Source organism: Choloepus didactylus, chromosome 9 (assembly GCF_015220235.1).
Source record: "Choloepus didactylus isolate mChoDid1 chromosome 9, mChoDid1.pri, whole genome shotgun sequence".
NCBI lineage: Eukaryota > Metazoa > Chordata > Mammalia > Pilosa > Megalonychidae > Choloepus > Choloepus didactylus.
In genome coordinates, this window is record NC_051315.1 from 76928721 (window position 1) to 77072899 (window position 144179).

At 36.6% G+C, this 144179-nt stretch overlaps 1 protein-coding gene across 2 annotated transcripts; it reads left to right on the forward strand.

Annotated features, from left to right (window-relative positions):
- The first annotated feature begins 613 nt into the window (after positions 1 to 613).
- ITGAV (integrin subunit alpha V) lies at positions 614 to 116439 on the forward strand. 2 transcript variants are annotated; one of them, XM_037849112.1, is made up of 30 exons: positions 614 to 1343; positions 11373 to 11503; positions 26184 to 26275; positions 41553 to 41667; positions 52933 to 52994; positions 54868 to 54913; positions 57477 to 57602; positions 58452 to 58496; positions 59357 to 59400; positions 59487 to 59543; positions 61613 to 61665; positions 62084 to 62286; positions 75729 to 75920; positions 77930 to 77975; positions 80923 to 81030; positions 82663 to 82721; positions 84870 to 85024; positions 87543 to 87680; positions 97415 to 97482; positions 98516 to 98663; positions 99170 to 99262; positions 100744 to 100823; positions 101254 to 101334; positions 101776 to 101881; positions 102845 to 103003; positions 103813 to 103926; positions 111462 to 111575; positions 111676 to 111783; positions 112305 to 112427; positions 112680 to 116439. In XM_037849112.1, the coding sequence occupies exons 1-30, from the start codon at positions 1171 to 1173 to the stop codon at positions 112773 to 112775; spliced, it is 3135 nt and encodes a 1044-aa protein (XP_037705040.1). In that variant the 5' UTR covers positions 614 to 1170; the 3' UTR covers positions 112776 to 116439. The 2 variants fall into 2 exon arrangements, with proteins under 2 accessions (XP_037705040.1, XP_037705038.1); XM_037849110.1 differs by having other exon boundaries at positions 1021 to 1343; positions 11376 to 11503.
- Positions 116440 to 144179: the final 27740 nt, after the last annotated feature.

Genomic DNA, 144179 nt, shown 5'->3' on the forward strand with positions numbered 1-144179 from the left:
AACATTTTCTCGATTGTTTACAAACTGCCTGGCAAGGTGCTAGAAATAGCAAAAATAAATTAAAGAGTCAGGTTCTTGCCCTCAAGGGAGTCCCTCCGTTTAGTGTTTTCAGGAGCTTGGGCTTGGTAGAACACATCACCAGCAGAACCAACCCCGGGACCTTATTTTAATGGTGCATAAACCTTCTAACTTTAAAATTATGTCTACCTAAATTTCCTAAATCAACTAATGTTACTTACCCATAATTATACAATTCCTGATGATACAATAGGATTAAGGTGTCGACTATTCTGACTGTGGATTTAAACCGCTACTGCCAATCCATTCGCCGACCATTCAAATTCATCTTTAACAACTCGTCGGTAAGAGGCTGTGCTAGCACTCTGGAAGTTTACAATTAAGTTCTGTTTGTGAGTGAATGGGTGGAAAGGGAAAAGACCGTTTGTAAGAGATTACCAGTATTATAAGTAGCAGGAGCACCAAAGGCTGTAATGCTTTCCTCATTTTTAAACAAAAGTCGCACTGGCGTTCCTGGCAGTACCGGGGAATAGGGGGACGGGGGGCGGTGCCTCCGCGCTCCAGAGGACGCCGACGGGTTGGGACGCTTGACCATCCCCAGTCCCCGCCCTTGGGTCTGAGGCCCGAGTCCTGGAGCGCTGCCGCTGAAGGGGACTTTGCGAGTCCTGGGCTGTTGCACAGGATCCCTGGTCTCGGGACAGTCGGCGACAGCACGCACAGAAGTGCGCTCGGCTCGCCCCGGTCGGAGAACGACTTTCCTCCTCCACTTCCTCCTTCTGCTGGGCGGCTCAGCCTCGCGGGGCCGGCTCCTCCTCCTTCTCTACCTCCTCCCCCAGCCGCGGCAGCTCTCAGGCCGGGATGTGCGGCGCTCACCCCCGCAGTCCCGAGCCGGAGACGCAGCGCTGAGCTTCAGAGCCGAGCGAAGCAAAGGGCCCCCCCGCGCCACCGCCCCTGTCGCGTGCGCCCGGCGCTCCACTTCCCTGGCGGCCGCCGAGACGTTCAGCCCTCCTGCCTTCCCTGGCGGTGTTCCTGCCTCTCAGGGAAGCGGGCGGCCGGCAAGTTTCAGCGCGTTCAGGAGGCGGCCGCGGGTTCCGGGTGTCCCGGGAGGGGTGGCCGCGGCTCCGGGCTCGGCGCCCCGCAAGCATTTCGGTGATGGCTTCTCCCCGGCGGCTGAGCCTCCGCCGCCTCCTCCTCCTTCTCCCCGGACTTCTACTGCCTCTTTGCGGTGCTTTCAACCTGGACGTGGACAGCCCTACCGAGTATTCCGGCCCGGAGGGAAGTTACTTCGGCTTTGCGGTGGATTTCTTCGTTCCCAGCGCGTCTTCGTAAGTGGCTGAACTCGGCAGGGGAGTCGGCCCCGTCCCTCTCCGCGCGCACGGCCGCTGCCCTTCCCCACCCGGAGAGGTCCCCGGGAAGGTCCTGCCGTCTGTGCCACCCCCGCCCCCCGTGTCCCCGATTGTATGAAATTTGGGGAGTTAAACTCCCTCGGCACCCCCAGTTCTCCGCTCTTTCCCCTTTTAAAATTAGTTGAGGGCAGATGGAGAGCTTTGAAACGGACCTGTGTTTAAAATTCGGGAAAAGTGGGAAATCAACAAAGGCTGGTCCCTGCTGGACTCCGCGCCGCTTCTGCCAGAATCGGGACCTGGTCAGTTTCATCTCCTAACTCCTTTTTCTCTTGAACCAGTTAGCGTTTCCTGTGTCTCTTTCTGCTTCACTGGCGCAACACCCGTCCTTTTCGCTCTTCCTAAACAAGCCCTCCCCCACTCTTTCCGCCTTCCAGAATCTCATTCTGTTTCTCCTCACTTACCCCTCTTCCCGACATTCAGATGACTAAAATAACCATATTGTTGGATTAAATACCTTGTGTCATATACGTGGGGCCTTTGCACATTTGAAGTTGAACAGATGAATTGAATGTGTCATCTGTTCTTTTTATAGTTATTCAGTATTTAGGTCATTGTTCAGAAAGAACAAGGGTGTTTGCTGAGTTTTCACTCACTGTAGTTCATTTGAATACTGCAGTATTTAAGAATTCAGTTATGTTTTCAAATTGTCAACGTTCCGCGTTGCAAGGACCGTCAGGATTTGTAACACAGTTATTGTTATTGGATTAAAAGTTGTCTCTGACTACCGAACGCTGACGTCATTCTCTCCGCCCCACCTCCATATTAGTGTCAGAAATAGTGATTTAATGGTGTCATTGGATGCTTTTTAAGTTTAAATCTTGTTACCAAGAGGGAGAACTGTTATTAAGGTTCTTTCTAAGTTCTTAGAAATTGCAACAACGTCTTTTTTTCTTTATATTTTTAAGTATTGCTTTTTTTTTGGGGGGGGGGAGATAATTTTGATGGGTGTTGATTGGATAGGCCCATTTTCCCAATACATTCATGCCTTATTGGAGGCTGGTCTAAATATTTTTCTGTGGCTGATAGAGCAATAAAGCAAGATGTATTTTCAGAGTCTTCCTGAATGTTGCTGAATATCATCCATTTCTGTGACAACTTTTGTAGCAATAGGCAGATTGGATGCAGTTCCTGGACAACTAGACATTGTTTTATGTACCAACCCAATTTTGTTCCTTGTTTTCAATTTCCATGCTTTCTGTGGGACCTGATTTTCCAAAATGATGAAATTTTCATTAGCTTTTGGCAACGTTTATCACTTTCTCATTTGATTTAATCATCTTTGTCATCCTTATTAATGTGTCAAGATTTAGTACTTAAATTAGCCAGAGTTAGCACTTAAATAGTTGTTCAGAGTTGTTGGAATGTTTTGCAAATGTTGCTGTTAATTTTCCACAGGTCCTCTGAGTTAAGTGAAAGATACATAACAAACTGATAAAATATTTGAAGTGTTATTACCTTGGAAAATGCAGTAATATTGAACTGTTGGTGTGAGATATTTGGTTATTGTTGTTTATAAGGCATGGTGGCCAGTGTTTGATCAGTGTTTGTGGTCGTTGAAAATACTATGACCTCACAAGTTTACATGACCTCAGAAGTAGGCCTTCAGTGGTAAGGTAAAATTGAATTGGGGTTTGGCGTCATATAATATTTTGAAATCTTTGTCAGGGAACTTTGTTATTGATGGACTAGCTCTAGATGTAGCCTAACTTAAAAAAAGAAAACCAATTTTGAGTTTTTTTTTTTAAAAACAAAATATATAAAAACAAAGGTTTCTAACTTTTTGTGTGTTTCAGATTTGACAAAAGTTATGCTTAAATTTGTATAAAGATACTTTTAAATTTAGCAAGCATTGGAATCCAAGGTACATGGGGATGTCATTTACAATGTTGCCAGCTGGATTTCTTGCTATTATTTGGCGTGATCATAAACTTGTGAAGGAAAAAAATCCGTATAATAAAGGAGTGTTGGCTAATTAAAGAATTCCTTTCTTCTAAGTGAAGAATACCTAGATTAGTGAGGAAACAAGTATACTTCTGCTGCTGCTTTTGGTTTCTAAAAGTGTCCAGATACTTCAAGCACATATTATAGAATTGTTTGTCATTTTTCTTTTTTTAAAACAATGTTACTAAATTAGCTCCATGTTGTGGACACTAATGTATCAATGTTTATCAAATATTAAGATAGCCCTCCAAAAATGTTCTCTGAGAATAACATAGGTTTGAAGTGAAAATTCACAAAAGTGATTTTTTTTTTTTTAATTATGAAAAAGTCAAAAGTAGCATTACTTAGTTTCTTTCCCCCTTTGGACATTAATTTATGGTGACTGTATTGGTAAATTTTACATAAAATTTAAAGCTTACATGCTGGCCAAGTATTAAAGTCATGTTTTTCTTGTGGAGAATAATCGGAGAAATTAAAAATGTATCTCAGGTTTAATTATAATAATATCTTATATTGATGAACCTATTTTACAAGTTACAGACACTTTTATTTATGATATTTCTTTCTACAGCACAAAACACCTGGGGAAAGGAAGCAGAAAGAATCATTCTTGTTTCCGATGAGGAAGCTGAGGCCAGAAGTAATTGCAGTCTTTAGATATTATTTGGGAAGGTTGATGGGGGATGGGAGACCAGGGAGGACTCAAAAGACAAGGGGGTATGAAATTCAAAGTCATTTTACTCTTTATATACAGATTTTGAATTTCTTAAGAGTAAAATAAATGATTTTCTTGTTTATTCTTAAAATATAGGTACATTATACAGTTCTCATTCTCATATTTTGTGTGTGTGTGTGTGTGTGTGTGTGTGTGTGTGTGTATAATATGCTATAATGAATAACACTGGGAGAGAGGGAGAGAATAGTTTCACTTCAGTGGGTTAGAATTCTAGTCCTTTCCCCATTAAACACTAATAGAGCCTTGTTTACAGTTACTCCAGTCTGTGTATTCCTGTGACTCCAAAGACATACTGTGGGTGAGTCTGCCCTGGTAGCAGAAGGTCCTGTAGAAGATTCAGTGGTTCTCAATCCTGACGGGTTTGCATCACCTGGTGAGCTTTTTAAATAAAGCAGCTGCCCTGGTGTATCTCAAATCTCATGTGGAACTCTAACTTCATATTCCAACAGCCTGTGGATCATTTCTCCTTGACTATCTCATCTTAACTCAATTACATTAAAAATGAACTCATTTTCACAAAGAGATTTCAGTTTCACCTCCCTGTTTCTATTAATGGTGCTGTCATTTTCTTGGTTGCCCTAGAAATAATTTTGTATTCCTCCCTCTGATTTTCTATTTTCTTTGTTTCTCTGCTGCACTCCTCCCATGTTAGTTACTGATTAGTTACTGATTAGTCACTGGGCAGAAGGTCCTGGAAATTCCTTCTTAATGTTTCTTGCATCCATCTCTGCTTTCCACCTTCTCCTACTACCCATTTCTTTCAGCCCACCAGTACCAGTGTGGTACTCAAGTCCTCATCCCTCTGACTGTCACTTGGCTCTTAGACTTGCAAACATCTTGTGTATTTTTACTAGTTTTATCTTTCTGAACTATCTCTTTGATCCTAGGATTTTGCTGCAAAAATTCCCTCAACAGTCCTCCCATGGCCACAAAGAAAGTCCAAACTTTATTCTTAGGGCCCATTGCAGTCTGTCCCAACCTGTATATACCTTTTTAACTTAATGCCCTATTTCTCCCTTCAACATTGTGATCATCTTCACAACGCTTCACAAAGTGAAGTCAGCTTACTTTTATGAATTTAAGTGTGGTTCTGGCTATTCTGATTGAATTTTCTTGTCATAACATTCTATTCGTACACAGACTATAGTCTTATTATTTAGAAAGTAAATGCATTACTGCTGATTAAGGCCAAAGGTTTTTAGGACATTATAAAAGAGGTGGAAAAATGTATAAAATTTGTAGTTATTGCTTCTATTTTATATAATTGTTGACTGTAGTTTGTTTTTTTTTTTTTTAAATGAAAAGTAGACTTGAGACTGGAATTATAGCTCTAAAATAATATGAAGTACTATTTTAAGCACATTATTTTCTATATATGTATATAATAATTCTTCAGAAGTTCCTTTGGTTAAGCTTCCTTGGTCAACCCAGAGTCAACTAAATGTATTAAACATGCTTTTATCTTGGAGAGGTCAGTGCTGAAAGCAACCAGCTAACTTAGTTCATTCAGAGGATTTGAAAAATGCACTTGTCATTGTTTGGCAGGCTGCCTCTCCTTGGTAGTCAAGGTCACATTCTGTGAAGCAACTGCCCTGAAAGTACATTTTGGATCGAAAATGAAGGGCATCCTCCCATTTGGTTTCTCTGACCCCTTTCCCTTCCTCCCTCCCCCTTTTCTTCCTTCACTTCTCCCTCCCTTTCTCCATCTCTCTCTTTTTTTGCCCTCCCTATTCCCCCCTCTTTCTCCCCTCCCCACCCCCATCAATCTGACCCTCCCTTTTCCCTTCATCCCTCCCCTCCTCTTTTTGCCTCTCTGTCCCCTTCCCCACTCTCCCCTTTGTTTTTTCTTCTTGGCATGAAATTAATAGCTCTGTTCATGAAGGTAAACTTAATTTTGGAGTCATTTAATAGAAAGGTCTGGCGTTTCATAAAAAGAACAAGGAGAATGGGAATCTTGGTAAAGTTCTTGGGCTAACCTTTTGGAGGGAGATGGGGTCTGTCAGGAGAAAGGTACAGGCATATGAAAATTTAAGTTGTTAATTTCAGATTTTCAGTGTCAGTCAGTGAAATCTCTTGTCAGCCTTACCCAACCCTGTGCATAGTCCCCAGTTTGCCCCTATTGTCAGGACATGTTGCAAGCCAATTATTCCTACACTTCTTTTTTCTTCAGAGCCATATTTGAGGTTTATCTACTTGACCATGAGTAGTCCTTAGAGAAAACTGAGGAAAAGACAGCCCTCTTTTATTAAACAGATTTTAACTTCTCATTTTTCCTGGTTTATCGAGCGTATTGTATCAATTGTTTTTAGTTCTAATACTATATAGTCGTGCATTTTAATGACTGTTTCAGATTTTCTAAGTTCGTTTTTATCTACTATCCACTTTCAGAAAATTGTTTTTATAAGTAATTACATTGAACATTGTTATCTCCATTCAATAGATGAGGGAGTGGAGGCTCAGAGACTTAAAGTAACTTTCTAAATTAGAGACAATGGTGCTTATATTGCAAAACATTTTTTTCTGGTCTCTAACACTTTTCATACTCTAAACTGTTATAGACATTCATTGGACATTTTAGATGAACTTCAAGTAACAGTTATTTAGTTATTCATAAAATGTTTTTACCAACAGGCTTTTTTTTTTTTTTTTTTGTAGTTTGTTGCTTTTCCTTATCTTTCTCATGTAGCATCTTCTACCATCCTTTGCCCTTTATTTTACACAAATATTTAATTTTTCTCTACACAGCCCTCTCTAGGACTTTAACATTTATTTAAAGTAATTTTAGAATTATAAGAAATCTTTATAATATTCTTAAAAGTAACTTAAATATCACATTGATGTTTGAGACAAAGAACTTTACTCCCCACTCCTTTTTTTCTTAACCTAGCATTTAGAAATTGACAATGTTCAGACATTCCTTTCCTCTTCTAGTCTTCCATTGCTGTGGCATTTCACCAGTGTGCAAGACTGTACATGAAGGTATGCTTAGGAAAGCTTGATGAACATCCACATTACCATCTAATTACCATCATTTCATGCCTGTAATGTGCACATGGCCTGATGGAAAGCAGCAGCCTTGTCCCTGATCTTAGGCAAAAAACTCTAGCTATGTGCTACCAATAAGAGTGCAATTTTCATTAGGAGAATTCTCCTCCTGTGCCCTTTCTTTGTCTTTGCTGTAGACCCTGTTCCCTAATAACTTCCCAGCCCTTTCTGTCTTAACAGTGCCAAGTAAAGAAAGGATCTGAAATCCAATATTAAGTAGCACATTAGAGATGAACTAGATGGGAGATCTGTGTTACATAAAGAAATTATCTTAAGGGTAATTTAAATACTTAATTGGATGTTTAATAAAGGCTTTCTGCATTTTGGGCAAATGGGATTGTGAAAAAGACTTATTTATGACTATTTTAAGGTAATTTGAGACCTATCGCTATCAAATTTCAGCTGTCATTTTAACAAAATTTTCTTGAGACCTTCTTAATGTAGCAGACACAAAGATGAATTAGTGTCCCCTATATTTAGGAGCCAATTTATTTTAAAGTAAGAAGAATAGCTTTGCAAAAATGTATCAGAGATTCTGTAAAGTGCTATGTGTTGACAGTCCAAAAAGAGTTTTGCTTGTAGGTTTCTAGGCAGATTCTGAGAACCAACTCAACTATCCCCATCTCCAGGAACCCTGACCTTTATCCACGACACTCAAAACATGTCCATACCTGTGCTTGTATTACCCATATAGGTAATGTTCTTATTCCCCATCACTCACCCAAAAGTGATTTAATTCAGATGAGGTGGGGCAGTTTTATGACTTTCGTGGCCAGATTTTTGGCCTGTTGAAAAAAATATTTCTTTGTAAATTATTTTACTGTTGTAACCATCTCTGCTTTGGAGAAAGTATTGGGACTAGGTGAATGAAGAGATGTGTGATAAGAAAGAGCTTCTCTTACAGGGGTGGGAGTTCTCTTAACTCATAGCCTTGGTTTTTTTCTTATAAAACTTTCTTGCTGAATGAAAACTAAGTTGATTTCATACTCAAAGTCATTTTGCTCTGATGAGAAAACCAGCATTGGTGTTTTGCTGATGCCAAATATGACTGCATGAAGCTTTATTAAGCAGGGTGCGGTTTGGTTGGAAATTTTGTCTTTATTTTGAATTTGTGGGTTTTAAGATGTGTCAGAGAGCAGAATTCCTATAAACCAGCAATTCATGTAACCAGCTCTTGACTAGTCTAAGTGAGATTTGGTATATACTACCCAGAATAAATGATAAATAAAAGTTAAAATGAATGCATTCCACATTTAAGGTATAGGCTTGTCTATCATTTCACATAAAGGTGAAAAGCAGTTGCAAATGTTTCCTTTGCTAGAAGAATTTTAGGGACTGAGTGTTTAATGGTGATAATGAAATAATGGTGCTGGCATTTATTGAAGGTTTACTTTAACTCTATCCTATGTTTTAGTCAGTTTCTTATCAGTCTCTTTTACCATATCTTCTTCCTTTACCCAATTCCTAAATTTTGTTGTCCCTCAGAGCTTACTTCTTGGCCCTCTTCTCTCTTTTCTCTGTGGCTTCTCCCTGGGAGAACTCATTCATTCGATTGTCTGATGCTCTCAACACATTATCTCAAAGGCAGACTTCAGAGACTACTTACTAGTTAAATATCTTACAGACATCACAAACTAACACTTTCAGAACTGAATTCTTGGCTTTCTCCTCAATACTAATCTGCCTCTTGCTCCCCCATCCTCTAGGCTTTTCTAGATCACTAACTGGCTCTACCATCTCTGCTGTCTCTCAAGAAAGAAACCTAGGTGACATTCTCTAATCTTTCTTTTCTCCCACATTCAAGACAACAGCTACTCCAGATTCTACTTCCAGATGTTTCTCAAATCTGCCCATCCATCTCTTTCTCCACCCACCCTCCTAGTCCATGTCCCTATACCTCCTCCCTTAGCTGCTGCAATAGTCTGCTATTCTAGCTCCATTTTTTGACCCCCTCTAATCTACTTTCCCCAGAGTGCAGTAAATTTAATTTTATTAGATTAAATCGTCGTTTTTTGGTTAAAAAACATTCAAAGTCATCACACCGACTTTGCATAAAAGCCAAAATCTTACTGTGGCCACAAAGGCCCTGCTTGATTTAGCGCTTACCAAGCTACCCAATTTGCTTATGTCACGCGCAGTTTACTTTTTTGCTCCAGCCACACTTCTCTCCTTGTACCTCCTGGAGGAAACTAAGCTCCTTTTTGCCTCCAGTCTTTCTCCCTGTACATAGAGAGAATGCTCCCATCCCACCTCCTTCACTTTTCCCTTGTAATCTTATAAGTCCCGATTTATTGGTGAGTTAGTGATACTTTCACTACTTTGTCTAAAGACTACTTTATCTAAAGACATCTCCCCTCCACATTCTTTGAAGTTATAAAGGAAGTCTATCTTCACTATCTAAAGGAAGTCTCTCCTCCATTCCTTAGGGATAGCTTCTTTATTTAAAGAAGATCTCCACTCCTTTCTTTTCTCCCACATTCAAGACAACAGCTACTCCAGATTCTACTTCCAGATGTTTCTCAAATCTGCCCATCCATCTCTTTCTCCACCCACCCTCCTAGTCCATGTCCCTATACCTCCTTCTCAGCCCATTGCTTGTTTCTTTCATAGCCCTTTTAACTGTAATTTGTTTTTGTTTGCTGGTTTCTTTGCCTTGTTCCCCCACAGGAAGTAAGCCCCACTGAGAGCAGGAGCCTGTTTGCCTCCTTCTTCCTGGTATCCCTAAGAGCCCAGCACTGGGCCTAAATGTAGAGGAGATACTCAATCCATATCCGTTTTTGGATGAATAAAAAACAACCAAAGAAACATCTATCTTTATGTTAAAAATATGACTCCTGATCTTTTTGACATCAGTTTGTTTTACCCTGATCAGAAATTGAATAGTGGTCCTTTTCTTTGACCAGAAATGGATTCGATTAATCTTGTTAAGAGAAATTAGTCACTACTTAAAGATTTTGAAGGACAGTAGTTTTTTCCTTTTTATTTTTATTGTGGCAACATAATTTCCCCTTTAAACCATGTTCATGTATACAACTCAGTGATGTCAGTTACATTTACAGTATTTTGTTATCAACACCACAGTCTATTACCAAAACTTTTCTGCACCCCAGACACCAACTCTGTATCCATGAGATACACTGCCCACTTTCATAGTAACCTATAATCCACTTTCTGACTCTGTGTATTTCCTTGTCTAGGTATTTCATTTTAGAGGAACCATGGAATATTTTTCCTTTTGTTTTTGGCTTTTTCACTCAGCATGATGTTTTCAAGGGTTCATGCGTGGTGTAGCATATATCAGATGAAATACAGTTTTAGTATAAGTTTTCCAAATGGGAAAATGACAATATTTGGGACATCATACTTTGGAGTTCAATTTTTTTTTTAAACTTAGCATTCAGGGTATAGGAAATGAGTAATAATCTAAATGCCTTCATTTTTGATTTACTATTGCTAATACAGAGAATGCAAACTGGGGAAAGAAAAAAGTCTTAATCGTGGTTTAGTTACTTAAATATCTGCTTCACCGTCATTCTGCTTGTTTATTATTTTGTCCCTTTCTGCCTGCATCACTCCCCTCATTTTTTCTTCTTCTACTATACGTCCTTTATTAAAAGTCAAGCAGTTTGTCCTTTGAACTCTTGTTTTACAGTGTTTTCTTTTTCCACAGCTTCTCTGCTGGACAGTTTCAGGAGACATGCTTTATCAATTTATTGTAATGAAGAGATTTCCTGTTTGTCAGAGGCTCTTCAGCTAGATTTTTGTATCTTCTGCTCTCCCATTCCGTGTCCATCCAGAGTCCTGACTATTTGGAGAAAAGGACTTTTGTCTTTACCCATTTTGTCTAGTTTATATAGTAAACCACAAACCCCCCTGCCCCCCAAAAAACAAAACAAAACCCAAAACTTCCCCAGTTCTAGCATACATATTTTAAACAGCTTTATTGAGATATAATTGACACACAATAAAGTCTGTGTATTTAAGGTGTACAGTTTAACCAGCATAAATTTTTAAAGAACATGTAACCCTGAAGTTACCTTATAATATGTTATTAGGATGAGTATCATCAAGCCATACCAAATAACAAAGATTATGCCCTTAGTGAATGGCTTTAAAAAAATAATACTTGTGGATAATATTAAGTGTATGATTGCTCCTCATAAATCATAAAATATTGTTTATGCTTCATGTCTTTTAAAATCTTCCCTCCCACTTTTGTATTTTAGCAGGATGTTTCTTCTGGTGGGGGCTCCCAAAGCAAACACTACCCAGCCTGGGATTGTGGAAGGAGGACAAGTTCTGAAATGTGACTGGTCATCTAACCGCCGGTGCCAGCCAATTGAATTTGATTCGACAGGTAAATGTTGATGCAGAAATTTATATCATTTCTCATAATTTATATCATTTGATTTTTTAAGCACTCAATTTGTTTAAATGTAACAATTTAATAAAATAATATATATAAGAACTCAGATCCCCAGAGACATTTATTTAAGGACAAATTATTATTATTTTTCCTATGATTTTATGGTATATGAAAGCATTAAAATGCATCATGTGTTTTTACATGATATATCCATTGCTTCAGATGTCTTCAGTATTAAACTGATAGTGTTAATCTGCAGAAATTCAGGGAAAAATCTATTAAAATGTTTTTGCTTATCTTCTGGGAAGCAAGGTTTTTATTTCTCTGTATGACAATTGGAAGTCTGACTCATTTATATTGTAGAAGATCAGCTTCCTAACTGTGATATTTTCAAGCCCTGGATTGTGCTGCCAAAACCAGTTTGTGTAATTTTTTGTCTTCAGGTAGATTTTGGTGACCCCCCCCCCCCAAAAAAAAAAACCAAAAAACTAAAAATCTTGTGCACAGTTTATTGAGAACATCTTGTGTTATGGTTCTAAAAACAGAATTTTGTCTATAGGGATAAATTTCAATGTCAGTCTGGATTGTGGTATTAAGGAGAAAAAATAGTATAAGGAAGATGAGAAATACAATATACATAATCCTACACATTTGTATATTTGTCTATCTATATATAAATTTGTGAAAGCTTAGTGAATCCTCACAGAAATAGTGTGACATTCCTATAGAACAATAAATGTTTTCACAAAATTTTTTAATGAATTGATTTGCTTTCTTTTATAAAGTGCTTTAAGCTGTGCCTTGAACAAAATTAATCAATTTTTCCATATTGTTATTTCCTGCTAGTTCTAAAATACATTGATTCTGGAAATTAAAATATCAGTGAAACAGGAATCGTGATGTGGGCTGTTCCATTTAACACTGTTATTAGTGCCAAAACGATTGTGTCATTAAGCCAACTCTTAATGAGAACCAGGTTGTTTATTTTTTTTTCCATTTGAACCCTCTGCATTAAACCTTGTTGTATGTTTTTCCCCCATATATGGCTAACATTTGGAAAATTCCAAGAGTGTGTTGAGTAGGCTAAGTTTTACCACAAATGGAGAAACACCTGTGATTCAGAATATTATGAGTCAAGGCATTTAAATCTTTTTTAAAAATATGAATACTAATAAAACAAAATTTTAGTTCAGTTTTGATAGGTTGAACTGTTCAGATATGTTTGTATATTCAGGACTGTAGGCTTTAGTGTATAACAAGATAGATTAGTACTGCTCCTTTCTGAAATTTTACTTAATGTAATTTTTTATTAAAAAATGTAATGTATGCACATGATTAAAAAATATCAAACAATCCAAAAAGGTATGCAAGAAAAATAAGACTCTCTTATATCAAACTCCTTAGTCAGAAGACTGGTTGCCATCAGTCTTAACAATTTCTTTTATCTAGAACTTTCTTATTTCTATACCTGTCTAAGTCTCTAAAAAAATAAACCTTACAAATAGGAACATACTACAGTTAGATACCTGGTTGTTTCTTTCCACCTAACTATAAATCATTTGGGATCCTTTCAAATCAACATGTAGGTATTATACCTCATTTTTTTGTAAATCTCTGATAGTATGCAACTGTACCTTATTTTTTTAACTCATATTTCCTGTTGATGGGTATTTAGGTTATTTCCAGTCTTTTGCTATAGTGGAAATTTTATATGTAACTGTTTGTGCAAATTGTGTGTATGTCTAAGATCAAGTCCTAGTGGTGGACTTTTGGAACAAGGTATATGTGTATTTAAAGTTTTGATAGATACTGCAAATTGCTCTTCACAGGTTTTACATCCCTCAAACTGTGTTTTCTGACTCCCATGCCAACATCTTTTAGCAGGATGTTTTTTATCTTTTGTCAATTTTATAGGAGAAAATTGTATCTTATTTTGATTTGCATTCCCTTAATTATCAATAAGACATTCTTTTTCTTATGAGCTAGTTATTTTTGATATTTGTACATAATTTCTACTAATTTTTCAGTTAAAATTAATCTCAATTGATGGCACTCAGTTCTTTCAGTTGCTTAGGTCAAAACCTGGTGTCATACTTACCTTGCATCTATTAATGAATAAAAAGTCCAGCTGCTTCTCATCACTTCTGCTGCTAACATCTCTGTCCAAGCCACAATTGTCCCCCACTGGACTATTGCCCTGGTCTTCTGAATTAGTTGGGGCACTGCCAGGAAGGAGATGGCACACTTAAATTGGGATAGTTGGAGGAGCGTTAACAAAGGGACTATTTGCAAAGTTTGGACAGAGTGTCAGGATAGTCAGAACCCTGGAACAAGTTACAACTTAGCCTCTAGCCTGAAGAGGGTGAGGGAAGGGAGCAGTTAATGGAATCTGGAGATAGAGAACTGGGAGGAGAGAGCCACACTGCGGGAGCTGTGGCTTTTGTCGAGGGCAGTAACCAGCCTACAGTGACCGGCAGCAGGGCGCTGGGTGTTATTCACCAGCTTTTCCTCTCTTCCTCTCCTTTGACCCTATGCTTGTGCTCCCCTTTGGCGGAATCTACTTGAGAACCGGAGGGCACAGGCAATCTGGGTAACTTCAGACTGGTCCAGGCAAAGAGAAGGGTGGAGTGAGGTGGAGTAGACCTGGAGGGGCAAATGGAAGGTAGTCTGCACCCTTCCTCACTGTTCTCTCCACTTCTGCCCTGGCCAGTTTATTCATCATAGGCAAGCCAGAGTGATACTTTTAACATATCATTCAGATTATAGCACTCCTGCTCAGAATCCACCAATAGCTTTCCATCTGTCTCACAGTAGCCTAGAAGTTTCTGCATATTCCAGCCTATTTATATCTTTAACCTCATCTTCTATTATTCTCCCTGCCTTTACTCTCTTCCGCCTCCATTGGTTCTCACCTCACCCTTGCATGGGCTGTTTCCTGTGCCTTGAACATTTCTTCCCCCAAATGTCTGTTGGGTATCCTCCATGCCCCTACCTTCCAGAATTACTCAAATGCTGTCTTCTTAGTAGTGCCCTGACCATCGTGTTTAAAATTACAACTCCTCCTTACCCACCTCATACTTCCACCCTCTCCTCTGCTTTATTTTTCCCTGTAGTACTCATATTACTATGTAAGTTATTTACTTATTTTTAATGTCTTTTTCTCTCAATTAGGATGTATATTCCATGAGGACAGGGTTTTTTTTTTTTTTTTTTTAATCTGTTTTATTCACTGAAACCTCAGGGCTTAGAACAATGCCTGGTGCAAGTTGGTGCGCTATAAATTGAATAGATGAGTGGATGAATGAATGAATCATAAGAGCTTTTGTATAGTGAGAAAATAACTAAAGTCTTTTAGTTATACATATACAAATAGGTGTTTTTGGTCTATTCTTGTCTTTTGTCTTTGTTTATGATTTTTCTGTAATCATTTTGTGTAACTTCTGAGTTTTTATGTCCTGTTTTGACATGTTCCCCCCAAAGAATATACAATTTATGACTTCATTTGTTACATTTGGATTTTTTGAATCCAAGTGGTGTTTATTTGGATGTAAGAGGACACTATAGATTTCAGTAATCTAGTCAAGGAAACACGTATCTAGAAACAGCACCAGTAGGCTGTGCCTGACTTTCATGGAAGAAATGCTTGACTTTTTAAAAGAGCATCATACTAAACTCCTTCTTAATACCTCTCTTCAGATGAATTCTCACCCCCTTCCTAGCTCCAAAACCTAAACATCTCTGCACAAATGTTTTTACCCTTTTCTATTATCTTGAAGGAGATAGTTGCCTTTGTCTCCAAGACTCACCCCTTCCCCTGTACTCGGTGCAGGGAGTGGTTAAGTATGTTTTCTGGAGGCTAACTGCTGGGGCCACACCCTCCTCTGCCATTTACTGGTCGCATGACTTTGTACCAGTTACTGTCATCTCCCTGGTACAGTGTCCTTATCTGTGAAAGTTAGAGAATAATCAAATCCTTTCCCTAGATATCAGTTAAACTGGATGATTATTTAATGTGTATGAGTTAAGACATATAAGACGCCTTGTGTGGGGACCAGCACATTGAAATGGCTCCACAAATGTAAGCTGCTTTATATTGTTATTGCTCCCTTCTTCCTTCTCAGGGACCTTCATGTGTCCCTTCATTCATCTCTAGATCCCTGCTAAGTCTTTTACTTAAATATTTTTTTTTTTTTTTTTTACTTTCAAACATGTTTAAATCATCCCAATCTGAAAACTAATCCCAGCAGCTTTTCCTTTGACATGTTTCATTCCTCCACCATTTTCTGTTCTTCTTTTCCTTCACATCCACAATTTCTGAAGGAGTGGTCTATATTGTGTATTTCTCCAGCACTTCCCATGCTTTACCATTTCAGTCTGACAGTTGCCCAACTCCAATTCAGCAGTGGCTCTGAGATCACCTGGCAGCCTAGTTGCCAAATCCAGTGGACACTTTGACTTTTTACCTTCTTGGATCTCTCTTCTGCAGTCTGCCCTCTTGACCTTTCCCTCCTCTTGGTCAACCTGAAACTGTCATCTCCCATTATTCCTCCTAACCTTGATACTCACATATCTCTTTGCTCTTCTTTCTTTACACATCCCATATTTGTTATACACCATGGTGTCATGTAAAGGAAATAGGTCTTGGAGTCAGACAGATTTGGGTCCAAATCCAGGCTCTGATATTTTCCCCAAAATTACCTTGGTAAAGTTACCCACGTTTCTACATTCTGTAAGACAATCATGGGTTGATCATGAAGAGTTTAAATTAGTTATGTTTTTGTAATTTGTATTTTTATTCTAGTAATGAATATATAACTTAAAAATTCCCCTTTTAATCATATTCAAATATATAATTCAGTGGTGTTAATTTTATTCACAATGTTGTGTTACTATCACCCATCATCCATTAGCAAAACTTTTCTGTCACTCCAAATAGAAACACTGTCCAGTTGAAGCATTAATTCCCCATTCCCTACCTCCACCCTACCTGCTGGTAATCTACATTCTAGTTTCTGACTCTATGAATTTGTTTATTCTAGTTATTTCACATCAGTGAGGACATACAATATTTGTCTTCTGTGTCTGGCTTATTTTATCAACAGGATGTCTTCAAGTTTAATCCAAGTAGCAACATTGTATAAGAACTTAATTTCTTTGTATCACTGAATAATATTCAATTGTATATGTATAGCACATTTTGTTCATTGGTTGATGGACACTTGAGTTGCTTCTATCTTTTGGCAATTGTGAATAATGCCCTGATTGGTAATTTGCATTTGGACTCAGAAAGACTAAATAAGTATCTGATGGGAATGCTGTAGCTTTGGGGTTCCCTGAATAAGGTGACTCTTGTAACTGGCACGTCCTTTGTGAGGACTCTGAAAGCTGTGACTATGGAGTTCTTACAAGAGATATCACTTCTGTAGCTCATGGGACTTTGAAGCCAGGTTGGTTCCTTTACAGCTACCAGACCTTGTTTCTTAATATCCGAGCTGTCACCTGGTCTGGGGGTGGGACAAAGAAAATAGCTTCTGGACAGTTATGTGTACTGCAAATTCATGTAAGGATTCCCGTCAAAGAGGCATGTCTGGCCTTGCTTTTGAAAGAGCAGTTGCTTTCTTGGATTTTTAAACCCCTTTATCCAGGGACTCCACACAATTTGTATAGTTTAACCATAATAACCTGAGTTATGTCTGCATAATAGCCAAAAATAGATTTCTTCCCCAAATTGACAAAATAATATGAAATTTGAAGCATTGTGGAATTAGTGAAAATGAAGAGGTCATTTTAGGGTCTGATTTGCTCATTTGTTTTAGATCAAGATGATTGATGTGTAGAAAACTCCAATTTAATCCATCTGAATGTGGACATAGAAAAAATTTAAGCAAAGATCAACATCTGATTGGTTTAAGGATTAATGACCTACATGTTTCATAAAACTGTTAGGTTGAGATGCAAACGAACATCAAGAGCATTCATATAGCAGGCTGGGAGGAATCTGTTTTGTCCACCTTTTTCTTCATTAGTTTCTTTTTGCTGTTGTAACATTTCTATAAATAAAGCCTTAAAACAATACAAATTACTGTCTTCAATTCTGGAGGTAAGAGGTCCAAAATGCATTCTTTTCAAGATTCTTAAGACCACCCACATTCCTTGGCTATTGGCCCCTTCCTCCGTCTTCAATGTTAGCAATGGCCTGTGAGTCTTTCTCATGCTGCATCACTATGACACTGACTCTCCTGCCTCCTTATAAGGACCTTTGTGATTACATTAGTCCCACCTGGATATTCCAGCATGCTCTTCCCAAATCAAGATCCTTAATTGCATCTGCAAAGTTCATTTTGCCATAAAAGGTAACATATTCACTGGTTCCAAGGATTAGGTTGTGAGCATCTTTTGGGGGTAGGGAGGGCATTATTCTGCCTGCCAGTGTCTTTTATATATGTTGTTAGTTTGACATTGGTTATACTGCAAGCTACTTTAGGTAACCTGTGTTCTAGTTCTAGAATGTTTATATAATTTGTCATTGTTTGCTCTCTCTTGGTCTTTTTCCTTTGGCAGCTGTGGGTGTGTGGAATGCTATTTAGACTTAGAAGATACAAGCACAGATTTAGGCTCTGATACTTAATAGATGTGAGCTTGGAAAAGTGGCTTAGTTTGCCAGTCTCAATTTTCCCTTTAGTCAAATAAGCATAATAATACCAACCCCTCAGAATAGTCCTTTAGATCAGATGAGATAGTCTAATATTGAAGCCATATTCCAATGAAGACAGAACTCTTTACATTGTGTCCATACTGGAATTGTAGGGAATAGTTATGGAAAAGGAAAGAAATAGAAATAATTATGGCTCTCTTAAATGAATAATACCCTGGTCCTTGAGGTCACATTGGTTTGCATTTTAACCTCTATAATGGTGCCCCTTGGGAAAATCTTCTCCTTGCAATGTGTTTTCTTTTTCTGGGTAAGCAGATAGTATGAACTGATCACTCTACCCATTTTTATCACTGTCTTTTCCAGGAAGATAGACTGCCAATCTGCACTGAGGGAAGAGAACATGTATCACTTGTTCCTGCAGAAATCTATTTGTTTAGAAATAGGGCTTGCCTGCATTATTGTTAAATATATCCCTTTAGAAAGGAGACGCTTCTGCCTTTTTATTCCAAATGCAGTGAATGGATGTCACCTCCTGCCGACAATGCCTGTCCTAGAGGTCAGAGTTCTGATTGCTGCCCCTCCCATCCACTACTACTAGCTGGAACAATTACCAGTTGTTCCCAGAATGGCTTGGTTTTAAGCTGTGGGCAAACCCTAGACATGCCAGTTCTCTGGTCAAGAAAATCTCTGTAGGAATAATTTCTGTACATTACTAGGCTTTCTATTTAATAGGGAATATACAACTTTTAGCTGCTCCCTGGTTTCTTTGCCATGTAATTTCCATCTCATTGCCATTAAAACCATCAGGCAGACTCTAAAACAGCCTCATAATTTTCTGTTTTCCAGAGTTGTGTATAGGTATTTCTACACTTGTGACAGTCCTGTAAATTAGAAAGTTAAAAACAAGAAAAATAGTTTCCCTTCCTTGTTGATTAGATATGTTTATAAATTTGTACTCCAGAAATATATTTTGAAAATGTTTCCTCGGATATCATCTGTCCTTCCTGTTACAGAATTATAGAAATGGGGAGCTGAGAGGCATCTTGGAAATCAGTGAATCGGATTCTTTTATTGCTAATTCACTAAAACCCATGCAGTTAGGCAGTATTTTAACACTTTAAGTGTTTTACTGAAACTAAACTCACAATATGAGCCTTTAAAATCATCCCATTTCTCTCCTACTTTGACCTGACTCATATCCATTCTTTTAAGATTTAATGCTAGCTTGGCTTTTTTTTTTTAAACCTTCAGTAAAGAGTTTTTGTTTTAAAATGAATGCTTTCAGGATTATTTCCTTCTCATCACAAGGAAATAAAGCAGTGAGTGTTTTCAGAAAGCCTGTATTCTTTTTGCTGGGCTCCAGCAGAACCTTTGGAATTTGCTGGTAGAAGGAGAGGGAGATTTTTGATTCTCTGTTCACTGTAATAGCAATAACTCAATAAAGAAATACCAATCCCAGTGAAATAATAGTCATTTTGTTTTCTTCTGGCTCTACTTTTGTGACTCTTATCATTTGCTCTTGGAAAACATTTGTATCATATTTTATGTAAAAGATGTTTCTGCATAGTTTTGTGCAAATAATACTTGCTCATGTTCATAGATTATGATTTCAGAACTGATTTTTATATTCATAAATGATTGATTTTCCAGTAGTCTGTGAATCCTAACACTTTGGGTAGAGGGTCCTTTTATCTCTTGTCATTTTATCAACATGATTATGTTTCTAGAGACATGTCTTGGTTTGTTAAAGCTGCTGAAATGCAGTATACCAGAAAATGGGTTGGCTTTTAACAAAGGGGATTTATTAAGTTACAAGTTACAATTCTAAGACTGAGAAAATGTCCAAATTAACACGAGGATAACTTCTCTGAAGAAAGGCTGCTGGGATCCTGGCTTCTCTGTCACATGGGAAGGCACGTGGCAACATTTGCCGGTCCTCCTCTCCTGGGTTCTGGTTTCAGTGGCTTTCTCTCTCAGCTCCTGTGGGCCTTTGCTTGTTTCTTCCAGGAGCATTTGTGTCTCAGCTTTTGGGCTTTTACTGTCTTTTATCCTCTCACAAAGGATTCCATTAAAGGATTAAGCCCCACCTTGAATGGGCAGAGTCACATCTCAATGTAAATAGCCTAATCTTTTAAAACATTTTACAAATAATGTAAATTCACTTATGAAAAAAATGAGACAAATCTGAGAGAGAAAAAGAAAATTAAAAACACCCAAATCCCACCACCCAGAGAAAACAAATGGCCATAGTATATATTTATGTATACATATGTGTAGGTCTGTGTGTGTGTGTGTGTGTGTGTGTGTGTATAAACACATGAAATTATAGTTTACTCAGTCATCACCTACTGTGTTGGTCATTTTGTTTTTATTTTTTACTATTATAACAATACTTTTGGACATGTTTATTAAGTCTTGGTTCTTATTTTTAATTTTTTTTTTAGGATCAATTTCTAAAAATGTAATTTACAAGTCAAAGGAATATATATTTTCAAGATTTCAGATATAGATAGGAAAATATTGACGAACCCCAGCTCCAACCAAACTTGATGTTCTTTCTTAGTGTGACATGTAAAAAATGTTTCTTGTTTTAATTTGCATTTCTGTGATTGCTGGTGAGGTTGTGTCTTTTCTCATATGCTTATTAGTTGTTTCTATTTTTTGTTTTGTATTATCTTTTCTTATTCTTGGTCTATGACTCTACTGAAGAACTTATTTCTCATTAATTTTGAAAGAGTTCATTATATACATATATTTCTGTTCAGTGTTGCAGCTACCTTTCTTCATGACATCTTTGCCATTATTTGGAAACAGCTTTGTTGAGATGTAATTTACATACCATAAAATCTGCCCACTTTAATTGTATAGTTCAGTGAATTTTAGCATATTTAGAGTTTGCAACCATGACCACAGTCTAATTTTAGGACATTTTGAACTTCATGCCCATTTAGTCTGTTACCTTACCTACCTCCAGTTTTAAGCAACCATGAATCTACTTTCTTTCTCTCTCTGTTTCTCCTTCTTGACATTTCATATAAATGGAAGTACACATTTTGTAGTCTTTTTGCGTCTGGGTTCTTTGACTGAGCATAAATGCTTTTGAGGTTCATCCATGTTGCAGCACATATCAGTACTAGGCTTCTTTTTAATGCTGAATACTGTTCCACTGAAAGGATAATTAAAAGGTTTATCCATTTACCAGTAGGTGCACATTTGGGTTGTTTCTACTTTCTGGCTATTATTCCGCTATTAACATTTATGTACATGTTTTTATGTGGACATATGTTTTCATTTCTCTTGGTTAGGTGCTTAGGAGTGGAATTTTGGGGTCATATGGTAACTTTACTTTTAGCTTTTAAGAAACAACTACACCATTTTTGCAAAGTGGCTGCAACATTTTACATTCCTACTAGCAAAATATGAGGGTTCCAGTTTCTCTACCTCTTCACCATTTATTTTTCATTAAAAATATTATTATTATATCCTAATGAGTGTTAAGTGGTACCTCATTGTGGTTTTGGTTTACATTTTCCTAATGACAGATGATGTTGAACATCTTTTCATGTGCTTGTTGACTATTTATATATCTTATTTGAGAAATGTCTATTCAAGACCTTTGCCTGTTTTTCAGTTGGGCTCTCTTTTTGTTGATGAGTTGTAAGAATTCTTTATATATTCTGGATACTAGAGATCTCCCACTTTTTAATTTATTGTGGTAACATATATAGAACATAATATTTCCCATTTTAACCACTTTCAAGTAAACAGTTTGGTGGTGTTAATTAACATACACAGTGTTATGCTACCATCACCACCATCCATTACTGGAACATTTCCATCACCCCGTACAGAAACTACGTGCCTAATTAAGCATTAACTCCTCATTACCCCCACCCCCACCCCTGGTAACCTACAGTCTTTTTTCTGTCTCAATTAATTTGCATATTCTAGTTATTTCATGTAAGTGAGATCATACAGTATTTGTCCTTTTGCATCAGACTTGCTTCATTCAATGTGATGTCTTCAGTGCTCATCCATGTTGTAAAATGTTTCAGAACATCATTCCTTTTTATGGCTGATTAATATTTCATTGTGTGTATATACTACATTTTGTTTATCCATTTGTCCATTAATGAGCACTTGGGTTACTCCCACCTTTTGGCTGTTGTGAATAATACTGCTATTAATATGGATATACAGAGGTCTGTTTGAGTCCCTGTTGTCTCTTCTTTTGGATGTGTGCCTAGCAGTGGAATTGCTGGGTCATATGGTAAGTTAATATTTAACTTCTTGAGCCACCAAGTCATTTTCCACAATGATTGTACCATTTTACATTCCCACCAACAATGCAGGAGAGTTCCTGTTTTCCACATCCTTGCCAACACTTGTTATTTTCCACTGTTTTAATGGTAGTCATTCTAGGAGGCGTGAGGTGGTATCTCGTTGTGGTTTTGATTTGCATTTCCCTAATAAATAATAATATTGGGCATCTTTTCATATGTTTATTGGCTATTTGTATATCTTGTTTGAAGGAAAGTCTTTCACATCCTTTGCTGATTTTAAAATTGGGTTATTTGGTTTTTTATTATTGAGTTGTAAGACTTTTTAAAATGTATTCTGGATATAAATCTCTTTTAGAATATATGACTTGCAAATATTTTCTCCCATTCTGAAGGTTGTCATTTTGCTTTATTTATTGTTGTTTTTTTGAATGACAAAAGTTTTAAATTTTGGTTTAATCTCAAAGAAATAGGTGCCCAACCCAAGATCATGGAAGGTTACTCATATGTTTTCTTCTAAGAGTTTTATAGTGTGAGATTTTACATTTAGCTCTTGCAAGTCGCCATTGATTTTAATATTCAGCAAGATTTCGGTGATGTTAATAGGAACATTTGCAGCTATGAATCAATGAAATGTGCTATTTTGCCATGGCCTTAAGTTACAAATGACAACATAACAGCAGCTGTCTGACCACCCCCTTCATCATTTTCTCTCACATCACCCTGTTTTATTTTTTATAACATTTATGACTATCTGAAATTATCGTAAATAATTATTTAGTTATTATTTCTCCCTTTTAAAGCAGGGAGAAAGCTATGTATTTCTAGTATTTAGATTGTGCCGGTTTGAATATATTGTGTCCCCCAAACACCATTATCTTTGATGTAATATTGTGTGGGCAGATGTTATCAGTGTTGATTAGATTGGAATTCTTTGAGTGTTTCTGTGGAGATGTGCCCCGCCCAACTGTGGGTGATGACTCTAATTGGATAATTTCCATGGAGTGTTGGCCCACCCATTGGGTGGGCCTTGATCAGTGGAGCTATATAAATAAATGAGCTGATGGACAGAGGGAACTCAGTGCAGCTGTGAGTGATGTTTTGGAGAGGAGCTACAGCCAAGAGGGACACTTTGAAGAAAGCACAGGAGCTGCAGATGAGAAAGCAGACTCTTTCTCCAGAGAAGCTGAGAGAAGACAAATATCCCAAGTGCAACTAAGAGTGACATTTTTGAGGAACTGCAGCCTAGAGAGGAACGTCCTGGGAGAAAGCCATTTTGAAACCGGAACTTTGGAGCAGGCACCAGCCACGTGCCCTCCCAGCTAACAGAGGTTTTCCGGACACCATTGGCCATCCTCCAGTGAAGTTACCTGATTGCTGATGTGTTACCTTGGACACTTCATGGCCTTAAGACTGTAACTGTGTAACCAAATCAACCCCCCTTTTATAAAAGCCAATCCGTCTCTGGTGTTTTGCATTCTGGCAGCATTAGAAACTAGAATACAGATGTAGGAGGTTTCTGTGATTTTCTTTTTTTAATGATCAAAGAGATTTCTTCCTCAGACCTGCCAATTTTCGTATCAGAAAGTAAGCTATATTGGGGAAATTTTTCTTTCAAGCATATTTGCAATTGTGATTGAGCAAAGTGTGGAGTTTGAGGTAGAAAGCTGCTTAAAGAAGGCTGTAATATTCTATTTTAATCAAGGAGAAATATGAGGTGGCATGTTTTAAAGCCACCTTTTTTTTTAGCAAAAAAATAGGTTCTCCAAGGACCTTATTAATAAAGCATTTCATTATTTATAAAAGTTATATAATAATGAATGGGAATCACATGACTGAAGACACATTTAATTGCTAAACAGAAGTTTAGTGCTTTACTTTTGTAATGTTTTGGCACTCTTCATGACTTTAGCTTTTTCAAGAAAGGTGACATAATCTTGTTATGCCAAAAGATATCCTTTAGGTATGAAAAGAACTAAAATAAAATATAATTTAGGGTGACAGGTAACTTTTCATAAAAATAAACATCCCTAATAACTCTCCAGCACTTTGAATATGGAAATGCTTGACAGTGCCTTTTAAAACACTTAGAGGAAATGAGTAGTTGACTGTTAGATAAGGGGGCAGAATCTAAAGCTGACAATCTGCCCAATTTACTGCTGTCCTCAAGCATTCTGCAGAATCTTTTGAAATGCAAATGACAAACTTCAAAAGCTGGTGAAAACGAACATTAAATTTTCAAGTCCCCAGTGATTTTCTTGCCAATTACCCTAATTTGTCTAGCAACATTTTCTTTTTAATGTAGTTTTGATAGTGATAGTACAGAGCTTTATGTTAATTTATAAATTACAGAGCGAGTCTCATTTTTCATTTCAGGTGGAATACTGCTTTTCCCGTTCATTTCTTTGGGAGATCAAATCTAATCTTCATGTTGTTTCTCAGAACTATTGATAGAAGTCTTTGTTCATTCTTGACCGTTGCTGAGGAAGCATCTCCTCCATCACTGAGATATCTTAGTTGTCTGTGTCCTATTTCCTTTGCCACAGTAGTGGCATAGCCCACGCAGCCTGTAGACTTCCAGCATTACGCAAAATGTTGACTTCAGGGCTGTGACTCAAAATGTTTACTTCATTCATGTGCCCAGGAATAGCTGCCAATTTCAGCCAGGTCATGAATGAACTTTTTGTCAGTTTGTTTGGTAGAATAGACTTACCTTTTCTTTTTCGTACCCGCCCTGTATTCACCCTTTCTACGTGTGAAACTTTTGCCTGATGTTGGATCAAGTATTTAAAACTTGTTCTCTAGAAAAAAGTTTTGATTGGTAAATTAGAGCTTCCTATTGAGTTTACTTCTTGAAGAAATGGTAATTTGAAGTTATAACTTTGTTGAAGCTTAAAGCAATCAAGACAGTGGATGATATTTTTTGAAGATTGTTGACTAAGTTTTGGGTGCCAATGTATGCCAATGAATGATATTCAACTATAGGTGGCTTCCTTCGAGAGTGTGATTGAAAACACATTTAATCAAATGATGCTGTTGCTTTGGGGCATATCCAAGTGTTTAGCAAAGCTCCAGGTTTTTCAAATTTATATTTTTATGAAAAGAGCCCGATTTCCTCATTGTTTTCTACTTTTGACAGTGCTCCTTCATTTTTGTTAAATACCATTGGTAAAAAGCTTGCCATATGGAAAGAACTTTGGATTTTTGCGTTCCACCAGTACTTGAAAATAAAACCAAATAGATATGTAAAATTTGTTTTTATTTTCTTTGACATTTTCTAGCTTAAGCTAGACCTGATGCCTGTAAAGACAGATATCTATAATCATTATGGAAGGGAATGTTTTCTGTACTTTCTTTTAATAGGAAATAGAACATGGTAGTGATGAGAAACATATACTACCTCATGAAGCACAGCAGCAGCCTATGCCACCAAATACAATTGCTAAGGAAAATACATTTGTTGAGAAAAAAAAAGTTTATGAAGACAGTTTTTCATAGTAGTACGAAGGGAATTGGATAATAGTTTTAGAAGAGGAGACTCTTCAAATTTACAGGAATAGAATTGACAAAAAATTGCTTCGCATATAAGGTATATATGATAAATGCTCAATATAATTTTTTAATGTAATATTTGATTAATCAAATGCATACTATTTTTAAACCTGGCTGATAGAAATAAACTCTGTATACTAAGTAATATGTTTTGTTTCTCACCCCTTACAATTTTCTTTTTTAGGTAATAGAGATTATGCCAAGGATGATCCGTTGGAGTTTAAGTCCCACCAGTGGTTTGGAGCATCTGTGAGGTCAAAACAGGATAAAATTTTGGTAAGTCTTTTGGATATTTACTCATAGGTGTGTTTAGTTAATTTATGTGGAGATACTGTAAGTTTTGTGTTCTAAAGCTGATAGTAAAATTCAGTATGCCCAAGGGTGCACAGTATAAAGAAATATGTTAGTTATAATCAAAAGCCACACCATGTAAGTATTCCACCACTTGTGCCCTGAAGGACTTGATTACTGCTCCTTCCCACCTTCATTCCTACATTGTCAGTTTTTCCTGCCCTACGAGATAGTTTCCTTCAGTATGTCGAAGTTCCCAGGCTCAGGAATAGTATGCCTATGATTAATCAAATACTTTAGTACCCCCCCTTTCAACAAAGTACAATAACTAGTCTTCCCTTTACCTCATCTTTTCCCCTGTTATTGCCCCATTCTTTTGTTCCCCTTCTCAGAAATACTTTTTGAAAGGGTTTTCTACTGTAACCATCACCACGTTTTTACTTCGTATTCTTTCCTCTTTAACTGCTCTGGGCAGGCTTAGATACACAGGTTCAAGGTCACCATTGACTTTCAGGTTGCTAAATCCATTGGTACTTACTCTTATCTTTTTTAATCTCAGTGCATTTCAGCAAGGTTTGTTGAGCATTCCTTTTTGAAATTCTTTCTTCCCTTGGCTTCTGGGACATATACTATCTTGGTTTTTCTCCCATCTTGTTGGCTGTTCTTTGCTGTTTCCTATAATGGCATCCCCTTGTGCTCCATTTCTTAAAGTTGGGGCATCTAAGAGTCCTGTCCTGGTGGGCCTCCTTACCAGCTCTAATGACACATTTATCCTTTCCCATGGCTTTAAATACAATCTTTATGTCGTTATTCTTCATACACACACACACACACACGTGTGTATGTTAATTCTCTCTGTATTTTTAAAGTCACATTTCCAAACTCTCACTTATGTGACATTGCCATTTGAATATCCAATAGATTACTCAAAGTGAACATGGCCAAAATAAGACTTGTTACCATCCATCAAAAAAGCAAAAGTACCAAAAACTGTGTCTATACATATCTTCTTCACCTTATTAAGAGACACAATTTTCCAGTCTCCACCAGTGAGCCCTGCAAATTCTGCCCCCAAAATATATCCCACATCCATCAATAAATGATCTCCACTACTTCTCCCCTGCCCTGCGCCATGCCACCATCTTTACTCACCTGGGCAATGCAATGCCTCTTCTGATCTCTGCTTTCTCTCTTGACCCAACTACAATCCATTTTCATGGAAAGAAACAAGTCAGCCATTGCATTCCAGCTTCTTTATTAAAACAGTCAAGTGTTTGGCATTACTCGCAGAATATAAATCACATCTTGGGAGAATTGTGGGAAGATGGTGGAGTAGGGAGCTCCAGGACTCAGACGTTCCACCAAAACAACTATTAAACAGGCAAGGTCTATCTGTAACAAACGTTTTGAAACTCCAGAGGGCAAAAGAACACTACAGCATCCAGGGTGGAAGAGGTTGATAAATTACGGTAAAGAATAGTAACTTGCCCTCCCTGCACGGCAGCTACTGGCATTCATCCCTCACTCTCCTGGAAAGCTGCCATGGGGAATAGTCACTTGCTAGCTTGCTAGTGACAGAAAAAGACATAAAAATCCTCTTCTCGAAGACCGTGGGTGGGCAAGGCTGAGCACTGATCATAGTTCTTGATTAGCGACTTCAGATTACAGGGGGCCTGGCTCTGAGAGCTGCCATTGTTTTCAACCTGCCCTGGACGAGGGTAGCAGCAGCCATTGTTTCAACCAGCCCAGACAAAGTTGGCAGCACCACTGTTTTAAACTGCCCCCAATGGGGCAGCAGTGGAGACTTAAAGACCACCCTGCACTTCCTTACAGCTGCAGAGTACAGTTAGATAAAGGGCTGCATTAGCTGGGCAGGTTAAGAAAGCTCAGCTTGGGGAGCAGTGCAGAAAACTCTTGGCACCCTTCCTGATCCCCTCCTCAAGTCACCGTGGGGCCAGTCTGCACCCCTTTGTGGGTCCCTTGCCCTGTTTTGGCTGGGAAAGACTGATTAGGGAAACTCCTCTCTGGTATGCCCCTCCTTCCAGAATTTGCCTTTCAGGCAAAAGCAGCTTGGGACAACCAAAGGAGTTTCAGAAACTATAGAGGCATGAAGTCTGGGGCAAAGGCTTGCCGGCTTCAAACATCCAGGAGAAGGAGATCTGTCTTCTGGGAAATGGGACAAACTCCTGTAAACAGGGGAACTCCAAAACAACTAAGAAGCGAAAGCCCAGGACAAGACAGAGGCCCAGAAAAACAGGGAAAACCCCACACACTGCATTCGCCTTGGGCAGACCTTCCTGATAGGAGAGCTGAGGCTCAGGAAAATCTCTGTCTTATCACCAGCTGGTTACAAAACCAAGATATTGACATCCCAGAGAGTAAATCCCAGAGTTAACATTTTAAAATGTTAAAATGTACAGTGTGCAATAAGAGTAGAAGACAAACAAAGAAACAGGAAATGATGGATCATCCAAAGGAAGAGGATAAAGATCCAGAAAACACCAATGAAGAAGACGAGAATGTGGACATACCAAACAAAGCCTTTAATAAAATATCCTAAAAATGCTCAAGGAGTTGAAGGAAAGTGCAGAGAAAGAACCCAAGGATATCAGGAAAACAGTGAATGAGCATTATGAGAGTCTTAGTAGAGATATAGAAATTTTGAAAAGGAACCAAAGAGAAGTACTGGATTTGAAGACCACAATGAAGACAAGACACTTGAAATGAATCAGGCTGAGGATCAGAAAGAAAAAAGAATTATAAAAAGTGAAAATAGCATAAGACACCTCTGGGACACCATCAGGTATACTGATATACACATTATGGGAGTCCCAGAAGGAAAAGAAAGAGAGAAAGGGGCAGAAGGAAGAGTCAAAGATGTAATGACAGAGAATTCACAAACTTAGCAAAAGATATTGAAATGCACATCCATAAAGCCCAGAGAACACTAAACAGGGTAAACATGAAAAATATATCCCATCTGTGCCAGTTTGAGTGTATTGTGTCCCCCAAATGCCATTATCTTTGTAGTCTTGTGTGGGGCAGAAGTTTTGGTGCTGGTTGGATTTGCTTGGAATGTGCCCCACCCAGCTGTGGGAGATGATTCTGATGAGATGTTCCCATGGAGGCGTGGCCCCGCCCATTTGGGGTGGGCCTTGATTGGTGAGCTATATAAATGAGCTGACTCAAAGAGAAAAAAGAGAGTGCAGCTGGGAGTGATGTTTTGAAGAGGAGCAAGCTTGCTAGAGAGGAACGTCCTGGGAGAAAGCCGTTTTGAGGCCGGAGCTTTGGAGCAGACGCCAGCTGCCTTCCTAGCTAACAGAGGTTTTCCGGAGGCCATTGGCCATCCTCCGGTGAGGGTACCCGATTGCTGATGTGTTACCTTGGACGCTTTGTGGCCTTAAGACTGTAACTGTGTAGTGAAATAAACCCCCGTTTTATAACTAGGACACCATCATATATTGATCACACTATCAAATGCAAAGGACAAGGAAAGAGCTCTGAAAGCTGCAAGAGAAAAACAATTTGTTATGTGCAAGGGAGTCCCAATTAGACTGAGTGCCAGTTTCTCATCAGAAACCATGAAGCCAAGAAGGCAGTGGGTTAAAAAAACTGCTGGAAGAAAAAACTACTGCCAACCAGGAATTTTATATCTGTCAACTTTCTTTCAGAAATTAGGGGGAAATAAAGATATTCCCAGATAAACAAAAGCTGAGGGAGTTCTTCACCACTAGACCTACCCAATAAGCAGTGCTAAAGGGAGTTCTTCAGACTGATAGGAAAGGAACTAGACAGTGGTTCAAAGCAGCATAAAGAAGTAAAGACCTGTGGTATAGGTAACCTTTGTGTAATTATATATGCCAGTAATATTGTATTGTTTGGTATGTAACTCCACTTGTTACTTCCCACAGGTGCTAAAATGCAGATGCAAAAAAGTAATGATAAATCTATGGTTTTGGACATACAGTATACAAAGATATATGTGGTAACAAGTACAAAAAGAAAGATAGAGGATGGAGGGTGTGCCAGTTTGAATGAATTATGTCCCCCATAATGCCATTATCTTTGATGCAATCTTATTAGTGTTGATTAGATTGTAATTCTTTGATTGTTTCCATGGAGATGCGACCCATCCAACTGTAGGTGGTAACTCTGATTAGATAATTTCCACGGAGGTGTGGCTCTGCCCATTCAGCATGGGTCTTGAGTAGTTCACTGGAGCCCTGTGAAAGCTCACGCAGAAGGAGTGAGCTTGCTACAGCCAAGAGGGACACTTTGAAGAATGCACAGGAGCTGAGAGAGGAGCTGCAGATGAGAGACAGTTTGAAGACAGCTGTAGAGAGCAGACTTTTGCTCCAGTGAAGCTAAGAGAGGACAAACGCCCCAAGAGCAACTGAGAGTTGACATCTTGAAGAGGAGCTGCAGCTAAGAGAGGACAAAATGTCCCAAGGGCAACATTTTGGAGAATGCCATTTTGAAACACAATCTGGGAGCAAGTGGACACCAGCCACATGCCTTCCAAGCTAACAGGTTTTCCGGACGCCAATGGCCAGCCTTCAGTGAAGATACCCTATTGTTGAGGCCTTATCTTGGACACTTTATGGCCTTAAGACTGTAACTTTGTAACCAAATAAACCCCCTTTATACAAGCCAATCCATTTCTGGTATTTTGTAAAATGGCAGCATTAGCAAACTGGAACAGAGGATAGAGGAAAAGTATGTGTGCATGTCACTGAAGTTTAAGTTGTTATCAAATTCAATATTGTTATATGCTTAACATGTTAAATATTAACCTGATGGTAATCACAAGGAATATAGAGGAAAAATGTATCCAGATAGAAAAGAAGGCACCCAATATGGTACAACACAAAAAAATCAAATATATATAAAAGCAATGATGGAAGAATTGAGGGCCAAAAAAAGTATAAGACATACAAAGGCTGAATAGCAAAATGGTAGAAGAAAGTCCTGTATTATCAGTAGTGACTTTAAATGTAAATGGATTAAACTCTCCAGTCAAAAGACAAGAGATTGACAGAATGGATAAAAAAGCATGACCCAATTATATGCTCTCTGCAAGATACTCACCTTAAATTCAAAGATAACAGTAAATTGAATGTGAAAGTATAGAAAAAAATATACCATACAAGTAGTAACCAAAAGCAAGGAGGGATAGCTATACTAATAATTCAATAAAATACATTATAAGTCAAAAACAGTTACAAGGGACAAAAACAGTCATTTTATACTGGTAAAAGGGACAATTCAACAAGAAGATGTAACGATTATAAATAGATATGCACCTAACAGCAGAGCCCCAAAATATATGAAGCAAATAATGACAGATTTGAAGGGAGAAATTGATGGTCCTACGTCAATAGTAGGAGACTTTAACACACCACTCTTAATAAAGGATAGAACATCTAGTCAGAAGATCAATAAGAAAATACAAGACTTGAATTATACTCTAAACCCACTAAACCTAGCAGACATATATGGAACACTTCACCCAACAAAAATAGAATACACATTCTTAAGTGCACATGGCTCATTCTCCAGGATTAAACCATATATTGGGTCGCAGCAAAAATCTTAATAAATTAAAAATATTGAAATCATACAATGTATATTCCCCAACCACTTTGAAATAAAGCTAGAAATCAATAACAGAGGGAGAAATGGAAAACTCACAAATATGTGGAAAATAAAATATTCTTATACAACCAATAGGTTAAAGATGAAATCACAAGAGAAATTAGGAAATATCTTGAGGCAAATGAAAATGAAAATACAACATACCAAAACTTACGGGATGCAGTTATGGCAGTGCTGAGAGGGAAATTTATAGCTCTAAATGCTTACATTAAAAAGGAAGAATGACTTCAGATGAGAGACCTAACCTCCCTAACCTCAAAACTGGAATAACTAGCAAAAGAGCAGTCTAAACCCATAGTGAGTAAAAGGAAGGAAATAGCAAAGATTAGAACAGAGATAAATGAAATTGAAAAAGAAAAAGCACAGTAGAGAATCAACACAACCAAAAGTTGGTTGGTTGAGAAGATCAATAAAATTGCAAACCCTTTGTGCTGGTTTGGATGTATTATGTCCCCCAAAATGCCATTATCTTTGATACAGCCTTGTGTGGGCAGGAAACATATTGGTGTTGATTTGGTTGGAGTCTTTTGATTGGATTTTTTCATGGAGATATGATCACTCAACTCTGGGCGAGATCTTTCATTGGAAAATTCCATGGAGGTGTGGCCCCATGCATTCAGCATGGGCCTTGATTAGTTTTCTAGAGCACTATATAAGCTCAGACAGAAGCAGTGAGCTTGCTACAGCCATGAGAGACACTTTGAAGAATGCACAGTATCTGAGAGAGGAGCTGCAGAGGGAGACAGTTTGAAGATGGCCATTGAAAGCAGACTCTTGCTCCAGAGAAGCTGAGAGAGGACAAGAGCAACTAGGAGTGACATTTTGAGGAGGAGCTGCAGCCTGGAGAGGAACATTGTAGGAGAAAGCCTGTTTGAAACCAGAACTCCAGAGCAGACCCCAGCCACGTGCCTTCCCAGCTAACAGAGGTTTTTCGGACACCTTTGGCCATCCTCCAGTGAAGGTACTCGATTGTTGATGCATTACCTTGGACACTTTATGGCCTTAAGACTGTCACTTTGTAACCAAATGAACCCCCTTTTATAAAAGCCAATCCATTTCTTGTGTTTTGCTTAGTGGCAGCATTAGCAAACCAGAATGCCCTTAGTAGAATGACAAAGAAGAAAAGAGAGAGGATACAAATAACAGAAATGAGAAATGAAAAGGGGGACATTATTACTGACCCTGCTGAAATATAAAGGATTGTAAGAGGATACTGTGAGCAACTATATGCTTATAAATTAGATAACCTAGATGAAAAGGACAAATTCTTAAAAACACATAAATTACCTACATTGACTCAAGAAGAAATAGAAGACATCAACAAACAAATTACTAGTAAAGAGAGAGAATCAGTTATCAAAAACCTCCCAACAAAGAAAAGCCCAGGACCAGATGGCTTCACAGGGAGTTCTCCCAAGCATTCCAAGAGGACTTAACTCCAGTTCTGCTCAAATTCTTCCAAAAAATTGGAAGAGGTGGGAACACTCCCTAATTCACTCTAGAGGCCAACATAACCTTCATCCCAAAGGCAGATAAAGATGCCACTAGAAAAGAAAACTGTAGCCAATATCTCTTATGAATATAGATGCAAAAACACAATACTAGCAAACCAAATTCCACAGCACATTAAAAGAAGTATACATTGTGATCAAGTAGGATTTATCCCTGGTATGCAAGGTAGGTTCAGCATAAGAAAATCAATTAAAATAATATACCACATTAACAGAATGAAGGGAAAAACCAACTGATAATCTCAGTTGATGCAAAAAAGGCGTTAGTGAAAATCCAGCAACACTTCTTGTTATAAAACACTTAGAACACTAGGAATAGAAGGAAACTTCCTCAACATCCTAAACGGTATATATGAAAAGCTCATAGCTAACGTCTTCCTTAATGGTGAAAGACTGAAAGCTTTCCCTCTAAGATCGGGAACAAGACAAGGATGCCCATGGTCACTACTGTTATTCAACATGGTACCAGAATTTCTTACTAAGAGCAATTAGGCAAGAAAAAGAAATAAAAGTCATACAAATTGCGAAGGAAGAACAGAAACGTTTCCTGTTTGCAATGTTAATGATCCTATATACAGAAAATCCTGCAAAATACACAACAAAGCTCCTAGAGCTAATAAATGAATTTAACAAAGTGGCAATGTATAAGAGCAACACCCCCAAAGCAGTAGTATTTCTATACACAAGCAATGAAGAATCAGAAGAAGAAATCAAGAAAAAAAATTCCATTTACAACAGTAACTAAACGAGTCAAATATCTAGGAATAAATCTAATCAAGGATTTAATGGACTTGTATACAGAAAGCTACAAAGCATTGGTAATAGAAATAAAAGTGTACGTAAACAAATGGAAGTATATTCTGTGTTCATGGTTTGAAAGACTAAATATCTTTAAGATGTCAGTCCTACCCAAAGTAATTTTTAGATTAAATACTATCCCAATCAAAATTTCAGTAACTTTCTTTTCAGAAATGGAAAAGCCCATGATCAGATTTATATGGAAGGGGAAGGGGCTCTGTGTAGCTCATGTCTTCTTGGAAAAGAAAAACGAAGTTGGAGGACTCATACTTCCTGAGTTGAAAATGTATTTCAAAGCCCCAGTAATGAGAATAGCCCAGTACTGGCAGAAGGACAAATGTATAGTCCAGTGAAATCAAATTGAGAGCTCAGAAGTCAACCCTCATTTTTGTGGCCAACTTATTTTTGACAGGGTGGCAAAGACCGCTCAACAAATAGTGCTGGAAAAACTGGATGCCCATTTTCAAAAAACAAACAAACGAAAAAACCAGAAGGACCCCTACCTCATACTATATATAAATGTCAACTCAAAATGGATCAAAGACCTAAATATAAGAGCCAAAACTATCAAACACCTGGAAGAAAATATAGGGAAGCATCTTCAGGACCTTGTGTTAGGCAATGGTTTCTTAGACTTTACACCCAAAGCCCAAACAATAAAAGTATAAATAGATAAATGTGACCTCATCATAACTGAAAACCTTTGGTCCTCAGAGGACTTAATCATGAAAGTAAAGCAACAACGTACACAATGGGAGAAAATACAGGAAACCATATATCTGCTAAAGGTTTAATATCCAGAATATGTAATGATATCCTTCAACTTAACCACTAAAAGACAAGCAACTTGAATAGATGTCTTTCCAAAGAAGATACACAAGTGTCCAGAAATCATATGAAAAGATGCTCAGTATCAGTTGCCAATAGGGAAATGCAAATCAAACCACAATGAGACTCCATTTTACACCTATTAGAATGGTTGCTATTAAAAAGATGGAAAACATCAGGTGTTGGAAATGATGTGGAGAAATGGAACACTCATTCCTTGCCAGTGGCAATGTTAAATGGCACAGCTACTGTGGAAGACAGTTTGGTGGTTCCTCTGAAAACCAAATATAGAACTACATATGACCCGGCAATCCCACTACTAGGTGTATACCCAAACAAATTGAAAGCAGGAACTCGAGCAGGTATTTGCATGCCAATGTTCATAGCTTCAATCTTCAGAATTGCCAAAAGATGGAAGCAGCCCATGTGTCCATCAGCTGACAAATGGATAAATAAAATGTGGTAAATATATATGATGGATTATTCAACCAGAAAAAGAAACAAAGTTCTAATATATGTGTCAGCATGGATGAACCTTGAAGACATGTCAAGTGAAATAAGCCAGACAGAAAAGGACAAATATTGTAAGTTCTCTCTGATAAGAAACAATTAGAATAAGCAAACCCGTAGAATCAGAATCTAAAATGTAGGTTTCCAGGGGAAGGAGTGGAAATAGGGAATGGGAAGTTAAGGCTTAAAATGTACTGAGTTTCTATTTGGAATTATGGAAATAATTTGTTAATGAATGGTGGTGACAGTAACACAACATCATGAACATAATTAACAGCACTGAAATCTGTATCTGAATATGATTAAATGGTTGAATGTTAGATTATATATATGGTAACAGTAAAAATTAAAAAAGAAAAAAAACCCATGGGACTATACTACACAAACAGTGAACCCAAATTTTAAACCATGGACTATTGTTAGTAATACAGTTATAAAAGTGTGCTATCATCTCTTGTAACAAATGTTCCACACCAGTGCAAGGTGTTAATGATAGGGTGGTATACGGGAGTCCTGTGTTTTATGTGTGATTGTTCTTAAAGCCACAACTTCTCTAATAAAGAAAAAAGTTAAAAAAAAATCACATCCTCACTGGCTTACAAACACCTTCATAATCAATTCACCGACTCCCTGTTTTGCATCCTTTTACACTGTCCTACATATGCCAGCCATTCTGATCTTTTTGTTTCTTCCTTATGCCAATTCATTTGAATGAGGACCTTAGTATTTATGTTCTTTCTGTCTGGAATGTTGTCAGGTTGATTCTTGCTTGGCTTATCCCTTGTTCTGATTTCAGCTTTTTTTTTCAGTTCCTCAGAGAGCTGTGCCCTATTTTAATTCCCTCAATAGTACTTAATTTTGTTCAATATTTTACATATATTTTCTTCTGTCTCTTTACTCCACTAAAATCTAAGCCTATGAGAACAGGGGTCTGTCTAGCTTATCCTTCCACTATCTGCCACTGCTTAGAATAGTACTCAGCATGTAGTAGTAACTCAGTACACATTTTTTAATGAACGAGAAGCTGTCTCATGGGAAATAAATATTTTCTAAAAGTTCTCTTACTTTCCTTAAAATGTATATTTGTGAGTGAGCTTCATAGTTTAATTTAATAACATTCCTATGGCGGGAGTTAAGATTGAGAAGATACCAGGTGAAAGCGTATGAAATTGTAGTTTCCATGGGTCAAAGCGGTCAAATATTGACAATTTCATATGCTTCCACCTGGTATAATTTAAGTTGGGAGTGCATTTCCCTTTTGACAACAATGACTGTTTCATGTTTATTTGCACAAAATTACAGTTGATATAGGAGAAAGGACTATTTGACTAGGAAGAGTTTCAATGATGATGACCTTCTGGTTATGTGGTCCCTTATTGCTTTTCCCCCAGCAATTCTAGGGGTGGGTGATGAGGACTGATGTTTTCCAGAGTCTCCTGGGGTCAGCTTGGTCACTTGTTAGTCACTGTGTGGATTCCTTTTACTCTTTTATCCATTCAGAAGTTCTCTGGTGGTTTACCCTGTGCCATGTATTTGGACATCAGATGGAATTAAACAGATACTGTTGTGAAGACCAGGAACCCTGGAGTCAGACTGTCAGTTAGCTCCTGGACTGTACTGACTAGCCATGAGGTCTCTGTTTCCTCATCAAAGTGGGGATAGTAACTGTACCTTCCTTTAGGGTTTCTGTGAGGAGTAAATGAGATAACCGTTGTGGAGTGGATGTACAGTGCTTGGCTCCTTATTAAGCCTTGATAAATCTTTGCTGTTTTTTGTTGTATTATACTATGGAGATGCATAACAAAACAACGATAACAAACTGTGGGTTTGCTCACCCAGTACTCGGGGTTGAGATGGTGGGTGGGGAGTCAGCTCTTGCTTCCTGAAGAAGCTACCCAGGTGAGGGCAAGAAGATGGGGAAAGGGCAGAGCCAGGAACTGACTTTAGAAAGGGTGAAGACAACCAGTGTGGTGTATCTGCAAAGTACATTCCACTGTTGCTAGAATGTTTTGTTGGAATTGGGGATGGTTAGAGACAACGGGATTGGAGATCAAGGAGTGACTCTTTAGCTGGCCTGGTCTGGTTTCTGCTCATTCTCCAGGCATGATTATTTTCACTCAACATCTTCCCAGTTTGGACTATAAATGACGTAGTCACTCTACTTGTAGTTCATGCTAAGGAGCTTTGGCTTCCTAATAGGCATTTGGGAGTCTTTGAATTTTTTTTATTAACTTACTTTCTTATGCTGAAATATTTTAAAATAAATTATGATTTGTACAAAGCCCTAAGATCATTTTCCTGCATATTTAAAAAAATTGGCCAAAATCATTAATTCTTTAAAGCTAATAACCAGTACATATTTACATTCTTCCACGTATCTATAAAATGTCCTTTGAAGGGTTTTATTTTAAATGAGCTTTGCATATGAAATGGATTTAGGGTCTGTTCTAGTCACCTGGCCTTTCAGTTGCTGGTTTCACGTATGGCTGCTGCTGTAGGCAAGAGCTGTCCCCTTTAGTGTGTAAGACCCTATTACATAGCTTGTTCTTGCCTTACTTACCATTTTTCAGAACTTGTGAGTAAGCCCAAGAAAAATTTCTACTATGTTCAGACTTCAAAACTGCAGGATTAATATCAACAGCTTACATTACAATCTGACTGAATACTCTAGACTCATTTTCTGTTACTTTAATGTGAAAAAGCCCTTTGACTCCTACCACTGCTTACTTAATAATAACAATAGCAATAGGTGATATTTATTCAGCATTTGTTACATTCTAGGTATGAAGCATTTTGCATGAATTGTCTCATTTAATACTCACCACAGGTCTCAGAGGTTGTTAAAATAATCAGCCCAATTTATAGCGAAGGAAACTGAGATTTAGAGATTAAGTAACTTGCCCAAGGCTACTTATTAAGAAAGTGGTGGAGCTGGAATTCATATGCAGGCAATCTAATGCCATAGCTTACACTCTGTGCCACTCCTTGGGCTTTATTAATGAGAAGACAATCTAGGACTTCACTACCAGTTTTCACTTTATTGACTCAGCATCCTCCGAACATCTTCAAGTTTCTCAATAAAGTAACACCCTTTCTTCCCCCATTGAGGAGGGTGAAAGCAAACACACTGGTGCCTGGAGCAAGCACAGCTAAGGGAGCTTCCTGCAAGCTGAGTTTTGCATTTTCTAAAATATATATCCGGATTTGTGGTTAATGTAAAAATAACACTTAGCAATACTTGCTGTCAATTAAAATAATAGATCTTAGATCATGAGCCGTATTTGTGCTGTGGTTTCTCATAGCCCGCCTGGCAGAGTAATGATCAGCATTAAAGACTGTGGATGCTGAGCAGTTAGGATGGCACCTGGCATGTGGTAGGTGCACAGTCAAAGGTAGCTCTTTCCTCTGCTGCAAACAACAAAAACAATAACAACAAAACCCTCTTTACTCTTGAGTTGATGTGCAGCCATTCCTCATAGCTTCCCTTTTCAGTGGATCATTATGTCCATAAGCCAGGGCACTTAGCCAGCTTGCTATTTTCCTGACTTCTCCTGACCTACTTCTGGACTGGGTATCTTTCTTAGAATTTCCCTTTTCTGTTCTCTTGCTCTGTATTGTCATTCATTTAACAAAGCCTTATCCAGCACTCTTTTTTGTGTTATAATTTTACTGCCCCATCGTTGGCCCCTTCTCATCACTCCCCTACTATCCCAAAGCCACACATACACTGCTTGTAAGTTCAGGTTCGCCTTCAACTTTTGATGACAAGTGCAGTATTTCTCTGTTCCAGACTAGCTAACCACAATGCTGGTGGAATACAGACTTGTTATTATTTGTCATGGGATTTTTTTGTACTGCTTGGAATGACAAGAGCCAGTTATACTTAGTCATGAAGGATGAGGCTACTGAACAATACTTAGAGTGAAGGGGAAATGGTTTTGCAAGAGGTGAGGGGCCAGACATTTTGGTGTGGTTAGGATAAACAAGTAGACAATTCTTCACGGTTGTGTAAATGTTACAGTTTATCTGTACAGCTGTTTTAACCTAACTTTTAACCTTTCACTAACAAATTTTATTTTGTCTTCTTTTATCCTGTAGAAGGTAAATAGATAATAGATAAGAGTTTATCAAGCATTTCATTTTTTTTCAATCAAATAGTCTTCTCAGCACTAAGAAGTTTCCCAGACCTGGGGGGTCGTGGTGGTGGGGCAGTGTGTCCTAGACCAGTTGTCATTGTCTCTAAGGACATACCACTCTGACCGTACTATTGTACTTTGTACTTTTTGGATGGGCTAGTAGTGCTAGACTAGAGTAAAATGAGAATAGTCTAGAACCACTGGCTGTAAAGTATATTTGCACAGCTGACCCAAGAAAAATCAAGTTTTCAGTAATTTCAGCCTCTCACTGGAAGCATATGATATCTCTGTGTCTTTCTCACATTGTGTTCTGCCTCCCTCATTTCACAGATTTTTAGTGAAAACTTATTTTGTAAAAGGAACTGGGCCAGAGGAACAGAAAGAGTAAAACACTAGCCTGCTCTTAGGAAACCTGTAGACTAAAAGGTGGAGTGAGGGATGGATGATTTAACAAATAACTCAAGTCCAATCAGAGTGCAGGTGCCTTTAAGGAGGCACAAAATTATGAAGAGTCTGAGAGGGAAGCACCACATCTGATCGTGTGGCATAGAGAAGGATTTGTCTAGGAGGTGAAAGTTTCAGCAGCGAATGGTAGGTGTGGCCATTGAGAAGGGACATTCTAGGCAGAGAGAGGTTCAAAAAAGCAGAGACAAGCAGATAGAGCAAATAATCCACTCTGGAGCATCAATTACATGGATAGAAGTAGCAATGATTGCCTGCTTTTAGTTTTTCAGGGTGATTATAAAGCCAGTGTTGAAGTCTGCAGTGTTTGGGTTTAGTATTTTGCTTCAAAAAGTATTATAGACAATCTGTTGTATTTTTTTCCAATAAATTAAGTTGTTAAATTTTTGATAGATTTCTATGCTATTAAAACATATTCTATCACCTATACTTGGTGTTCAGGCCCAGACTGAGTTTGTGCAAAGCACGGGTTGGTGCTGCCATGAGATCGAGAAACGCTCCAGGCACCAAGCAGACACAGGTTTATTAGGACTTACGAACAGGAGACAGTCTCCAGTGGCAGCAGTCTGAAGGGGTAGTGCTCCACAGAGGGGCAGGAGTGCAAGGGACAATATGTATATGATTTTAGAGCAAAGACATTCCATATAGGATGAGGACATCGGGCCTCTAGTATTATCATCAAAGGATCTTGAGACCTGATGTTTTACTAAGATTAATATTTAAGACTAAAATACAATCAATGCCATCCGGCTCCCATCCCTTTATATCTGTGATTCCATTCTTTTCCCTCCGGGGAGGTTGTTTTCTTTCATTACCTTCGTCCTGGTCACGCAGGCTGTTATGTGCTTGGGGCTTCATTTCAATTTAGGAGCGGTTCCAGGCCCTGGGCCGCCGCACTTGCTATTGATGTCTATAACTTTGAAAACAAATAGGTCACAATTTATTTGGAAAATGAATGAAAAAAGTGTTGCATTCTTTTCCTCTCTTCCTATTTAATAAATTATCTGCTTTTTAATTTAAGGGTTTCTCCTTTTTACATAAGAGCATTATTTAGTTCAAAAGTCAATTCAGTTTGTGACCTTCAGCTGAATATCAAGAAATGTGTTGCCTGGAAAAATAAACTTGGTAGCTATTTTGAAAAAAAAACCCACAACTACTTGTATTTGGTCCTTAGAAGAACATGAGAATAGTACTTCTTTTTAAAATCCTTGTCAAAAGATAAGGAATTTAAGGTATAGAGTAGATTTGATTCATTTTGGTTTATGTTTAGAAAGTGATGTTTATTGTGAGATAGTATAGATCATCTGAAACACTACTTTTTTTCAGAGTATTTTTGTCACAGTCTGTCCCCTTTGATTTTAGGCCTGTGCTCCACTGTACCACTGGAGGACTGAAATGAAACAGGAGAGAGAGCCTGTTGGTACATGCTTTCTTCAGGATGGAACAAAGACTGTTGAGTATGCTCCATGCAGATCAAGTATGTATGGGAAGTTGTACCAACTTTTACGAAGAGGAGTGGAGAGCCTATTTTGTTAAAAAATGTGTCTGTGTGCGCTTGTGCGTGCGTGTGGGTGTTCTCTGTGAGTTTGCTATAGAGTGAAAGTTTGTATATAACATTTATAGGTATATTGTGGTGTTTATTGCAAGCAAAATGAAAAGTCCTATTAATGTAAAGAAATGTGCAATAAATAGGTTTATCTTTTCTCCCTAAGAAATTATCTTCCTTGATTAGCAATAAATAATGTGATTTTGGAAGCCTATATTTTTAATTACTATTAACCAAAAGGTACTTGATTGAACCTTCTAAAAGAGATTTGGGGCTCCACATCTAAAGATTCTGATTCCATAAGTCTAGGGCAGGCCTGGGTACTTGCATTTTTAACAAGGTCTACCAGGTAGTTCTGATAGATACCAAAGTTTGAGAATTGTTACTGATGATTTTGAAAATTTTAAAAATTATGTCTAAGAAAGCCAGAGTTTATATAGAAAGGTGAAACTCTGATTCTAAACTTCTGTGCTCTTAATCAGTTTCTTTGTTAAGCCATCACCAATCTCCCATCTCCCCCCAAGTTAGGCAACTTATGACACCAAGTCAAAGGCAACTATTCAGTCTTCAAAACTCTGGGTAGTTGAACCTTCAGAAACCACAGATGATTTCATTAAACACTTAAGTTCTTAGCCTTCAACATTGTTTCCACATTTTGTAAGTGGGAAATAAACTGCAACGCAATGATAGCTACCCAGAACCATATTATTTAATAGGGTATAGTAAAAACTCAGCTAGAAAACATACCCTACCCTGGATGGAGGATGTTGGCAGCTTTATCCTCAGTGCATGATGCCATCTGCATCACCACCTTTACATTGGCATTTTGGTCGTTGGTGCTGTAGTCTTTGTTAGAGTGTGGAAAATTTGCAGACTCAATTTGTGTTTTTTTTCTGTTTTGCAAAAACATTCCTATTGTGAGAAGATAATTTCATAGCAGTGAAGATGAGCTAACTCTTATGTGCCAGGCTTGTAACATATTTTATGTAATGTACACACACACACACACACAAACACACACTCACTCTTCTCATTCATTAGGTGTGAGAACTAAGATGGAGATAGCTGAAATATATATTTTTTCCTTCATATCTCATGGTACTGAGTGTTCAAATGAGAAGTTGAATCCTGATCTTGTTTTATTCCAAAGAGATCTTTCCCGTGCATCACTAACAATAGAAAATGCTTTCCATTTCAATTGACTCTATATGAAGCACTGTATTCTAAGACTCTTTATATAGATAGGTGCAACAAGAACAAGTGACACCAGAGATGTATGAAGGAGAAGTTTTTTGGTACTCACAGGTCCTAGAACTGAGAGGAACAGCAGGCTTTGGAGGTTCACACTCGGAAAAACAGGAGCATAGGCTCAACCAAGCAGGTGGAGAGCAAGAGGTTACAGTGCACCTGGGGACCATGCCTTTATAGTATTATTTGGGTGGAGCTGTAATGGTTGATCAAGCAAAGTGGGAATTGGGAAGCTTACATTTTCTTGAGAGTGCAGCATGAACCCAGGTAGGAAACTAGAGGGAGATGCTGTTTATCTTGTTTTAGTAGATATCAGGGGTGGTCATTGAGGGACCTAACAATAGGGTCTAAGATGCTGAGGCATAATGGCAGTGCAAAAACTCCTTATGTTACTAATGGCAGGGTGGGATATTCTGAGGCAGCGTGGGAGTGTGAAAAGTTACTCTTTTATTTTAATTCACTAGAAGCACAACTTATATAGAGAGAATATGGTCTGCTTTCACAAGTATAGGTTTAGATAATTCCATGAGTAAGTGTATGAGGAAGCTTCCTGAAAGCATACATTCTGATGATGATGCTGTGCTAGGCTGGTAGCTTTGGTCATTTTTTTAAATGCAATTTTATTGAGGTATATTCACATACCATACAATCATCCAAAATGTACAATCAGTTGATCACAGTATCATCATATAGTTGTGCATTCATCTCCACATTCAATTTTTGAACATTTTCATTACTCTAAAAAATAAAAAAACAGAACAAAAAAAATAGAAGTAAAAAAGAACACCCAAAACATCCTAATCACCCTATTATTCATTTAATTTTTGTTCCCATTTTTCTACTCATCTGTCCATACACTGGATAAAGGGAGTGTGAGCCACAAGGTTTTCACAATCACATGGTCACACTGTATAAAATATATAGTATATACAGTTATACACTCATCTTCAAGAATCAAGGCTACTGGGTTGCAGTTCAACAGTTTCAGGTATTTCCTTCTAGCAATTCTAATAAACTAAAAAGGAATATCTGTATATTGCATAAGAATAACCTTCAGAATGACATCTCAACTTCATTTGAAATCTCTCAGCCACTGAACCTTTGTTTCATTTCTCTTCCCCTTTTTGGTCCAGATGGCTTTCTCAATCCTACAATGCCAGGTGTAGGCTCATTCCTGGGAGCCATGTCCCACATTTCCAGGGAGTATACACCCGTGGGAGTTGTGTCCCATGTAGTGGGGAAGGCAGTGAGTTTACCTGCAGAGTTGGCTTAGAGAGAGAGGCCACGTCTGAGCAACCAAAGAGGTTCTCTGGGGGTGACTCTTACACACAATTATCAGTAGGCTTAGCCTGTCCTTTGCAGTAACAAGCTTCATAAAAGCAAGCCCCAAGTTCAAGAGCTCAGCCTACTAAACTGGTACTCTCCAATAGTTGCAAGAATATCAGGAATTCCCCAGGTGGGAAAGTTTAATATTCCCACATTTTCCCTCAGTCCCTCAAGGGGGCTTTGCAAATACTTTTTATTCTCTGCCCAGATTACTCTGGGATGTATCAGGGCTTCACGCTAACCTGTACAAACCAACCAGATCTCACCCCCTATTCAAGATTCCATGTAATTATGGTGTTTGAATAAGCTGATCATACAAGTTAAATTATTTAGTGTGCCATGGAAAAATATAGATTTTGCACCAAATAAACATCTCTTCCTTTGGTCTCACATAGAAGTTGAAGTTTTTAGACACCATCAATATCATCCTTTACCCTTAGTCCCAAGCAAGTCCATTTGGTTCTTCTCTCTAATTGAAGTCTGCTCTCTTTTGCGGCTTTTTAAACAATTGCTGTATGGGGTAATGCTGGCATTCATAGCTGCCGGACTCTGGCTCAGAGTCTCAGGTGTCACACAGATACCTGAAGTTCAAGGGACCAACCAGGTTATACACAAAGAGCTCAGCATCTCAGAATTTAGAAATAACCATTGCAACTCATGAATCGATGTAACTGCTGTACGCGCTTACAATCTAAGAATCTTTACAATAAGCCTCCCCCTTTAACCTGGCTCTCAGATTCAATTCTCAGAATTTTCACGTTATAGTTAGTCCATATTATTGAGGTGTTATAATGTTTGTCTTTTCGATTCTGGCTTATTTCACTCGACATACTGTCCTCAAGATCCATTCATCTAGTTACATACTTCACAACTTCATTCCTTCTTGTCACTGCTCAGTATTCCATTGTATACGTACACTACTGTTCACCATTCCGTTTATCAGTCAATGTACCTTTAGGCTACCTCCATCCATTGAAAATCATTAATACTGCTGCCATAAATACTGGGTGCAAATGACCATTCTTGTCCCTGCTGTCAGTTCTTCCAAGTATAAACCCAATAACAGGGTTGCAGGACCAAATGGCAACCCCATTCTTAGCTTCCTGTGGAACCACCATACTGCCTTCCAGATGGGCTGCACCATTCTACTTTCCCAGGGAATAGATACATCCCTCTCTCCACATTTTCTCCAGCGCTTATATCCCTCCGTTTATTTATTAAAGTTTTATTCACTCACCATACAATCCATCCTAAGTAAACAATCAGTAATTCCCAGTATAATCACGTAGTTATGCATTCACACCACAGTCTATATGAGGATATTTCTGTTACTTTTGCAAAGAAACAGGAAGAGGAGAAAAAAAATGAAGATTAAAAAAATAAAAGATAAAAGGAAATATAAAATAAAATAAAATAAAATACAATGAAAAGGTCAGACAACACCAATGCCAAGAATCCCATACCATTCCTTCATACCCCCTCTTATAATAAGACATTTAGCTTTGATGTATTGCCTTCGTTACAATTAATGAAAGCATCTTACAATATTACCATTAACTATAGACTCTAGTTTCCATTGATTGTATTTTTTCCCCTATACCATCCCATTTTCAGCACCTTGCAATGCTGACATTCATTTGTTCTCCCTCATGTAAATACATTCTTATTTTTGTACATTTAATCACCATCATTGACCACTCTAGGTTTCACTAAGTTATACAATTCCAGTCTTTGTCTTCTGTCTCTCCTTCTGGTGTCATACATGCCCCTAGTCTTCCTCTTTCAACCATACTCACACTCATCTTTGTTCGGAGGGCTTACAGTATTGTGCTACCATCACACAGTAAGTAATGTGCTATCCATTTCTGGATCTATACAGTCAATCCTTTTGAACCTTCTGTACTCCTTCAGCATCAAATGCCCGATCTCTCATCCCTTTCTGTCTCCTTGTAACCTGTGTTCTCAACTTTAACTCTCAACGTTTGCTCATCAATGTTAGTTCATATTAGTGGGAGTGTACAGTGTTTGTCCTTTTGTTTCTGGCTAATTTCATTCAATGTAATGTCTACTGTCTACTTTTTTTGCCTTGTGGATTTTATATGTCATATTTTATTTTATTTTTCTTTTCCTCTCTTTTACCCTTACTGATAGTGTTCATTTCTATACTCTTCTCCAAACCTTTCTCTCCTTGCTTTTCCTATCTGACTGTAGTGCTCCCTTTGGTATTTCTTGTAGAACAGGAATCTTGTTCACAAACTCTCTCAGAGTCTGTGTGTCTGAAAATATTTAAAACTCTCCCTCATTTTGTAAGTCATTTTTTATTGTATACTTTAACATGTGTACATAACAGTGATAACTTTCAATGTACGATCCAACAAGTAGTTAGCAAATTTCAAAGAATGCTATGGGTTACAATTCCCCATTTTCAATTATTTCCATTATTGTAAAATATAACATATATACAGAAAGGTGTTAACTTTCAAAGTACAGCTCAACAAGCAGTTATATAGGTAATTTCAAAAAATGTTATGGGTTACAGTTTCACAGTTTCAGTTCTTTCCTTATAATGAAATATAGGATATATGCAAAAAGATGCTGACTTTCAAAGCACAATTCAACTAGTAGTTATAGAGCAAATTTCAAAGCATGTTATAGTTTACAGTTACGTTTCAGTTATTTCCTTCTAGCTATTCTAATACCCTAGAGCTAAAATATATGTGTATTTGTGTGTGTATATATATATATATATATGTGTGTGTGTGTGTGTGTGTGTGTGTATATGCTTATATAAAGTTTCAGTATTTGTAATCCTTTGATAAATCCTATCTTATCTTTGCTGCCCCTTCCTTTCTTTTAATCACTTTCTCGATCTTTAGGGGTGTCTAGGCAGTGACCACCCTAACTTGTTCATATTGAAAGTGGGTGATAACACTAAGGGGAAGGGGGCTGTATCTGATGGTTGTTCTTAAAGAGGCTGTTACCTCTGGATTTTAGGCTCTGTCTAGCATAGGAATTCTCTGGTGGATTTAAGTTTCTGAGAGATGAAACTTAGTGAGTGAATCTTTTACAGAATCTCAAATAGGGACCTAGGTATTTTGGTACTACTGTGGGTAAGGGCATGGCATACTGTGGCCATTTGGGATATCTAGCTGGAGCTTGCATATTGAAAAGGATTGCCTCGTGACTCTATTTGAGATCTCTTAGCCACTGTAACCTTATTTTATTACCTTTTTCCCCCGCTCTTAGTCAAGAAGACATTTTCAGTCCCTCAATGGCAGGGCCAGGCTCATTCCTGGGAGTCGTGTCCCATGTCACCAGGGAGATTCATTCCCCCGTCTCCCTCATTTTTGAAGGACGGTTTTTCTGGATATAGAATTCTTGGTTGGTAGTTTTCTCTTTTAGTATCTTAAATGTATCATACCGCTGCCTTCCCACCTCCATGGTTTCTACTGAGAATTCTGCACATAGTCTTATTGAGCTTTCCTTGTGTGTGATGGATCGCTGTTCTCTTGCTGCTTTTAGAATTCTCTCTTTGTCTTTGACATTTGATAATCTGACTATTAAATGTCTTGGAGTAGGTCTATTTGGATCTATTCTGTTTGGGGTATGCAGCACTTTTTGGATCTGTAATTTTATGTCTTTCATAAGAGATGGGAAATTTTCAGTGACTATTTCCTCTATTGTTCTTTCTGTCCCCTTTCCCTTCTCCTTCTGGGACACCCATGACACACATATTCATGTGCTTCATGTTGTCCTTCAATTCCCTGAGACCCTGCTCATAGTTTTCCATTCTTTTCCTTATCTGTTCTTTTGTGTATAGACCTTCAGCTGTCCTGTCCTCTAGTTCCTGAATTCTTTCTTCTGCCTCTTCAAAGCTGCTGTTGTATGTCTCCATTGTTTTTTTCATCTCTTCTGTTTTGCTTTTCATTCCCATAAGTTCTACCATTTGTTTTTTTCAAGCTTATGAAGTTTTCTTTATGGTCACCCAGTGTCTTCTTTATGTCTTTTATCTCTTTTGCCACATTTTCCTTCAACTCATTGATTTGATTTAGGAGATTTGTTTGAACATCTTTAATTAGTTATTTCAACTCCTGTTTCTCACTTGAAGTGTAAATTTGTTCCTTTTACTGGGCCATTTCTTCATTTTTCCTTGTGTGAATTGTAATTTTTTGTTGTCGAGGCATATCATTTCCTTGATTACCCTAGTCAGAATTTACCAGACCATACAGGCCCAGGTCTCAGGAAGGAGGGTGTGATCAGTATCAAATTTCCCTAAGGATGAGACCCAGTAAGTTGTCAGACTTTCCTGTGAGTTCTCTAGTCTCTGTACTTTTCCTATCCTGCCCAGCAGGTGGTGCTTGTCAGCCTGCAGCTCCCTACTGGCATAAAGAGGTGCAGTGCCTTTAATTCTCAGCAGACCCTGTCCCTGCCAGGGGCCAAGGATGAATCAGAAATCAAGCTTAAGCTGTTTCTGTTTTTTTTTTCTTCTTGTTCCCCAGGCCCTGGAGTCTGAATTCTCTTAAGGGAGGGCAACCACTTGAGCTTGGCCTGTCTCCCCTTTTCTTAGGGAAGATAAGCCCTTTAGGGAATTATGTCCTTCACTTGACTTCTTTTATCTAACTATCTTAACTCCACCCTTGCCTGGATCAGGGCTGATGATTCTAAATACCTGAGGCTTTTTACGATGAACTACTAGAATGAGAGAAAAAAAAGGAATAAAGATAGAAACCACCTTTTCAGTCAGTCCCAGGCCCCCAGTTTCACTGGTCAACTGGAATGGGTATCTGGTTCTATGTGCCCCTTTTCTTGGGACACAGCTTTTTCCAGTATTCTGAGCTAAGCTGACTTCAAAATCTTCTTTATTCATTCATTCATTCATTCATTTATTCATTCATTCATTTTACACACACCCCGCTTCCTCCCTTCCAGGAGATATCTCAGGGTTCTATTCCTTCTTACTCCGAGTTTATCTGTGCTTAGCTTGTATTCAGTAGTCCAAATTTGTTAATTAAACTGCGATTGGAGCATGGTTGGGCTATGTTCTCTTGCTCCCAGCAGTTATCACTTCTTTTTCCCACAGGGGAGTGTTCCAACTCAGCCTACTGTGCCAGTGGGGGAAGTGCACCAGCTCCATAGTTTGGGGAGCTTTATTTGCCATTCTATGCTGCAATCTCAGCTGTTTCACCCATTCCAGACTGGTGTACCATATGTGTCCAGTTCTGGATGTCCCCTCAACTGTTGTTCCAGACTATTTTCTAGTTATTCCTGGCTATTTACTGGTTGCTCTGAGGACTAACTAAAGTCCACATCTCTCTATGCTGCCTTCTTGCCCCGCCTCAGTTTTGGTCATTTTGCATCTTTAATAATGACTAGTTCTTTTCTAAACATGTTTTTAAAGGACTTTAAAAACTTCAAAAAATTTATCATGCGAACAGTGTTTGTATGATAAATCTGTCACATAATGCTTTACTTATTTGGTTTAGGCACAGAAGTTATAAAATCATTTTAAACCTTATTTTCTAAGGTATTTAACATCTAAATCAAGTCAGGAGCCATGGCCTGCAGGCCTGTTTTTGTTTATAAAGTTTTATTGGAACACAGCCATGCCCGTTCGTTTACATATTGTCAGAAACAGGAAAATTGAGTATTGGGAGTTGAGTAGTTGCCACAGAGCTGTTATGGTCCCTGAAGCCTAAAATATTTGCTATCTGGTATTTACAGAAAAGTTTGCTGATCCCTGATCTAAATAATAAAACCTCAACTCTTAGAAAAAGCACAAAGAAAGCCACCCCTCTCCCCCCAGCAAAGAGATTGCCTTACTTCCTAATAGGCCTGGCTTTCAGTATCTCTTGATCATTGTACATGATTTTGGAGTCAACCTTTGAAATATTAAGATACCGACAGGCCCAAATTACTAGGGGCAGCGTGCCTTGAGAAAAAGCTCTCAGGAACAGGGATCCTAGAACCTGAGTCATATTCCTGCCTCTGCTGATGAGCTGCCTGTAACAGAACTGAGCACTACTTCCTGCTCTTTATTCCAGACCGTAGAAGCAGCTTATTGAAATGCAGTATGGTGTTCATACCTGGAGCATTTTTTAGGTCATTCTTTTTCATGTTCCACTGGACACCAAATATTTCAGCAGAGAGAATCAGGAACAGAAGTTAAGATTTACTTAACCACTATGGGCCCGTGTTTCATTACTGATAATATGCTGATTGGACAAAGGACTTCAAAGTTATAATTTTAGTATTTTGTATCTTCTTTGAACTTCAAGAAATATGAAACCTAGTGGTGATGCCAATTTTGAAGGGCCTCGTTGGTAACTTCTTTATGATTTGCTTGTTTTTGATGTGGTGGTACTGGTAGTAGACTGTGTTTTTCTGTTCGTTTGGTTGGTTTTGTTTTTAACACGACCTATCTGGACACCCTGGGCAAGGAATTCCACTATCATCAGCATACTTTATTGCTGATTAGTATTGCTTCTGTAACCTTATTTATGACCATTCTTGACTTTACACACTAGGTTTAGTGTCTTTTTGTTCCAAGTGCCTAAGCCGTGAGTCATATGGCTTTAATACTCTGTCATCTGTGTGCTCAGACTAAGTCTTTTGTTCCCTCTGCCTTACTTTCTGATGATAATATCATTTGTACATGGATTTTCTTGGTTACAATTTCTAGTTGGCTTTTCCTTCCCCTTGTTACTTAGGGAATTATAAATTGTTGATTTAAGATAGTTCAGTGTTGTGTAGACAGACCTGGGTTAGGTCTGTGCTCTCTTGCTTACTAGCTGGTTGACTATGGTCAAATTATTTAATTTCCATAAGCCTTAGTTTTCCTGATCTGTAAATTGTGAGTAATAATAGTATCTCTCACAAGATTGCTGTAACAATTTTAAAAGATACCAGGCAAAATGCTTAGTACTGTACTTAGTTTACAGTATGGGCTTAATGAACATTAGCTGTTCTTACTAATAACCACTAATATTACTGCTTGTAATATTATTGTCAGGCTTGACAAATGTGAATATTAATTGTCTATTGAAGTAAACAACAAGGCCTTCACTGAAATGGATTATATTCGGCATGAAATTTTTAAAATTGGCGTAAACACCAAGTTTAATGTGTAACTGTTATGAAAATTTTAAAGGACACTCATGTTGTTTATCTGGACATTTTTGGAAATCAAATAAAGCAGATGATTGTACAGTACAATAATCACAAAAAGATGTCTTTATAAACAGCCTGTAATAGTTCCCCAGATGCAACTTGAATAAAGGAAATAAATGACTGACTTGAGGTCAGAGCAGAATTCCATAGTATGATTCACTAGACTCTGGAAATCCCAGTCTCATGTTTTCCCACTCCCTCTTGGTTAGAAAAATTTGCACTGGGATATCATTGCACTCTTGAGGCTATTTTGTAAAAAATATTCTAAATTTGGTTATAAATGTGTAATGTTGGGCGGTTCCTTGGTTTTTAAAATGAGTTCAAAATTTTTGATGGGATTATTTGACAAAAATTCTTAGAAGTTTGTCTTGTGACTGAAAATAGATATTTTTGGTTCCTGTATTTGAGTGGAAAATACAGCACAAAATTGTGTTTATTTATATATTTTATCATTGGTTACAATAATTCTTTGATAACTGAAGGGTATTGTAGGTTCATCTTTATCTCTATTTCTATGTACAGTATTGCTCATAATTAAGGTTAGTTTAAATTAATTGGCTAATTTTTCAAAATTAGTCTCCTTTAGTGAGAACTTCAAAAAAGAAGTAACTACAAAAGAGCAAAACTACTGAGTCTACTATCAATTGGAAAATATTTAAAAGTGTCACACTTAAAGATGTCCACTTTATTTAGACCTACCTAAACCTGTTGTGAGAATAGTTCCATATTTTGCTCTTTGTAGAACATTCAGTTACCAGTTCCTGAAATTCTGAATTACTTTTAAAAAATAGTTTTCCTTTGTTGGCTATAAAAGTAAAAAAATGTATGTGGAGGAAAATTTATGTATTAGGAATGTCTATCTGCCTTTACTAATATTTGCAATAATCTAATGAAAACTGAATTTAGAAACTATAGGGTAATAGTAATAAGAATTTCATACTGGAGTTTTCAGTTTGCGGTTCATAACTCATTAAAGATTTATGAACTCAATATAATGGCTCAAAACTAGTAATTTTAAAAAGTGGAATAAATAGAAAATATCAGAGTGTTTTGTACATAACAACAATGATTTTATTTTGTGAATAAAATAAAATAATTCTTATTTAGTTTTTTATACATACACACACGTGTGTATGTGGGTTGTGGTAAAAAAAAAAAAAAAGTTTGAAATCTACCATCTTCGGTGATCTTTCTATTCCCTAATCACTAGTACAGGTTCTTTAATGTCTCTCTGTTTCCATATCTGAGAAAATGGTGCTGATAAACATGCATAACTAACTTTGTTAGAATGTGATAATAACTAAAATGCCCAAGTGAATGAACAGTCCCAGAAACTAGTACATTATCTTATGATTATAGTGATACCAGATTTTCTCTTTTTTTTTTTTTTTGTTTTGTGTTGTTTGCTTGTTTTGGGGTTTGTGTATATTTCCACTTTTTTTTTTTTAATTTTAGAAAATATTGATGCTGATGGACAGGGATTTTGTCAAGGAGGATTCAGCATTGATTTTACTAAAGTAAGTTCTCATTTAAGACTGAATGAGATTTAGATCTACCTTGTTGTCCAAACCATGAATTAAAAATAAATGATCAATACTTCACCCTCTTTGAAACCATTATCTGTTTTCTGAAAGCAGAAAATAAAGTTGACCTATGTGTTTTGACAGTCTTTGCCTTATATTATTTCCTCCTTCCCTAGTAGACATTGCTTATTTGAAATAGGGAGACATCAGAATAGGAATGGAGAAAAGTAGAGAATCTCTTCAGTATATGATTTAATGTTAAATATTAAAAATTAAAATGTCAAGCTAGATGGATTTGTAGAATGCTGAAGTTTTCAAAATTTTCTATTTTGTGCTGAAATTGGTTTCTCACAAGCTATTAATGGGAGCTTTATTTTGAAGAGTTTAGTCCCATAAACACTGAGAAACATGCATTTTTGCTGTCTGTTTTGGGCCTACAGGCACCAAGTGAAGCTGAAGTAACTTTGTAAGAAATCTCATGCAGTGCTATATGTATTTTTAACTAAAATGATGGACTCTTCAAAGTTCATAATTTTAACTATTTTTCTAATCTAAGAATTATTTGTATATTTTCAAAGGCAAATATTCTTAAGTATTTTTCTTTGTATAATTTTCTCTTTTTGTGGAGTATATGAACATTCCTTTTAGTGAGTCTTAAGAATATATTGGTTAAAAGTAGAGGTCCTATAGTATGGCTTTCCTTGAAAATATGAGATAAGAGGAGTGTTTTAAACACTACAGAAACTACAGTCCTGTGATACAGAAAAACTATAATAAAGCATAAAGCATTTCCTTACCTTTTTTTAAAATGTTATTTCATCTTTATTTTTCTTCTGTTTAATTTTTTTCTAGACTGTTAATTAACTCCCATAATACTAAGGAATTTATTTTTAATTGGCTCAATTTGATATTGAATTATGAGTAATTCAAAAATTAAGGAAGTGAAACAGAGAGAGAGTATATTAATAAATACCATGTTTAATATTGCATGTTTTATTTTTAAATAGGTATAATTAAAAAAATTTGCATGTTTTCTGTTTCCATCAAGTATAATCACAGAAATGTTCTCATACCATGAAAGTTATTGGTAAATTAACTGTTAACTTTCTTAAACCCATTTCTGATTAAAAGGTGTCATATTAAGGCAGACAAGTTAGAAGTAGCTTTTACATAGCCGGAGGCAGGAGTTTCTCTGCTGAAAGTTTGAAAGGGATATATGTGCATTTAGAGGTGAAAAAAAAAAAAAAATGCTTACCTACAGTAAGAAGACATTTTCAAAATACTGTGCTCAAATACTAAATACACAGTTTTAAATAAAAGTAAGAAATACTGGTCAAGTATTATATATATATATAGTTTCAAGGTATAGCATACCCTGAAAAATTTACATTCTTTCTTCACTTCTGTTTAGATCTGCCAGACACTAACATAATTTTCCTTTAGCAGAAGAGAAAATTCTTCAGTGTTTATCAGAACAGGAATTTGCCTATGTAGTAATAATCCTAATATACAAAATAAAGGAGTAATATCTTTTCCCTATTGTTTCAGTATACTTTGCGATAGTTCTTCATATCAACCGTACAAAGTAGTTATGATCTACAGAATTGATCTGCCAAACTATATTTTCATATATTAAAGGAATGTATTATAACATTCCTTTTATATTTTCTTGTATTTTAGAAAAAGGTATAATGAAAACCACTGAATCTGGGATGGGTTTGAGATTTAAGGTTTTGTTTCCTTTAACGTGTGTATATATATATGTATATGTACTTGTATTAAAAACTTTTATGTTTATTGCATTGCATTCATTTTTAAAAATTTCTGTTTTTTCAATATGTATTTTTTGTTGTTTGATTCAATTTAGGCTGACAGAGTACTTCTTGGAGGTCCTGGTAGCTTTTATTGGCAAGGTAGGTTAATGTTTTTAAATTACCCAACAATGACTATATATCTCTGATTCACCTGGCCTTATTATGTGCCTGTGAGATTTTTCAAATTATATGAAAGAAATGGAAAATAAAAACAGTTAACATAACATAAAACATTAAAAAAAACAGTTTTTTTTAAAGGTATATCGTGTGTATGTTCTTGTAGAAAATAAAATGAACATTTGTAAGTAAATTATAAAATAAATTCACAAAGTGATTTTAAATGGTTTATTTTTATTGTTGGAATTATGTACTTGATAAATTAGTCTGTAATTGCCTCACAGTTATCTTCTCCATCTCTGTACTCTAGAGGCCATGATGAAAATACTAGGAGTTGTGTGGGAGCTCATTAGGAACTGATGTATAATAGGCAAATTGTGGCATTCTTAAAGTTTATGGTTTTTACAGTATCTTGGCTCATTAGAATATTTAAATAGTTTTTTCTCATTAATCGTTGGCATCAAGGATGATCTCTTTAAGTGTTTAGGGGCTTTTCTTTAAATGGAGGATTTATTAGGTTTTTTAAAAATATTAAACTGGCATTGACAAAGATAAAACACTACTTTCTTCAGACATCTTGGGATGCCTAATTATTAAAATTTACTATTTGAACAAATGCGTAACAGATCATTATGTGCTGATAACATGAAAATAAGTAACCAAACCTCTGCTTATCTGCTTATTTTATGTTCCATTTTACCATTAGAGAGACACAGTTGTTTATTTAGTTAATATTTGACATAACTATTTTCTGCTAAAAAGTGACACTTTCAAGATCAGAATTCTGCTTATTAGCATTCTGATATTCTGGCAGTCAGTATTTGGAAGAATTCAAAAACCTTTGACTATTTTGGTTTGCTAGCACTTTCTAATTCTAAATTTATTCTATACTATGTTTTTCTTACTTGCTTTTGTGTAGGAAAATCTGTGCTTGCTTTTTGCTTTATAGAAAAGGGAAGGTTAAAAACAATCACTGAAGGAAAGTAAGATGGAAGATGAATGAGAAGGAATAAGAGATGGGAATAAATGGAAAGTTGAAAAGGAAAGGTAGAAGAGGAAATGAAGGAAAGAGAAAAATCAGGCAAAGGGCAGGGAGCAAGATGTGAGGCATATTAATACTGAAAATTTTGAATTTCCATGCAATATACATCTATTGGGAAGTGAAATAATTGGGGGAATATCTTAATTGGATTTTACAGTTTTTTTAATGAAAGAAAAACAGCAGTTCTAAAGTACATATGAGAAAATGGGGGATATTAATATTTTCTGGTTGCATATAAAGCATGATCTTGTTTTTCTTCTTTGCTGCTGGCTTTGTCATTGTGTACACAGAAAGGGAAGGACATAACTGACAGGCGTGCCTGAGAACCAAAACTTTCAGTCAAGGAAGCTAGATTTTGTGATTCTCAGTCAGGACTGCTTGTTGACAATGCCTTTTTAAGGGGTCTAACCTGTATCTTTAACTGACTTTTAGATGTTTAATACCTTAAGTATTACAGAATGTCTGTATGCATTCCTATCTTTTATAGATTGGAACAGATAGATACCATTGATATTATGTTTCCTGGAGTTTTATTATAAATGGCCTATAATTTGTAACTAAAAGACTCAGTGAATGACCAGAGGATATTTTGCTTTAATAAGTTTAGAATAGGCAGGTTGCACCTTGGATAAGTAAGTATGTTAGATGAATTACTTCATAGATTTCAGAATTGTAACTATAAAAATAGAGAAAATAATAATGCTGTTCTATCCCAAAGAGATGATTGATTTTCCTGTAATCTTTGATTCAAGAACTATTTATTGACTTTCTGCTATGTGTTAGCTACTATTCAGGCACCAAGAATAAAGCGGTGGACCAAACAGAAAGTGTTTCTGCCCTAAAGACACAATTTATATGAATGGACAAATTGGAACAGAATTGAAAACTTGAGCTATTATGAATTTCCTCCTAAAACAGCAGGAACAAAGAGATCATTTTTCTCACAGAGATGACTTTTGATATTTAAACCAACCTCTTTTTGGGGGGAGGGGTGTCTGGTTTTTGTGTAGTCACCTAGATTTCTTGTTTACCTGATAACTTAAGGTTGTGAAGAAAGGTAAACTAACCCATATATGTTGCCTCATAAAAGTGTCCAAATAACTAGTTAAAATCCAGTCAAACCATTTCTTCTGATTATACAGCTGAAAGTATTGTTTCAGCAGATTTTTCAAGTTTTAAAGATTTCAAGATTTTTCAAGTTTGGTTGGGAAATAGCCCTTGATTTTATTGTTCTATTTATTTAACATTGATTTTTAGTGAATCAAAGCAAGTTCTGTAATTCTTGATTCTTTTTTTTTTAAAGTTCTGGCTTGAGTAGGAATAATTGAAAGTGAAAAAAATATCAAATTCCACATTTAGTACTTTCAGTGAGAGTTATTTAAGGCTAATAATTAGAAATGCTAATATTTAATGCTATTGCTTCCTTGTATGCCCGTGCTACCCTTCATCTGCATGATAAAGCTCCCTTTAGAAGGTTGTCATTTATTCTGTTGTTTTTTTTAGGTCAGCTAATTTCAGATCAGGTGGCAGAAATTGTATCTAAATATGACCCCAAAGTTTACAGCATCAAGTATAATAACCAGTTAGCAACTCGGACTGCACAAGCGATTTTTGATGACAGTTATTTGGGTAGGTAAAACCAAAGAATAGACTCTACTTAAGAGTTGTACTGTATCTGTACTGTATTTGTGTATAATATATTACAATTTTAAAGAAATATAATGAATGTACAATTTCAAATTTTTGTTGTGTACTTAGGTGATATTTCATAGCAGTAAATGAAATTTAAGAGTGGTTATATAATATTAATACATCAGCTAACATTTAACATAGTAAGCGGTTAACATGCTCACTTAGGCATTACTCTAAGTGCTTTATCTGTATTAACTTACTTAATTCTCACAACAACTCTGAAAGTATAGTGTTATTATTCCCATTTTGTAAATGAGGAAGCTGAGACACAGAGTGGCAGGTTACTTGCTTAGAACTTGCTGTTCTGATATTCACACCCAAGCAGTCTGACTCTTGAACTTTTATCCACTATGTTAAACTACAGTTTTGGAGTTTAACAGATTTACTAGGTTTTTCTTTTTAAATTTCTCTCTTATTTATTAAACCAAGTCACCCATGACAGAAATAGTATTTTCATCAGTTGAGAGAATCTCTTATTTATTGCTCCTTAATGATGAATTGCAAATTTACTATTTTTAACTGACTTCTTTGTAAAGTTAATAACAGTCCTATTTTCTAATAGAGGTAATTCTAATAGAATATTTGGATTGATTATTTCCATTGAGATTCATTCATTAACAGATACATATGTCATCTCCATATATATCTGTTACCCCAGGGGACAAAATATTACATAATTAAAGGAGTTACTTGAAAATATTTTCAAGGAAAGTTGGCTTGTCTGTGTGCTGAAGGTAAGCAACCATTCCTGCCCTCATGGAGTTTCACCTTTGGTTCCCCATCTAGGTTACTCTGTGGCTGTTGGAGATTTCAATGGTGATGGCATAGATGGTATGATGCTCTTGAACTTTATTAAACTCTTTTTTTAAAAAAACAAAATTTAGTTAAGCATTTGAATCATGTGGCATTGAAAATTTTCAACAATGAAAGCGTTTTGAGACCATCATTAGGGAATTTAACATGAGAAATGAGGGAGACGTTAGTGCATTGACAAGAGTGGAACCTCAGTCTGTGTTGAACTCTCTCTAATGGCCATTGAGATTGAGACAGCTGCTGTCTGCCTCAGTCTCTTCCCCTTCTCCTGGTCCTTTCCAGCCTTCAGCACTTCAGTTATTTCTTCAGCTCCTTCGTCCTTGCTTTCAACAAAGTCATTCCTCTTGGGGATCTTAGTTTCTTCCTTCTTTAGGCATAATTTGTAACCTTCTGCCTCCAGGGCTGTTTCTTGTAATGTCATTACTTCCTCTTCCCTCTGTTCATTCCTCTTCCTTCAGAGCTTTATTTAGAAATGCTAGACTGCACGTGAGTTCGATCATGTTTCTGTGCCACAGCCCCCTTCAGCTCCTTTCAGTTTACTCTATATTATTTTGCGTTAGTGTAAATATAACTTTTCTTCATTCTTATTCCACTTTATCTTATCTGTTCAGTTTCTGATAAGATTCCAGTTGCCCTGAGGGCAAGCATGCATTTATTTTTGAAGGTCCTAGTGATTTTCTATACTGTTTAAAGATCGAATCTCATGATTAAAAAATGCCAGGGTCATTTACAATGGTATACCAATTAAAAAAAAAAATAATTTGTTTTCTACTGAAATAGTAAAACAAAATTTAAAGCTTTCTGACGTATCTACTCTCTCTTGCAATCTCCAGTCTTGGTCTTAAAAATGAGTAATTAAAGTTTTTTTCCCCCTCCAGATTTTGTTTCAGGAGTTCCAAGAGCAGCGAGGACTTTAGGAATGGTAGGAAAGTTAAAAGGTGTTTTTAAAAATTGCTAGGTTATCTTATATGTTACTGCATTTTATATACTACTCTTTTTCCTGAACAGGTTTATATTTATGATGGGAAAGACATGTCTTCCTTACACAATTTCACTGGTGAGCAGGTATGCTTTTAAAATAATGTTTTTCCCCTTGATTATAAAAGCAATGTATATTCATTGGAGAAGATTTAAGAAATAATGAAAAATATAAAAGTCAACTATAATCCCATCCAGCAATAATCATTATTATCATTGTGTATTTCTTTGCTTTTGTGTGTGTGTGTCTGTATAAAACAAAAAATGGTTCACACCCTGTTTTTAATTTTGTAACTTTCTTCACTTAACATTTTATCATCAGCATTTCCTAATGTTTTAAAATTTTTCTTGGCCATATCATAATGGCTTAATGATTCCGTAAGATTCATTATTCTAAATACAACATAGGCTTTAAATATTTCACCTTTATTTTAATTAAAAGTAATTTGCTTAAGCAAAGCCTTTTGAAGTTACATGGTATGGCTATTCTTTTGTTTGTTTTACAGAGATAACAAAATCAAGTTACACACATACATGTCAGGCAAACAAAACCACAGAAACTTCTGTTTTCTTTGCTGATGACTGAATTCTCTTTTAAAAAGGCATGATCCATGTCTTTTAATTTTATTAGATGCATAACAAAGCATGGTACAGATGTGTGTAGCATAAACACTATAAGCAAACTTCACTTATTTGTACATGAACCAAAACATTCTTCAGTTTAAAAGTAATATATTTAAGTACTACACATTCTTTATAAGTAGTACAGGCTTCTATGATATTCTGTATTATGTCTCAAAGAATTAAATTATTAATAATGATAGCTTCTCCTGTCTGGCTATGTACAAGTCTCTGGATCATGTTATATAGTCAATGATGATTTCTTTTTTCTTCCTCAGCAGCTGTGGGATAGTGGGAGTGCTAGAAGGCTTTGGGTTAAGACAGACCCAAAGCCCTTGGGCTCTCTGTGCTCAATCTGTTATTGCATTGGACAAGGTGTTTGTCACTGTAAATCTGGTTCCTCGTTTATAGAAATTTAGAAACTTCCTTCTGGGTTTTTGTGAAAATCCAATGAAAACATTTCAGTCCTGGTACCCAAGACGGAGCTTGTCCCAGGAACCCAGTAAATGCCATCCTTTCTTTACACTCTGAGAAACTAAGGTCCAAGAACAGTATTCTATTAAATTCTAATGAACAAATCAACCTGGTACCCCAAACACAGTGCTTGATACTACATGTGCCCTTATCTTGTAATTGGACATAGAATATGCCTTTCATTTTCTCAATTACACTATATCTACCCAAAATAGATATTTAGGAATCTCCCTTTTTGTACCCTCCTGATATCTCAGTTATCAAAATGTGGAAGATGGGCTCATTTTCCTCTTTTAATTTGTTGACTCATCTACCTTAGCTCTCTTTAATCTATCATTTTCTAGTTTTGTTTTGCATGTTGGGCTCTCTTTAGACCTTTTCATTTTCACATTTATTTCCAGCCAGGCTGCTCTGTCTGTAATAGCTAGGAGTCTTCTATGGTGGGGGAGAGTGTATCTCTTCTCCCTACTCATAGTAAGCACGTAATAAACCCAATTCAGAAGGAAAACCACCTGGCAAGTAATTGATTGAGATGTGAGATGAGTACTAACTCATGTTCCAAAAAGTAATTTCTTTAGAGGAGGAGTAGTACTTCCACACTGGGATTGGAAAGCCAATTTTTGGTTCATTAGTAATTCTTATTATCCTGAGTTCATATCCTCATTCCATATATCACTTCTTTGGCTCAGTTAAATGCTTGTGACTATTTTCTGATAGTGTGCCTGCGTCTGGCATGTTTTGGCTAGTGGAGAGGAAGGCAATAACAGGTTAGACCTGGGGAGAAGAGTTGTTGTACTTAAGTGACATTTGTTGAAGACATTGAAAAGATACAGGAATGATATATTTAGAAAATGTTTTGCCTGCAAATCTGGGGAAATAAACAGGCCTCATTTCTAGATTGTCATTGTTTTAGTAAAATTAAAAAAAGAAGAAATTTAGATTCACACACTCTATGCAGAGAATAAAATTAGCCCTTTCTATTTGAAAAATATACTGCAAGTGTTAATTATCTAAGCTAGTTGGACAAACTCTAAACATTTCATTTTCATGTCATTATCCAGATGGCTGCATATTTCGGATTTTCTGTAGCTGCCACTGACATTAATGGGGATAAGTAAGTTTACAAAAATGTATCCAGAAACCATTTTCTCTTATGTTTTTGAATGCTGTACTAAAACTAAAGAATTTTTCTTCTGTTTCTCTGTCCCTTCTTGCTAATCTTCCTATTTAAGGAACCAATTTGAAGCAACCTTAATCATGAATACTAGAAAGCCTCTATGTTGGTCATAATTTCTTTCAACAGTTTTTATGCCATCAAAGAATAGAGTGGTTATGAATGGCTCATAGTTTGTAAGCAGAGCTGAGAGAAGGCTTAGATGGTAATCATTTTATGCTACAATCTGGCTGTGAGAGATGTGGAAAGAGGGAAATGGAGTTTTAATAAGAAGGAACATGATTATTAATAGATGAGAAAATGACTATTAAGAGATGGAATCTGATTTTGCTTTGGTAAAAAGATTCCACTCTTTTAGTTACGCAGATGTGTTTATTGGAGCACCTCTCTTCATGGATCGTGGCTCTGATGGCAAACTCCAAGAGGTGGGCCAGGTCTCGGTGTCTCTGCAGAAAGCTTCAGGAGACTTCCAAACAACAAAGCTGAATGGGTTTGAGGTTTTTGCAAGATTCGGCAGTGCCATAGCACCTTTGGGAGATCTGGACCAGGATGGCTTCAATGGTAAGATCAGTGTTCAGCAAGTGTGTGGATCCCTGATTTTCTCTGTCCATCTGGAAAATTCCTATAACCCCATCTGTAGAAGATCATTAGAGGGGAACCTCCTTGCTGGAAAGGATTGAGTGTCAGTGAGTGATACACCAGGTTAAAAGACATATTGCTGTTTTTCCTTAAAAATGACAGCAAAGTTTTAAAAAATTGACCCCCAAGAGTTATTACTCACCTAGTTTCAAACCAGTGCTGGAATGGGTAATTTCTGAAAAAGAACCTGCACTTGCACTGAGCCTGTGCTAACTAGTGATTTTCTGTATGTGTGTCCTGCTTGACGGCAGTGCCCTCTACTGTAAGTTGGCTGCAAGTATGAGAAATGCTCCCAGGCACGTTGTCAGAGCAATGCTGATAAACATACTTCATGCACACAAAGCAGCGATATGACCTGTGATTAATATTTTCAAAGCTGTAACTTTGTTTCAGGTGTCTAACAAATTCTGAAAGAGGTAATAGCTTCCTTTATTGGTGCATGCAAAAGTTATAAGCCCATCGTTTTATAATAGTCTCATTTTAAAAGCTGCAGATACCTTTTTTTTTTAATTTTTTAATTTATTTATTTATCTTCATTTTATTGAGATATATTCACATACCACACAGTCATACAAAACAAATTGTACATTCAATTGTTCACAGTACCATTACATAGTTATACATTCATCACCTAAATCAATCCCTGACACCTTCATTAGCACACACACAAAAATAATAAGAATAATAATTAAAGTGAAAAAGAGCAATTGAAGTAAAAAAGAACACTGGGTACCTTTGTCTGTTTGTTTGTTTGTTTCCTTCCCCTATTTTTCTACACATCCATCCATAAACTAGGCAAAGTGGAGTGTGGTCCTTATGGTTTTCCCAATCCCATTGTCATCCCTCATAAGCTACATTTTTATACAATTGTCTTCGAGATTCATGGGTTCTGGGTTGTAGTTTGATAGTTTCAGGTATCCACCACCAGCTACCCCAATTCTTTAGAACCTAAAAAGGGTTGTCTAAAGTGTGCGTAAGAGTGCCCACCAGAGTGACCTCTCAGCTCCTTTTGGAATCTCTCTGCCACTGAAGCTTATTTCATTTCCTTTCACATCCCCCTTTTGGTCAAGAAGATGTTCTCCGTCCCACGATGCCAGGTCTACATTCCTCCCCGGGAGTCATATTCCACGTTGCCAGGGAGATTCACTCCCCTGGGTGTCTGATCCCACGTAGGGGGGAGGGCAGTGATTTCACCTTTCAAGTTGGCTTAGCCAGAGAGAGAGGGCCACATCTGAGCAACAAAGAGGCATTCAGGAGGAGACTCTTAGGCACAAATACAGGGAGGCCTAGCCTCTCCTTTGCAGCAACCGTCTTCCCAAGGGTAAAACCTATGGTAGAGGGCTCAACCCATCAAACCACCAGTCCCCTATGTCTGTGGTCATGTTAGCAACCATTGAGGTGGGGTAGGCCAATACCCCTGCATTCTCCACAGGCTCCTCAAGGGGGCACTACATATTTTTTCCTTGTTTTTTTTTCTTTTTAACGTTTTTTTTCTTTTTTAAATCAACTGTATGAAAAAAAAAATTAAAAAAAAAAAAACACAAAAAACAAACATACAATAAAAGAACATTTCAAAGAGACCATAACAAGGGAATAAGAAAAAGACAACTAACTTAACCAACCTGTTCCTACTTTACCCCAAGAAAGTTACATAATATAGCAACATTTCTGTGAACTTGCTCCTACTATATCCATCAGAAATTAACAGACCATAGTCATTCCTGGGCATCCCCAGAACATTAAATAGCGTATCTGTTCTTCTTGGATTACTGTTACCCCTTCCTTAATTGCTCTCTATTGCCAGTTCCCCTGCATTCTACATTATAAACCATTCGTTTTACATTTTTCAAAGTTCACATTAGTGGTAGCATATAATATTCCTCTTTTTGTGCCTGGCTTATTTCGCTCAGCATTATATCTTCAAGGTTCATCCATGTTGTCATGTTTCATGAGGTCGTTCCTTCTTACTGCCGTGTAGTATTCCATTGTGTGTATATACCACATTTTATTTATCCACTCATCTGTTGAAGGACATTTGGGTTGTTTCCATCTCTTGGCAATTGTGAATAATGCTGCTATGAACATTGGTGTGCAGATATCTGTTCGTGTCACTGCTTTCCGATCTTCCGGGTATATAGTGAGAAGTGCAATCGCTGGATCGAATGGTAACTCTATTTCTAGTTTTCTAAGGAACTGCCAGACTGACTTCCAGAGTGGCTGAACCATTATACAGTCCCACCAACAATGAATAAGAGTTCCAATTTCTCCACATCCACTCCAGCATTTGTAGTTTACGGTTTGTTTAATGGCAGCCATTCTAATTGGTGTGAGATGGTATCTCATTGTGGTCTTAATTTGCATCTCTCTAATAGCTAGTGAAGCTGAACATTTTTTCATGTGTTTCTTGGCCATCTGTAGTTCCTTTTCAGAGAGCTGTCTTTTCATATCTTTTGCCCATTTTATAATTGGGCTGTCTGTACTATTGTCATTGAGTTGTAGGATTTCTTTATATATGCAAGATATCAGTCTTTTGTCAGATACATGGTTTCCAAAAATTTTTTCCCATTGAGTTGGCTGCCTCTTTACCTTTTTGAGAAATTCCTTTGAGGTGCAGAAACTTCTAAGCTTGAGGAGTTCCCATTTATCTATTTTTTCTTTTGTTGCTTGTGCTTTTGGTGTAAAGTCTAGGAAGTGGCCGCCTAATACAAGGTCTTGAAGATGTTTTCCTACATTATCTTCTAGGAGTTTTATGGTACTTTCTTTTATATTGAGAGCTTTCATCCATTTTGAGTTAATTTTTGTGTAGGGTGTGAGGTAGGGGTCCTCTTTCATTCTTTTGGATATAGATATCCAACTCTCCCAGCCCCATTTGTTGAATAGACCATTATGACCCAGTTCAGTGACTTTGGGGGCCTTTTCAAAAATCAGTCGGCCATAGATCTGAGGGTCTATCTCTGAATTCTCAATTCGATTCCATTGATCTATATGTCTATCTTTGTGCCAGTACCATGCTGTTTTGACAACTGTGGCTTTATAATAAGCTTCAAAGTCAGGGAGTGTAAGTCCTCTCACTTCGTTTTTCGTTTTTAGAGTGTCTTTAGCAATTCGAGGCATCTTCCCTTTCCAAATAAATTTGATAACTAGCTTTTGCAGGTCTGCAAAGTAGCTTGTTGGAATTTTGATTGGGATTGCATTAAACCTGTAGATGAGTTTGGGTAGAATTGACATCTTAATGACATTTAGCCTTCCTATCCATGAACATGGAATATTTTTCCATCTTTTAAGGTCCCCTTCTATTTCTTTTAGTAGAGTTATGTAGTTTTCTTTGTATAGGTCTTTTACATCTTTGGTTAAGTTTATTCCTAGGTACTTGATTTTTTTAGTTGCTATTGAAAATGGTATCTTTTTCTTGAATGTCTCTTCAGTTTGTTCATTTCTAGCATATAGAAACATTACTGACTTATGTGCATTAATCTTGTATCCCGCTACTTTGCTAAATTTGTTTATTAGCTCTTGTAGGTGTATCGTCGATTTCTCAGGGTTTTCCAGATATAAGATCATATCATCTGCAAACAATGACAGTTTTACTTCTTCTTTTCCAATGTGGATGCCTTTTATTTCTTTGTCTTGCCGGATTGCCCTGGCTAGCACTTCCAGCACAATGTTGAATAACAGTGGTGACAGCGGGCATCCTTGTCTTGTTCCTGATCTTAGAGGGAAGGCTTTCAGTCTCTCACCATTGAGTACTATGCTGGCTGTGGGTTTTTCATATATGCTCTTTATCATGTTGAGGAAGTTTCCTTCAATTCCTACCTTTTGAAGTGTTTTTATCAAAAAGGGATGTTGGATTTTGTCAAATGCTTTTTCAGCATCTATTGAGATGATCAATTGATTTTTCCCTTTTGACTTGTTAATGTGTTGTAATACATTGATTGATTTCCTTATGTTGAACCATCCTTGCATGCCTGGAATGAACCCCACTTGGTCATGGTGTATGATTTTTTTAATGTGTCTTTGGATTCGATTTGCAAGTATTTTGTTGAGGATTTTTGCATCTATATTCATTAGGGAGATTAGCCTATAGTTTTCCTTTTTTGTAGCATCTTTGCCTGGTTTTGGTATTAGATTGATGTTAGCTTCATAAAATGAGTTAGGTAGTGTTCCATTTTCTTCAGTGTTTTGAAAGAGTTTGAGTAAGATTGGTGTCAGTTCTTTCTGGAAAGTTTGGTAGAATTCCCCTGTGAAGCCATCTGGCCCTGGGCATTTATTTGTGGGAAGATTTTTGATGACTGATTGGATCTCTTTGCTTGTGATAGGTTGATTGAGGTCTTCTATTTCTTCTCTGGTCAGTCTAGGTTGTTCATATGTTTCCAGGAAATTATCCATTTCCTCTACATTATCCAGTTTGTTGCCATACAGTTGTTCATAGTATCCTCTTATAATTTTTTAAATTTCTTCAGGATCTGCAGTTATGTCACCTTTCTCATTCATTATTTTGTTTATATGGGTCTTCTCTCTTTTTGATTTTGTCATTCTAGCTAGGGGCTTGTCAATCTTGTTGATCTTCTCAAAGAACCAACTTTTGGTGATATTTATCCTCTCTATTGTTTTTTTGTTCTCTATGTCATTTATTTCTGCTTTAATCCTTGTTATTTCTTTTTTTCTACTTGGTTTAGGATTGGTTTGCTTTTCATTTTCTAGCTTCTTCAGTTGATCCATTAGTTGATTTTGGCTCTTTCTTCCTTTTTAATATATGCGTTTAGTGCTATAAATTTCCCCCTCAGCACTGCTTTTGCTGCATCCCATAGGTTTTGGTATGTTGTGTTCTCATTTTCATTCGTCTCTACATATTTAGCAATTTCTCTTGCTATTTCTTCTTTAACCCACTGATTGTTTAGGAGTGTGTTGTTTAATCTCCAGGTATTTGTGAATTTTCTAAGTCTCTGATGGTTATTGACTTCTAATTGTATTCCGTTGTTGTCAGAGAATGTGCTTTGAATAATTTCAATCTTTTTAAATTTACTGAGGCTTGTTTTATGTCCCAGCATATGATCTATTCTGCAGAAAGTTCCGTGAGCACTAGAAAAGTATGTGTATCCTGGTGATTTGGGATATAATGTTCTGTACATGTCTGTTAAATCTAATTCATTTATCAGATTGTTTAGGTTTTCAGTTTCCTTATTGGTCTTCTGTCTGGTTGATCTATCTATAGGAGAGAGTGATGTGTTGAAGTCTCCCACAATTATTGTGGAAACATCACTTGCTTCCTTTAGTTTTGCCAGTGTTTCTCTCATGTATTTTGTGGCCCCTTGATTGAGTGCATAGACATTTACGATTGTTATTTCTTCTTGTTGAATTGCCCCTTTTATTAGTATGTAGTGGTCTTCTTTGTCTCTCAAAACATCCCTGCATTTAAAGTCTATTTTATCTGAGATTAATATTGCTACACCTGCTTTCTTTTGGCTGTAGCTTGCATGAAATATTTTTTTCCATCCTTTCATTTTCAATTTCTTTGTGTCCCTGTGTCTAAGATGAGTCTCTTGTATGCAACATATTGATGGTTCATTTTTTTTGATCCATTCTGCGAATCTGTATCTTTTAATTGGGGAGTTTAATCCATTTACATTCAACGTTATAACCGTGAAGGCATTTCTTGAATCAGCCATCTTATCCTTTGGTTTATGTTTGTCATATATATTTTTCCCCTCTCTCTATTAATATCCTTTATTGTACCCGTACCGAATCTCTTTAGTACTGAACCTTTCTCCAAGTCTCTCTGTCCTTTCTTTGTTTCTGTGTCTGTAGGCTTCCCTTTAGTATCTCCAGTAGGGCAGGTCTCTTGTTAGCAAATTCTCTCAGCATTTGTTTGTCTGTGAAAAATTTAAGCTCTCCCTCAAATTTGAAGGAGAGCTTTGCTGGATAAAGTAGTCTTGGTTGGAAATTTTTTTCACTCAGAATTTTAAATATATCGTGCCACTGCCTTCTCACCTCCATGGTGGCTGCTGAGTAGTCACTACTTAGTCTTATGCTGTTTCCTTTGTATGTGGTGAATTCTTTTCTCTTGCTGCTTTCAGAACTTGCTCCTTCTCTTCCGTGTTTGACAGTGTGATCACAATATGTCTCGGAGTGGGTTTATTTGGATTTATTCTATTTGGAGTTCGCTGAGCATTTATGATTTGTGTATTTATGTTGTTTTGAAGATTTGGGAAGTTTTCCCCAACAATTTCTTTGAATACTCTTCCTAGACCTTTACCCTTTTCTTCCCCTTCTGGAACACCAATGAGTCTTATATTAGGATGTTTTATATTATCTATCATATCCCTGAGATCCGTTTTGATTTTTTCAATTTTTTCCCCATTCTTTCTTTTGTGCTTTCATTTTCCATTCTGTCATCTTCCAGGTCACTGATTCGTTGTTCAACTTCCTCTAGTCTTGTACTGTGAGTGTCCAGAATCTTTTTAATTTGGTCAACAGTTTCTTTAATTTCCATAAGATCATCCATTTTTTTATTTAGTCTTGCAATGTCTTCTTTATGCTCTTTTAGGGTCTTCTTGATATCCTTTGTATTCCGTACTGTGGTCTCATTGTTCATCTTTAGTTCTTTGAGTAGCTGCTCTAGGTGCTGTGTCTCTTCTGGTCTTTTGATTTGGGTGCTTGGGCTTGGGTTATCCATATCGTCTGGTTTTTTCATATGCTTTATAATTTTCTGTTGTTTTTGGCCTCTTGGCATTTGCTGAACTTGATAGGGTTCTTTTAGGATGTGTAGACCAATTGAAGTCCTTATCTCTAATTTATCAGATCTACAGCTTCGTGGAGTACACTTTCTCTAACTAACCAGCAGGTGGCGTCCACGAGCCACCTGTTCTCCACAAGCCAGTTCTCCCCTGCTTCGCCTTTGTGGTGAGTGGGGGAGTGAGTCTTGTGGGGTCCAATTGGTGTACCAAGCTTGCGTGTGTAGTTGGTGTTGCCTGCCCTGTATATGGGGCATGTTTCTGGGCAGTCAGGGAGGGGGGGGTGGCTCTAACAATCAAATCTCCCTGGTGATCCTGGAGTTTTAAAGCTGCTGCAATAGTCTAATCCTTCAGTTCAGTCCTGCCACAGTTTGTCTCTGCCACTGACCCACAAGTCCTTGGTATTGGCGTATGGCTCCTGAGACTTGCAAGTGGGTCCCTCTTCCAGGCCGTGCACCCCCTGGTCCTCTGTTGAGGGATGACTGTTCTATGTCACAGGTGAGTCCCGTCTCCCCAGGGCGGTTCTGGGCTGCTGGGCTGTGTAGGGAGGCTCCCAGTCTGCTGAAATGATGGCTGAATGGGGCTTTGTTAATTCACACTGCTCCACCTTCCCAACTCTGGGACAATCAGCTGAGATTGCAGGGAAGGCTAATGTCCACGCCCAGTTTTGTGGAGTGTGCCTGTTATTTGAAGCACTTCTGTCACACTGGGTTGTTTGGGGCAGTTCTGGGCTATGGGGCTGGCGATGGGCAGGAGTGTTTCCTGTCCACCAGGATGATGGCTGTGAGCGGACACCCCCCTTTTCTTGGGAAGTTGTGGTGTTCAGTGAAATTTCTCTGCCACTGCATTATTGGCTTTTGTCTCAGAGCTCTCTTAGTTCTGCTCTTGTCTTGACCTGCCCAAATTGCAAGTCTTTGAAGCTTTCTGTATTGGGCTTCTTAGAGTAATTGTTTTAGAAAAAGAAAAAAGGATTAAAAAAAAAAAAAAAAAAGGGCACTCCTCACAGATCTAATGGGTTATTGAAATGCTAAGAGACAAAGCAATTAGGGCTGTGCCAGTTTGAATGTACTGTGTCCCCCAAATGCCATTATCTTTGTGGTCTTGTGTGGGGCAGGCGTTTTGTTGATGGTTGGATTTGCTTGGAATGTTCCCCACCCAGCTGTGGGCTATGATTCTGATGAGATGTTCTCATGGAGGCGTGGCCCCGCCCATTCAGGGTGGGCCCTTATCGGTGGAGCTATATAAATGAGTTGACTCGCGGGGAAGAAAGAGAGTGCAGCTGGGAGTGATGTTTTGAAGAGAAGGAAGCTTGCTAGAAAGGAACGTCCTGGGAGAAAGCCGTTTTGAGGCCAGAGCTTTGGAGCAGATGCCAGCTGCCTTCCAAGCTAGCAGAGGTTTTCCGGACGCCATTGGCCATCCTCCGGTGAAGGTACCCAATTGCTGAGGTGTTACCTTGGACGCTTTGCGGCCTTAAGACTGTAACTGTGTAGTGAAATAAACCCCCGTTTTATAAAAGCCTGTCCATCTCTGGTGTTTTGCATTCTGTGGCATTAGCAAACTAGGACAAGGGCCATTAAGGAAAGTTCCACAGGGCAGAGAGATCAGCTTTTCTTCGGGATTTGCATATGAGCCTGAGGGCCTGAGCTCTGCCCTTCCCCTTTCTATGTTCACCAGAACTCCAAAAATCCTCCGCTTTTATTTTGGAATTTTTCGTTCTGTTTTTTTCTATGCCTGTCTCCTCTCTGCTGGGCTGGCTGCTCTCAGATTCTCTGGTGTCTTGTCTCAGTCTGTCTATGGTTGGAGTGTGGATCAGTAGAATGAGTTTCTGATAAGGGCTGCCACTGCAGTTCTCCCTTCTCCTTCCCGGAGCTGACAGCCCCTCCTCCCACGGGACTGAGCCTGGCAGGGAGGGGCGCGGGTCCCCTGGCCACAAAAACTTACAGATTTCGCTGATCTTAGCAGTTCCACATTTTCATGAGTGTTGTATGAAGTATGCCCAAAGTCAGATTGCTCTGTGGTGTCCAGTCCACGCAGTTCCTGGCTTTCTACCTACTTTCTTGGAGGAATAACTAAAACATACAGCTCACCAGTCCGCCATCTTCCTGAATCTGCAGATACCTTTAAAAAACAAAGTTGGCTTTTTTATAGAACACTTTTCAGAAGCATGAAATACAGAGGAGAAATGACCCATTTGTTAAAGAATACTAATAGAAAATTTTCTAGGTATCACAATGGAGAGTTGAGCTGTTCCTTTGTTTGTATAATCCATACCTAGAGCGCCATTATGGTCTCCAGGGTTTTCCCTAAGTTCTTATTGTCCCAAATAGATTGTGAAAATAATGTCTGTAGTGAAAATGATCTGAGCTTATTTATGTAACTATAGGTAATTAGCTGTTAGTTATAATCTGGATTTTTCCTGTTCATACCTGATGACCTTAGCTCCTTGTGTCCTTGTTGCTACGTTGCTCCCCTTCATCCCCTTATCAGGGAGCAATACCAGGCAGCACCAAGAAGTATTCAGAAAATAAAACAATAAAGTTGGGCTCTGAACTTTTAGATAACCCTGGGGTAATTGCATAAACTTTTCATTAATGCCCCTCAAGAAAGTGGAAAAAATAGAAAAAAGTGATTAAAACGATCAAAGGAATAAATAGATTGTGTGAAAAAATAGGGCTTGATTGAACAGTCTTTCAACAATAGCTCTGTCTTCTGTTGGGGAATTATTATATTTTTAAAATTTATTTTTTAGACCAGTTGCAGATTTACAGAAAAATCATGTAGAAGGTACAGAGTTCCCATATATCACCCCCACCACAGTCTTCCCAATTAACTTTTGTATTAGTGTGGTACATTTGTTATAATTGATGATTCAATATTGATATATTATTAACTAAAGTTCATAATTTATGTTAGGGTTCACTCTTTGTGTTCTACAGTTCTTTGGGTTTTTTAAAAAATTTTACTGTAGTAACATGTATATAGCATAAAAATTCCCATTTTAGCCACTATCAAGTGTATAATCAGTTTGTATTAATTAGCTCACACTTTTGTTTCTGTCAGCACTATCCATTACCAAAACTTTTCCATCACCCCAAACAAAAACTCTGTACCAATTAGTGGGGAATTATATTTTAATGAAAAGTTACACTTATCTTTTTTTTAAAATTTTTAACTTTATTGAAAAATTAAAACAAAAACCACATTTCAAACAAAACAAAGGATTAAGAAAAACAACCTAAAATAATTACATTGAAGCTAATTTTTTAATGCAATAGATTTTTTTTACTTTATCAAAAAATTAAAAAAAACAAGTCAAACAAAACAAAGGAATAAGAAAAACAAATAACCTAAAATAACTGTATTGCTTCCAACATGTCCCTACCATACCCCAAGAAAATTAAACCCTAATGAAACAAAGGAATAAGAAAAACAAATAACCTAAGATAACAACATTGCTTCCAACATGATCCTGCGATACCCAAGAAAGTTTGCAAACCGTAATCATTCCTGAGCATTCCTATAACATTGAGATTACCCTCACACTTACCTTTGAAGGATAAAAGAAGTACTCTTAGATAATTTAAATACTTTGTCCTTAAAGGGTTCATTTTATTTTATTTATTTTTTTTTTTAATTCAGTTTTATTGAAATATATTCACAAACCATACAGTCATCCATGGTATACAATCAACTGTTCACAATATGATCATATAGTTATGCGTTCATCACCACAATCTATTTCTGAACATTTTCCTTACATCAGAAAGAATCAGAATAAGAATAAAAAATAAAAGTGAAAAAAGAATACCCAAACCATCCCCCCATCCCACCCTATTTGTCATTTAGTTTTTACTCCCATTTTTCTACTGATTTTTTTTCAATTTTTTAACTTTGTTTATGAAAAAATTAAAAACAAACAGGCAAACAACAACCAAAAAAACCCCACAACATTTCAAACAAAGCAATGGATTAAGGAAAACAAATAACCTAAAATAACTACTTTGCTTCCAATATGTTCCTACCATACCCCAAGAAAATTAATAAACCATGTCCAAACAGAGGAGTAAGAAAAACAAATAATCTAAAATAACTACATTGCTTCCAACATGTTCCTTCCATACCCCAAGAAAATTAACAACCCCTAAGAAAACAAAGGAATAAGAGAAAAAAAAAACCTAAAATAACTCTATTGCTTCCAACTTGATCTTACTATATCCAAGAAAGTTTACAAACCATAATCATTCCTGAGCATTCCCATAACATTGAGATTACCCTCCATAGTTTATCTGTTCTTATTAGATTATCATTCCCCCTCCACTAATTGGTATCTCTAGGTCCCCTACATTCTACAGTATAAAACATTGTACATTTTTCACAGAATTCACATTAGTGGTAACATACAATATCTCTCTTTTTGTGCCTGGCTTATTTTGCTCAGCATTATGTCTTTTTTTTTTTTTTTTTTTTTTTTTAATCTTCATTTTATTGAGATATATTCGTATACCACGCAGTCCTACAAAACAAATCGTACTTTCGATTGTTCACAGTACCATTACATAGTTGTACATTCATCACCCAAATCAATCCCTGACACCTTCATTAGCACACACACAAGAATAACAAGAATAATAATTAGAGTGAAAAAGAGCAATTGAAGTAAAAAAGAACACTGGGTACCTTTGTCTGTTTGTTTCCTTCCCCTATTTTTCTACTCATCCATCCATAAACTAGACAAAGTGGAGTGTGGTCCTTATGGCTTTCCCAATCCCCTTGTCACCCCTCATAAGCTACATTTTTATACAACTGTCTTCGAGATTCATGGGTTCTGGGTTGTAGTTTGATAGTTTCAGGTATCTACCACCAGCTACCCCAATTCTTTAGAACCTAAAAAGGGTTGTCTAAAGTGTGCGTAAGAGTGCCCACCAGAGTGACCTCTCGGCTCCTTTTGGATTCTCTCTGCCACTGAAGCTTATTTCATTTCTTAAAGGGTTCATTTTAAATGTGCACTAATTCTTTCAACAAATTCTTTGTTGGTGCCTACTGCAGGCCAAACACTGTTCTTGGTGCTGAAGATAAGGGGATAAATCACAGCTCATACATATCCTTAAGGAACTCAGTATTTAGTAGGAGCAACATATATGTAAACAAACACTAGAGTGATCACTGCAGTAGTTGAGATCTACCTAGGCATTATGGTTTCATAAAGGATGAGTGATCAAGATGTCTTTGATGTCTCGGGATGTCTCATTGAGGAGGCATAAAACAGTTGGAGTATATTAAGGAAACTGAGGCAGTGTGGTATGGCTAGTGCTAAGGCCTGTAATAGGCAAGATAGACATGTCCTTGGTCTTGTGAAGCTTATATTTTTGTGGAGAAGTCATGGAGTAAGTGAAAAAACCAATGGGAAGATTCAGATAGTGATAAAGGTTGTAGGGCTTCCCAGGAAAAAAAAAAAAAAGAAGGCCTTGTAACATCATAGAGAGGCCTGGGAGTTAAGGGATCAAGAGTGGAGCATGCATTGCTTCGTATGGTGGATGGAGAAGACCTCTCATAGGGACGTTATCTGATCTTAGGATTTGGACAGAAGGAACAAAGCCTGAAGCGCTCTGGAGAAGAGCTAGCTGTTCAGGCAGCGCGAACAGTGAGTATAAGCCCAGAGATGGAAAATAGATTGGCATGGTTAAGAAACAGAAAAAAGGCCAAGAATGCTGGAAAGAGTGGTGAGAATAAGAATGCAGGGGTGGGAATGAGGTTTGCAAGGTAAGCAGTGATTAAACCAGGTTTAGATCTTATCCCAAATGTAGTATGCAATAATTAAAGGGTTTTAAGAAGGGGCGTGACATGATGTGATTAACATTTGGCAGTTTCAAGGAGAGAGGATTATAGGGCCCAGAGAATAAGTGGGAAACTACTTAGAAGGCTGCCTCTTTTTTTAGAGGTCTAGACAAAGAATGAGAGTTGTTTGTCTAGGGTGGTAACAACACAGAGAGAGAAGCGGACATATTACAAATATTTTAGAGACAGAAAAGGTCAGAGTGAACGTTTAGTGATTTTTTTCTTCCTGAAGGATTTCAGACTTATTTGTTTACATTATTTCTATACCATTTGAGCAACATCAAAACAGAATCATAATTTTCAAATCTGAATCAGATTGACTTTGTTCCAAAGCAGCCAAAAACCATGCCTAAATAAATGAACCAGAATTTTGAGGGCTAGAATTAAACTGAGATAAATCTTTTGACAATCCACCCCAACTCCACTCTATCACCATTATTTTAAAAATGAGACAGTTGAAGTCTAGAAATGTTTAAGTGACTTGTCCAAGTTCGGAGCCAAAATATGTGACCCCCAATTAGTGTAATTTCTACCTGTTTCTCTTGGCTCTCCTTGATGCAAGCTTTTGAATGAAGTGTAACCTACTGAACTTTGAATTTATATTTATCATGATAAATGGGTTTGGTAAATATTAGGATCTTCTCCATATATATCATTATACCTGCTTAATCTTTTTCTTCTCTCCCTCCTTGTCCTCTTGCCCCTTCCCATTATCCCTCCCACTTTTCTTCTCCCCTTCTTTTTTTTCTCTCCCCTTCCTTACTTCTCCTCCTCTTTGCTCTCCTCCCCCCCTCACAGATATTGCAATTGCTGCTCCATATGGGGGTGAAGATAAAAAAGGGATTGTTTACATTTTCAATGGAAGATCATCAGGCTTGAATGCAGTACCATCACAAATCCTCGAGGGGCAATGGGCTGCTCAGAGCATGCCACCAAGCTTTGGCTATTCAATGAAAGGAGCCACAGATATAGACAAAAATGGATATCCAGGTGCTTTCCTATAAGTAGTATATGCATATAGATATTAGATTTTTTTCAGCACTGATAGCAAATAATATTGCTGCTCTCTTGGTTTGTATTTTAAATCATTTCAATTCAGTATTTCAAGTATTAATCAAGCCCCTACTATTTTCAGGGCACTGTTCTTATCACTGAAGAGGCTATAAAGGAAAGACAGGTCTATTTCCTGGGAGCTTACAATATAAACTCTGGTGAAAAGTCAGAGGAAAATATTTTTAAAGTAACAAAAAAAGATAAATGCTCATTCTAAGTTTTTATATTATTAGCCATCTTTTTTTTTTTAATGACCAAGTATGTGTACGGACTTACTGATCTTTTCAATTTAAAAAAAAAAATACACTATTTCTTTTATTTTCTCACTAAGCCTTGTGAGGAATAATCTAGCTCAGCTCATTATTATACTATGTTTTGGAAGAGAAAAGAGACTGAGAAAGGTAATTTGCTCAAGGTTGCCCACTGGTTTGAGTCAGTAGAAAAAAAAGAGTAGGCCTTTTTCTGGATCCTATGCACTTTTGAGTATCTTAAAGATACAGGAACGAAGAGCACTCTTTTCTTTAAATGAAATATAATGCAAAAAGTTTAGATTACCTTTGTTGAAACAGGTGTGTGAACTCAATATACAACTATGTTGAATAAATATAATGCAAAAAGTTTAGATTACCTTTGTTGAAACAGGTGTGTGAACTCAATATACAAGTATGTTGAAGTGTTTCTAGAAAAATGACGTTTGATTCTCTAATCTTCAAGTTAGTGTTATTTCAAAAAGATTTTTTTTATTATAAATGCAATATATTTGTTATAGAACTTTAAAAAAACACAGCAAATCTGTCTTTCCAGTCTTTTTTCCCATGCATTCATACATACATTTTCTAAATAAAGTAGAATCATGCTTTAGGTATGTTCATAGCATAGTTTATTCATTTGAAGTATCATAAACATGTCCCCATGTTAATTATTCTTCTAAAACAAGAATTTTGTTTTTATCACTCTATCAGATGGATATCTCATTCAATCTCATTAATGGGCATTTATATCTTTGTGTATAATTCTGGTGCATACCTCTGATTAATTCCTTAGGACAAAATTCTAAAATTGCTATGTAAAAGGTATGCACTTTTTTTTTTACGGTTATTGATAAGCATTGTCAGACAACCCTGCTCCCTCCAAAAGAAGGTTTTGTCAGCTTTTTTAAACACTCACCAGCCATCAAGAGTGATCATTTTCCCATACTTGTGCCTACACTGAATGCCATCTTTTCTTTCTTTTAAAATAATTTTAGCTATTTGATAGGTGGAAAATGTTATTTTTTTTTGTTACATATTTTGAAGATTAGTGGCATTTTTGTTTATTTACATATACATTTATTTTTGTGAATTTCCTTTTATGTATTTTTCTCCTTTTCTAGCAGGATGCTATTTTTCTTTCTTCCTTTTTTTTTATTTCTTCTTTTAACTTCTGATGATTTATTATATAATGTGAGACAGAGCTCAGATTTCATTTTTTCCAAGTGGTGAGCCACTTATATAAACTAATGCATTCTGTTCTTGCTGATTTGAATGCTGTCAGCTGGCATATTCTAAGTAAATGTATTCTGCTTTTTTGTTTTGTGTTTTAAATGATAAAATCCATAGGCAGCTATAGAGTTTTGTTTTTTTTTTTTTCTGTTGGGACTGTGCATGTTTAGGGGGTGTGTAGTGTGTATACTTCCTCATTGTTACTGATTTTTACTAAATATCCATAAAAAAGATTCTTGTCTACCTGGATGACAAGATCATTATGATGAGGATTTGTCACTGACTATAGCTTACTTCCAGTTCCCGTTTTAGCCTTTTAGATGTTCTATTACAACTACTTAATGAAGAATAGTTTGGAGACTATGTCTAAATCTTTATTATATGTACTTAAGTTTATGTAGAATGATATTTATGAATATGAAAGTCATTATTACTATTATTAACATGTTTTTGCACTCTCTTAAGATTTAATTGTGGGAGCTTTTGGTGTGGACCGAGCTGTTTTATATAGGTAAGGATGTTTCCATATCATGTAATACAGGAATATTCTGAATTATTTTAAAGTTTTACAATTAAGTACCAGGGTTAAAATTTCAGCTTAATCTTGATGAAATAATGATGAAAGTTGTTTGTTCTTTCTATTCAAGATGTCCTGCAGGCATGTAGTATTTATACAAGGAGGTCCCAAAGAAGAGAACGCTATAGATTTTTAATATAGAGATGCATTCAGGATTTTCCCTCTTTGTTCTTTAAATTGTTCAAAGGTGTTCACCTGTGTTTTAAATCTCTTTTTAAATATTGTTTAAGTTTAAATTTACCTGTAAGAGGCAAAAAGTTAAGTTGGTGTTTTTTGCCACAGTATTTTGTGACTATGAGGGAAATATGTAATGAGTCCCAAAATAGATACTCTTATTAGAGAAATATGTGTAAACTCACATATCTTCATTTCTCAGCTTCATACAATTTCTCTTTCTCTGTATTTCATCAGTTCTTCATGCTTTAGAATATCATCTGACATCTGAAGTAGTTTAAGATGCTTACACTAATATGGGCTGTATTTATACGTGGCAGGAAGACTAGCATTGGTGGTGTTGCTGTAGAGTAGAGTTTGCAATGGTCAACTTAAGAGACAATGTGGGTACTTTCCTGAGCCTACAATATTTTTGTACAGGTTCTTAATCTGTGCATCTAGACTTTTGAAAGCTATTATTTATTTTAATCTACTGTGTTAGTTTTTAAAATTGTTAATAAAGTAATACTTGCATATGGTAAAAATGCAAACAATATAAAAAGGGTTTTTAATAAAAATATATATATTTTTCCCACACCAGTTGCTAGTTTATTTGTATATTCTACCAGGAATATTTTTTGAATAAAAAAAATCACATGTATGTGAGTGTGTGTGTACTTCCTTTGTACTATGTATTTTTTTCTCTCCTATTAAAATAATATTTTGGATATATCTTAAGAGATCATTCTGCATCATCACAGACGACTTTACAGCACTCATTTGCCTCTCATTGTATTATATTACATTAGGTAGATATCCCTCAACTTTGTTTACCCATCCTGCTTTAATGGACTGGATTCAGGTGGGGTGACTAACTTTCCTGGTCCAAGACTAAAGCGTTTCCTGGGATGCAGGACTTGTGGTGCTAAAATTAGCAAACTCCTGGAAAATTACATTCAGGTTGTTTCTGTTTTGTTTTGTTTTGTTTTAATAACTTTAAACTTGTAGGAAAGTTGCAAAAATATACAAAAGCAACACATAGAACATATACCTCCTCACCCCGTTACCTAGATTTACCAACTTCTGGCATTTTATGACATTTATTAGATCATTCTTTCTGTCTGTTTGTCTGTTATCTAAACATTTGAGAGTAGGTTGATCCTCTAACACTTAACTTCCAGGTACATTTCCTGAGAACAAGGACACTCAATATTTAACCACCTTAAGTACACCTGTCAAGTTAAAGAAATTTAACATTGATATAAAGCATATAGTCCATATGCCAGTTTTTTCATTTGTCCAGTAATGTCCCCCTTTCTGCTTTTTTTCTGGTTTGGAAGATTACTTTTTTAAGTTTTATTTTAATAACATATATGCAATCTAAAATTTCCGCCTTTAACTTCGTTCAGATATATAATTTATTAGTGTTAATTATATTCACAGTGTTGTGCTGTTATGACCACCATCCATTTCTAAAACTTTACAATCAACCCAAATGGAAATTTTGTACAATTTAAGCATTAACTTCCCATTCCCTACCCCTAACCCAGCGCCTGTAACCTGTATTCCAGATTCTAACTCTGTGAGTTTGTTTACTGTAATTATATCATATCAGTGAGATTATACAATATTTTTCCTTTTGTGTCTGGCTTATTTTACTTAATAATGTCTTCAAGGTTCATTCATGTTGTTGATGAATCAGAACTTCATTCCTTTTTAATGCTGAATTTCCATTATATGTATATACCACATTTTGTTTATCTATTCATCAGTTAATGGATACTTGGGTTGCTTCTATCTTTTGGCAATTGTGAATAATGCTGCTATGGACATAAGTGTGCAAATATCTGTTTGAGCCCCTGTTTTCATTAATTTTGGGTATGTACCTACTAGAGAGATTGCCGTGTCATTTGGTATTTCTATACTTAGCGTTCTGAGGAACCGCCAAACTGTCTTTCACAGCAGCTGTACCATTTTACATTCCTACCAGCAAGGAATGAATGTCCTTATTTCTCCATATCCTCTCCAACAATAGTGATTTGCATCGTTGTTTTTTTTAATAGTAGCCATTCTAGTGGAGTGGATGTGAAATGGTATCTCAGTGTGGTTTTGATATGCATTTCACTAATAGCTAATGTTGTTGAGCATCTTTTCATGTGTTTTTTAGCCATTTGTATTTCCTCTTTGGCAAAATGTCTTTTGAAGTCTTTTGCCCATTTTTTTATAATTGGGTGGTTTGTCTTTTTATTGTTGGGTTATAGGATTTCTTTATAATCTATTCTGGATATTAAACTCTTATTGGATTTGTGGTTTCCAGATATTTCCTCCTATTCTGTAGGTTATTTTACTTTCACGATGAAGTCCTTGGATGCACAAAGTTTTAAATTTTGATAAGATCCCATTTATCTATATACTCTTTTGTTGCTTGTGCTTTTGGTGTAAAGTCTAGAAAACATTGCCTAACACAAGGTCCTGAACATAATTCCCTACATTTTCTTCTAGGAGTTTTATGGTTCTGTTTCTTCTATTTAGGCCTTTTATCCATTTTGAGTTAATTTTTGTATATGCTGTGGGATAGGGGTATTTCTGTGTTCTATGTTATTGTAAACAATGCTTTCATAGACATTACACTGTATATGCACTTAACATGGTCCTAAAAATGCTCGGATCAATCTAACATTTTTTTAAATAACTTTTTTCCGTTTTTTTTGTTTTGCTTTTCAACCAGGGCCAGACCAGTCGTCACCATAAATGCTGGTCTTGACGTATACCCGAGCATATTAAATCAAGAAAATAAAACCTGCATACTACCTGGCACAGCTCTCAAAGTTTCCTGGTAAGGGCATTTGCTTGATAATAGTTATCCTTGTAATTATTGGTATAATGATCATAAAAACAACTGAAAATTAGTATTGAAAATGAGAGAGGGGGTCTAAAATATTCCTGAAGTAGCTAACACTCTATGTTCATGTCATAGATGACAGTCATTTTAGAAGGCTCCAGAAATCTATAAACTAATATAAAATTAATTTTTAAAAAATTATGTGTGCTTTATGAATATATTCAGAAAGAAGGAACTAAGATCTCAAAATTCATATTTATATTTAATTTTAAACAGGTACATGGGCATTTTAATTTTAAAAGATTTCTTCTTTTTCTGATGTAATATCTGAATGGCTAGGTATGAAAAAAATTGTTTTGCGCAAATGTATTTGTCTTCTACTTATCCCTTTACTAGTGTCTAAAGAAAAATATTAATATTTTTTCAGAAGTTCAGTGCCTGAATTCTTCTCTAGTCCAGGGTTTGTCAAGTGTCTCATTCTTACGCTACTTTCATGATTTTTGATGTATTTCCATTCTACCAATATTTTTATCATCTTAAGATTTTTTTCCTTTATATTTACCTGCTTTTTTTTCTTAAAATATTTTAAAGTAAAATGGAGAAACCAGAATTTTCTGATACGTGTAGAAATAAACATAAAACTAATAAAATAGAATCTTGACCCCAAAACTATTAAAATCACCTTATGTGCCCCACTTTGGGAAATACTGCTCAAGTTCTTTGCTACATGAAGAAACCAGAGAGAATGAACATACAGATGAAGATTAGAATGATTGAAAGCTAGGAAATTTTTACTTCAAGAGAGCTAGTGAGAAAATATTTTTCCTGATTTTTCTTAGAATTATTGTAGCTATTAAAATCATTTTTCAAAATTTGTAATTCCATTGGATTATGTTAAAAATTCAGTAATGTTTGCTCTTCATTTTGCAATTGGCAGAGGAATTGTTTTCAAGATTTTGGCTTTAACTTTTATATCCTTTCTTACTTTCATTCACCCTGCAATTTGTAAATTGCTAATGATAGGCTTATAATTATGCTAATAATTCAAAGGCTTCAAAATGCATTAGCCAAATAGTTTTCAAACATTTTTGACCATGGCATATACTAAGAAATACATTTTTAAAATCAGAACCCAGTAAACATGTAATTGAAACAAAAGCTTCATGAAATCATACTTACCTTTGATACTTACCTTAAGTCAATTTTATTTTATTTTTTAAATGCTGGATACAACTGGTTTAACTGATTTTATGACCTGTTCATAAATTGTGAAAAATACTCCTCTAGTGGAGTTTGCTTATTAAAGGAACCTTCTGTGGGTCCTTTTATTAAATGAGACATTATTTCTGTCATTTCTCTCATTTAGATTTAGAGAAGGTTAGAACATTCTTTTCCTTTTCTTCTTTTTCCTTATTGAGGTACCATGAAAGGTAATATGCTTAAGGTGCTGAAGGATAAGCTAGCTTGTGCGGTAGATTTTCATGTTTTAAGAATAATGTTAAACCATGAAGAAAGATGTAAGGCTCCACAATGTAAATTATGGATTAGAAACATGAGATTTGGGTAGTATTAAAAATATATCTAAGCTGGATTACAGGAGTTACATACAGTTTTCATTTTTCACAGTTTTAATGTCAGGTTCTGCTTAAAGGCCAATGGCAAAGGAGCACTCCCCAGGAAACTTAGTAAGTTATACTATTGAAAATTTACTTTAAAATTATGTAAAATTTAAAAAATTGTTTTAGGATATTTGATTTGTTATTTAAATTGTTGTTATTTGAATGTTTATGTTTAAAGACATTAGAACCCAATCACTTTCCTGGTTTGGAAACTCTTAAGCCAATTCAGAAACAATACATTTATTTATTGACGTGAGCAGAATGGTCCACTGAGTGGTAAACATTTAGCCTTCAGAAAGTTGGGCAGTTCTGGAGGAAATCAGTGTCGTTGCTTATAAGCAGATGATCTGCTGAGAAGTTTTTTTGTGTGTTTCCCCAATAATCTCAGGCATAGAGGTGGTTCAGGAACTGTGGGACAAAGAGGAGTATTAACCACTAAATTTAAGCCACACGGAAAACTCCAGATCTGCTCTTCCTATCCTAAAAGTGGTGTATATAACTCTGAGAGCACGGTGGAGTGAAATAAGAATCGGTGATATAGTAGATAATGACAAGTGCTGAGGAGCAATAATAAAGCCAAGGAAGAGGAATAAAGTATTTGGGTGTATGTTTATTGTGAAAGTAGCCAGTCAAGGTCTCTTTGGGGAGATAAGCTTTTCATTGAAGACCTGAAGGAAATGAGGGAGGTAGCAGATGTCTGAGAGAGTATTTTGTGCATGGGGAATTGCACTTTAAAGAGGAGCATGCTTAATTTCCTTGAGAAAGATCAAGGAGGGCAGTGTGGTTGGGTAGAACCTAATTGGATTGCAAGTGTTCTGGTTTGCTAATGCTGCCGGAATGCAAAACACCAGAAATGGACTGGCTTTTATAAAAGGGGGTTTATTTGGTTACACAGTTACAGTCTTAAGGCCATAAAGTGTCCAAGGTAATGCATCGACAATCGAGTACCTTCACTAGAGGATGGCCAGTGGCATCCGGAAACCTCTGTTAGCTGGGAAGGCACATGGCTGGTGTCTGCTCCATAGTTCTGGTTTCAAAATGACTTTCTCCTAGGATGTTCCTCTCTAGGCCACAGCTCTTCAAAATGTCACTCTCAGTTGCTCTTGGGGCATTTATCCTCTCTTAGCTTCTCCAGAGCATGTCTGTTTTCAACGGCCATCTTCAAACTGTCTCTCATCTGCAGCTCCTCTCTCAGCTCCGGTGCGTTCTTCAAAGTGTCCCTCTTGGCTGTAGCAAGTTCACTCTTTCAGTCTAAGCTTATATAGTGCTCCAGTAAACTAATCAAGGCCCATGCTGAATGGGCAGGGCCATACCTCCATGGTAACTATCCAGTCAGAGTTATCACCCACAGTTGGGTGGGTCGCATCTCCATGGAAGCACTCAAAGAATTCCAAAATCTAATCAACACTAATATATCTGCCCACACAAGATTGCATCAAAGATAATGGCGTTTTGGGGGACATAATACATTGAACTGGTACAGAAAGTAAACCATGATTTTCACTTAAATTTGGAACAAAGTTCAGCATTTAGAGAAACCTTGGTCTTAAAGGTCTATATTAGCTCTTTTGAAGAAACTGCTTCAAGAAGAGCTGAATCTTAGAAGACAGTAGTCCTAACAGCTATGCTTCAAACTATTGGCTGCATATTCATTTTAAGATGATTCTTGGCCCATTAAACAAATATATATATATATTTGGTTACTTGCTTCATAAGGGATATGTTTACCTGATAGTTTGATGTGGTAGCTTCATTGGAAGCAGAAGTTGCAAGTAATGCAAATTGTTCATTCATCATAATATTTATGTAATGGTGTGGGTGCGTGTTAATAAATATTTCTTAATTACAGTCAGAAGAGTCTTAATGTAGCATTGATAGTGATGGTCTTAATTCACATATATTTTGTGTTCTGAGCTTCTTTTTGGCTTAAAATTTTTAAAAAAATGTTCTCTCTGATAGTTTTACCACCATTATTATCTGCTGTCTGGAATTAATATATGACATTCCTTTGGGGATAGTTGGATTAAAATTAATTATTAAATATTTATTCAGAATGAATGCATTGTTGACTTCTCTATAGTATATGAGATATTTTATTAGATGCAAATTAGTCCTTCAGAAACAAATATCTCTGTTTACATAAAACCTTAGAATTCTAAGTCAGATGGCTGTCTGTGAAGAATATGTTGGCTATATATTCTTTGATTTGTATAGACTTCCAGGTGGAGCTTCTTTTGGATAAACTCAAGCAAAAGGGAGCAATTCGGCGGGCACTGTTTTTCCATAACAGGTCTCCAAGTTACTCCAAGAACATGACAATTTCAAGGGAAGGACAGATGCAGTGTGAGGAACTGAGAGCATATCTGCGGGTAATAGATAACGTTTCTGCTTCTTTATCTTTTTTTTGTGTGGTCATCAATTGTTTTCTTTTTCCTCCAAGTTTTTGCTTTCTGCAAAGTTTTTAGTGTTATATTAAAAGGAAAAACAGAAAAGTAGACTTGAGGAAACTGCAGTTTTTAGTGTCAAATCTAAGTAATGGACTTCTACTCCTTGCAGATATTCTGAGTAGCCTTTCCACAACAATAAATTGAATAATTTATTCAATTGAATAGATTTAAATACAGAATTTAAATTGAATAAATTACTGATAGACATATTTTTAAAATATTGCTGAATTCTCAAGAAAGTAAAGGAAAGCCTCAGGGTCAAAAAATAACCAATCCACCAAAAAATTCCAGTGGCTAAATCTGAATTGTGAGTTGTAAGCAAATGTGCAAGTCAATGTTGCTAGCAAGGAGTGGAGGCTAGGGGAGAGTGAGCGCTGATTGTGGACCACCAGTGTTGGGATTTTGATGCATGTGGGGACTTCTGCAAGCCAGGAATCTGAACCTGAGACACCTGCATTTATCCTAGACACTTGAATGACACTAAAATGTTTCTGGGACAGAGGTGCACCATGAATCCAAGAGCAAATAGAAGGTCTCTCTGGAGGGAGAAAGCCTTTATGGGCCCATGATTTCCCCAGGTTAAGTTCATTCAAATATGAATACATAAAAACAAGCACCAAACCCAAGAGGAAAAAGCACTAGAAGAAACAATAAGCAGATTTTTAGACCTGCAAAGGCTTGAGATACTGCTATTATCAGTTACAGAATATAAATGTGTAAAATGTTTAGATAAATTAAATAATGGATGGCATTTTTAAAAAGACAAAAACAGTGAAGATTTAGAAGAAACAACAGAAATAAAAAGTTACATTTAATGGACATTTATAGAACCCTGCACTCAATAATTAGAGAATATAAAAATTGAACATGTATATATCAAAAGGAAGTCTATATAAATTTCAAAAACTTGGTTTCATATAGAACATGGTCTCTGATTGAAAGAATTTTTAGAAATAAATAATAAAAACAAACTGGGTTTTAAGAAATCCACTTTTAAATAACTTAAGGGTCAGAGAGATCATAATGGAAATTTACTCATAACTGAATAATACTGAAAATAATATATATGAAAATGCTTGGGATGTCACAAGCAGAATGTGAAGGTAAGTATATACTCTTAAATCCTTTAAAAAAAAACACAGAGACTGCAAATTAGTGAGCTAAATGTACAACTTAAATACTTCAAAAAGAATCAACAGAGTAAGCACAAAGAAAGTAGAAGGAAGGAGAAAATAAAGGTGAGAGCAGAAATTAATGAATTAAAAAACAAACAGTGCAGATTGGCAAAACCAAAATAATAAACTTTTTGAAAGGTTAAGAAGAAAAAAATAAAAAAGTGACAAAATTAGGGATTGAAAGGAACGTAACTACAGATAAGGAAGGTAGAGATTAAAATAGCAGAATGTTATTAATAACCTTGTAACAATAAGTTTGAAAACTTAGACAAAACAAATTCTTAGAAAAATATAAGTTAATGAAATGACCACAAGAAGACATAGGAAACTTGAATAATCCTGTAATTATTTTAAAAATGGAATTGGTAGTTAAAAGTCTTCACACCGAAGAAACACAGACCCAAATATCTCCAGGCTTTCAAGAACGAGACCTTCCGATATTGAACAAACTCTTCCAAATAATAGAAAAACAGGAAATATTTCTAATTCATTCTTTGAAGCTAGTTTAACCTTAAAACCTAGACCTGTCAAAGATAATACAAGAAGAGAATTTCATGCTAGTCTTACAGAAAGACAGAGATGTAAAATAACTACACAAAATATAAGCAAACTAATTCCTAGCAGTTTATTACAAAAAGATAAAATAAGACCAAATTGAGTTTATCCTAGAGCTAGGTTAACATTAAAAATCTAGAAATATAATTTACTACATGAGGTAGATTAAAGAAGAAACACCATAGCACTATCTTAAATACAGAAAAAGCTTTTGATTAAATTAGCTCTTTATAACTTAAACAAGAAGTAAAACAAAAAACTTAAATTTTGACTAGAAAGAAATACAATTTTACATTCAAAAGAATTCTGCCAATACCCATTAATTGGTCAAGATGCAAAGTAATGGGAGTGTGAATTGTTACGAAGACTTTGGCAAATAATCTTACAGTACTAAAACTTGGCATGATACCAAGTATAAGAAAAATCATTACAACTTTTTTTTTTTGATAGCAAAACATAGAAACAAAAAATCCCCAAACAGTCTAACTAACCATTGACAGGATGATGAGATAAATTGTGGTTTATATAATGAAATATTATGCAACTGTGAAAATTAATGAACCTCAACTACATGCAACAGCATGAGTGAATCTTAGAAACAAAATGTTGAACACAGAGCAAATCATGTAAGACTACATATGAGCTAATTTTTAAATAGCCAAAAAAAGAAAAGTAAAAATGAAATTAATTTGAAGCTTTTTTATTTCTAGGATGAATCTGAATTTAGAGACAAACTTACTCCAATTACTGTTTTTATGGATTATCGGTTAGATTATCGAACGGCTGCTGATGCAACAGGCTTGCAACCTATCCTTAACCAATTCACTCCTGCCAACATTAGTCGACAGGTACCATACTTTCTCATTTTATCTTTAATTTAATACTTCAGTCTTTTTTAAGGTCTTACAATTCAGTTTTAAATATCTATGATATTATTTTTACAGAGTTGTTAGGTTTTTAGTGACGGGCAGCACTAATCATAAAACTTGTTGGCTTTTAATTTATGTGTATTGTGACACAGATATGGATCTGTGCTAAATGAGATCTGTCCATGGAAATCCAGGAAGCAGAGAAAAGGTCTTAAATTTGAGCAGTAGTCAGTTTAAGTACTAATTTGCAAAGTCTTGTGATTCTACTTCAACGAAGTCAGAAGGGAAAGAATCTGAATTTTCAGGGCAGAGATATTTAAAGTTATACTTAGAGAGTGATATGTAGAGAAGGACAGAGTCATATTTCATATACATAAAACAATAAAGTAATTCAAGGAAAGCAACAAAGCATTTTAATATTTTGCTAAACAACTTTGATACCTATGTTATCTTTGATTTACATTTTTATTGTAAAAAAAGTGAATATACACACATACAATATACAGTACATAATTCTTTGATAAAACCAAATCAAGCAACATAAATTTTCATAAAGACCATATTATATTTTTAAAAAATCATATGTAAAACCTGTATGTTTAAATGTTTATCCTATTTTCTATTTTTCATTTATTTTTTATTACATGTTAATATTTTTAGATTAATTTTTCTGCTCTCATAGAATTATTTTCCCTAAATTTACATTGTCATATCTTTCCTTTCTAAGATCCCAATAGATCTTTTTTTTAATTGAGAAGACTAAATGGCAAATTAAAATAATTTTTAAAAATCATCTGAAATATTTGTATTTCAGCAGTTCATTTTTGAATACCATTTTGCACATTAATGATTACAGTATAGTTGCCATTTTTCTACTGTTAATTACTTTAAGACTTATAAAAAGTTCTGTGTTAACTCATATTCTTTATTTTTTATTTATATTTTGGACCGACTTTTAAAAAACTTAATTGTTTAAATTAAAAATTAGCTTAAAGTTAATTATTACTTTTTCCTTCTTATATTTTGATATATGGGTTGTGGTTATTTTCTCTTAATAGTTCTAGAATTTTTAGGAAATCTCTTGTTATTGTTAACATTACTTCTGATTAACTTACTCAGATCACCAATACCTTTAATACCATTTTTTTAAATGCATTTTTATTGAGATATATTCACATAACATATAATCCTTCAAAGTGTACAATCAGTTTTCATAGTTGTGCACTGATCACCATAATCAATCTTTGAACATTTTTGTTACTCCAAACAATAAAATAAAAATTAGAATAAAAAAGAACATCCATTCCCCTCCTTCCCCCATCATTCATTTACTTTTTTTCATACTCATTCATTGTTTTTTTAACTTTATCAAAAATTAAAAAAGAAATTCAAACAAAACCAAAACAAAAGAATAAGAAAAAACAGATAACCTAAAATAACTACATTGCTTCCAACATGTTCCTACCCTATCCCAAGAAAATAAACAAACTGTAACCCAACAAAGGAATAAGAAAATCAAGTAACCTAAAATAATTGCATTTCTGTGAACTTGTTCCTGCCATGCCTCCCAGAAATTAACAAACCATAGTCATTCCTGAGCATTCCAAGAACATTAAATTTACCTTCCATAACTTATCTGTTCTTATTAGATTATCATTCCCTCTTCACTATTTGCTGTCTATCGCTAGGTCTCATATTCTACAATATAAACTATTTATTTTACATTTTTCGCAGTGTTCACATTAGTGATGACATGCAATATTTCTCTTTTTGTGCCTGGCTTATTTCGCTCAGCATTATATCTTCAAGTTTCATCCATGTTATCATATGTTTCATGACATCGTTCCTTCTTACTGCCGCGTAGTATTCCATCGTGTGAATATACCACATTTTGTTTATCCACTCTTCTGCTGAAGGGTATTTGGGTTGTTTCCATCTCTTGGCAATTGTGAATATTGCTGCTCTGAACATCGGTGTGCAGATATCTGTTTGTGTCACTTCTTTCAGATCTTCCAAGTATATGCTGGGAAGCGCAATTGATGGATCGAAGGGTAACTCTGTATCTAGTTTCCTAAGGAACCGCCAGACTGTCTTCCAGAGTGGCTGTGCCATTGAATAGTCCCACCAACAATGAATGAGTTCCAATTTCTCAACATCCTCTCCAGCATTTGTAGTTTCCTGTTTGTTTAATGGCAGCCATTCTAATTGGTGTCAGATGGTCTTAATTTGCATCTCCCTAATAATTAGTCGAGCTGAACATTTTTTTCCTGTGTGTTTTGGCCATTTGTATTTCCTCTTCAGAGAACTGTCTTTTCATATCTTTTGCACATTTTATAATTGGGCTATCTGTACTATTGTCATTGAGTTGTAGGATTTCTTTGTATATGCAAGATATCAGTCTTTTGTCAGATACATGGTTTCCAAATATTTTTTCGCATTGAGTTGGCTGCCTGTTCACCTTTTTGACAAATTCCTTTGAGGTACAGAAACTTCTAAGCTCGAGGAGTTCCCATTTATCTAGTTTTTCTTTTGTTGCTTGTGCTTTGGCTGTAAGGTCTAGGAAGTGACCTCCCAATACAAGGTCTTGAAGATGTTTCCCTACATTACCTTCTAGGAGTTTTATGGTACTGTCTCTTATATTAAGGTCTTTAATCCATTTTGAGTTAATTTTTGTGTAGGGTGTGAGGTAGGGGTCTCTCATTTTGGATATGGATATCCTGCTCTCCCAGCCCCATTTGTTGAAAGTACTGTTATGTCCCACTTCAGTGGTTTTGGGGGCCTTATCAAAGATCAGTCAACCATAGATCTGGGAGCTATCTTGGAATTTTCAGTTTGATTCCATTGATCAATATGTCTGTCTTTGTGCCAGTACTATGCTGTTTTGACTACTGTGGCTTTATAATAAGCTTCAAAGTCAGAGAGTGTAAGTCCTCCCACTTTGTTTTTCTTTTTTAGAATGTATTCAGCAATTTGAGGTATCTTCCCTTCCAAATAAATTGATAACCAGCTTTTCCAAGTCTGCAAAGTAGGTTGTTGGAATTTTTATAGGAATTGCATTGAATCTGTAGATGAATTTGGGTGGAATTGACATCTTAATGATATTTAGCCTTCCTATCCATGAACAAGGAATATATTTCCGTCTTTTTAGGTCCCCTTCTTTTTCTTTTAGTAAAGTTATGTAGTTTTCTATATATAAGTCTTTTACCTCCTTCATTAAGTTTATTCCTAGGTACTTGATTTTTTAGTTGCTATTGAGAATGGTATCTTTTTCTTGAGTGTCTCTTCAGTTAGGTCATTTCTAATGTATAGGAACATTACTGACTTATGTGCATTAATTTTGTATCCTGCTACTTTGCTAAATTTATTAGCCCAAGTAGCTGTGATTTCTCAGGTTTTTCCAGATATAAGATCATATCTTCTGCAAATAATGATACTTTTAATTCTTCCTTTCCAATTTGGATGCCTTTTATTTCTTTGTCTTGCCAGATTGCTCTGGCTAGCACTACTAGTACAAGGTTGAATAACAGTGGTGACCGCAGGGCATCCTTGTCTCATTCCTGATCTTAGAGGGAAGGCTTTCAGTCTCTCACCATTGAGTACTATGCTGGCTGTGGGTTTTTCCTATATGCCCTTTATCATATTGAGGAGGTTTCCTTTAATTCCTACCTTTTGAAGTGTTTTTATCAAAAAAAAGTATGCTGGATTTTGTTGAATGCTTTTTCAGCATCTATTGAGATGACCATTTGATTTTTCCCTTTTGATTTGTTAATGTGTTATATTACATTGATTTTCTTATGTTGAACCATCTTTGCATGCCTGGGATGAATCCCACTTGGTCGTGGTGTATGATTTTTTTAATATGTCTTTGGATTCGATTTGCAAGTATTTTGTTGAGAATGTTTGCACCTATATTCATTAGGGAATTGGCCTCTAGGTTTCCTTTCTTGTAGCATCTTTACCTGGTTTTGGTATTAGAGTGATGTTAGCTTCATAAAATGAGTTAGGTAGTGTTCCATTTTCTTCAGTGTTTTAAAAGAGTTTAAGTAAGACTGGTGTCAGTTCTTTTTGGAAAGTTTGGTAGAATTCCCCTGTGAAGTCATCTGGCCCTGGGCATTTATTTGTGGGAAGCTTTTTGATGACTGATTGGATCTCTTAGCTAGTGATTGGTTGGCTGAGGTCTTCTATTTCTTCTCTGGTCAGTCTAGGTTGTTCATATGTTTCCAGGAAATTATCCATTTCCTTTACATTATCCAGTTTGTTGGCATACAGTTGTTCATAGTATCCTCTTGTAACTTCTTAAATTTCTTCGGGATCCACAGTAATGTTGCCTCTCTCATTTATTATTTTGTTTATTTGGGTATCCTCTCTTTTTGATTTTGTTAGTCTAGCTAAGGGCTTGTCAATCTTGTTGGTCTTCTCAAAGAACAAATTTTGGTGTTATTTATTCTCTCTATTGTTTTTTTTGTTCTCTATGTCAATTATTTCTGCTTTAATCCTTGTTATTTCTTTTCTTCTACTTGATTTAGGATTAGTTTGCTGTTCATTTTGTAGCTTCTTCGGTTGTTCCATTAGTTCTTTGATTTTAGCTCTTTCTTCCTTTTTAATGTATGCATTTAGAGATATAAAATTCCCCCTCAATACCGCCTTTGTTGCATCCCATAAGTTTTGATATGTTCTCATTTTCATTCGTTTTTATATATTTAGCAATTTCTCTTGCTATTTCTTCTTTAACCCACCGATTGTTTTGGAATGTGTTGTTTAACCTCCAGATATTTGTGAATTTTCTAAGTCTCTGATGGTTATTAACTTCTAATTGTATTCCATTGTGGTCAGAGAATGTGCTTTGAATAATTTCAATCTTTTCAAATTTATTGAGGCTTGTTTTATGTCCCAGCATATGATCTATTCTGGAGAAAGTTCTGTGAGCACTAGAGAAGAATGTGTATCTTGGTGATTTGGGATGTAATGTTCTATATGTATCTATTAATTCAAATTCATTTGTCAGATTGTTTAGGTTTTCAGTTTCCTTATTGGTCCCCTGTCTGGTTGATCTATCTGTTGGGAGAGATTGATGTATTGAGGTCTCCCATAATTATTGTGGAAACATCTATTGCCTCCTTAAGTTTTGCCAATGTTTGTCTCACATATTTTGGGGCACCTTCATTGGGTGCATAGACATGTATGATTGTTATGTCTTCTTGTTGAATTGGCCCTTTTATTAGTATATAGTGACCTTCTTTGTCTCTTATAACATCCTTGCATTTCAAGTCTTTTTTATCTGAGATTAATATTGCTACACCTGCTTTCTTTTGGCTGTAGATTGCATGGAGTATTTTTTTCCATCCTATCACTTTCAATTTCTTTGTTTCTCTGTGTCTAAGATGAGTCTCTTGTAAGGAACATACTGATGGTTCCTATTTTTTAATCCATTCTGCCAATGTATATGTTTTAATTGGAGAGTTTAATCTATTCACATTCAACATTATTACTGTCAAGGAATTTCTTGAATCCGCCATCCTATCCTTTGGTTTTTGTTTGTCAGATATATTTTTTCCCTCTCTCTTTATTTTCTTTAACGTACCCTTACTAAACCTCTCTAGTTCTGAACCCTTCTCCATACCTCTCTCTCATTTCTTTGTTTCTCTGCTGGTAGGGCTACTTTTATCTCTTGTAGGGCACAGGTCTTTTGTTAGCAAATTCTTTCAACATTTGTTTGTCTATGAAGATTTTAAGCTCTCCCTCAAATTTGAAGGAGAGTTTTGCTGGATAGAGAATTTTTGGTTGGCAGTTTATCTCTTTCAGAATTTTAAATATGTCATACCACTGCCTTCTCACCTCCATGGTGGCTGCTGAGTGGTCACTGCTTAGTCTTATGTTGTATCCCTTGTATGTGGTGAATTGCTTCTCTCTTGCTGCTTTCAGAACTTGCTCCTTCTTTTCAGCATTTGACAGTCTGATAAGAATATGTCTCGGAGTGGGTTTATTTGGATTTATTCTGTTTGGAGTTCATTGGGTGTCTGTGATTTGTGCATTTATGTTGTTTAGAAGGGCTGGGAAGTTTTCCCCAACAATTTCTTTGAATACTCTTCCAAGACTTTTACCCTTCCCTTCCTCTTCTGGAACACCAGTGATTCTTATATTTGTGCACTTTATGTTGTCCATCATATCCTTGCGATCCATTTCAAATTTTTCGATTTTTTTCTCCATTCTTTCTTTTGTACTTTCACTTTCAAGCCTGCACCCTTCCAGTTTGCTTATTCTTTCCTCGGCTTCTTCTAATCTAGTATTGTGTGTACCAAGAATCTTTTTAATTTTATCAAGAGTTTCTTTTATTTCCGTAAGATCTTCTATTTTTTTATTTACACTTGTAAATTCTTCTTAATGCTTTCTAGAGTCTTCTTCATGTCCTTTATATCCTGTTCCATGATCTTGTTGTTTGTGATTGCTTCATTGATTAATTGCTCCAAGTACTGTGTCTCCTCTGATTTTTTGAATTGGGTGTTCGGGTTTGGGTTATCCATATCTTCTGGCTTCTTCATATGCTTTAAAATTTTCCGTTGTTTTTGGCCTCTTGGCATTTTCTTATCTTGATAGGATTCTTTTAGGATATGCAGGCTTATTTGAACAATTATCTATAATTTTTCAGATTTACAGCTTGGTGGAGTGCACTTTCCCTGACTTACCAGCAGATGGCGCCCTCCAGCCACCTATTACCCTCAAGCCAGTTTTCCCCAACTTCGTGTGTGTGACCAATGGGGGTCCAGATCTTGTGGGGATCCAATCAGTGCATCAAATTTCTGTGTGCGGTTGGTGCAGCCAGCCCTGAAGGAGGGGGTGTGCAGGTAGGGAGGGAAGGTGTCTTTAAGACTCAAATCTCCCAGCCATTCCTGGAGACTTAAAGCTGTTGCACGAGTCCAACCCTGCAGCTCAGACTCTCCACAGTCTCTCTCTGCTGCAGGCCCACAAGTCCCTGGGATTTGTGTAGGGCCCTTGGGACTTCCGTGTGTGACCCCGTCTCCAAGCTATGCATTCTGCAGCCCTGCATGGAGGGAAGACTGCTCAATGTCACAGGTGAGCGGAATCCCCAAGGAAAGCTCCGGGCTGTAGCACCTTGCAGGGGCTTCTCCAGCCCTCTGAAAAGATGGCTGTATGGGGCGTGGTAGCTTCCCACTTCCGTGGACCTCCACCTTCCCAGCTCCAGGACTGCGAGTGGGCGAAAGGCTATCATCCACACCAGATACTGAGGCAGGTGCTGGAGCGTGGAAGGCACTCCCCACCGCACTCAATTGCGCAGCTGTCACTGCCAGATCCACAGAATTTTGGGGTTTTTAAACTAATTTGTCTCCAAACGCTGACCCCAGGTTTCTCCCCATCACTCACTCATTTCTGAATGCAGCCTCTCAGTTTCGCCAAGTGCACAGTCACTATGGAAGTAGCAGACTGTATCCAGCTGGTACAACCCTGGAAATGCTATTCTGGAGCACTTTCTGTCTTTCATCTAGTGTTTTTCATGGAGAAGTATTTTGCTCTGTCTCTCCTAATCCGCCATCTTGGATCCACCAATACCATTTTAAAGTCAGATTATCATGTTTGAACCCCTTTGAGGAGAATAATAACTTAAGAATATTTTACTTCACTTTTTTCCCTCCTGTTCTCATTCTTCATTATTTGAATCTCTTTAAGTGTCTTCCCTTCTGCATTCTTAGTGGTATTATTTATTCTTGTTTTTATGTTACTTACCCTTCTTGCCATTATTCTTCTTATTTATTTCTCTTTAAAATGGGTCCTTCATTTACTGGTCATATTACAAGCTTTTCTCTTCATTATGCAGTACAATAGAATATAATGTGATCCAAGTGTGTAGTTTTAAATTTGGTGATAGGCACATTTATACAAAAGCAGAAAGATAACTGGTGAAATTAATTTTAATAATATATTCAAAATATTATGTTAAAATCAATTAAAAATTTATCAATGAAGCTATTTTGTGTTGTTTTTTTTTAACTAATGAAACAAATAAAAATTAAAGTTTAAAAATCATTTCTTTAGTCACACTAGCCACATTTCAGGTGCTTAGTCGCCACATATGGCTAGTAGCTACTGCACTGGACAACTTGGATGTAGTTTCTCTTTCCATGCCCTGATCTTTGGGACTTATAGATTTAGTGCTTTCTCAGAAAGAATGTTTTTAATTTATTCATTCACATATGTATTAAGTTCTTAACTATGTACAAGATGTTAAATATTTAAACATATAGATCATATTTGGTTCTCTCATTGTTCCAGGCTTTTTTCCATTTCTGAACTGTCTTTCCTGACAGCATGTTATACTTCTTTAGCTGCACCTATGCTAGCTAAGTCCTTTTCCTTCCTTAAAGGGTGGTAGCCAAATTTCCCTTTTACTACAGTTAAATTAATATTTCTTCTCACTTCAAACTTTAGAACCTCATCTATTATTCTAACTGGGACTGTTAATATACACCATTTCACTGGTTAATTTATTTATCTGCAATTTTTTCCTGAACTAAACGGGTAGTTATTGTGCTTGATGTGCCATGAAGACTCACAACAAAGTTCTAATAGTCATGGCCTTTATTATTGTTTTTTTTTTTTATTCTTGATACATTCCTTAAACATCCAATTTCTTTGCTGTAATGAAGCTTGTAGCAACTAACTTACATCTAGGAATTTAAATTAATTCACTTATATTGGGTTTTATCCTAATTAAACTGGCAGCTAAGATCCCTACCATATAATATTATGCCAAGCAGCTGCTCATCACTCCTGAATTGGAAGCATCCAGTTACCTTTTCCTTAAAGTATTCGTTTCATTCTTATTCCCCTTTAAATCTTCTCCCCGCTTCTTTTTGTCTGCCTTTGGGCCTGAAGCCCTTTGGATATTATCAATAGACAGACCAAGGATGGCTTCATCTTTTTATCCCTTTCTCTTTTCTTCATTTTTATATTCCTTCTTTCAGATTCTGCTCAAGCTCTCCTGCTTTCTCCTTTTTTCCTCTCTCTCCCACGGGCTTTTCCATGCTGCTCCAGTTGGCATATTTTCCTGGCCAGATCTAGAGGAAGAAAGTTCAGGTTTTTTGCTTATTTCGTCTACCCTGTGTCTGCTAACTTAATGCTTCTATTTCCTCTTTCTCCATCTCTTTCTAAATGGCCATGCTGGGCTCATTTTGTCTAGTTTCTTTTCCCCCTTGGTTTGCCTGTCTGGATTGTTGCTATATATCTACAGCTCCTTATTCTTTTACTCTTTGCAGCCATATTTTCATGGAGTTGGCAGAGGCACAGTCAAACTGAGAAACTCTTGAAGGGAGGTTTATTTTGCCTAAGGTCACACAACTTACCCAGCAGGAGAGTCAAACTGAACCCTCATTTCTTAACTGTTACTTTATCTTTTATACCTGGCTTCATTCCAAAATCACAACAGCTTAATATGAGATAGAACTAAAAGGTTCCTAGTTATTATATTATATCCTTTGAATATCCTTCTTTCTCAATCTTGAATAACTTCACAGACCTAAGTGTAGTCAGGACAGGTGGTCAGGATCTCTTTTGCACTCAGGTATACAAACAAATGGACATGTGTATTTAAATATATGCATGAGTACATATATGTGTATTCAGTTCATGTCCATCCATATGCTGCATGTACAACCTGTATTGGCATTTGTTAATGTAAAAAAAAAAAAACTTTTTTCTAGGCCCATATTCTACTTGACTGTGGTGAAGACAATGTCTGTAAACCCAAACTGGAAGTTTCTGTAGATAGGTAAGTTTTGTTTCAAAAAATAAACAATAAAATAATGATCTTCAGGAAAAAATTTAAGAGGAAGAACACATTTTCCTATTCAAAGCACTGACATTTTAATGGGAATTTTTTATCATTGGAGGAAGGTGCATGATTATAACAGTTAAACTATCAATATAGAGCCTCAAAAGATAACCACTGTACATTCACTTGCTGCCTAGTGTCTTAGTTTGGCTGCTGTGACAAATACCGCACAATGGGTTGGCTTAGACAGTGGGAATTTATTGGCTTATGGTTTTGGAGGCCATAAATTCCTAATTAAGGCATCAGGAAGGCCTCCTTTCTCCTGTTGTCAGTAGCGTTCTGGTGGTGGCAAGTCTCAGTCACATGGTGATATCCTTGGCCTTTCTTAAATTCTTATAAGGCCTCCAGGAGTGCAAATTAAGACCTACCCTTATTCAGTTAGGCTACATCTTAACTAAAAGTAATGTCTTCAAGAGGTCCTGTTTACCATGGTCCCACACCCACAGGAATACAGAGGTCTAAATTGGGGTATGTAATCCCATCTATGACACCTAGGTTGACAGATCTATTTCCATTTAGCTTTGGGCTGTGATACAAAGTAACATTATATTGTCTAAAAATATACTTCATTGTAGATATAATCATACTTAAGGAGATAGCACTACCAATTATATAGTATGTAAATGTAAAGCATTTTGAGACTCTTAAATGATTAATTTGGCTTTTATCTTTAGAAAAAAATCAAGGAATGAATACAAGCAAAAAGATATAAAATTACTTTCATAATAGATATGAATGGTAGTGATATACTAGTGGCATCAGTGTTTTCTCTTACTAAGAGAAGCATTGGATTTGCACCCAATGTGCTATTTCCAGTTTTCTGTTGAACTGTGAAGTCATCTTAAAATATCTAGAGGCACTGCTGAACATGTCTGGTGCTGTCTGTATCGTTAATCTTTGCTTTCTTTGAACAGTCATGCTCTCCCCATGTAGTCTTTTTTTCACTGGCTATATTTATATTAACTTGTAGTGATCAGAAGAAGATCTATATTGGGGACGACAATCCTCTGACATTGATCGTTAAGGCTCAGAATCAAGGAGAAGGCGCCTATGAAGCTGAGCTCATCGTTTCCATTCCACCACAGGCTGATTTCATCGGAGTTGTCCGCAACAGTGAAGTAAGCAAGCTGCCTCTTTAAAAATCGAAATGCACTCGAAGGCCTTACTAACATTAATGAACTGCTCCCCTATTTAGTGAAGCAGGCTTAGCCATTCTACCTAAGGCTAAATTGCCAGGCCATAGATGCCTATCTTACATAATTCCTTTAAAGCCTAATACCTTGATAATGTATTGATATGCCATTTTTAGAATTGCTGGCTAAATGCTTGAAAATAGGTCAGACAAGATGAGGTATCTAAGTCTGTCCATCAAATTATTTGTTAGAGATAACGATATTATAGTTCTATGTCTTAGCTCCTCTAGGGGTCTTTCGGAAACATTTTTACATTTATATGTTTTTGTATGCAATTCTGGCTTTTCCCTCCATTTGCTCAAATAGATTTGTGTGTAAAGTAAGAAACCCAACTACATGATACTGTACAGGAACTTAATTTATGGTGTCTACTTTTTCTTTTGGTCAATAATTGATTTTCCTTTAATATCCTTTTTCTTTGTCCATCAAAGGCCTTAGCAAGACTCTCCTGTGCATTTAAAACAGAAAATCAAACCCGCCAGGTGGTATGTGACCTTGGAAATCCAATGAAGGCTGGAATTCAAGTAAGATATATTTTAATTCCATGAATTTTTCCCCTTTAAGGAAAATAGCATATTTTCTTCCTCAGTTTGCCCATATTAATTTTTTTTATAATACTTCAAAATGTTGTCTTTAAATTTGCTTTTAATGATTAGCAGAATTTTGTTTAGTTTTGACCGAGATACTCAAACAGTGGGTTGCACTGTTATACTGTACTGAACAAGCTGCTCTGTTACCCTCAATTTGATAAAAGGATGGTTTAAACTAAGAACAGTGATTATACTTTTGGCATTTTAAACTGATGCTTTAATGGATCCTCAGAATTACCCTGACAAATTCCAGTTCTGTCATTCTTAGGTGGGGTGGAGTTATCTCATTAATTTGAAATGATACATGGTCCCAAATTGAGAATCAAAGAATAACTTAGTTCAATAAAAATCTCCTTTAGGTGGTGGAGAGGGAAGCATAGGAGCTTGAGAAGAAGCTCCCAATACGTCTCTCCTCAAATCTTCTAAAAAGTAAACAGAATATACCTTGTAGAATTTCTAGTACCAAGTGAAAAATGACAGTGTATTTTGTGTTGGCTTTTAATAGCATAATGGTAGTAGATACTGATAATTTGAAGGTCTATGATAATGTGGGGCTGAATAGTTCATGTTTCTTTAAGTATATATTCAAACAAAAGTTACTGTTTTTAGTAGTATGGTATCTTGGGGGAAGAGGACTTGAAAAAAATACCTGAATTCCATTTTTTCACTTACATTTAGCACAATGTTTTCTTTATCAAATGAGCATGTTTTTTATTCTCTCACATTTCATTTTTGGTCTTGTTCTTTTGTTTATAGTTCATCTAGCATAGATCATGGTTATTCTGAGTGGCCAGCTGCAGACTTTGTAAAATGGGAAGAAAGTTGTTAAAATCTCCCAAGATGTGCCATTTTTATATGTTGTTTTTATAATCCCTAAGAAGCCTACTTTTTTCTCACTTTTCCTCTTAGTGGCCCTCTTTATAATATATCAACATTCCATCTGCAGAAGTTAGGATGTTTGGTGTTGGTAGGGCAGAGAGATGTGTGGAAATTCTGGTTTAGCCCTATCCATGCCTTTTTTAGCCAGGTTCTCTTATCCCTATAAACTACCCTTTTTCTTCCCTTCATTTTCTTCCTGACCCATTAATAGATTCAGTTGTTAGTTCCTGTTGCCAAATAATCGTGTATATTTGCTATGCTTTCATTTTTTTTTTACTAGAAAGTAGTTAATATTCTAAGAAACTATGATTATGAATAATAATTGTAATTAAATAGGATATATTATGGATTGGCCCAAGTATCTTAAATAAAAGAGATTCAATATAAAGTCAATTTAATCATCTTTGTTAGAGCACTTTGGGTTTTATTCTAAGTCCAGAAAATCCTATTTTAGACCATTCTTTTTAATTTGGATATTAGATGTGAAATTTCAGTAAATATTGTTTTAACATTGCCATCTTTTCTCATCCCTTCAGCTTTTAGCTGGCCTTCGTTTCAGTGTACACCAGCAATCAGAGATGGATACTTCAGTGAAATTTGATTTACAAATCCAGAGGTAATGCCAACAACTTTCATTAGCTTATCATAACTAATGGAAATATTTTTAGTTATAAATTAGGTAGCATACTTTAAATATGTTGAAATATAAGAGACTAAAATTTTAGTACTTGATTATAACATTTTAAAAATCAATATTTACATTATAAGGATAATTTTACAGTCAGTTTCAAATTTGTAAAACAAAATTTCCATGTGTCATTAAACATGAACATTAGACCAGATAGGTAGGTGACTTCAAAGAAAGTTAAGAAATAAAACTTGATCATCTTCTTGGAATTAAATGTTAATGAAAATAATTACTTTAAGTGTTTCATTTCTTTGTAGCTTTTAATTTGTTCATTTTTTCATTTCACCATTTGCCTCTGTATGATTTTGATGATGAATACACTGAACTCAGTTCTAAATATATCCTTTTTTCTTTTCAGCTCCAATCTTTTTGACAAAGTAAGCCCAGTTGTATCTTATAAAGTTGACCTTGCTGTTTTAGCTGCTGTTGAGATAAGAGGGTCAGTATGACTACTAAGTTGAGTATCTCATTCTCATGATTGCTTTTTGAAATTAACTCTTAGGCCCTAGTTTCTTTTCAACAGTAGGCACTCCTCGTTTAGTGGTGATTTTTCTAGGGTTGTAGCTTTTACAGAAAGAAGAGGGTCTTAAATGTTTTCTAAATATTTACTGGTGAACCTATAGAAAGGAACCAAACATGGCAACAGCAGATACAGAACAAGTTTATCAAACTTTTATACAAATTGACTTACCAATTCACCTTTTACGTCTATGTAGTTTGTTTGAAACACACACATGCATGCCTAGTTTTTTGTTTTAAATACCTGGCTTTGTTTTTTTATTAGTTCTAACTTTATTAATTTTAATACAGGGTACTTTTGAAAATGAACTGACTATATCATTTTGATATTCATGGTAGGTTTTCTTTGGTCATTGTTTAGAGTCTCAAGTCCAGATCATATCTTTCTTCCAATTCCAAATTGGGAGCACAAGGAGAACCCTGAGACTGAAGAAGATGTTGGGCCAGTTGTTCAGCACATCTATGAGGTTGGATATAACTGAACCCAGTCAGAGAGCCAACAGAGAGGAAAAAACTAGCCTAATTATAAAAAAATTTCCATGTTGGTTTTTTTCCTTTATAATAAACTTTATTTTTAGAGCAGTTTTAGTTTTACAGAAAAATTGCACAGAAAGTACAGAGAATTCCCATACACCCCCCAAAACACATAGTTTCCCCTATTATTAACATCTTGTGCTATAACTGATGAACCTATATTGGTACATTAGTAGTAGCTAAAATCTATAATTTACATTCAGATTTACTCTGTGTTTGTGCAGGTCTATGGACTTTGGCAAATGTATAATGTTGTGTATGCACCATTATGGTATCACACAGAATAGTTTCACTACCCTAAAAATGTCCTGTGTTCCAGCTACACATCTTTTCCCCCAACCTATCCCCGACCCATGACAACCATTGATCCTTTTTATTCTTTCTATAGTTTTGCCTTTTCCACAATGCCGTATAGTTTTATATAAACTCTGCGTACTTCATTTACCAGAGATTTCTTTGAATTTTGTCCCTATTCATAAGTTCATTTCAAATAATTTTGGATAACTTCAAATAGTTAAAGAAAGTAATTTGTATAAATTTTGTTTAAAAGCAGTTATTTCCACATGGACATTTTGTAATTCTGACTAAAATTTGAAAATGCCTTAGCAAATAATCAAAATTTCATTTCTGTTAGAAGAAAATTTCCTTTGCCCATCTTAACAATAAGTTTTAAGTTTTTCCCCTTTTGTTTATCTTTTCATCTTGGCACGTATTAGCCTTTTTTTAGAGGCTAATTAGACAGATGTTGAGTTAGATCTCTTTTGCATAATAATGTTACATTAGATTAACTGTGAAAATTTGTTGCTATTCAAAATTTGCTGCTAATATATTATTTAGGGAGAGGATTATACGATAGACTTTCGCTCAAGGTATTTACAGTTTCTTTTCCTCATTAGCTGAGAAACAATGGTCCAAGTTCATTCAGCAAGGCAATGGTAATTCTCCAGTGGCCCTACAAATATAACAATAACACTTTGTTGTACATCCTTCAATATGATATTGATGGACCAATGAACTGCACTTCAGATATGGAGATTAACCCTTTGAGAATTAAGGTAATGTACTTAATAACAAGTCTTAGTTTTGATGATAGTTACTGCTTTTCTCTCTAAACCTGTAAAGCAAATGTACGAAATAAAAACTTTTAACACAAAAACCTACTCTGCAAAAATATTTTCATTTCTAACTAGTACACTAAGGATAAGATTGTTTATTTGTATAACAAGTAAGGATTAATTCACTAGTCCTAGTGAGCCAAAAATTTAAGTAATGTTTAATGAGCATCAGGAAGTATTCTTAAGTGACTCCACCTGGTCTTAATTCCATCTCATCAGTTTATCCAGTGTGTAATATTGCATCAGGAGTGTTTTGTTGGAATTTCTGTCTTTGGGATAAGATAAAACATTTAACTCCTAGCTCTCTTGACTTACCTGACCTAAAAAAATTAACATATATAATCATATATACTTTTGGACATAGTCATCTCCATTCTAGCATGTGCATTTGGATAGAAAGCTATTGCACGTTAATGACCAAGGAAAGTTGAGAAAATGAACAAAAACATTCATGATTAACACTCACCACAGGCATCAAATTTCAGGCTGTTTCTGTGTGCTCCATCCGTTTCCCCTCCAGCCATGTGAGGAGAAAATATCTTGGCTGGTCAGAGTAACTCTTTCTGTATGTTAAGGACTTTAATCTTTATTTTTTTGTCCTTAACAGTTTACCATATATTACAGTTATGAATTCCCTGTCATACCAAATTGTGTTTTTATTCACTATTTTTAATCATAACTTTGTCAAATGTCAGTGAAAATGTTTCCCATTATTTTTATTCACCCCCCTTTTATTAATGCACTCCTAGATCTCAGCTTCACAGACAAGTGAGAAGAATGACAGTGTTGTTGGGCAGGGTGACTGGAACCATCACATCACCAGGCGGGATCTCACCCTCAGTGAAGGAGATGTTCACACTTTGGTAAGCACCACTTCAATTACAGATACTTTAAACATTTAAAAATATGGAAGTATAGGACTGATGCCAAAGAACATATTTCAAAAATAACAGCAGCTGTTCTCAAATGAACTACATATATTTTTATACCATTTAGTCTTGTTACTTTCCTTATTCCTTGTCATAGTAACCCCACATTTTCTTCAAATGATTTATCCTTTAGATTGCTAATAAAAATATGTTCCAACTTGTTTTTCTTTTTGCTCTCCTTTAACTGACTTGTTGGGCTCCCACTAATTGTTGGGGCTTTTGTGCAATACTGTAGTAAAGAGCCAGAAGACCTCAATTAAAATAAATTGGTAGAATTATTAGTATTATGATGAACTTTTGTTGAATCAGCCTATGGAATGACTATGATGTTACAAAAGTGGCTTATCATTTAAGTTTTTGAAACTTAACATATCTACACACAGTTGCCCAACAGAGAACTTGGTATGTACTTTTTTGTTCAATAGCAATCATCATTGCCTTTTACCTACCACTGCTATTCCTTCTTAATCTCCTTTTCCTGACCTTTAAACTCATGAGTATTCCAGGGCTCAAGTCTCAGATTTCTTCTCTGATCCACTTATACTCATGCACTAGATTTGTCTTGTCCAATATGGTAGACACTTGTTCAAGTGTTCAGTACCACATATGGCTGGTGGCTACCATATTAGCAGAAGTATATGGTATTTCCATCATTACAGAATGTTCTGTTGACAGTGCTTTGCTAGATGATCTCATTCAGTCTCATGGCTATAAATACCATCTTTGTATGGATGACTTTGGAAATGATTGATATTCCAACTTGATCCTTGATATTGAACTCCAGACTCCATTCTCCAATTTCCTAGTAGACAGTTCCTCTTGAATATCTAATAGGAATCTCAAACTTAATCCCAAAGGCATACCCTTGAGTTCTCCCAACCCTCCTCTTCTCACAATGTTTCATATTTTAGTAAATATCAACTCCTTTCTCTGTTCAAAGCCTGGACATTATACTTCACTCCTTTCTCAAACTTCATATCCTGTATATCAGTAAATCCTGTGAACTTGACTTGAAATATCCAGAATCTGGCCCCTTCTCACCAGCTACACCACTCTCGTCATCTAACCCAGTCACTTTCCTCTCTCACTTGGTCTTTTGCCAAACCCCATAGTTCCTCAAACTATGGACCCTTATTTCATCTTACTCACCACACAGCAGTCAGAGTGATCCTTTAAAAATATAGATTAGGTCAGGTCATCAGCTCCCATCTAACTCAGGAAGAAAGCCGTAGCCCACAGTGGCCTTCAAGCCCAACATAGTCCAGCCCCCACCCACCACCCTGCCCTCATTTCTTTGTTTTTCAGTTTTATTTTGAAATAAATTCAAAGTTACATGAACAGCTGCAAAAACAATACTAGCCCCATACACAGAATTCCATCATACCCTGACCGCTCTCCCCCGATAGCTCAATCCACCAACTTTAACATGCTGTCACATCACTATTTCTTTCCCTCCCTCCCTATCTATCATCCATCATATATTTCTCTATCTTCTGAACATATGAGAGTTAGCTGCACACATCCTTGAACATACACTATAATTCACATTATGTACTTCCCATGAACAAGAACATTGTTTTATGTAATTCCATAAGCACAGCTAAGAAGTATAAGAGATTCAGCAATGATACAATGCTTACATTCTATATTTCCTTTTCCTTATGTCTCAACTGTGTCCCTTCAAGCCACCTGTCCTCCACCCTCCAATCCCATCCAAATTCATCCTTAGCATTCAATTGTCATCTAGTTAGACTGTCTCTCTTTTTCTTTTTTTTCCTTTTTTCAATTGTGGAAACATATATACAGCCCAAATCTTCCCATTCCACCCCCTCCCTAGCCTTCCATTAGTGGGATTAACCACATTTAGAATGATGTTATGCTCTTTCCCACCATCCATTGCTAGAAATTTCCCTTCTCCTCAAACAGCAACCCTACACTCCTTTCTTAACTTCCCATTGCCCCTTCCCCCATTTCTCTTAACCCAAACTCTAATTTCATCTCTATGGTTATATTCTCTGATAATTTCTTTGTGTTTACTGTGGGGCTTAAAATTAACCTCTTAAATCCCTATCAATCTTGTTTTTCTTTGATACCACCTTCACTTCAATAGGGCACATAAACTATGTTCCTATACTCCTTCATTCCCCCACCTTTATATAGTTGTCTAAAATTACATATTTTACATTGAGTTCAAAACCACTGATTTGTCCTTAGAGTTTGTATATTTTTTATCATGTAGGAAGTAAATAGTGAAGTTACAGTTCAAAAATTATTGACTTCTATTTGTATTCCATTGTGTTTGGAGAATGTTCTTTGAGTATATTCAATTTTTTTTTTTTTTTTTTTTTTTTAATTTCTTGAGGCTTGTTTTATGTCCCAGCTTATGGTCCCTTCTGGAGAAAGATCTGTGATCACTAGAGAAAAATGAGTGTCCTGGTGATTTGGGATATAAGGTACTATATGTGTCTGTTAAAATTCTCTGTATCTCTTTCTCCTTTCTTTGTCTCTCTTTTGATAGGGCTTCCTTTAGAATCTGAAGTAGGGCAGGTCTTTTATTGGCAAAGTCTCTCAGCATTTGTCTGTCTGTGAAAAATTTAAGCTCTCCCTCAAATTTGAAGGAGAGTTTTGCTGGATAAAGTATTCTTGGCTGGAAATTTTTCTCTCTCAGAATTTTAAATATGTCATGCCACTGCCTTCTCGCCTCCATAGTGGCCACTGAGTAGTCACTACTTAGTCTTACATTGTTTTCTTTGTATGTGGTGAATTGCTTTTCTCTTGCTGCTTTCAGAACTTGCTCCTTCTCTTCAGTTTTTGAGAGTCTGATCAGAATATGTCTTGGGGTGGGTTTATTTGGATTTATTCTATTTGGAGTTCGCTGGGCATTTATGCTTTGTGTGTTTATATTGTGTAGAAGGTTGGGGAAGTTTTCCCCAACAATTTGTTTGAATACTCTTTCTAGACCTTTACCCTTCTCTTCCCCTTCTGGGACACCAATGAGTCTTAAGTTTGGATGTTTTATTTTATCTGTCGTATCCCTGAGATCCATTGCAATTTTTTCAATTTTTTTCTCCATTCTTTCTTTTGTTCTTTCATTTTCTGTTCTGTAGATTTCTAGGACACTGAGATGTTGTTCAGCTTCCTCTAGTCTTGTATTGTGAATATCCAGAGTCTTTTTAATTTGGCCAACAGTTTCTTTTATTTCCATAAGATCTTCTGTTTTTTTATTTACTCTTGCAGTGTCTTCTTTATGCTCTTCTAGGGTCTTTTTTATGACGCTTATATCCTGGACCATGGTCCTCTTGATGTTCTTTAAATCCTTTGCCATATTTTCGTTCTTTGATTGTAGTTCTTTAATTAAATTTGCGAGATATAACGTTTCTTCCGAAATCTTGATTTGTGTGTTTGGAGCTGGATTCTCCATATCATCTGGTTTTATCATATGCATTAAGATTTTCTGTTGTTTTTGGCCTCTTGGGATTTGTTTTGCTTGATAGGGTTCTTTCAAGTTGTATCAAAAAAAAAGGGATATCGATCTAATTTTTCAGAGACACAGTTTGGTGATGTACACTTTTTCTAAGTAACCAGCAGATGGCGTCTGTGAGCCACCTATATCCCTCCAGACAGTTCTCACGTAGTGACGGGAAATGATTCTTGTGTGTTCAGTTGGAGAGTTCAGCCTGGGCACACCGCTGGAGTCGCCCACCCTGAATGTGGGGCGCGTGCACGGGTGGCCAGGGAGGAAGGGCAGCTCTCTCTCGGTGTCCCGTAAACCACCGGACTTGGTGTAGCGCCCCTGGGTTCTCTGAGTGGATCCCCCCTCCCAGCTGCAATCCTCCCTCAGCCGAGAGAAAATGCCATGCTACATCATCAGTGTGCGCCGTCCCTCTAGGGAAGCCCTGGGCCGCTTGGCTGTGCCGCGGGGCTCTCAGCTCGTTTCAGAATACAGAATGTGTGAGGCTGTCTTTACTGCAATGCCTTGTGGGCTGAGAACAGCTGAGGTTTTCTCCGCAGAGAGAGAGAGCGAGAGAGAATATTTCCCCCGATTCACCCAAGGTCAGTTGTCGCCAAAAGCCTCTGTCTGCTTGTTGAGGATTCGCTGTCTGTATTGAGCAGTTATTATTAAAAGCTCACTTGGAGCTGGGCTGAGAAAGTGCATGGCGCGGCTTCCATGAGGGAGGGGCTCCCGGCTCTAGGTTCTCGGCTCTCAGCGCGGGTCCACAATTTTACTTACAGATTTTATGCTGTGATCTCGGGCATTCCTCCCAATTCATGTCGGTGGAAGTTGAGTGTACTGTCACGTTCATCTCCCCGCTACCATTCCAGGTTATTTACTGGTTTTTTGTTCATTTATGAATTGTTCTGGGGGAGACTAGGTCTTCCACTTCTTCCTATGCCACCATCTTCCCAGAATCCTCCTCATTTCTTCTCCTTACTCACTTTGCTCCTGCCATTCTGGCCACCTTGTTTTTCCTTAAATAGTCAGCCACAAACATGTTTCTGCCTCCATGCCTTTGAAAATTGTTCGCCCATCTATCCAGAATTACTACAGAGAACTTCTCTGACCAACCCGTGTAAAATAGAAACTGCCTTCTACCCCAGTACAACTTTTGATCCTGCACAATCTATCCTCCTACAGGATTATATGTATATTTTAATTGGATGTAACTCATTTACCGTAAAATTCACACTTTTAAAGTGTATAATTTTGGGTGTTTAATACATTTACAATGCTGTATAACTACCACTACTATGAAATTCCAAAACATTTTCATCACATCAAAAAGAACCTTACCTATTAAGCAGTCACTCCCCATTTTTCCCTTTCTCCAAGTCCTTGGCAACTGCTCATCTACTCTCTGTCCCTATGGACATTTGCCTATTCTGGACATTTCATACCAATTGAATCATCCAGTATGTGACCTTTTGTATCTGACTTCTTTCACTTAGCATAGTGTTTTCAAGGTTCATTTAAGGTAGCATTTATCGGTACTTCATTCCTTTTTATGGCCAAGCAGTATTCCATTGTATGAATATATACCACATTTTGTTTATCCATTCCTCAGTTGGTGGACATATGGGTTGTTTCCACCATTTAGCTATTGTGAACATTCATATACAAGGTTTTTTTGTTTTGTTTTTTTGAGTATCTGTTATCATTTGTTTGGGGTATATATGTAAGAGTGGAATTGCAGGGGCCTTTGGTAATTCTATGTTTAATTTTTGAGGATCTATCAAACTCTTTTCTGAAGTGCCTGCACTGTTTTACATGCCCAGTCTGTAGAGTACAAGGGTTCTGATTTCTCCACATCCTCACCAACACTTGTCATTTTCCTTCTGTGTGTGTCTGTGTGATTATAGGCATCCTAATGGATGTGAAATGATCTTTCATTGTATTTCATTGCATTTCTCTAATGATTAATGATGTTGAGCATCTTGGCATGTGCTTGGCCATTTGTAGATCTTCTTTAGAGAAATGTCTATTCAGATCCTTTGTTCGTTTTTAAACTGGGTTTGTCTTTTTGTTGAGATCTAAGCATTGCTTATGTATCCTAGATTCTAGACCCTTATCACATACATGATTTGCAAATATTTTCTCCCTGTTTTGTGGGTTCTTTTCATTCCAAAATAGTGTTCTTTGCACAAAGTTTTTAATTTTAATGAAGTCATTCTTATCTATTTTTGTTGTTGTTGTTGCTTGTACTTCTGATGTCATATTTAAGAAGGCTCTAAAGAATCTGCTTCCTAGAACCACTACTAGTAGAAGTGGTCTCCCAGAAACACTCTGAAGCAGAGACTTGTATACTGGAGGTTTGGTGTGGGGTATGAGTGTGGGAAGCAGGAATGAGCAGAGTGAAATTGAACTGTGATGTAACTCCAACAACAAAGGTCTCAGCTGACCTTGCAGAGAGCTCTGGAGCTGGGAGGACCTTCTACATCCACCATCTGTTAGATGCTGGGTGTATCCAGGGAAGGAGTAAATTTGGAGGTGGTAACTCTTTTCAGGGAGGCAGTTCCCCAAAGGGACTCAGATGTGAGCCCTCAGGAGCCAATAATCCCAGCAGTTGGGGAATGATTTCCTCAGTGCTGAAGGGTCAGTGTGTGTGTGTGTGTGTGTGTGTGTGTGTGTGTGTGTGTGTGTAGGGGGGGTGGGGGAAGTGGGGGATAGGCAGCACACTACAATATCCACTGCAATAAACAAAGTAAACATAACTTGATATATTACTACAAATGTGTTGCAATTTAGTGACTCTTTCCCCTTCTACTTCCTCCCCCACCCACCCATCAGTGTAAATTTTATGAAGGCAGGGACTTTTTTAGTTAACAACTCTATCTCCAGAGTCTAGAATGATGCCTGAGGCTCAGTAGATATTTGTGTAATGAATTGATTGAGCACATATTTGTTGAATGAATGAGTATAAAAGGTGAAAGAGACTTTAAAATCTAGTTATTTAGTCCAGCCTACCATTCAGTTAACCCTGCAAAATAGATCTGATGTACTGTTACTGGGTGTCTGCTTATACACTTCCAGTGATAGAGACTTTATGCTATAAACTAAGCAACCTATTCTATTGTTAGATTGCTTTGAGTATTATTCATATATTTTTAATAATATTAAGTTGAAATACTTTACCTTTACATTGGTAGATTTGTTGCTTTGGGTCCATCATTTCAGCCTTTGAGAACTTATAAAACCTTGATTTTTTTTTTTTTTTAACATGTTGATTTTTCATTCTATGGAATTGGATAAAGCTACCATTGTTGAATAGAAAGAACACAGACATTCGTTTGGGGTCAGACATCTCTGTATCTGACACTGCTCCTCTAGTTTTCTCTATAACTGATCAATTTGCTCATCTCTCTGAGCTTTAATTTCATCTTCAAATAGTGGTACCATTTAAAAAATAGCATTGTTCTGAGGTGTATGTATGTAACATGTTTAGTGCAGTTCAACTGGCACATGGAAGGTGGTAAATATTTGTTTCCTTTGGCTGCCTGCTTTCAAGTTTCTGATAAAAGCTTTGAGTGTGGCAGAAGCCACCAGCATGTGACTTGATTCCTGCAGGCCTGACATAGACCAGTTACTTAACAATCATTAAAAATTCACCCTGTTTTTTTTGTCACAGAGATATTGTGATCTGCTTTTCATGTCTTATAAAACCGTAATGTTCTGGGTTTCCATAAAAATGTTGAGTTCTGGCCTTAAAAAAATAAATCTTTGCGTATTAATACTCTTCCTATTATAAATCACATTAAAGTCAACCTCTTCATAACAGGAAGCATTCATAGTCTCAACTATTGTCCTGTCATTTTCAGCAGTAGTTCAATAAGACAGAAGAATCTGGATCCTCTCTTTAAATTCCTTTGGCTTTCACAAAAAAAAATAAAATATTTAATTTTCGTTTTCCAATTAAGTGTAAAGAGATGACAGAATGACCTTTGCCTGAAAGTAAAATAATTTGTTTTGGCAGGGTTGTGGAATCGCTGAATGTTTGAAGATTGTCTGCCAGCTTGGGCGACTGGATCGAGGAAAGAGTGCAATCTTGTATGTAAAGTCTCTACTGTGGACTGAGACCTTTATGAATGTAAGTGGACAGAGGCAGCATCAAGCAAACTGTCTACCCAGAGAAATAAAAAAGGGCTGACACCTAGGAAATCATAATCTCGTTGTTTATTTCCATACAGAAGGAAAGCCAGAATCACTCATATTCTCTGAAGTCATCGGCTTCATTTAATGTCATGGAGTTTCCTTATAAGAACCTTCCAATTGAGGATCTCTTCAACTCTACATTAGTAAGTCGTTTCTTTGGAGAAATGGAATAAGTTCACTCAGTTCAAATGCTTTAGATGTCTTGTTTTTGTTTTAAAAAATGGTACTGTAACTATTTTGATAATTTTTAAATAAAACTTTAAGAGTTATTTGATAGAATTATAACCTAGTATAATGTCCTATTTTACTTTCCTACTCCAAAATTATTAAAGCCAGACCTTTATCATCTTGTCCTATGTAATAAATTTCTTGGTATATACTAAAAGAAGTTAGCTGTAACAACTGGAGGCAAAGCTCTTTACTTTAAGGATTAAAAATTATAAAAACATCATAAATTGGTTTGGATTATTTAAAAATCAATTAGGAGTTAACCTGTTGCTGGGAATTTTGCACATGTGGGCATGCTATCAAAACCAAGTATGTGAACGCTAAATGATTGTATTTAAGAAAAGGAAATCATGTGTATACCATTAAAATACAATATAGTAGGAACTCAAATGTTTATTGAAGATTTCTAAAACTCAGGAACTTTTTCCTTCAACAGGTTACCACTGATGTCACCTGGGGCATTCAGCCAGCACCCATGCCTGTACCTGTGTGGGTGATCATTTTAGCAGTTCTAGCAGGATTGTTGTTACTGGCTGTTTTGGTGTTTGTAATGTACAGGGTAAGTAATGGACCTGGGAAGGAAGTGAGGGAGTAAGGTAGAGGGAAAGAAGTAAGAGTGGAAAAGAGGAAAGGGAAGGAAGAAGGGGACCTGTAACGATGATGCATGATAAGCATTACTGTTTCTTGAGGGAAGGGAAGTTTTATTAAGAGCCATTTAAACTTTCTGGGGACTAATATAGTACTTCTTTTTAAAAGTACTTTGAACATTCTTCACTGATATTGGTAATGTTGGTTTTTCTTCAACTGATAGATGGGCTTTTTTAAACGTGTTCGGCCACCTCAAGAAGAACAAGAAAGAGAACAGCTTCAACCACATGAAAATGGCGAAGGAAACTCAGAAACTTAACTGTGATTTTTAATTTATGTTACATCCTGGCCTATTAGAATAACCAACTTTGTTGTAGATTTAAATGTCCTTCATGAAGAATAAAGTTCCAAGACTGTACCACTGATAATGCCCAATTGGTATTAACCACAAAATGAAAACAGTATTTGTCAAACTTCTTTTTATAAATAAGTTCAGACATACATTTAATGCACATCAACAGACTTGTATTTTTGGTTATTTAAATGATAAAATTTCAAGCAAGAGTTCTTATTCAATGTACGTAAGACAGGTAGTATCTGATGTACTACTTTATATAAGATAGGACCTCTTACAATTATAATTTCTGATTGAGTATGTTGATTTTGTTTGTTGTTGGTGTCTTAAAGCAATTTAAATTTGAACCTTAGCATCAACATCTTTTGTACAGGTACTTAATGTTAATATACATTACACTACAGTTGACTCTTCAAGCTACTAAAGACTTTAAAGCTGCATGAATTTAGATTTTAATATCATCTACACGGTAGATCTTTTAAAAAAACAAATGATCCACCAAAATTCCTCTAATAACAAAGGTACAATATTCTGTTTTAATATAAAAATTGGGTACATGCTATTATGGTTATATTTATGTTTAATCCACTATTTTACTACATTTTAACTTGTAAAGTTTAATTTCTAGGTCAAATCCTTATGCTAAAAATTAGTTATCTAATCAAAAATGCCTCCTTTGTGTAATAGTTTCATTTCAGCTAAACATCATGATATTTAAAGCCATATGGGTTGGAAAGCATTTCCAAAGTATTCCATTATTTAAAAGTCTGGCCATTTATAATACTTTTTAAAAAGAAAGTATTTTGTAGTTTATCGTTCTTTGATATAGTTGCTTATTTGTAATATGGTCTTAGAATAGTGAAGAGTTTTGCATTGAGATTAATTTATTTTCCTCCTATATACAGATTATTCTTTATATTTCCAAAATGTTACTGAGAACAGGCCAGGATCAATGAGAAATCTTTAGAATTTATAGGAACCCAGACCTTCTACACCTCACCCCATGAGAAATGCTTGGAATCAAAACTCTTATTAAGATAGATCACTGGTTTACTTCTAGTAATAGCATGATGCTACTTATGTGAATATTACCTCAATTTAAGCAGGGGAATGTGTGAAACCAGTGTCAGCTATCAAAATGACTTAAAAGGTATTTTTATAAACACTCAGTTGTTTATTGAAAATCTTGTAAAGCTTTTTTAGTTTTAACATAAATTACTTTCCTAGGATATTTCATAAAAGCTGCAGAGTTGGCAAGCTCTAATTTTAGATGCCCATAGCGTTGTACTCTTCTAGAGGAACGTATAATTTATTCACAGTTCCTGAAGGCCTGGGGATAGCTATCAGTTATATCTATTTTGTGCAATTACATCATATTGTGCATTGGAAACTGAGAATTTGATAGCTTTTTAACTGCTGTCCTCATTAGGCATTGATAAATATTTCCCTTAAATAACTGACTATTCTTTATTTTTAAAATAATTAAAATTTATTTTGCCATGTCTTATGTTACAATTCCCTGCATAAGTACATAAGCTAATCTTGAGAATATATTCATAAAATAAAAGCACATTTAGGTGAGTTGTATAAATTAGAACATTGACAAAACTCTATATTTAGCTTAAGTGAATTTCAAAATCTATGGGTTTTGGAATTTAGGTTTTATTAGCAATATAAAAGATCTTTGTCACTTGCAATAAGTATTTTTATTACCAGTAAATTTTCAAAATTAAAAAATATATATTTTTATTTTATGGCCAAGTATTGCATACACCAGGCAGCCAAAGCCACTAAATTGGACTAAAACAGCGTTTATCTTACCTGTTTTCCTACCTAAAAGCACTCATTCCTGAAAATATGTGTTGGGTAGAAATTCACTCTTGCACAAAAATATTAGTATTTTGCACAATCTGTCTATCTCTAGGTATAATCTTGTATTGATACTAAAGGTGGTACTAAAGGACTTGTAATTGGAAATTAACATAGTATTTAAAATGAAATGTCATGAAATATTATTTTAGTTAATACGGATTTTCTTACAAAAATTAAAAATTTATATCTCCATAAAAATATGGTAGAAGTATAATTTGAAAGCCTGCTCTAAAGAAAATGTTTGGAAAACATGTTGGCATTCTTTTTTTACCCTAAAGTAGCATGTGAATGTATTTGATTAAAACACATTAAAAAATGGTCCTATGAAAAAACATGTATTTTAAATTTCCAAACATTTTAAATACTACTATTTGTGATTTATTAAAAATTAAAATCTATTTTAAAATACAAAATTCTTGTAATCTGATTCAATTTTAAAAATCTGATTCAGTTTTAAAAAACATGAGTGAGCTGGAGAATATAAAAGGCTTGAAAAATTGAATATTGATACTGATTGATTTTTTTTTAATAGGGGAATTTGTTTCAGAATTATATTTTGAAAAATATTTGTGTCAGGGTCATTCTTTTCTTCCCTTTATTTTTCTCTTGAGAAATTACTGTAATTTTTATAGTTCTAATTAAATCCAGTGATTCTGAAGTGTAAAGCAATCAAAATATTATTGTCACAATTCTCCCTGTGTTATGAAACTATTCATAGTAGATTCTTACTTAACACTTACTATTTATTTAAAGAGAAAATTCAAGTATCAGTAAAAGAAGCTATACTTGCTTCTTTAAGAGGGCTCTGAAAGTTTTTGATAGTGAATCATGGCCCTGAGAGAGAGAGATTTATGTGGCAAACATACAATGTGTGATAAATCAGCTGTTTTTGTAATACAAACAGAAATTGTAAGTTGATAGACATTCCTGCACTGCAGAATGTAGTGCACAGCCTATGGAAAAGAATAAGTCATTCTTGAGTATCTGTGGGTGGCCATTGCCAATTTTAGTGTTAACTTTGTTTTTACTCTTAGATATCTTGTATATATATATATAGTAGTTTGATAAATTAGAAAAAAATTGAAAATTTGAAAATCAAGTATAGGATCAAAAAGGGTAAATGAAATGACTTAATACTCAGTGTTTTGGAGAATACACCTTTTAACTTCTTGGGCTAGTTTAAAAGATGAACCTGTGTTCATGCTGCAGGCAATATTTGCCTGTATTTCATTGTAATTTCTGATACATGTGAATTTCTTGGGGAGAGGTACTGAATCTTTGATTTTTGTTGTCATTGTTCTCAAGTGCAATATAACAGTATAACCAAACTTAGATAATTTCAGTCATTATTAATGTAGTCTAATCTAAACCGATTTATTAGTATTTTTGGTAGTAGAAGGGATTAATTCTGTTGTGGATATACAAATGAAGTTACCGTTCAGAGATCCATTCTACATTTTCTATCAGGCTGTTTATGAACTATTCCCTACCAGTTTGGAAACACATTCAAATATCTTGAGGTAACTTGGAAACTGTATATATCAAATTAATTTGATACCTAAGTAACATAGAAAGTAATTTTCTTTGTTTAACTTCTCTTGGGAATCACCCACATTGGGTGAGAAATAAAATGAGTGTGGTCTAAAATTTGTCATTTGCTAACTTGATTTTCAGTTAGTGAAAACTAGTACAGTGTTCTGTTTAGTTTCCAATATGTAACTTGTGAGTGTATAATAAACTTGAACATCAGGTACCACTTTTGTGTATGACTTTATGTTTTCCTTCTGTAATGTTGTTTTGTTTTGTGTTTGATCACATAAGCCAGCGTTAATGCACTAAAAGTCCCAAATCTTCAGTGTTAGTTATTGGAAGAAAGGAAACACAAAAAGAACAAAAGGAACCCAGCATTATAAAACACATCCTTAGAAAGGTAAATGTGTATTTGCCTGAAATATAACAATCCTTGATTTCTAAACAGTTAATTATTATAAATTTCATTGCACTGACCTTTAGTAAGCCTAATCTCAATGGAGATTCATTCATATTTTTGTTAGCAGGAGGAAGTGATTCTGCTGTGATGCACAAGTGAAATTATTTACCCCACAACTGTCTATTCTACAATTTAATTCAGGCCGTACGCAATCCAAAAAATTCATATGGCTCGCTTTACTGTGGTATTCTTTGCTTTATTGCAGTGGTCTGGAACCTAACTCTCAAAATTGCCAAGGTATCCCTGTATGCTATTCCTCACTCTTGCTTTAAAAAAACTAAATTTCTGCATAATCTACACTTAGGTACAAATTCAGAATTTTAGGCTTCGTTTGCTCAATAGACGTGTTTTGCCATTGCTGAGTGGGTCCTCTCTGAAAGGCAAAAAACAGTTTAGTTTTAGAAGCAGCAGCATCTTTGTACAGCAGCATTTTAGTCAATTTTTTAATTTGTCTTTTGTCATTTAAAGAAATGGACATGGAAAAATTACTTAAAAAGATTGAAATTATTAGTTATGACAAAAGTGGCAAAATTTTGTACTGAATCGGATATTTATTTATTTTTAAATTCATTTTTATTGAGATATATTAACATACCATGCAGTCATACAAAACAAAGCGCACATTCAGTTGTTTACAGTACCATTATATAATTGTGCATTCATCACCAAAATTACTTTTTGAATATTTTCATTATCACACACACAAAAATACTAAGAATAAAAATTAAAGTGAAAAAGAACAATTAAGTAAAAAAGAACACTAGGTGCCTTTTTTCTTTCTTCCCCCATTTTTCTACTCATCCATCCATAAACTAGACAAAGGGGAATGTGGTCCATGTGGCTTTCCCAATCACATTGTCACCCCTCATAAGCTACATTTTAATACACTCATCCTCAAGATTCAAAGGTTCTGGGTTGTAGTTTGATAGTTTCGGGTATTTACTGCTAGCTACTCCAATTCGTTAGAACCTAAAAAGGCTTGTCTATATTGTGTGTAAGAGTGCCCACCAGAGTGACCTCTCGGCTCCTTTTGGAATCTCTCTGCCACTGAAGCTTGTTTCATTTCCTTTCACATCCCCCTTTTGGTCAAGAAGATGTTCTTCATCCCATGATGCCGGATCTAGTTTCCTCCCTGGGAGTCATGTTCCACGTTGCCAGGGAGATTCACTCCCCTGGGTATCAGATCCCATGTAGAGGGGAGGGCAGTGATTTTACCTGCCAAGTTGGCTTAGGTAGAGAGAGAGGGACACATCTGAGCAACAAAGAGGCATTCGGGAGGAGGCTCTTAGGCACAACCATAGGGAGGCCTAGCCTCTCCTTTGCAGCAACCGTCTTCCCAAGGGTAAAACCTATGGTAGAGGGCTCAACCCATCAAACCAGTCCCCTATGTCTGTGAGCACATTAGCAACCATTGAGGTGGGGAAGCCCAACACCCCTGCATTCTCCACCAGCTCCTCAAGGGGGCTCTGCATATTTTTTCATTTTTTTAAATTAACTCTTTTTTTAAAAAAATTAACTACCAAAAAAAATTTTTAAAGATATACCATAAAAAAAAAAAAAAAAACATTTCAAACAAACCATAACAAGGGAGTAAGAAAAAGACAACTAACCTAAGATAACTACTTTACTTCCAACATGTTCCTACTCCTACCCCAAGAAAATAACCTAATATAGCAACATTTCTGTGAACTTGTTCCTACCATACCCATCAGAAATCAACAGACCATAGTGATTCCTGGGCATTCCCAGAATGTTAAATTTACCCATGATAGCTTATCTGTTCTTATTGGGTTATCTCTCCCACTTCATTAATTACTCTCTATCGCTAGTTCCCCTACATTCTACATTATAAACCATTTATTTTAGGAGTGTGTTGTTTAACCTCCAGGTGTTTGTGAATTTTCTAAGTCTCTGATGGTTATTGACTTCTAATTATATTCCATTGTGGTCAGAGAATGTGCTTTGAATAATTTCAACTTTTTTAATTTATTGAGGCTTGTTTTATGTCCCAGCATATGGTCTATTCTGGAGAAATTTCCATGATCACTAGAGAAGAATGTGTATCCTGGTGATTTGGGATTTAATGTTCTATATAAGTCTGTTTAATCAAATTCAATTATCAGATTGTTTAGGTTTTCAATTTCCTTATTGGTCTTCTGTCTGGTTGATCTATCTATAGGAGACAGTGATGTGTTGAAGTCTCCCACAATTACTGTGGAAACATCCATTGCTTCCTTTAGTTTTGCCAGTGTTTATCTCATGTATTTTGTGGCACCATGATTGGGTGCATAAACATTTATGCTAGTTATTTCTTCTTGTTGAATTGCCCCTTTTATTAGTATGTAGTGGCCTTCTTTGTCTCTCATAACATCCTTGCATTTAAAGTCTATTTTATCTGAGATTAATATTGCTACTCCTGCTTTCTTTTGGCTGTAGCTTGCATGAAATATTTTTTCTATCCTTTCACTTACAATTTCTTTGTGTCCCTGTGTCTAAGATGAGTCTCTTGCATGCAACATATTGATGGTTCATATTTTTTCATCCATTCTGCCAATCTATATCTTTTAATTGGGGAGTTTAATCCATTTACATTCAACGTTATTACTGTGAAGGCCTTTCTTGAATCAGCCATCCTATCCTTTGGTTTATGTTTGTCAATATATTTTTTCCCTCTCTCTCTTATTGTCCTTTAATGAACCAATATTGAATCTCCTTAGTTCTGAACCTTTCTCTATCTCTCTCCTTTCTTTGTTTCTCTGTCGGTAGGGCTCCTTTAGTATCTGAAGTAGGGCAGTTCTTTTATTAGCAAAATCTCTCAGGATTTGTTTGTGAAAAATTTAAGCTCTCCCTCAAATTTGAAGGAGAGCTTTGCTGCATAAAGTATTCTTGATTGGAAATTTTTCTCTCTCAGAATTTTAAATACATCATACCACTGCCTTCTCACCTCCATGGTGGCCGCTGAGTAATCACTACTTAGTCTTATGTTGTTTCCTTTGTATGTAATGAGTTGCTTTTCTCTTGCTGCTTTCTGAACTTGCTCCTTGTCTTCAGTATTTGACGGTCTGATCAGAATATGTCTTGGAGTGGGTTTATTTGGATTTATTCTATTTGGAGTTCGCTGGGCATTTATGCTTTGTGTATTTCTATTGTGTAGAAGGTTTGGGAAGTTTTCCCCCAAAATTTCTTTGAATACTCTTTCTAGACCTTTACCCTTCTCTTCCCCTTCTGGGACACCAATGAGTCTTATATTTGGATGTTGTATTTTATCTATCATATCCCTGAGGTTCACTTTGATTTTTTCAATTTTTCTCCCCATTCTTTCTTTTGTTCTTTCATTTTCCATTCTGTGGTCCTCAAGGTCTCTGGTTCACTGTTCAGCTTCCTCTAGTCTTGTACTATGAGTATCCAGAATCTTTTTAATTTGGTCAACAGTTTCTTTTATTTCCATAAGATCATCTATTTTTTAATTTACTCTTGCAATTTCTTCTTTATGCTCTTCTGGGGTCTTCTTCATGTCCTTTATATCCTGTGCCATGCTCTTGTTGCTTGTCTTTAGTTCTTTGATTAATTGCTCCAAGTATTGTGTCTCCTCTGATCTTTTGATTTGGGTGTTTGGGTTTGGGTTATCCATGTCATCTGGTTTTTCATATGCTTTTAAATTTTCTGTTGTTTTTGGGCTCTTGGCATTTGCTTTACTTGATAGGGTTCTTTTAGGATATGTAGGATTATTCAAAGATTAATCTCCGATTTGTCAGATCTACAGCTTGGTGGCGTACACTTTCTCTAACTAACCAGCAGATGGGGTCCGTGAGTCACCTATTCCCCTCAAGTCAGTTCTCCCCAACTTTGTCTTTGTGGTGTGTAGGAGTCTGATTCTTGTGGGGTCCAATTGGTGCACCATGTTTGGGTGTGTTGTTGGTGCTGTCTGCCCTGAATGTGGGGCGTGTGTCTGAGCAGTTAGGGAGGGAAGGTAGCTTTAATAATCAAACCTCCCAGGTGTTCCCAGAGATTTAAGACTGTTGCAAGAGTCTAAACCTTCATTTCAGTCTCGCCACAGATGGTCTCTACTGCTGACCCACAAGTCCTTGGTATTGGCGTATGGTCCCTGGGATTTCTGAGTGGATCCCTTTTCCAAGCCATGCCCTTCTAGGGCCTTTGCTGAGGTAAGTTTATGCTACGTCACAAATGCGTGCCATCCCTTAAGGAAAGTTCTGGGCCGCTGGGCTGTGTAGGTGCATTTCCAGCCTGCTGTAAGGATGGCTGTATGGGGCATGTTAATTTCCCCCTTTTCGCACAGCTCTGCATTCCCAGCTCCAGGAGAATTAGCTGTGGGTGTGCAAAAGGCTATTGTCCATGCCCGATATTGTGGCGTGTGCGCGTGCTGCTGGAAACAGTTCCTGTCACACTGAGTTTTTTGGCACGGCTCTGGGCTGTGGCACTGGCACCAGGCAGGAGCGTTCCCAGCCCGCCAGGAAGATGGCTGTAAGGGGCATGGTTATTTTCCCCTTTTAGCTCCCCTCTGCCTGCCTTGCTCTGAGACAATTAGCAGCGGGTGCACAAAAGGCTATCTTCCACACCAGATATGGGGCGTTTGCACAGCCCACTCCTGCTGCGCTTCACTGTGTGGCTCTCGCTGCCATACCTGCAGCCATTTTTGGTTTTTTCAAAAAAGAACTAGTCTGCCTCCAAACGCCAACCCACGGTTTCCCCACACCACAGCATGGCTGCCAGATATTCAGCAGGCTTACTCACTCGTTTCAGAACGCAGACTCCTACTTTCACCAAGTGCACAGTCCCTGTGGATTTAGCAGACCTTGTCCAGCTGGTGCATCACTGGAACTGGTGTTCTGGGTCACTTTCTGGCTTTTATCTAGTATTTTTCATGGTGTTTTTTTTTGCCCTGTCTCTCCTAGCCGTCATCTTAGGTTCTCCCTCTCGGATATTTATTGATGTAAGCTGATGGGCTCTTTTTCATTGTAGGGGGACAAAGCAAAATTAAAGAACTTGTAAAAAGAAGTGTTGGCAAAGTAATGTTTAAAACTTTTCTACAAGTCATGATATAATTAAGGATTTTGTAATTTTTAGTTCAATAGTAGTAGAGAATCTCCTATAACATTGAAACTTTGTGTATTTTTAGGATCCCTTAAAGCAAAGGAAGACTGACCAGACTGTACTGCTTTTTATGGCAGGAGGTTTTATTAGAGTTAAGAGATGGTTAAATATGTCTGAGGCTCTAAGCATGTCCATTTGTCAGCACTGGTCACTTTGCCAATATTGCTTAGCCCATCGCTATAAAGAATTTTCTGTATGCAGCCAAAAAAGCATTGGAGGTCATGTGTTTACCTATTAGGAAACAGGTAGGCCTTAGTCCTGGAACTAGATATGTCAAAACATTTTTTACATACCCAGCTTAATAGTTCCTCCTGAATGGGGATTTTCAGAATGGTCACTTTTTGACTGATGCTCTTTCACTAACCGGAAAGAAGTGGTAGCTCTGTTGTTGGTCTGGATACGGTCATCCAAAGGGAGGAAAATTACAGTCCAACTGCTCTTGCAAAGCTGATGGTGGAAGTATCAGGAAGAAAGCATCATCAAACAACAAATTTGGGCCTGGAGGCCAATCATAGGTAGGAATGAGAAGTTTGCATCTGATGAGTTATAGCATGTGCTATAAAATTCAAAATGCCACAACTGGGGGGGGGGGTTACTTCTAGAGAAGATGATGGAGTAAGGAGCTCCAGGACTCTGTCTTTCCTCCAAAACAGCTAGTTAACATGCAGAAACTGTCTAATCTCTTCTGGAGCTCTGGAGGCCAGAAGAGCACTACAGCATCCATGGAACAATGGGCAGAAGAGGTTGATAAACTGTAAAGAACCATGAGTAGCTCTCTCTAGCAGTGGCTGCTGGTGCCCAACCCCCACTCTCATGGCAGGCAGCCTTGGGATCCAGTCCCTAGCTAGCTGCTGCGGACAGTAAAAATTTTCTTCCCCAGGAATGGCAGAGGGGGTAAGCATGGCCAAGCACTGATCATGGTTTTTAATTTGCGAATTTGGATTTCTAGGTAGCTCTGAACTATTGTTTCAACATGCTCCAGGCAAAGGTGGTGGCAGTCCTGCTCCTGACGCAGCAGGAGGTGGTGGAGATTTGAAGATGCAGGGCCTTCTCAGGGCTGCTGGGAACAGTTTGAAGGGTGTCATTTTCTGGGCAGATCAGGAAAGCACAGTTTCAGGAAACCACGAAACAGGCTTTTGGTGTCTGTCTTGACCTCCTCCCCAGAACACTTTGGAGTCAGTCTATGCCCCCTTCATGGATCCCTGACTCTGTTTTGGGTTGGATAATACTGATTTGGGAAAGGCCTCTCCAGGGTGATCCTCCTCCCAGAGTTGTTTTCCAGGCAAAAGAAGCTAGAGGCAATGAAAGAAGTGTTTAAAAAAATAATAATAGGTATAGATATATAACAAAAACTTAAAGATCAAGATTTTCAGAGAAGGAACAGAGGAAAGAAAGCTTTCTCCTGGGAGTGAAACAAGTGTACAAAAAGTGCAATATTAGGAGAGCTCGGTGGCAGCAGAGGAAGAGAGAAGTGCAATGCCATGTGGCACAGGGGCCCTTGTGGGGAGGAGTTGGGGTTGCCGTTGCCACTGCCACCTGTCACTGCTGGGCCTGAGTGGGAGTGAGGGGCAAGCAGCAGGATGAAGCTTGCTGAGCACCTCTCAGCACACATCACTCCTGAGTGGAGAAAGCAATACATTCAGTATGAGGCTTTCATGGTTATACTGTATTCAGCTCCGGACCGGGCACCTTCTGTGGAAGCTCTTAGAATTCAAAGAAATTCTATCTTAACAAAAGCTGAATACAAATTTAAAGAACAGATACTTTAGTTAGTGAATTCCAGAGTTAATACATTAAAATATCAAAATGTCCAGTGTGCAAAAAATTACAAAGCATACAAAGAAACAGGAAATGATGACCCATTCAAAATAATGCATAAGAAACCATCATTGAGGAAGCCCAGACTTTGGACATACCAGACAAATACTTTGAAAGAATTGCCTTAAATATACTCAGAGAGCTAAAGGGAAACACAGACAAAGAATGAAAGGAAACCAGGAAAATGATATAGTAGCAAAATGAGAATTTTAGTAAAAAGATAGAAATCATGAAAAGGAACCCAATAGAAATACTGGCACTAATGACCAAAATAATTGAAATAAATTCCCTGTTGAGGTTCAACAGCAGATTGAAACTAGTAAAAGAATCTGTACACTTGGTGATAGGACAGTTCTATCCTGTAGGAACAGAAAAATAAAAGGAATGAAGAAAAATGAGCAGAGCCTAAGAGATCAATTTAACAAAAGACTTGAATATATACATCCAAGATCCTCAACAAACTTCAAACTGGATGAACTCAGATCTACACTGTGACACATTATAATCAAACTGTTAAATGTCAAAGATAGGGAATCCTGAATGCCACAAGAGAGAAGAAACATGTCATATACAACAGATCCTCAATAAGATTAAGTGCTGATTTCTCATCTAAAAACCATGGAGTCAAGAAGGTATGGGATGACAAATTTAAAGTGGTGGAAAAAATTGCCAACTGTTATAGATGTCTTTCAAAAATGAGGGAGAGGTTAATAATTCCTAGATGAACAAAAGCTGAGGGAGTTTGCCACTAGTAGACCTGCCCTACAGGCAATGCTAAAGGGAGTTCTTCAAGTTGAAAGGAAAGGACACTAGACAATAGATTGAAGCCATATGAAGAAATAAAGATCTCCAGCAAAGCTAATTACATGAGTCAATTAAATGTCAGTAATGTTTAAAAAAAAAAGTGCAATATTAAAAATTGTACCACATATCCAGGGCAAGAATCAGATGAAGAGCTGAAAAAATCTGATTGGTTAAACATGGGATATTTTAAAGGTCTAAAATAAGTTGAAACAAGTTTCAAAGAAGAGCCTTAACAAAAAGACAATCAACAATAAAACTCTAGGTAAGAGAGAGAAACTGACAGAGTAAACTCATAAAGATAATCAGATGCCTAGACATAAGCAAAAAATTACAAGCCGTACTAAGAAACAGGAAGATATGGCCCAGTCAAAGGAACAAATTAAAACTTCAAAGAGACAGACTTTGGAACAAAGTATCAAAGATGTTCAAGCAAATCTCCGAAACCAATTCAACGTGATGAAGGAAAATATGATTAAAGAGATAAACAATATTAAGGATACACTGTGGACACTCTGGAGCCCAGAAGAACTCTATACAGCATCCAGGGAAGAGCAGGAAGAAGAGACAGAAACTGCAGTGCAGAACTGTGAATAAAGCACTCTCCATGCCCACGGTGGCTAGTGCCCATCCCCCATTCTCATCCAACTTGGGATCCAGTTTTTGGCTGGCTGCTGCTGTCAGAAAGGGCATAAAAGCCCTCTTCTCCAAGAGCAGGGGTGGGCATGGCTGAGCACTGATCATGGCTTTTTATTACTGAACTTGAGTCTCTGGGTCCCAGCTCTGAAGACAGCTGTTGTCTCAACCTGCCCTGGATAAAAGGAGCCAGCAACCTTGGATGCAGCCTGCCCCTCAAGGATGGGAATGGGGGTGATTTAAAGACATAGTGCCTCCTTGGGGCTGTGTGGAATATTTTGCTGAATGGCAGCTCTTCCCCAAGAATGGGGGAAACATGGCCAAGTGCTGCCACAACTTTGATTAGCATTCAGATCACTGGGTCCTTGCTCTGAGCTGCAGTTTCAACCCCACCCCTGAAAAAAGCAGCTGGCAGCGTCTGTTTCAACCCCACCCCTGACAGGGGCAGAATCAGTAGAGACTTAAAGGCGCAATACCTCCTTAGGACTATGGGGAAGAGTTAGCTGAAGAATGAAATCTGCTGGGCAGTCCAGGAAAGCACAGATTCAGGAAGCCATCAAAGAGACATTTGGTGTCCTTCTTGGTCTTCTCTCCAGGGTACTTTGGAACTGGTCTCCACTCCCTTCATGGGTCCCTGGCCCTGTTTTGACTGGGGAATAGTGAATTGGGAAAGTCGTTTATGGGACAACCCTCCTCCCAGAGTTGCCTTCCAGGCAAAAGAAGCTAGAGACAATGAAAAAGTGTACAAAGTCTATAGAGCCATATAAAAACAAACAGGACAGATCAACATTCCAAGAGAAGAAACACAGGAAAGGAAGCTTTCTTCCAGAAGTGAAACAACCACACAAATAGTGCAATCTCAAAAATTGTACCATATATCCAGGGCAAGAGTCAGATGAAGGAGAGCTGAAAAAATCTGATCTGTGAAATATAGGCTATTTAAAAGGGCTAGAATAAGTAGAACCAAGTGTCATGGAAGAGACTTGACACAAAGCCATCAATAGCAAAACCCTAGGCAAGAAGGAGAAACTGACCTCTGGAGTAACTCATCAAGATAATCAGATGCCTAAACATCAGCAAAAAATTACAAGCCATACTAAGAAATAGGAAGATATGGTTCAGTCAAAGGAATAAATGAAAACTTCAGAGGAGACAGAATTTTGAACAACTAATCAAAGATGTTCAAGCAAATCTCCTAAACCAATTCAAGGAGATGAAGGGAAATATGCATAAAGAGATAGAGGATATGAAAAAGACACTGGGTGAGCATAAAGAATTTGAAAGTATAAAAAGAAACATAACAGCAATGATGAGAATGAAAGGCACAACAAAAATACACTAGAGGCATACAATCACAGATTTGAGCAGGCAGAGGGAAAAAATGGCAAGCTAGAAGACAGGATAATTGAAATCTTACAGACAGAAGTACAGATAGAGAAAATAATGGGAAAAATTGAGCAAGGTCTCAGAGATTTGAGTGACAGCACACAAACATACATGTCATGAGTGTCTCAGAAGGAGAAGAGAAGGGAAAAAGGGCAGAAAGAATATTTGAGGAAATACTGGCTGAAAATTTACCAACTCTTATGAAAAACATAAATATACATGTTCACAAAGTACAAAGTACTTGAAACAGAGTAAGTCTTAGTAGACTTACTCCAAGACACATATAACCAGAATGTTAAATGCCAAGGATAAGGAGAGAAGCCTGAAAGCAGCCAGAGAAAAGTGATTGATCACATTCAAGGGAACCACAGTAAGACTGTCAATTTTTCATCAGAAACTATGGAGATGAGAAGGCAGTGGTATAATATATTTAAGGTACTGAAAGAGAAAAACTATCAATCAAGAATTTTTTATCTTGCAAAACTGTCCTTCAAAAATAAGGGAGAGAGTTTAAAATATTCACAGATAAACAGATACTGAGAGTGTTTATCAACAAGGGATCTGCCCTACAAGAAATACTACAGGGAATTCTGTAGGCCTAAAGGAAAAGATAGGAGAGAGGCTTGGAGTAGAGTGTAGAAATGAAGATTCTCTGTAAGGGTAACTAAAAGGGTAGAAAGAGAGAGAGAAATAAATAAAATAAAAGATACGACATATTTAAAAAAAAACAAAGGGTAAAATCGCTGAAGTAAGTACTACCTTTACAGTGTTACAAAAAGCACAGATTGGAACCTTTACAATAAGCCTTCCCCTAATAACTTATGCTCTCAGTTTCAATTCTTAGAGTTTGCACACTATAGTTAGTCCATATTAGTGAGGCATTATAATGTTTTTGCCTTTTCATTTCTGACTTATTTCACTCAACATACTGCCTTCAAGGTCCATTCACCTAGCTGCATGCCTCACAACTTCATAAAAATGTTCAAAAATTTATTGTGGTGATGAGTGCATCACAACAATATGGTGAACATTGTACACTTTCGATGACTGTATGGTATGTGAATATATCTCAATAAATAGCATTAAAAAAAAAAAAAAGGCACAGATTGCCAGAATGGATAAAAAAAGTATGATACAATTATATGCTGTTTACAACAGACTCACCTTAAACCCAAAGACACAAAAAAGTTGAAAGCGAAAGGTTGTAAAGATATTCCACACAAACAGTAACAAAAAAGAGCTGGAGTAGCTATACTAATATTGGACAAAATAGACTTTCAATGCAAAGCTCTTTATCAAGATAAAAAAGGACACTATATATATTGATAAAAGGGGTGACCCACCAAGAAGAAATAACAATCATAAATATTTATGCTCCTATCCACAGTGCCCCAAAATACATGAGGCAAACACTGGCAAACTGAAGGGAGAGATAGACACCCTTACAATAATAGTTGGAGATTTCAATACACCACTCTCATCAGTAGATAGAACTTCTAGAGAGAGGATTAATAAGGCAGCAGAGAACTTGAATAATACAATAAATGAACTAGACCTAACAGTCATATACAGAATATTACACCCCAAAACAGCAGGATATACATTTTTCTGAAGTGCTCATGGATCATTTTCCAGGATAGGCTATACGTTGGGTCACAAAACAAGTCTTCAATAAATTTAAAAAGATTGAAATCATTTCATAATGAAATGAAGCTGGAAATCAGTAATAGATGGAGAACTGGAAAATTCACAAATATATGGAAGCTAAACAACACACTCTTAAACCATCATTGATTCAAAGAAGAAATTACAAAAGAAATTAATAAATATCTCTAGACAAATATAAATGAGAACAAAGCATATCAAAATGTATGGGATGCAGCAAAGGCTGAAAGGGAAGTTAATAGCCCTAAATGTCTATGTTAAAAAAGAAAGAGCTAAATCCAACAACCTAAGTGCACACCTGGAGAAACTAGAAAAAGGACAGCAAACTAATTCCAAAGCAAGCAGAAGGAAAGAAACACCAAAGATCAGAGCAGAAATAGTGAAATTGAGAATAGAAAAACAACAAAGAGAATTAATAAAATCAAGTTGATTCTTTGTGAAGATCAATAAGATTGACAAACCCTTTAGCTAGACTGACAAAGGAAAAAAGAGAGAAGATGCAAATAAAATCAGAAATGAGAGAGGGGCGCATTACTACTTGCAAATTGAATCCAACAGCACATGAAAGGAATTATACACCATGCTCAAGTGGGTTTTATACCAAGTACACAAGGATGGTTCAATACAAGGAAATCAATTAATCTAATACACCACATGAATGAATCGATCTCAACTGATAAAGAAAGGGAATTAGACAAAATCCAGCATCCTTTCCTGACAGGAAACATTTCAAAAGATAGGAATCAAGGGATGCTTCCTCAACACGATAAAGGACATGGATGAAAAACCCACAGCAAACCTCGTATTCGATGGTAAAAGACTGAAAGCTTTCCCTCTAATATCTGGAACAAGACAAGGATGCTCACTGTCACCACTGTTATTCAGCATTGTGATAAAAGTTCTAGCAAGAGCAGGTAGACAAGAAGAAGAAAGAAAAGGCATGCAATTGGAAAGAAAGAAGTAAAACTTACACTATTTGCAGATTATATGAGCCTATACATAGAAAGTCCTGAAAATTCTACAACAAAGCTACTGGAGCTTATAATGAATTTAGCAAAGTAGCCAGATACAAGATCAACACAACATTCAGTATTGAGCAATCTGAGGAAGAAATCAAGAAAAAATTTCCATTTACAATAGCAACTAAAAGAGTCAAGTATCTAGGAATAAACTTAACCAAGGATTTAAAGGAACTGGACACAGAAAACTACAAAATATTGCTAAAAGAAATCAAAGAAAGTCTAAATAAATGGAAGGACATTGCATATTCATGGACTGGAAGACTAAATATCATTAAGATGCCAATTCTATCCAAATTGATTTACAGATTCAATGCAATCCCAATCAAAATTATAGCAGCCTACTTTACAGAACTGGAAAAGCCAATTTTCAAACTTATTTGGAAGGGTAAAGGACCCCCAATAGCCAAAAAATCTTGAAAGGGGGGAACAAAGTTGGAGGACTCTCTTCCCGGCTTTAAAGCATATTACAAAGCTACAGTGGTCAAAACAGCATGGTATTCGCATAGGGATAGATATGTTGACCAACGGAACCAAATTGAGAGTTCAGAAATAGACCTTTATATCTATGGCCAGTTGATCTTTGACAAAGTTCCCAAGTCCACTCAAATGGGAAAGAATAGTCTCTTCAACAAATGGTGCTGGGAGAACTGGATATCTATATCCAAAAGAATGAAAGAGGACCCTTATCTCACACCATAAACAAAACTGAACTAAAAATGAATCAAAGACATAAATATAAGAACCAGGATTATAAAACTCCTAGAAGAAAATATAGGAAAGCATCTTCAAGATCTTGTTGCAAGCAGTGGTTTCTTAGACTTTACACCCAAAGCATAAGCAATGAAAGAATAAATAGATAAATGAGATCTCATCAAAATTTAAAACTCTATTGCATCCAAGGACTTCATCATGAAAGTAAAAAGATAACCTACAGAATGGGAGGAAATATTTGGAAACCATATATCCAGTAAGAGTTAAATATCCAGAATATATGAAGAATTCCTACAACCCAACAATAAAAAGACAAACAACCCAATTAAAAAATGGGCAAAATACTTGAAGAGATATTTCTCCAAAAAGGTAAGACAAGTGGCTAAAAAGCACAAGAAAAGATTCTCAGCATCACTAGCTATTATGGAAATGCAAATCAAAACCACAATGAGATATCATTTCACATCTACCAGAAGGTACACTATTCAAAAAACAGAAAACTGAAATTGTTGGAAAGGATGCGGAGAAATAGGAACATTCACTTATTGCCAGTGGCAAGGTAAAATGGTGCAGCTGCTGAGGAAGACAGTTTGGCAGCTCCTCAGGGAGCTAAGTATAGAATTACCATACGATATAGCAATCCTGCTAGTAGGTATATACTCAGAAGAACTGAAATCAGAGACGTGAACAGATATTTGCACATCAATGTTCATAGCAGCATTATTCACAATTTCCAAAAAGTGGAAGCAACCCAAGTGTCCAACCAACAATTAATGGGTAAACAATATGTGGTATATACATTTGATAGAATATTATTTTACTGTAAAAAATAATGAAGTCCTGATGCTTACAACAACATGGATGAACCTTGTGGACATAAGTGAAATAAGCGAGACACAAAAGGACAAACACTGTATGATTTTGTTGTTATGAACTAATTATAATTAGAAACTCATAGAGTTAGAATCTAGAATATAGGTTACGAGGTGATAGACTGGGGTCAGAGAATGGGGAGTTGATGCTTAACTTGTACAGAATCTCTATTTAGGCTGATGGTAAAGTTTGGAAATGAATGGTCGTGATGGTAGCACATTACTGTAAGTGTAATCAACAGTGCTGAACTGTAGAGAAGAATGTGATTGAAAGAGGGAACTCTAGACACGTATGTTACTAGAATAAAAATTAAAAGACAAAAAATTAAAAACAAAGAACTGTACAACACAGTGAACCCTATTGTAGATAATGGACTACAGTTACTAGTACAAGAAAGTTCTTTCATGAATTATTACAAATGTACAATACTAATACAAGGTGGTAATAATATTGTGGTATATGGGAAAAAATACACCTAATGGTAAATAATGGATGATAGATAGGACTATTTTAATAATCTTTCATCAATTGTAACAAACGTAACTACTGTTAAAAAAATAGTACGATTATTTTTTAAAAAGTGCTATCATCATAGTAACAAAGGTTCCACACTAATGCAAGTTGCTGATGATGGGTTGGTGCACAGGAATCCTGTATTTTATGCAGGATTATTTTGTAAACTCACAATTTCTCTAAATATATAATTTAAAAAATTGCTGTGGTGAGCACTGAGAATACAAAAGGCAAAGCTTTATGTGTGGAGATTTTTAAAACAAGCATTATTGATTACCACAGTAATGAAAATTAATAGATGCTGAGAAGCAATCAGTGGAAAGGATGTTCTAATCACTATTTTCTGGATAACCAGTATGTAAATTTCAGAAATTCCTAAGAAATAACACATTCAAAAAATAAATTTACGTATTAGGTTATAAATTTGTAAATTGGATTTACAAATTTGACTTTTGGGGGAAAAAGTTGGGTAATTAAAAATGATATGTAAAATGAAAATATTAAAATACAAGTCTCAAATAAAACAATCCTAGATTGGGAGCTAGATTTTTTTAAATTGTTTCCCCTACAACAAAATTATATAGATGAAAAGCACAGAGAAGAAAATTAAATGGTGAAATTCTTGTGAAATCATACACAAGTTGCATATTATACTGCCTTAAGTTCCTACAGAAATAAAATGGATTCAAAACAGAACATTATGAGCCTCCAGAAGCCCCTTTCCTACCCCTTCCCAAATATACTCGCCCACTTTTACAAAGGCAACTGATTTCTAACACTTTTCCTTGAACCGACAAGCCATGACAACTACCCCTATCCTGACCACCATACTTGATACTTTGGCTCTAATTAAGACGTACAATTTGTAGTGTAAGAGCACAAGTGTTTGCTATGAATGGGAGAATTACAAAATGAGCAGAGCCTTTTCTGTCCTGACTTCATTACCAGGTGCTTTTAAGGATCAGTTGAGATAATGTACATGAAATCATTTTCAAAGCTGTTCAACCACTTGGGTTCAAAACTGCTTGATCACTTAAAGTATAAGCTTAACCTCTAAGCTCAATAAGTATCTATATCTATGGTTGTGAGGACTGTATGAAAAAATGCAAAAAAAGTTATCAAAGGCACACATTAAGTGCTTATCAAATGTTAATCTCATTGTTATTATCCACTTTATTGGTCAAGAGGAGAAATTTGAGCAGTGAATTTCTCTTTTCCTAGGTTAGTTTTAAACATTTGCCCAACTTTACAATGGTGATAAGTCGTTAATTAGAAACAAGCTATTAATTAGTCATTTGAGAGCAGGCCTGAAATACCACAAAATTCAACCACACAGCCATGTTGGTTAGGAGTGGCAGAACAGAATGCATTTTAGGAGACATTTCACCACTCATTTCTTTGGAGTGTAAACTGTTTTGTTTTTTCTCTGCTTAAGTGATTTCTATTTACTCTGTTTACAAATATTTATATAACTGCTAATATTATAGGTACTGTTATGATCCTCATTTTATGGATTTGAAAATCAGCTCATACAGGATGTGCCAGTTTGTATATTTATGTCCCCCTGAAAAAACCATATTCTTTAATGCATTCTTGGGGCAGATGTATTAGTGTGGATGGGTTGGAACCTATTGGTTCAGTGTCCATGGAGATGTGACCCAACCAACTGTAGGTGATAACTCTAATTAGATAATTTCCATGGAGGCATGGCCCCGCCCATTCAGCACGGACCTTGTTTAGTTTACTGGAGCTCTATATAAGCTCAGACAGAAGGAGCTTATAGCTAGCTGGAGCTGAGACAGACATTTTGAAGACAGCCGTTGGAAGGTGATGCAGACATTATGGAGAACGCCATTTTGAAATGCAACCTAGGAGCAAGCAGATGCCAGCCACATGCCTTCCCAGCTAACAGGTTTTCTGGAAGGTACCCTTTGTTGATGGACACTTCATGGCCTTAAGACTATAACTTTGTAACCAAATAAACCCCCTTTATAAAAGTCAATCCATTTCTGGTTATTTTGCTTTCTGGCAGTATTAACAAACTAGAACACAGGGTAAGTGATTAGCTAGAATTGCACAGCTAGCATGTGGTAGGTAAAGCTTGGATATGCACCAACGCTGTTCTCTCTAGTCTGTGCTCTTAAAGTGTCCTACAGTTGTGTGGGTCCTTGGACAAGCCACTTGACCCTCTATGTCTCATTTTCTTTGCCTGTATTAGGGGATCATAGCAGTAACCTCTTTACAGTGTTATTGTTGGGAAGACAGAATGTACGTCAAGTGCTTACAAATATTAATATATTAACATAAGTCTTAGAACAGTGGTTGGTAATATTTTCATTGCTGCTGAAATTAGAGGTGATAAGGGTGTAAACTAAGTCAGTAACAATGGGAAAGGGAAGAAGTGGACATATTTAGGATATAGGCATGATGAAGACTCTGTAGGTTTCTGGTTTATGTAGGAGGCAGATTGAGATAGGAAATAGAGGCAAAGGAGTGGGGATTTTGGGGAGAGCAGAGAGGTTAGGAGGGAAAAAGATACAGTAAGTTTAGTGCATCTAAATGGAAATTTCCAGCAGGATGTTGTTAACAGAAGTCTTGGAATTCAGGAGAAAGATCAAAGCTGGATAAACAGTTTTCAGATTTGTAATATGGGCAATAGTGAAAGCTACAGTTATGAATGAGATTGTTTAGGGGAGACGTTTAAAGTAAGGAGACACACAGGCAGCACACTGAATTCTAACATTAAGAGGAACACAGGGCAAAAGGAAGGCAAGGAGACTTTGAAGGAGGACTGGCTAGAGGGGTCAAAGGAAAATCAAAGGAAAAGGTGACATAAGTATCAAAAAGAGACCAAGTAAGATGCTTGAACAGGAGGTTATTAGTGACTTTGAGGAGAGCAGCTTCAGTGATGCAGACAAACCACAGAAGCCAGACAGCAGTGGGTTGAGAAGTGGATGGAAAGTAAAGTAAGTAAGGCATGGCTTGGTTTGGAGGGAAGAAACAGAGCTGTAGTTTGCAATGAAAACAAAATTGGGAAATCATTTTTAGATAGAAAAGACTTGAGCAGTTTTATATTTTGAGCAACAATGTGAAGAAAATAAAAAGGACATGCTGTAGATAAGGAAAGAAAAGCAAAAACTGAGGTAGTCAGACCCAGGAGAATATTGGGGGGAAAGAGGGAAAGGCAGGTTTGGCATCAAGGTGGCAGGTAGGGCAAACAATGCCAGTGGCAAGGATCAGAAACACAGCCACAAATTGGTGGTCCATGGCCTGATGTGTTTTGTTTGGCCTGCAAAGTATTTTTTAAAATATATGATCTAGCTGTCAACATTAATGAATTGGAAAAGTTCATATAAAAGACTGGAATTCTAACTGCTCTTGAAAGATGGGATATTCTGAAGGATCTGGGCCTGCATTCTTACCCAGAGATAGCAGTGGAGCTGACTAAGGACTGTTCAAAGATGGTCAAACCCACAAAGGCTTCTGTTTATTATACTAGACTAGGTCCTTATTACTCATTTACTGTATTTGAATTTGTTTCTAATGAAGAGCCTACTGACATCATGAATGGACTGAATTACCAAACATTCTTTGGCCAGGTTATATCCAAAATGTCCTCTGTCTTTATCCAGTCTCTTTACTTGCACAAAAGCTATATCTGAAAACAAGAGAAACATAATCACAGATGTTGGGTGGGAATGGCTTTTATAATACTTTGGTATACATAGATTGCCTTAATTGGAAGAAATGATTATAAATAAATTCACTGCCCAAGACTAGACCCACAGAACATTTAAAAATTTAAGGATTTTACAATTCCAATAATGGCAGAATAGCTAGTATCGGATAACAATGATAAACTCGGAACAACATAGAAAAATGAAAAATTCTGAAGGCACTGAATAGTTACCAAAGGCAAGCCAGAAACTTGCTTGAGGAAGGAACCTCATTTTCCCCCCAAGGAGACAGTGGTGTGGATAGAATGCAAGCAGAAAGATGCATACTTATTTCTTGGAATGATGGGACTTCTATAGTGGCTAGAAATTGAGGGAGGGGGAAATCCTTGTGGAAGGGGTCAAAAAGGCGTAGTTGGTGACAAAATTCCCCCTCAAATCCTTGACTGACTCCCAAACTGTACATGAACAAGTGAGACTCCTAAGTAACCCAGGAGGAAAATAACAACTGGAAGGCTCAAAGAACTAAGCAGGTATTCTAGCTACTGTCTACTACAAGAGAAAAAAGAGATTGGAGTTTGAGGCATGCCCGGTTACAGGGGCTTGGAAACACCTCAGTCTTCCCATTGAAATCCCAGAAGATCTATGTCTTAAGATTAAATACCATCCCAGTATTAATTAACTCGAGCAAGGAGTAAGGGCAAGACCAGAGTAGGTCCACCCGAACAAAGCATAAAATCAAATCTCCAAAAGGTTAAGGGGATCCACCTGTAGTTTAACTGTCTTCCAGTAAAGGCAATTACCTTCAGAGTAAGATAACACAATCTAGAGACTTTCCAATGTATCATCCACAATGTCTGTGTGTCTGTGTATAAATGGTAAGAAACAGGAAAATATGACTCATAGTTATGAGAAATATCAGTCAATAGAAACAGACTCTCAGACTCCCAGACCCTAGCAGGCTTGACTTTAAATAACAATTATAAATATACTAGAGTCTATAGGAAGAGATGAAGATTATGGGTGAAGAGATGGGAATTTGGGGCGAGATCTGGAAACCAATAAGAGACCTAAATGGAAACCTTAGAACTAATGAACTTGAAGATAGATCAATAAAACATATCCATATTGAAGACCATAAAAAGGAACATTAAAAAAAAAACAAAACAGAAAAAGAGCCTCAGTGCTCTATATACCTAACTATATGGAAATGGAGTCTGAGAGAGAGAGGAGTGAGAAAATGGGGCAAAAAGAAAATATCTGAAGCCAAAAAAGTTTCAAATTTTATTTTAAAAAATAGCAACCTATAATTCTAGAAGCACAGTGAACCCAAACTGGACAATCACAAAGAAAACCATCTTAGGCACATCATGGTCAAACTGCTGAGCATGATACTTTAGGAGTTTGCCTTAACCTCTGTTCCGATTTGCTACTGCTGCTGTCATGCAAAATACCAGAAATGGATTGGCTTTTATAAAGGGTATTTATTTGGTTATAAATTTACAGTCTGAAGGCCACAAAAATGTCCAAATTAAGGCATCAACACAAGTATACCTTCACCAAAGTTAGGCCAATGGTGTCCGGAAAAGCTCTGTTAGCTGGGAAGGCATGTGGCTGGCATCTACTGATCCTAGGTTGTGTTCCAGCTCCTCTCTCAGCTTCTGTGCTTTCTTCAAAATGTTGCTCTTGGGGCATTTTGTCCTCCCTTAGCTTCTCCGGAGTAAACAGTGGGCTAGCATCCCCAAATGTCAGCAGAAGTCTGCTTTCAGCAGCCGTCCCCAAAATGTCTCTCTGAGCTGCTCTCCAAAATGTCCCTCTCAGATGCTCTGAGGTCCTTCTATTTGTGAGCTCTTTTATATGACTTCAGTGATTAAATCAAGATCCACCCTGAATGGGCAGCGTCCATATCTCCATGGAAATTATCCAATCAAATGTTTCACTCACAGTTGATTGAGTCACATCTCCATGGAAACACTCAAAGGATTCCAACCTAATCAACACTAATACGTCTGCCCCCACAAGACCGCATCAAAGACATGGCATTTTGGGGGACATAATACATCCAAACTGGCACAACCCCCTTATCTTGTTGACACCCAAAGAACTCAATAACTTGTCCAAAGCAGCTACTGACAGGATTGGGACTAAAACTTACATATTTAAACTCCTGGTACAGTATGCTTTACACTGTAGAACACAGCCTAGCTTAATAGTCACAGCTTATAAAATAGACTTGCTATTATCTAGTCAATAGGAAGGTACCCAAATTATCAATTGGTGCAAAACCAGTTTTCCCAGTAATATTTTTATTCACTTTCTAAACTGCTATAAATTTCCTAGAGAGTTACATGATTAGTTATACCCTGTTTCTATTTTCTTTGTTAGCTCCAATTCCTGAAGTATAAAAATATATATAAATTTGTGTTGTCTTAGTAAAAGTAGCATTTTGGTTTTGAATTTGACCTAGGTGCAGTAATTTACCTTCATGCTATTTAAAAAAACCCCAAGCTAATTGGCTTAAAAATGAATTACTCTCAAATTTTTTTCTACTTCATTTCTCAGATATCAGAATGGTGAAATGGAATCATTAGGGATTACTTTTAGTCAATTCTGTACTTAGAATACTAATTATTACAAAGTTATTCACAAAAAACACTGTGATGTATATCATTAGTAGCATCAATATTTAATTCGGAGAATTATATTCTCCAGCAGAGTAAGAGAAATTACTCTTGGTCTTGTTTAAGGGTATAAGGTAAATTTCCCATATGAGGCAAGAAAGTTCTGGTGGCTTATAAATGCTCTCATTTGGGAGTGGATGAGATGGGAATATTTGTTGTATATATATGTTCCCACACTTTAAAAAAAAAGAGCAACTGAAGAGACAACAAAAATTAAATGCAATGCATGGATCTGGACTTGTTTGAGAAAAGGTTCAAAAGGACATTATTGGAGAACATGAAAAAATTGTAATATAGAATATTAGTTTTATATGAATGTTAAATTTCTTGACCTTGGTAACTGGACTTAAGGTGGTTATATAAGTGAACATTCTTGTTCTTAGGAAATGTACATGGAAGTATTATGTATTCAAATGTTTAGAAAGTAGATACACATAGATAGAAAGTTTTGGCAAATGCGTCAAAACGTTAAAATTGTTAAAGTTCTCTGTACGGGTTTTGTATTATTTTTGTATTTTTTTGCAACTGTCCTGTAAGTTTGAAATTATTTCATAATACAAAATTTAAGAAAAAAATCATGCATAGTTTTACCTAATTGGAAGACAAGTAAAAATTTTGAATTCTTTGGTACACCTTAGTGAGAAAATGAAGGGGAAATGTGTTTATTAAAGAGTAAATTTCTTACTTTATTAATACCAATAAGTTTTGACTCTCTGACTTGACTCTCTACTAGTAAACCAGAGCTAAGCATTTCACCACCACGTGATGCAAAATTACTAGAAAAATTCAACCTAAAGTGTAATTTCTCAATTACCCCACAATTAGTCAGTGATTCTTAAGTAATAGTTAGAGATGACATAGCAGTAACTAATTCCACTTTCTTCCCACTGGAAGCCTAAAGCAGCTGTGATTTGGTAATTATTCAGTGACAGAACTGTACATCTGGTTTATACACCATACAGAAAGAATGCCTTCTTCTCAGAATAACCGTACATAATCATACACAAGAAAAAAAAAAAAAAGCCAACATTTATTAAGCAGTTCCTATGGCCAGAAACTCTGCCAAGTATTTTACATGTTGTCTCATTTTTTACCTACCTTAGGTTCTATTATTCCTCCCACTACACAGATGATAAAACTGAGGCCTAGAATCTCATGTAAGCCACATAGCTTGTGAGTGGTGGATACCAGAGCAGTCTAATTCTAGGTTCTGTCTCTTGATAGGATTTATCGATTTAATCAACCAGCTAATCAGTCAAATAATCAGTGTCGGGCACTGGGGTAAGAGTTGGAGAGACAGAAGTAAACATGATGGTCCTAGCCAATTTAAATGTAGTATCATAAGGAATAATATGGGGTGGCATGCAAGCTCATAGCAGGAGCACCTAATCAAAGCTAGAGATGTCAGGAAATGCATCCTGAAGGAAGCAATATCCAAGCTGAACTCTCCAGGCTCCAAGGGGGCTTGCCAGTTAAAGAGGTGAGGGAGTCAAGTTCCAGGCCGACGAATCACAAATGTAAAGCCTGAAGACAACCCAAATAAGTCTAGTATGAGGATATAAAAGAAAGCCTTCCTCTGTGTATGCCTGTGTGTAGGAAATATTAAAGATGAGCCTGGGTAATCAGGGGGTAGATTGTAAAGGGCTTTGAAATCATTTTAAGGATTTTGGACTTTATGCTAAGAGTGACAGGGAGAGACACCTTCCCTCTTAAGTAGGGAAGAATTGTTATACAATATATGTGTAGAATTATACTTTGCTTTCTGATGGCTCTTGCAGTATTGTAAAAATGGAGAATTTCTAAGAGTAATGATTACATTATATTACATCTGAAACATCATGGATCATGGATACAAAAATAACTTCCTGGATTAACTAGTATTTTCTGTTCCTTTGTAAAACACCCTGACAGGACATCTACAGCACATTCACATACATCTTCTTACATATCCACCTATTTTTGCCCCAACCAGTTTATTTGAGTGTAGGCCAAAAGTTAACTTATGTTCAGTTGTTTTTCTCAGTTCTTCATGTTATAAGAAATGGATGAAATAGGAATTTGAAAGAAGTGAATTTTTCTATTAAAACTTAGTTAAATGCTTGGGAAGGACTACATAGTGGCTTTTAGCTAAAAAGGTCCTTAGGGAGACAGAGAAGGGTGTGTGTGTGACAGTCAAATTAGGTGTGAGTGAGAAAATTTTAAATATTTGGGAAAAAAACAAAATATCCAGAAGGCCTTGGCACTCAAATCACTTGTCAATCATTGGGTTGCATTATAGCTGTGATTTGACTCCTAGCCCTAGGATGTGGCTTAACTGATACTCAAAGATAAGTCCTTGGCCCTACATCAAAAGATTGGTGAATAAATATACATTTACCTATTTTGAGATAAAATAAATGGTTTAAGATATATTTAAGATATATTGATTTTTATGTCTCAACTTTAAAACCAACTTTTTTGATTCACTGATTACTAGCTCTGATTGTGTCAAATAATATGGCTTCTGTAACATTGCATAGAAATTAAGCAAAAACTATTTAGATGTGGGTAATGGAGCATTAAAAACCCCTCTGCATGCTCTTGATTCTTGAAACTTATTATCTCTTTAACCAGTCCATACTGCAAAGGATTTGATGTCCACCCTCTGCTGGGGGCTGTGATTCAGTGCCTTTGCCTCAGGTCAGCTTCTAATAGATTAAACATGACTTTGCCACCGTAAGGCAGGATGACTGCACTCCTGGAAGCTTTCCTTTCCTCTGATCTGCCAGTCAGGGTTTTGGAGCCATTTCCATTTTTACCTTTCTTCTCTCCAGGAGCAGAGATAATGGAAGAAAATGCAATAAAAACAGCTTGAGGGGACTAATGAAGGCTGGAAGCTTTCAGTTCAAAACTCCCTGCTCCGCGCATAGCTCCTGGTCACACAGGAAAGGCAAAGCTGTGATGGAACAATGGTATTCAATGTAAGGGGCTTCATTTTGGCATCTATAGTCCAAATAATTATGTGGCCCGTATAATTTATTTCTGTTTAAAAATCACTACAAAAGCACTATAAGCTCATGGTAAAAGTTTCAAACAGTGAGGAAAGGTAAATCACTTACTGTTAGAGTAGCCTTGGGCAAGGCAAGAGCCTTTCTGAACTTGTGTTGCTGTTTGTTAAATAGGATAATGATAGCTATTTTATAGGGTTGCTGTGGGGATATAATGTGATAATGAATGTGAAATGCCTTTTATTATCATAATGATTATTATTAATGTTACTATTTTACTTTATGGGTTCTATAGGCACTATTTTCATACCCTTGCCCAAAGAATAATTTTGTACTTCTGAGAAGTTTATTCTTTTCCAGTAAGTTGGAAATCTTGTTGAGAGACACATAAGAATAGAAAGGAATGCCAATCAATCAGCCAAATCCCCTGTATCAACTATACACCTTGAGATGCCCCAAAGGCACTTCAAATACAAAGAGAGTACAACTGAACAAGCCATGTCTCATCACTCCACGTCTGTTACAGTGTGTATCTCCAGTCAGTCTTGATTATGTCATACGTAACCACCCAAGATCTCTGTCTGAAAACTTGGGTGTTGCACTAGACACACCCACCTCCATCCTGCACTCCCTCCCAATCAACCAACCATCTCTGTTGATTCTAGACCTAAATACTGTCCTGGCTCCTTCCCTCTCCTTTCCAGTCTCACCGTCCTCAAAATCTCATGGGGTTTGCAAACACCTCTAAACTGGAATCCAGTCTCCTCTAATGTACCCTCCATACATCTAGCAAAGGGATCCTTCTAAAGTGCATTGTTGTTGGTAGGGAGTCTCTTCCCTGCTTAATTGCTTCCCGTAGTTCATATTTGTGTGTGGTGTAAGTTTCAATTTCCTTATACAGCATCCAAAGTAATTATAAGAGTTAACATATGGGAAAACCTAAGATGGTGGCTAGGTGAGACAGGGCGAAAAAACACCTCCATGAAAAACACTATATAAAAACCAGAAAGTGACCCAGAATACTGGTATCAGCGATGCGCCAGCTGGACGAGGTCTGCTGGTGCCACAGGGGCCGTGTACCTGGTGAAACCGGGAGTCTGTATTCTGAAACAAGTGAGTAAGCTGGTTGGAAGACCCGCAGCCACGCTGTGGTGTGGGGAAGCCAGGGGTTGGCATTTGGAGACCGACTGGTTCCTTCAAAAAAAAAAAAAAAGGGAAAAACCCAGGAGCGGCTGCAGTTGTGACAGTGGGAGCCACGCAGTAAAACACAGCACAAGAGGGCTGAGCCGGCCTCTCGGTGTCTGGCCTGGAGGATAGACTGCTGCAGATACCCTCAGGGCCAGGGGAGCGGAGGGGAGAGTCGGCAGCAGAAAGAAACCCCGTGGCTAGCAGCTGGCTCCCCAGAGGGCTGGATAAACTCCTGCCCGGGGCCATGCCCACAGCCCAGAGCCCCACCAGTTGTCCCGGAGCTGGGAAGGAGGAACTGTGCGAGGAGGGGGGTGTGGAGATGCCCCGTTCGGCCATCTTTGCATCAGGCTGAGAGCGCCCCTGCACGGCCCGGCGGCCTGGGGCTTCCCTTGAGGGACGGTGTGCACTGGTGATGTAGCACAGCATTACCTCAGCAGAGGTCCTGGAAGATCACAGCTGAGAAAGGGGGCCCACTTGGAAAACCCAGGGATGCTATGCCAAGTCTGGTGGTTGGTGGGTCAGCGAGAGAGAGGGTCTGGGGCTGAACTGAAATGAAGGCTTAGACTCTTGCAACAGCCTTGAATCTCTGGGAACCTGGTGGCTTTGAATATTAAAGCTGCCTTCCTCCCTGGCCACCCTGACATATACCCCACATTCAGGGCGGTCGGCTCCAGCAACACACCCAAACTGAGTTCACCAACTGAACCCCACAAGAATCATTTCCCCACACACTGTGGGGACAAGGTGGAGGAGAACTGACTTGAGGGGTATAGGTGACTCGTGGACACCATCTGCTGTTTAGTCAGAGAAAGTGTACACCACCAGCTTGTAGTTCTGAAAAATTAGATTGGTATCGTTTTTTTACAACTTGAAAGAACCCTATCAAGCAAAGCAAATGCCAAGAGGCCAAAAACAACAGAAAATCTTAATGTATATGATAAAACCAGATGATATGGAGAACCCAATTCCAAACTCCCAAATCAAAATATCAGAAGAGACACAGTACTTGGCACAATTAATCAAAGAACTACAATTGAGGAATAAAAACATGGCAAAAGATTTAAAGGACATAAAGAAGACCATGGCCCAGGATATAAGTGACTTAAAGAAGACCCTATAAGAGCATAAAGAAGACATTCCAAGAGTAAATAAAAAAATAGAAGATCTCATGGAAATAAAAGAAACTGTTGGCCAAATTAAAAAGACTCTGGATACTCACAGTCCAAGATTAGAGGAAGGTGAACGTCTCAGTGTCCTAGAAGTCCACAGAACAGAAAATGAAAGAACAAAAGAAAGAAGGGAGAAAAAAAATCAAAAAAATCAAAATGGATCTCAGGGATATGATAGATAAAATGAAACATCCAAACTTAAGACTCATTGGTGTCCCAGAAGGGGAAGAGAAGGATAAAGGTCTAGAAAGAGTATTCAAAGAAATTGTTGGGGAAAACTTCCCCAACCTTCTACACAATATAAATACACAAAGCATAAATGCCCAGCGAACTCCAAATAGAATAAATCCAAATAAACCCACTCTGAGACATATTCTGATCAGACTCTCAAATATTGAAGAGAAGGAGCAAGTTCTGAAAGCAGCAAGAGAAAAGCAATTCACCACATACAAAGGAAACAACATAAGACTAAGTTGCGACTACTCAGCGGCCACCATGGAGGTGAGAAGGCAGTGGCATGACATATTTAAAATTCTGAGAGAGAAAAATTTCCAACCAAGGATACTTTATCCAGCAAGACTCTCCTTCAAATTTGAGGGAGAGCTTAAATTTTTCACAGACAAACAAATGCTGAGAGAGTTTGCCAATAAAAGACCTGCCCAACTTCAGATTCTAAAGGGAGCCCTACCAACAGAGAAACAAAGAAAGGAGAAAGAGATACAGAGAATTTTGACAGACATATGTAGAACCTTACATCCCAAATCACCAGGACACTCATTTTTCTCTAGTGATCACGGATCTTTCTCCAGAAGGGACCATAACCTGGGACAGAAAACAAGCCTCAGTAAATTAAAAAAAAAAAAAAAAATTGAATATACTCAAAGCACATTCTCTAACCACAATGGAATACAAATAGAAGTCAATAATTTTTGAATTGTAACTCCACTATTTACTTCCTACACGATATAAAATACACAAACTCTAATGATAAATTAGTGGTTTTGAACTCAACGTAAAATATGTAATTTTAGACAACTATATAAAGGTGGGGGAATGGAGGAGTATAGGAATATAGTTTATGTGTCCTATTGAAGTGAAGGTGGTATCAAAGAAAAACAAGATTGTTATGGATTTAAGAGGTTAATTTTAAGTCCCACAGTAAACACAAAGAAATTATCAGAGAATATGACCATAGAGATGAAAAGTAGAGTATGGGCTAAGAGAAATGGGGGAAGGGGCAATGGGGAGTTAAGAAATGAGTGTAGGGTTG

Excerpts from the sequence above, each read along its gene's own strand:
- ITGAV (XM_037849112.1), top strand. The coding sequence starts at position 1,171 with ATGGCTTCTCCCCGGCGGCTGAGCCTCCGCCGCCTCCTCCTCCTTCTC. Across the intron at positions 61,666-62,083 it reads ACTGACATTAATGGGGATAA|TTACGCAGATGTGTTTATTG; the intron begins GTAAGTTTACAA and ends CCACTCTTTTAG. Across the intron at positions 62,287-75,728 it reads GGACCAGGATGGCTTCAATG|ATATTGCAATTGCTGCTCCA; the intron begins GTAAGATCAGTG and ends CCCCCCTCACAG.